At 47.4% G+C, this 144,179-nt stretch overlaps 2 protein-coding genes across 2 annotated transcripts; both read left to right on the top strand.

Moving 5' to 3' along the window:
- The first annotated feature begins 60,796 nt into the window (after positions 1-60,796).
- On the top strand, positions 60,797-124,666 carry LOC103636094 (uncharacterized). Its single transcript, XM_008658463.2, has 4 exons — positions 60,797-61,171; positions 120,672-121,335; positions 123,318-123,429; positions 124,390-124,666. The coding sequence occupies exons 1-3, from the start codon at positions 60,797-60,799 to the stop codon at positions 123,386-123,388; spliced, it is 1,110 nt and encodes a 369-aa protein (XP_008656685.2). The 3' UTR covers positions 123,389-123,429; positions 124,390-124,666.
- Positions 124,667-129,210: 4,544 nt separating this feature from the next.
- LOC103636088 (uncharacterized) lies at positions 129,211-131,666 on the top strand. The gene is made up of 2 exons (XM_008658452.4): positions 129,211-130,707; positions 131,325-131,666. Exons 1-2 carry the CDS (start codon positions 129,398-129,400, stop codon positions 131,371-131,373), a joined length of 1,359 nt encoding a protein of 452 aa, XP_008656674.1. The 5' UTR covers positions 129,211-129,397; the 3' UTR covers positions 131,374-131,666.
- Positions 131,667-144,179: the final 12,513 nt, after the last annotated feature.

Below are 144,179 nucleotides of genomic sequence, written 5' to 3'. Positions count from 1 at the left end.
AGATCATTGCCTCGCTTGATTCCACTACGGCGACATCCTTCTCTTAGGTTGCTCCGGCGAGGAGACACACTGCGCACACCGCATATGCATGCTCGCGTCTAAGGAGAGGGCACATGGGTCCCTTATATGTACCTGGGTAGGCTACGAAGGCGGTGGGCGCAGCCCGAAATCCCCGGAATTGGTTACGGATTCCAGAGAATCCGCACGAGAGCTCGACGTTAAGTTGGGGAAGGACTGCGTCGGAAGGGGATAGATCCGACCAGTGGGGCCCACCCGGAAGCGACTAACCGAGCTAGGGCGCTGGGCCGTGCGGCTGAGACACGGGGCCCATGCGGCAGGGTGCACAACGGTTTTTTTGTTGGGCCACGGAGAGGAAGGGAGAATGGGCCGGTCAGGGTAATACGGCCCAAAACGCAGGTATCCCAGTTTTTTTTTCTGCTTTCTTTCCTATTTGTTTTGTTTTCAGTTTTCAAATCCACATAAAAAATCCAAAATTCAAATTTATGTTCAAATGCAACAATCCAAAATATTGCCATAATGCAATATATATTTTTATATATTTATATTAATTATTTTATTCATTTGTATAGGCAAAAGCCCAAAATATGACATGCTCACATTTTATTTCATTTCAGAGAAAATATTACTTTTGAGTATGTGATCAAATTCCAAAAAATATCCATTACCTTACTTGTTTAGAAAAAAATAATGTATTCTTTTTTACCAAGAGTCACTTCATCTCAAATATTTTTTTATTTAAGAGCTTATCCTACTGGATTGATGATATTTCTATTTTTATCTTATGTTTACACGATTTCTTAGTACTACTTCATATAAAAGACATAGAAGGAATACCTGATCTCTTAACTCATTATTTTTAGGGTTTACAGCGCCATGACTTATGACACCGAGTGAAGGGTCCAAAAACGGGAATACTTTCTTAGTGGATTAAATATGAATTTCTTTCGAAAAAGGGACTAAATTACAAAATATTCGGTCTCCCAGACAAATTTTTTTGCAAATTTATCCCCTTTATTATCTCAAAAAAACTCAGTTATTGTCATGTATGTTGCTATAAATCAAAATTTTTTTTCTAAAAGAGGGGGATATATTAAAACTCGGCATGGTACATCTCCAAATTCGACATAGAAAAAAACTAGAATCAGTAAAGGTACATTATTTTTGTTAGTGGAACAATAGTTTAATACATAATACAACAGTACATGGTATGTAATAAAACAAAAAATGGCTACACCTTAATCAGTTTGAGCGACCTTGTTGTGGAGTATCTCATATAGTATTTGTTGTTGTCGCTCACTAAGATCCATAAACATATTATATGCAATAGAAGGAAGAAGATGACTCGAGGCAACAACAGGAAGAAGATAACGAACAACAAGCAGCCTTCCAAACACTTCGAAAAACTTGATCACACGTACACCTGAATAGATGCCACATATACAAAAGATGGTTTCAGAGGCCTTCTCTTCCGATATTAGATGCACGCAGAGGATTGGGACAAGGAGACTCAGACGCAACTCAATCGAGAAGTGAGAGTTGACTATGTGTTATTGTATTTTCTCATGTACTCGTGCCATGAGAGATAGATATAATAGCAAAAGTTGTAGAAAGTTTAAAAGGTGGAGTAATCATCGTATTGTACACCCTTTACCTTGTACGTTATATGTCCATTACATCTCTATCAATCTAGCAATTAACTCGTCCATCAACTGGCCCAAGAGAGAAAACTAGTTCATCCACACAACACGGTCACCGACAATGCCATGGTACGCCACGATAGCCTAAACGACTAAAAGCTCCATGTGTGATTTTGGTAATTGAGGTAACTAGTGGACTAATCTTTGAAAAGAATAGTGATGGCCACAAAGGATAATCAAGTGCTCAACTTAAAAAATAGGAACAAAAAAGCAAAATGTAAGGGCTCAAGGCATAGGTATACTTGGGGCATTATGTTTTTGACATTTAAGATGCAATAGTAAGCATGATTAGATTTAGGACTAGTAATTATACTATAAAGAAGAAAACTTAAAGTTCAAAATGGTTTCTTAATTGCCACTAGGTAAATTGATTCCATGCATATGCATTAGACCTAGTGAAGTCAAGAAACTCCATCTTATATATGTTTGTGAAAACACTAACTGATATTCACAAGTGTGACAGACACATTCAAGTTAGCACACATAAGAAATGATGGAAGAAAAGGGATAGAGGGCGCCTCTCATAGGAATCATATCCTAACACTAAGAACATCGGAACAGAGTGTTAGTACACTGGCTAACCCTAGGCCAGCGAGAAATAGGATCATTGGACCCTAAACATTAGTCCGATGGGCATCGAACTAGTCCGACACTTCTTGTAGCTCTATGGTTGCTTCTAGGAGATCGTTAGACTCTGTCTCCTTGGTCTAACATTATCAACTTAAATCACATCATACAGGATGGCGTCACTATTCACTAGAGAAGTCCTACTATCAGGCACATGAGAAACTCATATACGGTCGTTGGACCATGAGTGTTGGTCCAAAAAGCACCGTCGAACCAGTCTAACACCATTGCGAGCTCTTTGGCCACTTCTGTAGGGTGTTGGGTCCTGTTCGGTATTGATATAACGGTTGTTGAACCAAACATCTCCATAACTACTGGGTGGAAATGGTAACATTCAAACGACTAGTACATATGGAGAGCTCTAGAGTCATCAAATCGGCGGCCAATAGTCCGACAGTGAGCGTCAAATGACAAGATGATCTAGATTTCTGCACAGTGAATGGATCAATGGCTAGTTGCCTCTTAGGACCATATAAATAGAGCTTGTTTGGCCTTAAGATAGAGATCCTATCTTCCCACCTTTACACACACTTTAGTGAGCCTAAGATAATATCTCCCACTCATTTTTAGTGATATCGATTCATCCAAAGTGAGACCGAGAGCTATCTCTAGTGATTTAGCACATGCACCTTGGCCAAACAATCCCAAGTGTGCAAATAGGAGAGATTAAATATTTTCTTCTCCCATTTTTAGAATGGTGTAATTTTTCATTCCATTATAAGAACTCTTTTAGGAAATAACATGTTGTCAAAATAGCCTCACCTCACCATTCTTTAGATACTCCTACTGTCTCTAACATGACATTAACTAACTTAGTTAGAGCTCAATTCTTTTTTTTGACAATCCTATTGGATTATGGTGAGTATGGCGATGTCCTCTCATTAATAATCTCATGTCCCATGTAGAATTTAGAAAATCCATTTGAAAAGTATTCTCCATCTCGATTAGACCTTAAGTATTTATTTTTCTCTCAATTTGATTTTCTACTTTAACTTTATAGGTAATAAAGTAATAAAATACTTCATCTTTTGATTTTAACAAATATACATAGCAGTACATAAGATAATCATCTATAAAATCATGAAGTATCTTTTGCCACCTTTAACTAATTCTCTATTCATCTCGCACAAATCAGAATGAACCAATTTAATGGTGCTATGTTCTTTGCCTTCATAGCCTTATGAGTCTTGTGAGACTGCCTAGATTTCACACACATGTGGTACTTAGAATCTTTGACTAAATTTAATTCTAGGATTAAATTTAGATTTTCTAGCCACAATAAACAAACAAAATTAATATGGCAAAGCTATGAATGCAATTATATGACTTATTTAGAATGATAATTTTTCACAACTTTATTATACACATCATTATCCAAATATAAATGAAACAATACTCTATAATCATAGCATTTTTCAACAAATATCCCATACTTTGAAAATACGTATTTAATGGACTAAACAAACAACTATATACCCATGTATACACAATAGAGCCCCCATCTAGTTTCTTTTCGATGGAGGAGACATGTTGTACGTTATTTAACAACACCATCTTTCTTGAAGCGAACCTCAGAATGACTCATCAATACCAAAAACATGCATATGAGATCCATTCTCCATCAATAAGGCCCAGTCTGTCACACCCGGTTCTAGGGGCAGAGCCGGGTGCATCGCATATGTGTGACAAGATCCATTTCCACACATATGTTGACGTCACATGTGTAATATATCAAAAGACAGTGCAATAACGGCGTAAAGAGAGTAGAGTACTTTATTACATCATATGAATCATTGTATATTTATCAAGTATCAACATCAAAGTAAGGTGGAATTAAATATGGGTAATCTCCCACAGGAAGATGACCGGCGCATCGTTAGACTTAAAACTCATCGTCGAAATCTCCATCAAAGTCTTCTTCATCACCCTCTGATCAAAATATTAGCAAGGGTGAGCTCACTTATGGTCGGGGCTCAACAAGTGGGGGAAAAATTAATGCAAGTTTAACAAGGTAAGGCTAAGGTTGAGCAGTAAGCATTTTAGTTGGTCAATATTTTATTAACAACACATGTCTTACTAATAAGTGTGTATCCCAAGAATCCCCTTTAAACAAAGGTATAAGAGTATATCAAAAACACTTAAGTGAAACCACTTATGCAAACCATTGGCAGATCATATTAACGTCCCCATGTTAACGTGAGCTGCCACCACTGCCGATCCCCCTCTTGCCCATATTTCAGGTAAGGTTGCTAGGTACTAAGCATATAAAGCTAATTACCAAAGCCAGAGCCATGATAGAACTCGAGGTTGCACTATTATCCTGGGTGGTCACTACATGTTCCAATTAATATGAAATAATCTTGTTTAACCATCGAGTTAACACCATAATGCCAATTTCATTTTCGGAACATTAATATCAAATAATGAGTGACATCAAAATTATCAAGTTGAGCGGTAGCACAAATTTGCAAAGCATAGTATTTTCCCAGGGTAATCAAGGGATACAATTGGTAAATCTAGGAAATCCTTAATTAGGCAAATCCCATCAAGTTATGGAATATATCCAAAAAAGTAAATATTATTATATACATTAATTGGGTACAAATAGAATATGCAGAGGGAGAATCCACTTGCCTTGCTCGAACGTGTCCTGCGGGTTGTCCTCGAACGTGTTAGGCTCGTCTACCTCACAGTCCACTTCTAGCATCGATTTGCGTATCGCACATACAAAAGAATACGTACGCCAAATAAATAAACATACACCAGTACATGGGTAATCATTCACCATTACATTCTCATTCATACATCACATTTATCACACTCATAATTACGTCTTAACGAGTAAATACTTATTAATTTATTATGACTATTAATGCGAGTCATTATTGATGAAATTATGTGTAGGTGTCTATAATAAAATTTTTATCTAGTATTAATGCGTATTAACATTATTTATGAAAATAAAGGCTAATTACTTTCTTTATTACTAATAAATAGACTAATTGATTTTATTCCTTTTATTTCTAACTAGAATTTATGCGTATAGCTAAAAATGGTTTAATCATGATTCTACTAACATTAATATTCAAAAAAATCAATACAAATCACTAATTGGACTTTTAATAACATAAACATGATTATTATGACAAAAACAAGTGTTTTACTAATCTTAAGAATTTAAGTGCTATAATCATGAACACATTTATTTTGGCTAGTAAAAACCTATTTTTGTTACGATTAGTGATATTCTTTTGGTTTTCTCTTTTCTTTCTAAAAGAAAGTATTATTAATAATAATTGGAGATAAATCATCTAATAACCTATAATGTTTATATTTCATGAATTCTATACCATTTACTAATTCCATGCTAAGAAAAGTTTCTATTATCTATTAAAATGAACTTATGATTATAATCTTCCAAATAATTTCCAACATTCCTTGTGAACAAAATTAACTATAAAATTACCTATCTAGTGTTTTTATCACCAACATGTGTCTACTAATTTTCGTCATACTTATCTCTAATCCAACTTTCTAAAAGTCATCGTAAACAAATAACATGAATAATCACGGTGCACTAATTTATCGCATACATCTACCAAAAATCCATAGCGTACATAAGCATGAATTCCGAATCACAACATGCTCCGGTGAGCTCCATGGGCTCCGACGGCGGCGGCAGTGGCTCAAACGGCGAGGAGAGTGAGAGAGAGAAGGGGTGAGCTCGGGTAGGGAGGAGGGAGAGAGAGGAGCTCGACGTATTTATAGAGAGAGGGAAGGGAGAAGAGAGGTCGCCGAGGAGAGAGAGGGGCGGTCGGGGTCTTCATTGCCATTGATGTCGTCGGTTTCAATGGAGGGAGGTAATGGGGAGGAGAAACGGAAGCTTGAAGCTCCATTAACGCGATGAAGAACGAACGGTCGCGGGACTTGGGCTCGGGCGTGGTCGGGGTTGGTCGTGGAGGCGCGGGCTTGGCTTGCTGGCGCGGGGCGTCGGGGTCGGCGCCTGGGCTGCTCGGCTCCTGGAGCGGTCGAGTGCGAGGCTCGGCCGACGGGCTCCTGGCGGCTGGATCGTCGGGCGCGGACAGTGTCCCTAGCGCCGCGGTTTGGAGGAAACAGGGAAGGGAGAAGGGAGGATAGAGAGATGGGGCCGGGTGGGGCCCGCTTGCAAGAGAGGGAAGAGGGGGGGGGGGGGGGGGGAGAAAGCAGTGGCGGCGGCTGGCTTGGGAAGCCAGGGGAGAGGGCGTGGTCACTACATGGGCCTTAGTGGGCCTTAGAGTTAGGGTTTAGATTAGGGTTTTTCTTTTTTTTCTTTTTTTATTTCTTTTCTAAATTCAAAATATATTTTCAAATAACCCTAAAATTCATAATAATTATACCAAAATTATTTATACATAGAATATTTATTTTTGGACTAATAATTATTATATTATTTATTTGGATTTTCATTTAAGAAGAAATGATATTAAATATCCAAAAATCAATCATTCGCAATCAAAATTATTCCAAATGCAAATAAATAACAAACACTTGGATGAAAAATTTATTACCATAATTACCATTAATAACTAAATGCATTATTTATTTAGTTGATGGTTTTTATAGTGTTACTGTTGGAACTTGCTCTCAGTTGCAAGGGGATCCAACAAAGATGAACAATGACGTAAGCAGGGCTCTCGCGCGTGTGGGCAATAGCTCTGTTAATCTGGCCTCTCACGGGCACTGTGCGGGGGTATTTATAGGTACCTGAGCGCCCAACGCCTTGTGTTAAGGACGCATGTGCCCTCAGCTACCTAGGTTATCCCCAGAATATTCCCATAAAGCAGGGTTACAGACTGTAATTACAGGGATGCCTTTACAAATTAGGCCCGTAACACGCGGCGGCCACGCAGGGCCCGTTACAGTGGGCCGGATCACACGTGGGCCTCTGAGCTGGGTGAGGCTGCACTGTGGGATGACGCCGTCGCAGGCCTTCGTCTTGTGCCGAATGGAGCGAAGGGTGTCCCTGCCCGTTTTGTCTCTGTCAGATCAGCGACCGCAGCGAAGGCCTCGAGCGAAGGGTGGCGTCTTTGCCTTCGCCCCAACATTTGCCCTCTGAGGGACCAGTTAGACAAAGTCACTTGGTGCCGAAGACGTCGCTAGATAAAGGAGACGCTGCCCTCGCTCGAAGTGGTTCCGCGGGGGTTTTTGACATGACCATTGATTGACAGCGTACTGTTGGATTGCGGGTTTCCCGAAGCGCCGCACCCTGTTGGATTGCAGGTTTCCCGAAGAGCCGCGCCCTGTCTATAAAAGGGGGCGGGGGTCGGCGCTTTTTGAACTTCACTTTCCGTGCTCCGTGAAAACCCTAGCCGCCTTTTTCACCGTCCTGTTGCTCGTCCGCCCGCCGTGCTCTTGTTCGCCGGAGATCTGGCTCGAGTGAAGCAGACCGCCCGCCGCCGCCGACGGTACGTAGCGATGCCGACCTCCTCTTCTTCCGCTGCCGCTACGCCGCCGGCCGACGCCTCGCCGTCGGCCAACGCCTCGTCTGAGGAGACGCTGAGTAGTTTGATGGCGGAGGAGTTGCGCGCCGGCGATTCTGTGGATTTTGGCGTGTCGCGGATGTCGTCGGTCCGCGTGCAAGATATGCAGCGGTTGGGTTACTTCGGCGGCGGAGTTGCTCGTGTCCCGGGGACGGAGGAAGTCCCCGAGTCGGAGGGCGAGTTGGTTGTGTTCGAGGCGTTCTTCGCCGCCGGTCTCCGCCTGCCTGCGCACCGATTTGTTGGCGAAGTCCTGCACATGTTTAATGTTCAGATACATCAGCTGACACCGAACGCCGTGGTGGCTCTGTCGAAGTATGTCTGGGCGACGACTTCGTACGGCGGACAGCCATCGGTCGAAGTCTTTGCGAAGTATTATTGCTTGCACTGGCAGAAGAGGATGATTGGAGATGAAGTTGCTCAGTTTGGGTCCTGCACGTTTACGCCGAAGACCGGCAAGACCACGATGCCGATAGTCGAGTTGGTTCCCTGCGCCCGCAACAAGTGGGGCAACTGGAATGAGTTTTGGTTTTACGTTGCTGAGGGTACCGTCGAAGACCATGATGGACTCCCCGTGTCCGAGATGTGTTCTCATTTTTACTCAGCGTACCCGCCCTTTGAGGTGGCGGAGGAGGATGCGGACGAAGGGGCCCTTCGGTGTGCCGCCGGCCTGAGCAGTGGGCGTGATTTGGTTGAAGAATTTGTGGCGTACGGGGTATGGCCCTTGGCGCATGGCTGGACGTTGGGCGAAGTGTGCCCTCGCCAGATGCCTTTCCATGGTGGGAGGGTGGTGCGAAGTCCCGTCTTCGCGCTGAATCTGCAAAGCCGCGATCCGACCGCCTTTGTGCGTGAGGCGGAGGATGGGGCAGTGCGGCTCGTTGGTCGTTACGTGCCGAGGACAGAGGGCCAGCGCAGCTGGGAAATCCGCGGGTCGAATGACCGTCAGAACAGGGGTTTTGAATTGAATCAATTGCCGTATGACGGCTATCCCGGTCAAGACGATGTGGACCGTCGTGGGAAGAAACCGGTGGTGGAGACCAGAGACGACCCTGCGCCGGCCGCCCCATCCTCTAAGAAGAGGAAACTAGGTACTGCCATGGGAAGACTTGGGGTTTCCGATGGTTTTGCTAGAGAGTTGATGAGGACATGCGCGGCCCCGGTGGGAAGGATGTCCTCACCCGAGCTCCGGGAGTCTTCGGCTCGGATGCTGAGGGTTACCGGGGGTTGTTGGCCTAGAAATGTTCCTATCCCCCGCGCGACCGGCGAAGACTTTTTTACATCTCGCATGGTTCGTGAATGGAGAGTTTTTCCTTACGGGCGGAATATTGCTGCTGTTGTGTCGGCAGTGATGGACAAGGATCGCCAGGGAGCTGCACAAAAGCGCCAGGCGGTTGTCAGGCTTGTTGAAGCCAGGCCGAAGAGGCAGCGGGGGGCTGCGAAGGCTGCGGCCCCCGGCAGAGGCAAGCCGCCGCTGGCGGCGAAGTCGGGCGTCCCAGCATCTAGCAAGGCGCCGGAGGCAACGGCAGGCGCCGGTGGCTCCAAATCGACGAAGGCTGTGCCGCCGGCCGGAGGTCGCGAAGGCGGCCCGAGCGTTGCCGTCGTCAGGCAAGCGTGTCGCCGACTTCGCCACCGATATTAGTGTGGACGACTATCTTGGTGGTAAGCCGTTGGCTCGTGTGTTTTTTTAATTCGTTGATATGTTGCAGGGTCGGACGAAGGCCAACTTGCTATAGTTGCGCCTGCCGTAGTGCCGTAGGCGAAGGGCGGGGCTCTTAGCGCCGGAGGCGAGATGTCGGCACTCGCGGCGGTCAGGGATGAGGCGGGCGCTGTGGCCCGCCGGCTGAAGGAGGTGACGGAGGCACTAAGTCAGGTCCGTTGAGCTAGACTTCGGTTTTTTTTGCGGCTTTGCTGGGGCCGTGGTCTTACGTGTGTCCTGCAGGTGGCTGACTTCGCCAACCGCACGGCGTCGGGGGCCCTCACGGCAGTTGTGTCTGCCGAAGTCGAGAGACTTCGGACGCAACATGCTGACGCCGTCCGTGAAAAATCGGCCGCCGACAGTAAGTGCCGCAAGCTGGTGGACAAGGTGGCCGCACTGGAGAGGGAGAAGGCTGACCTCCGACGCCAACTAGTGGGGGAGAGGAGGGAGACCAACGAGGCCCTCGCCCAGGCGCAGGCTGCGCAGGCGGAGGCCAATCTGGCACGGGCGGAGGGCAATCTTGCCAGGGAGCGCACCGAGCAGCTGCAGGAGCGGCTCACCGCCCTGGAGAGCCGTGTGGAGAGGGCCGAGGCCGCGTCGCGCGCGGAGGTGGAGCGGACGCGCAAACAGCTTATGGATACATACCATGAGCTGGGCGCGCGGACCGGTGACTTTGAAGTGCCGGACCGAGAGCCCGGACTTTGCTGCCTGGAGTGGGTGCAGGAGGAGTTGCAGGCACTCCCCACTGTCGTGGAGGGGTTTATGTCATATGCCTCCCTGGTCACCTGCGAGGGGGCGATGAACGCGCTCTCCCGCGAAGGGTGCCGGCACTTCGAGGTCTTCGACCAAGCCGACGAAGATTTTGAGCGAGATATCTACAAGGTTGAGGACCCCATAGTGAAGGAATCCGCCGGAGCCATCTACGACCGGATGTGGGGTCCGCACGGTCGCGAGGTGGTCAGGGAGCGGGCCGAGACGGCGAGGGCTCAGGTAACGTTTTCGTTTGTTTGGCGTTTGCTGGATGTGGGCTATGTGTGGGTTTGCTGAATTTTGTGTGTTGTGTCTTAGGCGGCGCGTGGCGAGAGGGTGGACGACTTCGGGGCGTTGAACAGCGCGCTGCCTGACCCGGAGCCGACCCCGGCGGAGGCCGTGTCTGGGGCCGCCCTAGAGCCGCCCCCGGAGACTGTGGAAGGCGCGCCGGATGCCCCCGCATCCGCTGCGGCCGGCGGAGACGTGCCCCCAGAGACTGCCGAAGGCGCGCCTGATGCCCCCGCAGCCGCTGCGCCGAGTGCTGAAGATCCTGCGACGGTGGCGGCGGAGGCGGCAGCGGAGGCAACGGCGGAGGCGATAGCGGAGGCAACGGCAGGGTCTTCGCAGGTGGCGTAGTGGGTGTAGATAGTTGGGGAATTTTGGATATGTTGCTGAATTTTGGTTGCTGCGCAGGTTCAAGATTTTGGGCCTGCGCACGCAACCACCACTACTAAATTTTTGGCGGCTTCGACCGTGGATGGTGGTAATAAATGTGATGGTTCTGCATCTGAGTTTTCTGATTTTGCTGACTCTAGGAGCTTGGTTGAGTGGACTGAGGAGTCGTCGGAGGAGGACTTGGACTACTTTGCGGCCTTGGATGTGGCTGCGGCGGAGGCTTCACCGCGCGCTGCAGACACAGAAGATGTGCCTGGTCCTAGTACTGGGCGCCGGCGACGAAGGGCGGTTGCGAAGCGCAGAGTGAGTGAAGCGGAGGGAGGTCGGCTTCGTGTGAGTAGGGCTGGCTGGCAGGAACTATTGTCTTTGCCAGCCGCCGAGAGTACAGGTGAAGGGGAATTGCGAAGTCTTTTTGCGGGTGAGGAGCTTAGGATAATGTTGTTTAATTATAGGGAGATGTGAATTATTCCTAAGGTTGAGCCGATGTAGAGTGTGGTGCCCTCGCTTGTATATGTGTAAAGGCTTGTATGATGAGGTTGTGTGCCCCCGCGCACTTGGCTATGCCTGCGAAGGCGTTGTGTACTTGGTCTGGTGTGCTTTGTTATGCTGTGCTGGTGCGCATATAGTCGGTCTTGGCGCGGACAGTTTGTCGTTTTTGCTTTTGTTGTGCTAGTCCGGCTGCACCCTTAGGCGGCTTCTGCACGGATAATCGACGCAGTAGACTTTGGTTTCTTTGCACTTGTTGTGCTGGTCCGGCTGCACCCTTAGACGACTTCTGCGCGGATAGTCTTCGCGGTAGACTGAGGTTTTTCGCACTTGTTGTGCTAGTCCGGCTGCACCCCTAGGCGACTTCTGCGCGGATAGTCTTCGCGGTAGACTTCGGTTTTTTCGCACTTGTTGTGCTAGTCCGGCTGCACCCTTAGGCGACTTCTGCGCGGATAGTCTTCGCGGTAGACTTCGGTTTTTTCGCACTTGTTGTGCTAGTCCGGCTGCACCCTTAGGCGACTTCTGCGCGGATAGTCTTCGCGGTAGACTTCGTTTTTTTTGCACTTGTTGTGCTAGTCCGGCTGCACCCTTAGGCGACTTCTGCGCGGATAGTCTTCGCGGTAGACTTCGGTTTTTTTTGCACTTGTTGTGCTAGTCCGGCTGCACCCTTAGGCGACTTCTGCGCGGATTTGTCGCACGCGAGGGTGGCTAGCGCTGAGCCTCGCGGTGACCTCGTATTGGTCGAATGTCGAAGACCGTCGTCGCGGTCTTTTTTCGACGCATGTTTTTGCGGGGGATTTTTCACACATATATTACATGGCTCCACCTCGTTAAAAACCTCACCCCCCGGGAGGAAAAGAGTGCGGGCCGGTATAAGATTGTTTTTGCGAATTACAAGGGCGAAATCAGCCCTGATGAGTCAAACAAAAAATTTGCGGAGGTTGTCGATGTTCCAGGAGTGCTCCAGGTCTTCGCCGTTTGGCGTTGTGAGCCTGTAAGCGCTGGGGGAAGCTTTCGTCTTGACTATGAAGGGGCCCTCCCACTTGGGCTCCAGCTTGCCCCTGGACTCTGTCCGAGCTGTTCGGACGAGTACGAGGTCCCCTTCGCTGAATTCCCTCGGGATGACTGCGTGGTCGCGCCATGCTTTTGTTTGGGCTTGGTATTTGTTTAGGGCCTGTAGGGCGAAGACTCGGTCTCCGTCAATGAGATCCTTTGAAGTTGGCTCGTCCACGTCGGGGACGGCTGACAGAACTGTTCGCGGGGACCCATGTTTTATTTCTTGTGGGGTCATGGCCTCCGATCCGTATAGAAGGCGGAAAGGAGTAAATCCGGTCGCCCTGCACTCAGTCGTGTTTAGTGCCCAGACTGCCTCGGGTAACAAATCGGTCCATCTGCCTTTTTTTTCATCGAGGAGCATCTTTTTGATAGCTGTGAAGATTTTCCCATTGGCGCGTTCCACGACTCCGTTGGACTGCGGATGATAGACTGAGGCGAAGGCAAGCTTGGTGCCAATGGAGAAGCAAAAATCCTTAAAGTCTTGGCTGTCAAATTGCTTGCCGTTGTCAACTGTTAGTTCGGACGGTACTCCGAATCGGCAAACGATGTTTTGCCAAAAGAATTTCTAGGCAGTTTTTGATGTTATTGTGGAAACAGCCCTTGCCTCGATCCATTTGGTGAAGTACTCGACAGCGACGAAGGCGAACTTAAGGTTCCCCTGAGCGGTGGGCAGGGGCCCGACAATGTCCAGGCCCCAGTGCTGGAGAGGCCATGTGTGGGCGATCAGCTTTGTATTCTGCGAGGGGCTGCCTGACCGAGGAGAAAACTTCTGGCAGGCTTCGCAGGACCTTGTGACCCGATTTGCGGCGCAGATCATTGCGGGCCAGTAAAAGCCTTAGCGGATCACCTTACCAGCTAGGGCCCTTGGCCCTGCGTGCGAGCCGCACGTGCCACTGTGGACTTCGCGTAGGATCTGGATGCCTTTGGTTTCGGTGACGCACTTAAGCATTGGCTGACTGACCCCTTTCTTGTAGAGTTGGCCTTCAATCAGTGCGAAGTCTCGGCTTCAATGTCTGAGGCGCTTGGCCTCGCTGATGTCGGTTGGATGATAGTACCCCTGTAGGAACAGGGTTATTGGTGCCCGCCAGTCCTCGGTCATGATAAGGTTGACTATGTGGTGGCCCTCGCTGTCATTAGTTATTTGGAGCCCTTCGGGGCTCCGGACGGCTGGCGTGCCGATGACATGAAAGAATACGTCGGAGGGCAAGGACTCGCCCCTGGCGGCGGCCTTGGCTAATGCGTCAGCCTCTTGATTCTTGGCCCGATCCACATGCTGCAAGGTGAATCCCTTGAATATTCTCTCGAGGCTTCGGATGGCCATGAGGTACTGCATAAGCGCGGGGTCCTTTGCTGCATAGTCTTTCTCGACTTGGCCGGCCACTACCTTGGAGTCTGTTTTGATGATGCAGGTGGTGACTCCGAGGGCCCTTAGCTTGCGGAGGCCGAGGATGACTGCTTCGTATTCTGCTATATTATTTGTGCATCTGTCGAATTCCAGAGCGAAGCTGAGGCGTGCCGCATATCTGTGCTTGACCCCGACTGGTGAGGTGATGACTGCAGCGGCGCCTGCCCCCGCATGGCACCATGCGCCGTCGCAATCTATCGTCCAAACCTTTTCTGCGGACGGGTCTGGCTGCGCTGTTGGCCCAGTCCAGTCGACGATGAAGTCTACCAGGACTTGCGACTTGATGGCTGTCCTGGGCTCGAAGCTGATGTGGTAGCCGGAGAGTTCGGCCGCCCACTTGGCAATCCTCACCGATGCCTCCGGGTTTCTGAATAGCTCGCCGAGTCCCCTGTCTGAGGTGACTCGGACCTTGAATGCTTCGAAGTAATGGCGCAATTTGCGCGAAGACATAACGACTGCGTAGGCAATCTTCTCCAGCTCTGTCATGTTGCACTTGGACGGTGTCAGCACCTCGGAGACATAGTAAACGGGGCACTGCCTGATCACGCCCTCAACTGCTTGCTCCTGCACTAGTGCCGCGCTGACCGCGTGCGGCGAAGCCGCGACGTAGAGCAACAGGGGGAGCGAGGAGTCGGGACTTGTCAGGATGGCCAACTCTGTCAGGTACTATTTTAATGAGGCGAAGGCCGCCGCCTGCTCTGGTCCCCAGGCGAAGTCTTTTGCACCACGAAGTGTTTTGAGGAAGGGGAGACTTCGCTCGGCGGACCTGGAGATGAATCTGTTGAGAGCGGCCAATCTGCTTGTCAGGCGCTGGACGTCTCTGGCGGACTGCGGAGGCGTCATGTTTATGATGGCCTGAATCTTGGTTGGGTTGGCCTCGATGCCGCAGTGCGATACCAGGTAGCCCAATATTTTGCCTTGGCGAACGCCGAAGACGCACTTTTCCGGGTTTAGGCGGAGTCGTGCATCTCGCATGTTCGCGAATGTCTCGGCGAGGTCGGTGAGATGGTCCGCCTTGCTCTTGCTGGCGACGACAATGTCGTCCACATATGTGAATATATTTCTGCCAACTTGCCCGTTGAGCACTATCTTGGTAAGCCTGGAGAAGGTGGACCCGACGTTCTTGAGTCCCTCCGGCATCCTGATGAAGCAATATGTGCCGAAGGGTGTTATAAAGCTGGTGCTAGCCTTGTCTTCCTCCTTCATGTATATCTGGTGGTAACCGGAGAAGCAATCGAGGAGTGACAGGACTTCGCATCCGGCCGCGCTATCGACTATTTTGTCGATCCGTGGCAACGGGAAATTGTCCTTTGGGCATGCCTTATTGAGACTGGTGAAGTCGATGCACATTCGCCACTTCCCGCTCTTTTTCTGCACCATTACTACATTGGAGAGCCACATGGAGTAAGCCACCGGCTCGATGAATTTGGCTTCCAGGAGGCGGTGCACTTCTGCCTTGGCGGCCTCTGTCTTCTCGTCGGACATCTTGCGAAGCCGCTGTTTTTTCGGCCTTATCGAAGGGTCGATTCTCAAGCTGTGCTCAATTATGGAACGGCTGACCCCGACCAGATCGAGGGCTGACCAGGCGAAGACATCTTTGTTCTTTGAAAGGCAGCAGAGGAGCTTCTCCTCTTCATGCGAAGTGAGGTCTTCGCTGATAGTGACTGTCTGCTTGGGCATGGCCTGATCGAGGGGGACAGTCTTTGTCCCGTCGTTGCTCTGCAGCTGTGCCTTGTCGTGCTGTTTGTCGGTTGGGCTGGCGGGCGCGGGGACCTCGCGCTGGGCCGTGAGGCAGTGCACGTTTCTCTGACCGGGCACGAAGTCCCGCTCTATGTTGCGCGCCGTCTGCTGGTTGCCGTAGACCGTAATAACGCCTAACGGACCTGGGATCTTCATACATAGGTACAGTCCGTGAATGGCGGCTTCGAACTTATTGATGGAGCCCTGGCCCATGATGGCGTTGTATGGGTATACCATATCCACAATATCAAATGTCAGTTGCTCACTTCGTGCATTGGGTGCTACACCGAAGGAGAGGGGCAACTCTATTTTGCCGACAGGAAAAGTGCCCTTGCCGCCGAAGCCATACAACGGGTTGTCCGAAGGCTTGAGCAGGCTGTGGCTTATGCCCATGCGATCGAAGGCGTGGAGAAAGATGATGTCCGCCTGACTGCCATTGTCAACTAGGACTTTGTGCAGATCCCAGCCTGCCACGCTGCAATTGATAACCATGGCGTCGCAGTGGGAGGCGCTGCGCAGGTCGACGTCCCGTGCGTCGAAGGTTAGCGGTATGTGGGACCACTTTGTCTGCACGACTGGGCTGGTGACGGCGACGTGGTTAATGCTGCGGTAGTGGTCCCGCTTCTGCCTCTTTGTGTCGAAGTCAGTGCTGGACCCCCCGGTTATCATGTGAATGACTCCGCGATATGGCTGATCGGCGAAGTCTTCCTGCTTTGGAGCGTGGGGGATGTTTTGGTGTTGCTGGTGTGGTGGTGGGGGTGGTGGAGGTACGATTTGTACTTCCGGATGGTGTTGGTAAGCGTGGTGCGGTGGATGCGGGGCGGGGGCGTGGATATATGGTGGAGGGGGTTGCTGGTAAGTGTGTGCGACAACTCTGGGGTTGTCGGCAGGCTGCGCCCGTGCCATCCTGTCTCTGGTGGCCTTCGTTTCTGGGCAGTCTTTGGTTTGGTGGGCGCAGTCTTCGCCATGGAAGAGGCAGTAGAATCGGCGCGGCAGCTGCGCCCGCCCCGACCCCTACCGCGAGTTCCATTTCCGCGGCCCTGGGGGGATACTCCTGGCGACGAGGGGCGTCAGCAGCGGGGTGCTGGTTGGCGATGTTGTGCACTTGCTGTTGATTGCGGCCGTCTCGACCGGAGTCCGGCTGCGGAGTCCTCGTCCACGTGCGACTGGACTGTGGAGCATCTTTTGGCTTCCTTTGGGACTCAACCTTGCGCTGGTGGAGCTCTTCGGATTTGGCGTACTTTTCAAACAGCTGATATAATTCCTAGAGGTTCTTGGGTGGATCTCTGATGCAGTGGCTGTAAAGGACGCCGGCGCGAAGGCCACTGATAGCGTAGTGGATAGCGATCTGATCATCGACTGAGGGCAGCTGTGACTTGAGTGTTAAAAATTTGCGGTAATACTCCCGCAGAGTCTCCTTTTCCAGCTGCTTGCAGAGCGAGTTCGGCCAATGCGTCGGTGTCTGGGCGGTACCCTTGGAAGTTGAGCAGGAACTTGTCCCTGAGGCTTCTCCAGGAATCAATAGACAGCGGAGGCAACCTGGTGAACCAGGTGAGAGCTGGGCCCTCTAGGGCGATGATGAAAGACTTCGCCATTGTGGCGTCGTCCCCTCCGGAAGATGCAACGGCGACCTGATAACTCATTATGTATTGCGCCGGGTCGGTGCTGCCGTTGTACTTGGGATAGGTCCCTGCCCGGAAGTTAGCTGGCCAAGGCGTCACCTGCAGGTGTGGCGCCAGGGGACTTCGCTCGTCGAGATAGTTGACCCCTTGGAATGGCGCGGCGTGCGGGAAGGTGTGATCGCGCTGGGGGAAACGCGGGTCTTCCGGTTGTGCGCGGTGTTGCAGGGGTGGCCCATGCTGCAGGCCGAGGTGGCCTTCGCGCATGTCTTCCAGTTGTGCGCGCTGCTGGAGGGGTGGCCCTTGCTGCAGGCCAAGGTGGCCTTCGCGCTGCATCAGCGCGATCTCCCGCTCAAGGTCCTGGGCCTTCTGCTCTTCGTCGCGTATCATTTGCCGCACTTTGGCTAGTGCGGACACGCGCTGGCGCTTGGCCTCGAGTATCTCCTTCTGCCTCTGGAGATTGCGGTTCCTGAGGCGCAGGGCGCGCAGCTCTAGCTGTTCTTCCGCTGAGACGCCGAGGACTTCACCATCCTCGGTGAGGTCCGCGCCCTCCAGTGGGGCGAAGCCTGAGGGTGGCTGTGATTGTCCTTCAGGGCCGCAGGTGCGGAGAGTGTCGTCTTCGCAGGTGCGAGGAACGTTGTCTTCAGTGGCCTCTTGGTGGGTGGATTGGGTGAGAGCGAGGGCCTTGCCCTTTCTTGCAGCGAGCAGTGCTGCCTTCGCAGCCTCGTCAGCCTTCGAGTTAGCTCTCTTGGGTGCCATCGTGGGTGGTTTTCTCGTAGCACGAACGGTGGGCGCCAAATGTTGGAACTTGCTCTCAGTTGCAAGGGGATCCAACAAAGATGAACAATGACGTAAGCAGGGCTCTCGCGCGTGTGGGCAATAGCTCTGTTAATCTGGCCTCTCACGGGCACTGTGCGGGGGTATTTATAGGTACCTGAGCGCCCAACGCCTTGTGTTAAGGACGCATGTGCCCTCAGCTACCTAGGTTATCCCCAGAATATTCCCACAAAGCAGGGTTACAGACTGTAATTACATGGATGCCTTTACAAATTAGGCCCGTAACACGCGGCGGCCACGCAGGGCCCGTTACAGTGGGCCGGATCACACGTGGGCCTCTGAGCTGGGCGAGGCTGCACTGTGGGATGACGCCGTCGCAGGCCTTCGTCTTGTGCCGAATGGAGCGAAGGGTGTCCCTGTCCGTTTTGTCTCTGTCAGACCAGCGACTGCAGCGAAGGCCTCGAGCGAAGGGTGGCGTCTTTGCCTTCGCCCCAACAGTTACAAACCTACCCCTCTTAAAATAATCTTGTCCTCGAGATTAAAGAACTTCCAAGAATAAGTGGGGGAATTCTGCTCTGAGTTCATCTTCTCTTTCCCAAGTGGCCTCATCTTCAGAATGATGACTCCACTGAAGTTTGCACATGTTAATGACTTTACTCCTTGTAATTTTGCGAGATGTTTCCAGAATTCTGACAGGGTACTCTGAATAAGTCAAATCCTCATTAACATTCAGTTCTTCCATGGGTAACTGTTCCTCTGGTACTCTTAAGCACTTCTTGAGTTGTGACACGTGAAATACGTCATGCACATCTGCCAAACTATCGGGTAGCTCTAACTGATACGCTATTTCACCTTTTCTTTCCAAAATCTTGAATGGGCCAATATAGCGAGGAGATAATTTTCCTTTAACCTTGAATCTTTTCATTCCTCTCATCGGTGAAACTTTAAGGTATACAAAGTCTCCTACTTCAAATATCAACTCTTCTTCTATTGTCAGCATAGCTTTTCTGTCTTGATTGTGCTGTCTTCAAATTCTCTCTGATAATCTGCACTTGCTTTTCTGCTTCGTGGAGAATTTCTGGACCAAATACTTGACTTTCTCCGGTCTGATTCCAATAAAGCGTTGTTCTACACTTTCGTTCGTAAAGTGCTTCAAATGGTGCCATTTTTAGACTTGCTTGATAACTATTGTTATACGAGAATTATGCATAAGGCAAACTTTTATCCCAGCTTCTACCATGCTTTAGAGCGCAAGCTCTTAGCATATCTTCCAACACTTGGTTTGTTCTTTCCGTTTGCCCATCTGTTTGTGGATGATAAGCTGAACTAAAGTTTATCTTGGTATCCATGGACTCATATAGTCTATTCCAGAAGCGCGAGGTAAACTGAGTTCCTCGATCTGATACGATCTTGTTCGGTACTCCATGTAGACAAACAATCCTCAACATGTATAACTCTGCAAACTGGGCTCCTGAGTAAGTTGTCATCACAGGTATAAAGTGTGCCACTTTAGTCAACATGTCTACTATGACCCATATCGAATCATAGCCATTCCGAGTATGGGGTAGTCCAACTATGAAATCCATACCGATTTCTTCCCATTTCCATTCCGGTACCTTGAGAGGTTGTAGCAATCCTGCAAGTCTTTGGTGTTCGGCTTTAACTCGCTGACACACGTCACACAATGCAACATGAGTAGCAACATCTCTTTTCAAACCGTACCACCAATACTTTTCCTTTAGATCCTGGTACATCTTTGTACTTCCAGGGTGAATAGAGTAAGCCGAATCATGAGCTTCTCTCAAAATAAGTTGGCGTAGGTGTTTGATTTCCGGTACACATATTCTGTTTTTAAACCATACTATGCCTTGATCATCTTCCGTGAAATCTGGGGCTTTTCCCAAACTAATTTGTGTCTTAATTTATTTGATTTTCTCATCAGACTCTTGTCCTTTACGAATCTCTTCTTCCAAAGTAGATTCAACTTCCATAACCGTTGCTTCCATATTATTGAGCATTCCAAGGTTGAGTCGCTCCATTTCCCAGCACAATTCCTATGACATCAAATGAGTAGTGATGTTGTTCACTTGACCTTTACGACTCAAAGCATCAGCCACTACATTTTCTTTTCCTGAGTGATATTGTATTTCCAAATCGTAGTCTTTGATCAACTCAAGCCATCTTCTCTGTCTTAGGTTGAGTTCTTTCTGAGTGAATATGTATTTTAGGCTTTTGTGATCCGTGAAGATTTTGCACTTGTTTCCAATCATGTAGTGTCTCTAAATCTTCAAAGCATGCACTACGGCAGCTAGTTCCAAATCATGCGTAGGATAATTCTTCTCATGCTTCCTCAACTGTCTTGAGGCATAAGCTATTACTTTTCCTTCTTGCATTAGCACACATCCAAGTCCAAGGTGTGATGCATCGCAATACACATCAAATCCCTTGTGAATGTCTGGCATTACCAATATTGGTGCAGTGGTTAACCTTTTCTTAAGTTCCTCAAAACAATTCTGGCATGCATCATCCCACTTGAACTCTTTACCTTTCTCCAGTAGTGAGGTAAGAGGTTTCACTAACTTGAAAAACCTTCAATAAATCTTCTGTAGTATCCTGCCAATCCAAAAAAACTTCTGATCTTGGACGCATCCTTTGGTTGCTTCCAATTTAGTATTTCGTTTATCTTTCCTGGGTCCACTTTAATTCAACCATCAGTAACAATATGTCCTAGGAAAGCAACTTCCTTCAGCCAAAAATCACACTTCGAGAACTTTGCATACAATTGGTTGTCACGAAGCTTTTGTAGGACTAGCCTTAGATGATCTTCATGTGTTTCTTCATTTGGAGAGTATATCAATATGTCGTCAATGAATACGACCACAAACTGATCCAGATATTCCATGAATACTTTATTCATCAAGTTCATAAAGTATGCCGGTGCATTAGTCAGTCCAAACGACATGACCAAAAACTCATATAATCCATATCTCGTAGTGAAGGCTGTCTTGGGTACATCTTCTGCTCGAATCTTTAACTGATGATATCCCGACCTTAGATCTATCTTCGAGAATATCTTAGCTCCTTTCATCTGATCAACTAAATATTCATTCTGAGGTAATGGGTACTTATTCTTAATTGTTACTTCATTCAAGCTTCTATAATCAACACACATTCTTCTCGAACCATCTTTCTTGCTCACAAATAGAACTGGGGCTCCCCAAGGGGATGAACTTGGGCGAATGAAACCTTTTTCTAGTAATTCTTCTATTTGTTTCTTCAGTTCGACTAAATCTTTGACATCCATTCTATAAGATCTTTATGAGATAGGTGCAGTTTCGGGTAATAATTCAATAGAAAACTCTATATCACGGTCAGGTGGCATACCTGGTAATTCCTCCAGAAATACGTCTGGGTATTCACACACTACCTTGATATTTTCTAGGGGCTTTTCTTCTAAGTGATTTATCATTGTTTCTCCTTTTGCATATGTTGACATATCTGTGCTAACTTGGATTCTTTCACCTTGAGGACTTGTCAACATAATTGTTCCATTGGCACATTGTATCACTCCATCACAACTTTTCAACCAGTCGCATCCAAGAATCACATCAATACAGTTGGATCCTAAGACCACTAGGTTGACTGGAAAATCTATTCCTTGAATATTGAGATTAACATAGCGGCATGAATGTGTGGCCTTCATGTCACCTCCCGGTGAACTAATATGTAACATCTTCTTAAGAGGGTGCTTTGGTATGTTATGTTTTCCACGAATGACTCAGTTATAAATGAATGCGATGCTCCAGAGTCAAATAAAACTGAAGCAGGTATGGAGTTGATAAGAAACATACCATACACCACGTCGGCATCCTCAGGCACTGATTCCGCTGTGACGTGATTGACCCTTCCTCTACTCTGGTTCTGCGGAGTCCTGTTCTGTGCAGATCCACGAGTGGGGGTATTCTGGTCATTCCTCTGGTTGTTGCTCTTCTGAGGTGTCTGCTGGTTGCGCCTTGGGTAGTTGTTAGCATAATGGCCAAGCTCACCACACTTGAAACAACCATTGGGTTGGACTGGTGTGTTGTTGCTTTTGGCCTACGTGTTCACGGCGCCACCATGACGAGTCTCCGAATTACTACCAGACCTTTGGTTGGTCTGAGAGTTGTTCCTCTGTTGGTTCTGACTTTGATTGTTTCTCTGCCTTGTTGTCCAGAGCGTTGCATCTGATAATTGTTTCCACCCTGATTTCCAGAGCGGAACTGAGAACCTTGCGCGTTGTTCGGACGTGTGTTCCTGCTAGACTGACCTTGGAACTTCCTTTTGTGGTTAGACAGTTCCCTTCTTTTGCTCTCAAGGCCAATTGCCTTGTTCAGCAGAGTCTAGAAATTGGGGAAGGTATGACTCTGTAGTTGATAATTCAGTGGTCTAATCAATCCTTCCAAGAAACGCTCTTGGCGCTTCTCATCCGTATCCACCTCTTCCGGGGCGTAGCGTGAAAGCTGAGTGAAGCGATCACAGTACTCACTGACGGTCATATTCCCTTGAGTAAGGGAAAGAAACTCCTTCTTCTTCAGTTTCATAATTCCCAAGGGAATATGATGAGCGCAGAAGTTCACTTGGAACTCCTGCCAGGTTATAATATCCGCATTGGGGTGTGCCGCTATGAAGGCATCCCACCAATCGGACGCGGAACCCTCGAGTCTTCCCGAGGCGTACAAGACATTTTCCCGATCGTTGCACTGGGTGATATCCAACTTCTTTCCGATAACCTTGAGCCAGTCATCGGCATCCAAAGGATCAACTGCATGAGAAAAAGTAGGTGGGTGATGGCTCATAAAGTCCCGATGCTTATCTCTAGCCGAGGGTGCATTCTGCTGTTGCTGCTGGTGTTGCTGATTCTGCTAGTTTTGCTGAATCTGCTGCACAGATGCAGTGAGTCCCTGTAGAAGCTGCATCTGAGCGGCGATAAACTGCTCCATGTTAGGGTTTGGTGGTGGTGGTGGTATCTGTTGACCACGCTGGTTCCTGTTGTTGTTGGGTCCTGAACGAACATTCACCATCTGATTGGTTAGAAAGTGAACTTCTTAGAGGAGTGAGGAGTAATAAAGATTCAAGCGAGGAGTAGCTTAAGTTTTTTTATATGCTCTTATGACCATCATTCCATAAGACCATTGCACTCATACAAAAATCCAACTCAAACATAGCAACCAACACCATCACATGGTTGTTATTATCATAAAGATAACTTTAAAAGAGAGTATTCATCGTCTGCCATGAGAACTATCTTATTATAATTGATAACTTAAACTTAAAAGTAGCCTAGTAATGGATCCAGGCTCCCCATAGCGAATCCTCTTGTGGGGAGGGTACAACTCCATGGCGGGGACCTGGGCTTCAGGCGGATCTCGTCCTTGAAGTAGAGCTTCCAGGGCTGCAATCCTGGCATGGGCATCCTCCAGCTCCAAGTGCACCCTAGAGAGATCCAGGGTGGCACTGTCCAGGTCAGTGTTAAGACCGGCCACTACACCACTAGGGTGTTGAGACGATCCTCACCAGCTCCACCTGGAACGATGCTGGTCTGACTTCCTCCACTCAGACACAGAGGAAGATGCCTGAACCTCGTGTCATGCAGCTGCTGCCGATAGGTGTGGCTGAGAGACCACAGAGTCTGTCTGACAACATCACTGACCGAAGCAACGTAGGTGGATAGCGGTGTCAGGGACTCATGAGCTGATAGAGTCCTGAACCCCCTATCCCCTGCATCCATCACCCTGATGTGGATGCGAGTGATGTAGTAGCAAGCCCGGGGAGGCTCGCTCACTCGCCTTGTCTCGTACAAGGGTCAGACGTAGGTTCCCAACACGTGCAGCACGTCTTGCAGCAGGTTGGGGAAGTGCCCTATCTTGAACATTGATGTGTAATGTTCGGTGATAGGCCCAAACCCCATAAAGTAGTCCTGCTGGGCATAGTTGGCCTCCTCGTTGATGTGTTCCTCGTCATCTTCATCGTCTGGGTCATCACCTCTGGGTGCAGGAGCTTGAACGGCTGGTGCAGACAGTGCCGAGGTTGATGACCTAGCTGCGAAGGCCAGTGATTCTGCCAACGGGGTGGGCGTCGGCAGAAGTTCCTCTGAGCCGTCCTCCAGAATGACTCCATGCTCCACTCGAATGAGAGGGAGATCCACCGGAACTTCCTCCACTACCACTAGGTAGACAGGAGCTTGCCATGGCGGAGGGGCGTAGTTGGTGTTAACTCGGGTGGTTTGAAGAGTACGAACCATCTACAAGAGAAAATGTCAACTCAGTTGAATTTTAAAGAGGTAAGGCTGATAAAATAATTTAATAAGAATGAAATGAGCAAGTTTTTAACAAACTAGGCTTTCCATTTCTAACTAGTCTAACGACCTAGGGTCAGCATAGCTTTGATACCACTTCTGTCACACCCGGTTCTGGAGGCAGAGCCAGGTGCATCGCATATGTGTGACAAGATCCATTTCCACACATATGTTGACGTCAAAAGTGTAATATATCAAAAGACAATGCAATAAAGGCGTAAAGAGAGTAGAGTACTTTATTACATCATCTGAATCATTGTATCTTTATCAAGTATCAACATCAAAGTAAAGCGGAATTAAATATGGGTAATCTCCCACAGGAAGATGACCGGCGCATCATTAGACTTAAAACTCATCGTAGAAATCTCCATCAAAGTCTTCTTCATCACCCTCTGATCAAAATATTAGCAAGGGTGAGTTCACTTATGGTCGGGGCTCAGCAAGTGGGGGAAAATCAATGCAAGTTTAACAAGGTGAGGCTAAGGTTGAGAACTAAGCATTTTAGTTGGTCAATATTTTATTAACAACACCTGTCTTACTAATAAGTGTGTATCCCAAGTATCCCCTTTAAACAAAGGTATAAGAGTATATAAAAAACACTTAAGTGAAACCACGTAAGCAAACCATTGGCAGATCACCAGATCTTGATTTATTGTCCATCTTTAAGTTCAATTATCACGTGAGGGTCCAGGTTGCTCTTAACTGTGAGCACGACTGACATATCAGTTTTACACTCTGCAGAGGTGATACAACTTTACCCACAAGCCATGTATCCCATCTAGCCTGGGTTGATCGGACCCGTAAACACTACCAAGGTGAATGGCTAGGGATCCATTATGAGGCTTTCACAAAATACACTTAATACAAAGCAACCCGCTAAGGTTTCCAAGTCAGTGTGGAGGCCCTCTAGGCGAGGTACCTTAGCCAAGAATACGTCGCCATGTTAACGTGAGCTGCCACCACTGCCGCTCCCCCTCTTGCCCATATTTTAGGTAAGGTTGCTAGGTACTAAGCATATAAAGCTAATTACCAAAGTCAGAGCCATGATAGCACTCGTGGTTGCACTGTTATCCTAGGTGGTCACTACATGTTCCAATTAATATGAAATAATCTTGTTTAACCATCGAGTTAACACCATAATGCCAATTTCATTTCCGGAACATTAATATCAAATAATGAGTGACATCAAAATTATCAAGTTGAGCGGTAGCACAAATTTGCAAAGCATAGTATTTTCCCAGGGTAATCAAGGAATAAAGTTGGTAAATCTAGGAAATCCTTAATTAGGCAAATCCCATCAAGTTATGCAATATATCCAAAAAAGTAAACATTATTATATGCATTAATTGGGTACAAATAGAGTATGCAGAGGGAGAATCCACTTGCCTTGCTCGAACGTGTCCTACGGGTTGTCCTCGAACGTGTTAGGCTCGTCTACCTCACAGTCCACTTCTAGCATCGATTTGCGTATCACACATACAAAAGAATACGTACGCCAAATAAATAAACATACACCAGTACAGGGGTAATCATTCACCATTACATTCTCATTCATATATCACATTTATCACACTCATAATTATGTCTTAACGCGTAAATACTTATTAATTTATTATGACTATTAATGCGAGTCATTATTGATAAAATTATGAGTAGGTGGCTATAATAAAAATTTTATCTAGTATTAATGTGTATTAACATTCTTTATGAAAATAAAGGCTAATTACTTTCTTTATTACTAACAAATAGACTAATAGATTTTATTCCTTTTATTTCTAACTAGAATTTATGCGTATAGCTAAAAATGGTTTATTCATGATTCTACTAACATTAATATTCTAAAAATCAATATAAATCACTAATTAGACTTTTAATAACATAAACATGGTTATTATGATAAAAACAAGTGTTTTACTAATCTTAAGAATTTAAGTGCTATAATCATTAAAAGTCGCCTAGAGGGGGGGGGGGGTGAATAGGCAAATCTGAAATTTATAAACTTTAAGCACAACTACAAGCCAGGGTTAGCGTTAGAAATATAATCGAGTCCGAAAGAGAGGGCGAAAATAAATCACAAGCGAATAAGAGCGGATGACACGGTGATTTGTTTTACCGAGGTTCGGTTCTTGCAAACCTACTCCCCGTTGAGGTGGTCACAAAGACCGGGTCTCTTTCAACCCTTTTCCTCTCTCAAACGGTCACCTAGACCGAGTGAGCTTCTCTTCTCAATCAAACGGGACACTAAGTCCCCACAAGGATCACCACACAATTGGTGTCTCTTGCCTTGATTACAATTGAGTTGGAAACAAGAAAGAAGGAAGAAGAAAAGCAATCCAAGTGCAAGAACTCAAATGAACACAATTGTCTCTCTCACTAGTCACTATTTGATTGGAATGATCTTTGGACTTGGGAGAGGATTTGATCTCTTTGTTTGTGTCTTGGAATGAAGTCTAGAGCTCTTGTACGAGGTTTGATGTCTGAAAACTTGGATACATTGAAGTGTGGTGGTTGGGGGGTATTTATAGCCCCAACCACCAAAAGAACCGTTGGTGGAGGCTGCTGTCGTATGGCGCACCGGACAGTCCGGTGCGCCACCGTACACTGTCCGGTGCGCCAGCTGAAATTTGCCTAGAGGGGGGGGGGTGAATAGGCAAATCTGAAATTTACAAACTTAAGCACACACTACAAGCCGGGTTAGCGTTAGAATTAAATGCGAGTCCAAAAGAGAGGGCGAAAACAAATCACAAGCGAATAAGATCGGATGACACGTTGGGTTTTGACCATTGGAGCTTCTGACAGCTGGGCCACTGGACAGTCCGGTGCTGCACCGGACAGTCACTGTTCATTGTCCGGTACGCCTTCTGGCACCTGTACTGACTTCTACGCGCGCAGCCGCGCACTGTAGCGCATTTATTGCTCGTTGCAGACAACCATTGGCGCTTTGTAGCCGTTACTCCGCTGGCGCACCGGACAGTCCAGTGCTACACCGGACAATCCGATGAATTATAGCGGAGCGGCTCCCAGGATTCCCGAAGGTGAGCAGTTTGGAGTTGAGCTCCCTGGTGCACCGGACACTGTCCGGTGGTGCACCGGACAGTCCGGTGCACCAGACCAGGGCACACTTCGGTAGTCTTTTGCTCTCTTTATTTGAACCCTTTCTTGGTCTTTTTATTGGTGTGTTGTGAACCTTTGGCACCTATAAAACATATAATCTAGAGAAAACTAGTTAGTCCAATTATTTGTGTTGGGCAATTCAACCACCAAAAACAATTAGGAAAAGGTGTAAGCCTATTTCCCTTTCAATCTCCCCCCTTTTTGGTGATTGATGCCAACACAAACCAAAGCAAATATAAAAGTGCAGAATTGAACTAGTTTGCATAAGGTAAGTGCAAAGGTTGCTTGGAATGAAACCAATAATTATTTCAACTAGATATGCATGGATGGCTTTCTTCTTATTTAAAATTTTGGACCACGCTTGCACCACTTGTTTTGTTTTTGCAATGTTTTGGAAATTCTTTTTCAAAAATCTTTTGCAAATAGTCAAAGGTATATGAATAAGATTTTGAGAAGCATTTTCAAGATTTGAAATTTTCTCCCCCTGTTTCAAATGCTTTTCTTTTGGCTTAACAAAACTCCCCCTTAATGAAATCCTCCTCTTAGTGTTCAAGAGGGTTTTAGATATTAATTTTGAAGAGGGTATACCAATTTTGAAATTATATCAAAAATAAGATACCAATTGAAAAATCTTTTCTTCATCCACATTTGAAAGACTACATTTTTGAAATTGGTGGTGGTGCGGTCCTTTTGCTTTGGGCTAATACTTTCTCCCCCTTTGGCATGAATCGCCAAAAACGGATATTTGTGAGTGAAATATAAGCCCTTTTAACTACTTTCTCTCCCTTTGGCAAATAATTTATGAGTGTAGATTATACCAAATATGGAGATCTGTGCGGAGTGACGGCGAAGGATGAATAAACGATGGAGTGGAGTGGAAGCCTTTTCTTCACCGAAGACTCCATTTCCCCTTTCAATCTATGACTTAGCATAATATTCACTTGAAAACACATTAGTCATAGCACATGAAAGAGATATAATCAAAGGTATATAAATGAGCTATGTGTGCAAAATATCAATCAAAATTCCTAGAATCAAGAATATTTAGCTCATGCCTAAGTTTGGTAAATGTTTGCTCATCTAGTGGCTTGGTAAAGATATCGGCTAATTGTTCTTTGGTGTTAATATAAGCAATCTCGATATCCCCCTTTTGTTGGTGATCCCTTAAAAAGTGATACCGAATGGCTATGTGTTTAGTGCGGCTGTGCTCAACGTGATTATCCGCCTTGTGGATTGCACTCTCATTATCACATAGGAGAGGAACTTTGGTTAATTTGTAACCATAGTCCCTAAGGGTTTGCCTTATCCAAAGCAATTGCGTGCAACAATGACCTGCGGCAATATACTCGGCTTCGGCGGTAGAAAGAGCTACAAAATTTTGCTTCTTTGAAGCCCAAGACACCAGAGATCTTCCCAAGAACTGGCAAGTCCCTGATGTGCTCTTTCTATTAATTTTACACCCTGCCCAATCAGCATCAAAATAACCAATTAAATCAAATGTGGATCCCCTGGGGTACCAAAGGCCAAACTTAGGAGTATAAACTAAATATCTCAAGATTTGTTTTACGGCCCTAAGGTGAACTTCCTTAGGATCAGCTTGGAATCTTGCACACATGCATACGGAAAGCATAATGTCCTATCGAGAAGCACATAAATATAGTAAAGAACCTATCATCGACCGGTATACCTTTTGTTCTACGGATTTACCTCCCGTGTCGAGGTCGAGATGCCCATTAATTCCCATGGGTGTCTTGATGGGCTTGGCATCCTTCATCCCAAACTTTGTGAGTATGTCTTGTATGTACTTCGTTTGGCTAATGAAGGTGCCCTCTTGGAGTTGCTTCACTTGAAATCCTAAGAAATACTTCAACTCCCCCATCATAGACATCTCGAATTTTTGAGTCATGATCCTACTAAACTCTTCACATGTAGATTTGTTAGTAGACCCAAATATGATATCATCAACATAAATTTGGCATACAAACAAATCATTTGTAAGTGTTTTAGTAAAGAGAGTAGGATCGGCTTTTCCGACTTTGAAGCCATTAGTGATAAGAAAATCTCTTAGGCATTCATACCATGCTCTTGAGGCTTGCTTGAGCCCATAAAGCACCTTAGAGAGTTTATAAACATGGTCAGGGTACTCACTATCTTCAAAGCCGGGAGGTTGCTCAACATAGACCTCCTCCTTGATTGGTCCATTTAGGAAGGCACTCTTCACGTCCATTTGATAAAGCTTGAAGCCACGGTAAGTAGCATAGGCAAGTAATATACGAATTGACTCAAGCCTAGCTACGGGTGCATAGGTTTCACCGAAATCCAAACCTTCGACTTGTGAATAACCCTTGGCCACAAGTCGGGCTTTGTTCCTTGTCACCACACCTTGTTTGTTGCGAAAGACCCACTTGGTTCCTACAACATTTTGGTTAGGACGTGGAACTAAATGACATACCTCATTCCTCGTGAATTTGTTGAGCTCTTCTTACATCGCCAGCACCCAATCCAAATCTTGAAGTGCTTCCTCTACCCTATGTGGCTCAATAGAGGAAACAAAAGAGTAATGTTCACAAAAATGAGCAACACAAGATCGAGTGGTTACCCCCTTATGAATATCACCGAGGATGGTGTTCACGGGGTGATCTCGTTGGATTGCTTGGTGGACTCTTGGGTGTGGCGGTCTTGGACCCTCATCATCTTCCTTGTCTTGATCATTTGCATCTCCCCCTTGATCATTGTCCTTCTCTTGAGGTGGCTCCTCTTGATCTTCATCATCATCATCTTGAGCTTGATCCTTATCTTGAGTTGGTGGAGATGCTTGCATTGAGGAAGATGGTTGATCTTGTGCATGTGGAGGTTTTTTGGATTCTTTAGGACACACATCCCCAATGGACATGTTCCTTAGCGCGACGCACTGAGTCTCTTCATCATCTAGCTCATCAAGATCAACTTGCTCTACTTGAGAGCCGTTAGTCTCATCAAACACAATGTCACAAGAAACTTCAACTAGTCCTGTGGACTTGTTAAAGACTCTATATGCCCTTGTGTTTGAATCATATCCTAGTAAAAAGCCTTCTACAGCCTTAGGAGCAAATTTAGATTTTCTACCTCTTTTAACAAGAATAAAGCATTTGCTACCGAAGACTCTAAAATATGAAACATTGGGCTTTTTACCGGTGAGGAGTTCATAAGATGTCTTCTTGAGGATTCGGTGGAGATATAACCAGTTGATGGCGTAGCAAGCGGTGTGGACCGCCTCGGCCCAAAACTGATCCGAGGTCTTGTACTCATCAAGCATGGTTCTTGCCATGTCCAATAGCGTTCTATTCTTCCTCTCCACTACACCATTTTGTTGTGGCGTGTGGGGAGAAGAGAACTCATGCTTGATGCCCTCCTCCTCAAGGAAGCCTTCTATTTGTGAGTTCTTGAACTCCGTCCCATTGTCGCTTCTTATTTTTTTTGATTCTTAAGCCGAACTCATTTTGAGCCCATCTCAAGAATCCCTTTAATGTCTCTTGGGTTTGAGATTTTTCATGCAAAAAGAACACCCAAGTGAAGCAAGAATAATCATCCACAATTACAAGACAATACTTACTCCCGCCGATGCTTATGTAAGCGATCGGGCCGAATAGGTCCATGTGGAGTAGTTCGAGCGGCCTGTCGGTCGTCATGATGTTCTTGTGTGGATGATGAACACCAACTTGCTTTCCTGCTTGACATGCGCTACAAACCCTGTCTTTCTCAAAATGAACATTGGTTAGTCCCAAAATGTGCTCTCCCTTTAGAAGCTTATGAAGATTCTTCATCCCAACATGGGCTAGTCGGCAGTGCCAGAGCCAACTCATGTTAGTCTTAGCAATTAAGCAAGTGTCGAGTTCAGCTCTATCAAAATCTACTAAGTATAGCTAACCCTCTAACACTCCCTTAAATGCTACTGAATCATTACTTCTTCTAAAGACAGTAACACCTATATCCGTAAAAAGACAGTTGTAGCCCATTTTGCATAATTGAGAAACAGAAAGCAATTTGTAATCTAAGGAATCTACAAGAAAAACATTGGAAATAGAATGGTCAGGAGATATAGCAATTTTACCCAATCCTTTGACAAACCTTGATTTCCATCCCCGAATGTGATAGCTCTTTGGGGATCATGGTTTTTCTCGTAGGAGGAGAACATCCTTTTCTCCCCTGTCATGTGGTTTGTGCACCCGCTATCGATGATCCAACTTGAGCCCTCGGATGCATAAACCTACAAAACAAATTTAGGCCTTGTTCTTAGGTACCCAAACGGTCTTGGGTCCTTTGACACTAGAAACAAGCACCTTGTGCACCCAAACAGAAGTCTTTGACCCCTTGTGTTTGCCCCCCGACATATTTGGCAACTACTTTGCCTGGTTTGTTAGTAAACACATAGGATGCATCAAAAGTCTTAAATGAAATGTTATGTTCATTTGATGCAATAGGAGTTTTCTTCTTAGGCAATTTAGCACGGGTTGATTGCCTAGAGCTAGATGCCTCACTCTTATACATGAAAGCATGATGAGAGCCAGAGTGAGACTTCCTAGAGTGAATTCTCCTAATTTTGTGCTCTGGATAACCGACAGGGTACAAAATGTAGCCCTCGTTATCCTGAACCATGGGAGCCTTGCCCTTAACAAAGTTAGATAATCTTTTAGGAGGAGCATTAAGCTTGACATTGTTTCCCTGTTGGAAACCGATGCCATCCTTAATGCCAGGGCGTCTCCCACTATAGAGCATGCTTCTAGCAAATTTAAATTTTTTATTTTTCAAATCATGCTCATTTATTTTGGCACTAAGTTGAGCTATCTGATCATTTTGTTGTTTAATTAAAGCTAGATGATCATGAATAGCATCAACATTTATATCTCTACATCTAGTGCAAATTGTAACATGCTCAACGGTAGATGTAGAGGGTTTGCAAGAATTTAGTTCAACAATCTTAGCATGTAAAATGACATTCTCATCTCTAAGATTGGTAATCGAAACATTGCAAACATCTAAATCCTTAGCCTTAGCAATTAATTTTTCATTCTCAATTCTAAGGCTAGAGAGCGATGCATTCAAATTGTCAATCTTAGTAATCAAACTAGCATTACCATTTCTAAGACTAACAATTGAATCATCACAAATATCTAACTTTTCAACCTTAGCAATTAGTTTGGCATTTTCATTTCTAAGGTTGGAAATAACATCATGGCAAGTGCTTAGCTCACTAGACAATTTTTCACATTTTTCTACTTCCTGAGCATAAGCATTTTTAGTCTAACATGCGTTTTGTTTTCCTTAATGAGGAAGTCCTCTTGGGTATCCAAGAGTTCATCCTTCTCATGAATGGCACTAATTAATTCATTTAATTTCTCTTTTTGTTGCATGTTAAGATTGGCAAAAAGAGTGAGCAAGTTATCCTCATCATCACTAGAATTATCCACATCACTAGAGGTTGCATACTTAATGGAGGATCTTGATTTTACCATCTTCTTCTTGCCGTCCTTTGCCATGAGGCACTTGTGGCCGACGTTGGGGAAGAGAAGCCCTTTGGTGACGGCGATATTTGCGGCGTCCTCGTCGGAGGAGGAGTCAGTGGAGCTCTCGTCGGAGTCCCACTCCCGACAAACATGGACATTGCCGCCCTTCTTCTTGTAATATCTCTTCTTCTCCTTCTTCTTCCCCCTCTTGTCGTTATCCCTGTCACTATCACTAGACAAAGGACATTTAGCGATAAAATGACCGGGCTTTCCACATTTGTAGCAAACCTTCTTGGAGTGGGACTTGTAGTCTTTCCCCCTCCTTTGCTTGAGGATTTGGCGGAAGCTCTTGATGATGAGCGCCATCTCCTCATTGTCGAGCTTGGAGGCGTCGATGGGGACCCTACTTGGTGTAGAGTCTTCTTTCTTCTCCTCCGTTGCCTTGAAGGAGACAGGTTGCACCTCGGGTGTTGAGGTGGCGCCTTGCTCGATGATCTTCTTGGAGCCTTTGATCATCAATTCAAAGCTCACAAATTTTCCTATAACTTCCTCGGGAGACATTAGCTTATATCTAGGATCACCACGAATTAATTGTACTTGAGTAGGGTTAAGAAATACAAGTGATCTTAGAATAACCTTGACCATTTCATGGTCATCCCACTTGGAGCTCCCGAGGTTGCGCACTTGGTTCACCAAGGTTTTTAGCCGGTTATACATGGCTTGCGGGTCTTCTCCTTGGTTGAGCATAAAGCGACCGAGCTCCCCCTCGATTGTTTCCCGCTTGGTGATTTTGGTCACCTCATCTCCTTCGTGCGCGGTCTTGAGCACATCCCAAATCTCCTTGGCGCTCTTCAACCCTTGCACCTTGTTATACTCCTCTCGACTTAGAGAGGCGAGGAGTATAGTGGTGGCTTGGGAGTTGAAGTGTCGGATTTGGGCAACTTCGTCCGAGTCATAGTCCTCATCCCCCGGCGATGGTACCTGTACTCCAATCTCAACAACATCCCAAATACTAGTGTGGAGTGAGGTTAGATGGTGCCTCATTTTGTCACTCCACATATTATAATCTTCACCATCAAACATGGGTGGTTTGTGATAGTCGCCTAGAGGGGGGGGGGTGAATAGGGCGAAACTGAAATTTATAAATATAAACACAACTACAAGCCGAGTTAGCGTTAGAAATATAAACGAGTCCGCGAGAGAGGGTGAAAAACAAATCGCAAGCAAATGAAGAGTGTGACACGAGGATTTGTTTTACCGAGGTTCGGTTCTCGCAAACCTACTCCCCGTTGAGGAGGCCACAAAGGCCGGGTCTCTTTCAACCCTTCCCTCTCTCAAACGGTCCCTCGGACCGAGTGAGCTTCTCTTCTCAAATTAAAACCGGGAACAAAACTTCCCAGCAAGGGCCACCACACACTTGGTGCCTCTTGCCTTGATTACAATGGAGTTTTGATCACAAGAACAAGTGAGAAAGAAAAGAAGCAATCCAAGCGCAAGAGCTCAAAAGAACACGACAAATCTCTCTCGCTAATCACTAAAACCTTGTGTAGAATTGGAGAGGATTTGATCTCTTTGATGTGTCTAGAATTGAATGCCTAGCTCTTGTAAGTGGTTGAGAAGTGGAAAACTTGGATGCAATGAATGGTGGGGTGGTTGGGGTATTTATAGCCCCAACCACCAAACATGACCGTTGGTGGAGGCTGTCTGTCGTATGGTGCACCGGACAGTCCGGTGCACACCGGACATGTCCGGTGCGCCAGCCACGTCACCAATGCCGTTGGATTCCGACCGTTGGAGCTTCTGACTTCTGGGCCCGCCTGGATGTCCGGTGCACACCGGACATGTACTGTTCAATGTCCGGTGCGCCAGTATGGGCGTGCCTGACTTCTGCGCGCTTCTGGCGCGCATTGAATGCGCCTGCAGTGACCGTTGGCGCGAAGTAGCCGTTGCTCTGCTGGTTCACCGGACAGTCCGGTGTACACCGGACATGTCCGGTGAATTATAGCGGAGCAGCCGCTGCGTTTTTCCGAGGCTGGCGAGTTCCGGAGGCCGCTCTTCCTTGGAGCACCGGACACTGTCCGGTGTACACCAGACAGTCCGGTGAATTATAGCGGAGCGCCTCTGGAAATTCCCGAAGGTGGCAAGTTGGAGTTGGAGTCCTCTGGTGCACCGGACACTGTCCGGTGGTGCACCGGACACTGTCCGGTGTACACCGGACAGTCCGGTGCCCCAGACCAGAGGTGCCTTCGGTTGTCCCTTTGCTCCTTTGTTGAATCCAATATTTGATCTTTTTATTGGCTAAGTGTGAACCTTTTACACCTGTATAACTTATACACTAGAACAAACTAGTTAGTCCAATTATTTGTGTTGGGCAATTCAACCACCAAAATTATTTAGGAACTAGGTGTAAGCCTAATTCCCTTTCAATCTCCCCCTTTTTGGTGATTGATGCCAACACAAACCAAAGCAAATATAGAAGTGCATAATTGAACTAGTTTGCATAATGTAAGTGCAAAGGTTGCTTGGAATTGAGCCAATATTAATACTTACAAGATATGCATGGATCGTTTCTTTCATTCTTAACATTTTGGACCACGCTTGCACCACATGTTTTGTTTTTGCAAACTCTTTTGTAAATCCTTTTCAAAGTTCTTTTGCAAATAGTCAGAGGCAAATGAATAAGATTTTGCAAAGCATTTTCAAGATTTGAAATTTTCTCCCCTTGTTCCAAACACTTTTCCTTTGACTAAACAAAACTCCCCCTAAATGAGATCCACCTCTTAGTGTTCAAGAGGGTTTTGATATATCATTTTGAAATACTACTTTCTCCCCCTTTTGAACACAATAGGATACCAAATGAAAATACTCTTTGAAAAATTGAGTTTTTGAAATTGGTGGTGGTGCGGTCCTTTTGCTTTGGGCTCATACTTTCTCCCCCTTTGGCATGAATCGCCAAAAACGGAATCATTAGAGCCCTTATATTACTTTCTTCCCCTTTGGTCATAAATAACTGAGTTAAGATTATACCAAAGACGAAGTCCTTTTGCTTGGTGCTCAAGCTTTCTCCCCCAAAAATGGAGAGTCGCTTGGAGTGACGGCGAAGGAAGAGTTACGGAGTGGAAGCCTTTGTCTTCACCGAAGAATCCAATTCCCTTTCAATACACCTATGACTTGGTTTGAAATAGACTTGAAAAACACATTAGTCATAGCATAGGAAAGAGACAGGATCAAAGGTATACAAAAGAGCTATGTGTGCAAATCAACAAAAGAAGTTCCTAGAATCAAGAATATTTAGCTCATGCCTAAGTTTGTTAAAAGTTTGTTCATCAAGAGGCTTGGTAAAGATATCGGCTAATTGATCTTTAGTATTAATGTAAGAAATCTCGATATCTCCCTTTTGTTGGTGATCCCTTAAAAAGTGATACCGAATGGCTATGTGTTTAGTGCGGCTATGCTCGACGGGATTATCCGCCATCTTGATTGCACTCTCATTATCACATAGCAAAGGGACTTTGGTTAATTTGTAACCGTAGTCCCGCAGGGTTTGCCTCATCCAAAGCAATTGCGCGCAACAATGGCCTGCGGCAATGTACTCGGCTTCGGCGGTAGAAAGAGCAACCGAATTTTGCTTCTTTGAAGCCCAAGACACCAAGGATCTTCCCAAGAACTGGCAAGTCCCCGATGTGCTCTTTCTATTGATTTTACACCCTGCCCAATCGGCATCCGAATAACCAATCAAATCAAATGTGGATCCCCTAGGATACCAAAGCCCAAACTTAGGAGTGTAAGCCAAATATCTCAAGATTCGTTTTACGGTCGTAAGGTGAGCTTCCTTAGGGTCGGCCTGGAATCTTGCACACATGCATACGGAAAGCATAATATCCGGTCGAGATGCACATAAATAAAGTAAACAGCCTATCATCGACCGGTATACCTTTTGATCCACGGACTTACCTCCCGTGTCGAGGTCGAGATGCCCATTAGTTCCCATGGGTGTCTTGATGGGTTTGGCATCCTTCATTCCAAACTTGCTTAGAATATCTTGAGTGTACTTCGATTGGCTTAGAAAGGTGCCTTCTTGGAGTTGCTTCACTTGAAATCCTAAGAAATACTTCAACTCCCCCATCATAGACATCTCGAACTTTTGTGTCATGATCCTACTAAACTCTTCACATGTAGATTCGTTAGTAGACCCAAATATAATATCATCAACATAAATTTGGCATACAAACAAATCATTCTTAAGTGTTTTGGTAAAGAGTGTAGTATCGGCCTTTCCGACTTTGAAGCCATTAGCAATAAGGAAATCTCTAAGGCATTCATACCATGCTCTTGGGGCTTGCTTGAGCCCATAAAGCGGCTTAGAGAGTTTATAAACGTGGTTAGGGTACTTACTATCTTCAAAGCCGGGAGGTTGCTCAACATAGACCTCTTCCTTGATTGGTCCATTGAGGAAGGCACTTTTCACGTCCATTTGATAAAGCTTAAAGCCATGGTAAGTAGCATAGGCTAATAATATACGAATTGACTCAAGCCTAGCTACGGGTGCATAGGTTTCACCAAAATCCAAACCTTCGACTTGTGAATACCCCTTGGCCACGAGTCGAGCTTTGTTCCTTGTCACCACACCATGCTCGTCTTGTTTGTTGCGGAAGACCCACTTGGTTCCTACAACATTTTGATTAGGACGTGGAACTAAATGCCATACCTCATTTCTAGTGAAGTTGTTGAGCTCCTCTTGCATCGCCACCACCCAATCCGGATCTTGGAGTGCTTCCTCTACCCTGTGTGGCTCAATAGAGGAAACAAAAGAGTAATGCTCACAAAAATGTGCAACACGAGATCTAGTGGTTACCCCCTTATGAATGTCGCCGAGTATGGTGTCGACGGGGTGATCTCGTTGGATTGCTTGGTGGACTCTTGGGTGTGGCAGCCTTTGCTCTTCATCCTCCTTGTCTTGATCATTTGCATCTCCCCCTTGATCTATGCCGTCATCTTGAGGTGGCTCATTTGATTGATCTTCTTCTTCATCAACTTGAGCTTCATCCTCATTTTGAGTTGGTGGAGATGCTTGCGTGGAGGAGGATGGTTGATCTTGTGCATTTGGAGGCTCTTCGGATTCCTTAGGACACACATCTCCAATGGACATGTTCCTTAGCGCGATGCACAGAGCCTCTTCAATACCTATCTCATCAAGATCAACTTGCTCTACTTGAGAGCCGTTAGTCTCATCAAACACAACGTCACAAGAAACTTCAACTTGTCCAGTGGACTTGTTAAAGACTCTATATGCCCTTGTGTTTGAATCATATCCTAGTAAAAAGCCTTCCACAGTCTTAGGAGCAAATTTAGATTTTCTACCTCTTTTAACAAGAATAAAACATTTGCTACCAAAGACTCTAAAATATGAAATATTGGGCTTTTTACCGATTAGGAGTTCATACGATGTCTTCTTGAGGATTCAGTGTAGATATAACCGGTTGATGGCGTAGCAGGCGGTGTTGACCGCCTCGGCCCAAAATCGATCCGAAGTCTTGTACTCATCAAGCATGGTTCTTGCCATGTCCAATAGAGTTCTATTCTTCCTCTCCACTACACCATTTTGTTGTGGCGTGTAGGGAGAAGAGAACTCATGCTTGATGCCCTCCTCCTCAAGGAAGCCTTCGATTTGTGAGTTCTTGAACTCCGTCCCGTTGTCGCTTCTTATTTTCTTGATCCTTAAGGCGAACTCGTTTTGAGCCCGTCTCAAGATTCCCTTTAGAGTCTCTTGGGTTTGAGATTTTTCCTGCAAAAAGAATACCCAAGTGAAGCGAGAAAAATCATCCACTATTACAAGACAATACTTACTCCCGCCGATGCTTATGTAAGCAATTGGGCCGAATAGATCCATGTGGAGTAGCTCAAGCGGCCTGTCGGTCGTCATGATGTTCTTGTGTGGATGATGAGTACCAACTTGCTTTCCTGCTTGGCATGCGCTACAAATCCTGTCTTTCTCAAAATGAACATTTGTTAGTCCTAAAATGTGCTCTCCCTTTAGAAGCTTATGAAGATTCTTCATCCCAACATGGGCTAGTCGGCGGTGCCAGAGCCAACCCATGTTAGTCTTAGCAATTAAGCATGTGTCGAGTTCAGCTCTATCAAAATCTACTAAGTATAGCTGACCCTCTAACACACCCTAAATGCTATTGAATCATCACTTATTCTAAAGACAGTGACACCTACATCAGTAAAGAGACAGTTGTAGCCCATTTTGCATAATTGAGATACAAAAAGCAAATTGTAATCTAGAGAATCTACAAGAAAAACATTGGAAATGGAATGGTCAGGGGATATAGCAATTTTACCCAAACCTTTGACCAAACCTTGATTTCCATCCCCGAATGTGATAGCTCGTTGGGGATCTTGGTTTTTCTCATAGGAGGAGAACATCCTTTTCTCCCCTGTCATGTGGTTTGTGCACCCGCTATCGATGATCCAACTTGAGCCCCCGGATGCATAAACCTACAAAACAAGTTTAGTTCTTGACTTTAGGTACCCAAACGGTTTTGGGTCCTTTGGCATTAGAAACAAGAACTTTGGGTACCCAAACACAAGTTTTGGAGCTCTTGTGTTTGCCCCCAACATACTTGGCAACGACCTTGCCGAATTTGTTAGTCAAAACATATGATGCATCAAAAGTTTTGAATGAAATGTCATGATCATTTGATGCATTAGGAGTTCTTCTTTTAGGCAACTTAGCACGGGTTGGTTGCCTAGAGCTAGATGTCTCACCCTTATACATAAATGCATGATTAGGGCCAGAGTGAGACTTCCTAGAATGAATTCTCCTAATTTTGTCCTCGGGATAACCGGCAGGGTATAAAATGTAACCCTCGTTATCCTGAGGCATGGGAGCCTTGCCCTTAACAAAGTTGGACAATTTCTTAGGAGGGGCACTAAGTTTGACATTGCCTCCCTGTTGGAAGCCAATGCCATCCCTAATGCCAGGGCGTCTCCCACTATAGAGCATACTTCTAGCAAATTTAAATTTTTCATTTTCTAAGTTATGCTCGGCAATTTTAGCATCTAATTTTGCTATATGATCATTTTGTTGTTTAATTAAAGACATGTGATTATGAATAGCATTGATATCAATATCTCTACATCTAGTACAAATAGATACATGCTCAACGATAGATGTAGAGGGTTTGCAAGATTTTAATTCTACGACCTTAGCATGTAACATGTCATTCTTAGTTCTAAGGTCGGAAATAGTAGCATTGCAAACATCAAAATCTTTAGCCTTAGCAAGCAATTTTTCATTTTCATTTCTAAGGCTAGCAAGAGAAATGTTTAATTCTTCAATCCTAGCAAGTAAATCATCATTATTATTTCTAGAATTGGTAATTGAAACATTACAAACATGAGAATCAACCTTAGCTAACAAATTAGCATTTTCATTTCTAAGGTTGTCAATAGTTTCATGGCAAGAGCTTAGCTCACTAGAAAGTTTTTCACATTTTTCTACTTCTATAGCATAAGCATTTTTGACCTTAACATGCTTCTTATTTTCTTTAATAAGGAAGTCCTCTTGGGTGTCCAAGAGATCATCCTTTTCATGAATAGCGCTAACTATTCATTTAGTTTCTCTTTTTGTTGCATGTTGAGGTTGGCGAAAAGAGTGTGTAAGTTATCTTCCTCATCACTAGCATTTTCATCACTAGAAGACTCATATCTAGTGGAGGATTTAGATTTAACCTTCTTCTTTTTGCCGTCCTTTGCCATGAGGCACTTGTGGCCGACGTTGGGGAAGAGGAGTCCCTTGGTGACGGCGATGTTGGCGGCGTCCTCGTCGTCGGAGGAGTAGGTGGAGCTCTCGTCGGAGTCCCACTCACGGCACACGTGGGCATCGCCGCCCCTCTTCTTGTGGTACCTCTTCTTTTCTCTCCTCTTGCCCTTCTTGTCGTTGTCCCTGTCACTGTCACTTGATATTGGACATTTGGCAATAAAGTGACCGGGCTTACCACACTTGTAGCAAACCTTCTTGGAACGGGATTTGTAATCCTTCCCCTTCCGTTGTTTGAGGATTTGGCGAAAGCTTTTGATGATTAAAGCCATCTCCTCATTGTCGAGCTTGGAGGCGTCAATTGGTTGTCTACTCGGTGTAGACTCCTCCTTCTTCTCCTCCGTCGCCTTAAATGCCACCGGTTGTGCTTCGGACGTGGAGGGTTCATCAAGCTCGTTGATCTTCTTTGAGCCCTTGATCATACATTCAAAGCTCACAAAATTCCCGATAACTTCCTCGGGGGTCATTGATGTATATCTAGGATTACCACGAATTAATTGAACTTGAGTAGGGTTAAGGAAGATGAGTGATCTAAGAATAACCTTAACCACCTCGTGGTCATCCCATTTCTTGCTCCCGAGGTTGCGCACTTGGTTCACCAAGGTTTTGAGCCGGTTGTACATATCTTGTGGCTCCTCCCCTTGGCGAAGACGGAAGCGACCGAGCTCCCCCTCGATCGTCTCCCGCTTGGTAATCTTGGTAAGTTCATCACCCTCGTGCGCGGTCTTGAGTAAGTCCCAAATCTCCTTTGCATTCTTCAACCCTTGCACTTTGTTATATTCCTCCTTGCTTAGAGAGGCGAGGAGTATGGTTGTAGCTTGAGAGTTGAAGTGCTCGATTTGGGCCACTTCGTCCTCATCATAGTCTTCATCCCCTACGGATGGTACCTGTGCACCAAACTCAACAACATCCCATATGCTTTTGTGGAGTGAGGTTAGATGAAATCGCATTAAATCACTCCACCTAGCGTAATCTTCACCATCAAATGTTGGTGGTTTGCCTAATGGGACGGAAAGCAAAGGTGTATGTTTGGAAATGCGAGGGTAGCGTAGAGGGATCTTACTATACTTCTTGCGCTCTTGGGGCTTAGAAGTGACGGATGCCGCGTCGGAGCCGGAGGTGGATGGCGATGAAGAATCGGTCTCGTAGTAGACCACTTTCCTCATCCTCTTTTTCTTGTCCCCACTCCGACGCGTTTTGTGAGAAGAGGATTTCTCCTTCTTCTCCTTTTGGTGTGAAGAAGACTTCTTCTCCTTCCTTTTGGAGGAGTTCTTCTTCTCCTTCCTCTTGGTGCGGGACTCTTCCGATGAAGTGCTACCATGGCTTGTAGTGGGCTTTTCGCCGGTCTCCATCTCCTTCTTGGCGTGATCTCCCGACATCACTTCGAGCGATTAGGCTCTAATGAAGCACCGGGCTCTGATACCAATTGATAGTCGCCTAGAGGGGGGGGGGGTGAATAGGGCGAAACTGAAATTTATAAATATAAACACAACTACAAGCCGGGTTAGCGTTAGAAATATAAACGAGTCCGCGAGAGAGGGTGAAAAACAAATCGCAAGGAAATGAAGAGTGTGACACGCGGATTTGTTTTACCGAGGTTCGGTTCTCGCAAACCTACTCCCCGTTGAGGAGGCCACAAAGGCCGGGTCTCTTTCAACCCTTCCCTCTCTCAAACGGTCCCTCGGACCGAGTGAGCTTCTCTTCTCAAATTAAAACCGGGAACAAAACTTCCCCGCAAGGGCCACCACACACTTGGTGCCTCTTGCCTTGATTACAATGGAGTTTTGATCACAAGAACAAGAGAGAAAGAAAAGAAGCAATCGAAGCGCAAGAGCTCAAAAGAACACGACAAATCTCTCTCGCTAATCACTAAAACCTTGTGTAGAATTGGAGAGGATTTGATCTCTTTGATGTGTCTAGAATTGAATGCCTAGCTCTTGTAAGTGGTTGATAAGTGGAAAACTTGGATGCAATGAATGGTGGGGTGGTTGGGGTATTTATAGCCCCAACCACCAAACATGACCGTTGGTGGAGGCTGTCTGTCGTATGGTGCACCGGACAGTCCGGTGCACACCGGAAATGTCCGGTGCGCCAGCCACGTCACCAATGCCGTTGGATTCCGACCGTTGGAGCTTCTGACTTCTAGGCCTGCCTGGATGTCCGGTGCACACCGGACATGTACTGTTCAATGTCCGGTGCGCCAGTATGGGCGTGCCTGACTTCTGCGCGCTTCTGGCGCGCATTGAATGCGCCTGCAGTGACCGTTGGCGCGAAGTAGCCGTTGCTCTGCTGGTTCACCGGACAGTCCGGTGTACACCGGACATGTCCGGTGAATTATAGCGGAGCAGCCGCTGCGTTTTTCCGAGGCTGGCGAGTTCCGGAGGCCGCTCTTCCTTGGAGCACCGGACACTGTCCGGTGTACACCGGACACTCCGGTGAATTATAGCGGAGCGCCTCTGGAAATTCCCGAAGGTGGCAAGTTGGAGTTGGAGTCCTCTGGTGCACCGGACACTGTCCGGTGTACACCGGACAGTCCGGTGCCCCAGACCAGAGCTGCCTTCGGTTGTCCCTTTGCTCCTTTGTTGAATCCAATATTTGATCTTTTTATTGGCTAAGTGTGAACCTTTTACACCTGTATAACTTATACACTAGAACAAACTAGTTAGTCCAATTATTTGTGTTGGGCAATTCAACCACCAAAATTATTTAGGAACTAGGTGTAAGCCTAATTCCCTTTCAGTTTGCCTAATGGGACAAAAAGTAAAGGAGTACGTTTGGAAATGTGAGGATAGCGTAGGGGAATCTTACTAAACTTCTTGCGCTCATGGCGCTTAGAAGTGATGGACGGCGTGTCGGAGCCGGAGGTGGATGGCGATGAAGAGTCGGTCTCGTAGTAGACCACTTTCTTCATCTTCTTTTTCTTCTCGCCACTTCGACGCGACTTGTCGTGTGAAGGGGATCCCTTCACCTTGTTGCCGGACTCCCGGATGGAGCCATCCCATGGCTTGTGGCGGGCTTCTTGCCGGTCACCATCTCCTTCTTGGTGTGATCTCCCGACATCACTTCGAGCGGTTTGGCTCTAATGAAGTACCGGTTCTGATACCAATTGAAAGTCGCCTAGAGGGGGGGGGGGTGAATAGGCAAATCTGAAATGTACAAACTTAAGCACACACTACAAGCCGGGTTAGCGTTAGAATTAAATGCGAGTCCGAAAGAGAGGGCGAAAACAAATCAGAAGCGAATAAGATCGGATGACACGATGATTTGTTTTACCGAGGTTTGGTTCTTGCAAACCTACTCCCCGTTGAGGTGGTCACAAAGACCGGGTCTCTTTCAACCCTTTCCCTCTCTCAAACGGTCACCTAGACCGAGTGAGCCTTTCTCTTCAATCAAATGGGACACTAAGTCCACTACAAGGACCACCATAACTTGGTGTCTCTTGTTTTGATTACAAGTGAATTGAACACAAGAATAGAGGAAGAAGAAAAGCAATCCAAGCGCAAGAGCTCAAATGAACACAAATGTTACTCTCTCTAGTCACTAATTTGGTTGGAGTGATTCCGGACTTGGGAGAGGATTTGATCTCTTTGTTTGTGTCTTGTATTGAATGCTATAGCTCTTGTATGAGGTTTAAAGGCTGAAAACTTGGATGCAATGAATGGTGGGTGGTTGGGGGTATTTATAACCCCAACCACCAAAATAGCCGTTGGTGAAGGCTGCTGTCGTATGGCGCACCGGACAGTCCGGTGCGCCAGCCACGTCACCCGACTGTTGGGTTCTGACCGTTGGAGCTTCTAACAGCTGGGCCACCGGACAGTTCGGTGGTGCACCGGACAGTCACTGTTCACTATCTGGTGCGCCTTCTGGCGCCTGTCTTGACTTCTGCACGCGCAGGCGCGCACTGTAGCGCATTTATTGCTCGTTGCAGACGACCGTTGGCGCTGTGTAGCCGTTACTCTGCTGGCGCACCGGACAGTCCGGTGAATTATAGCGGAGCGGCTCCCAAAATTCTCGAAGGTGAGTAGTTTGGAGTTGAGCTCCCTGGTGCACCGGACATTGTCCGGTGGTGCACCGGACACAGTCCGGTGCGCCAGACTAGGGCACACTTCGGTAGTCTTTTGCTCTCTTTGTTTGAACCCTTTCTTGGTCTTTTTATTGGTTTGTTGTGAACCTTTGGCACCTGTAAAACTTATAATCTAGAGCAAACTAGTTAGTACAATTATTTGTGTTGGGTAATTCAACCACCAAAAACAATTAGGAAAAGGTGCAAGCCTATTTCCCTTTCACCAGCCATGTTACCAGGCCGTTGGGTTCCGACCGTTGGAGCTCTGACAAGTGGGGCCACCGGACAGTCCGATGGTGCACCGGACAGTCACTGTTCACTGTCCGGTACGCCTTCTAATGCCTGCTCTGACTTCTGCGCGCGCAGTGAACACTGTTCACTGTTCCTGTACCGTTGCAGACGACCGTTGGCGCTTGGAGCCGTTGCTCCGCTTGGTGCACCGGACAGTCCGGTGCTACACCGGACAGTCCGGTGCTACACCGGACAGTCCGGTGAATTATAGTGGAGCGGCCTCCCGAATTCCCGAAGGTGGCAAGTTTGGAGTTGGGTTCCCTGGTGCACCGGACACTGTCCGGTGGTGCACCGGACAGTCCGGTGTGCCAGACCAGGGCTGCCTCTGGATTGTCTTTTGCTCTCTTTGTTTGAACCCTTTCTTGGTCTTTTTATTGGTTTGTTGTGAAACTTTGGCACCTGTAAAACTTATAATCTAGAGCAAACTAGTTAGTCCAATTATTTGCGTTGGGCAATTCAACCACCAAAATCAATTAGGAAAAGGTGTAAGCCTATTTCCCTTTCAATCTCCCCCTTTTTGGTGATTGATGCCAACACAAACCAAAGCAAATATAAAAGTGCAGAATTGAACTAGTTTGCATAAGGTAAGTGCAAAGGTTGCTTGGAATGAAACCAATAATTATTACTACTAGATATGCATGGATGACTTTCTTCTCCTTTAAAATTTTGGACCACGCTTGCACCACTTGTTTTGTTTTGCAATGTTTTGGAAATTCGTTTTCAAAATCTTTTGCAAATAGTCAAAGGTATATGAATAAGATTTTGAGAAGCATTTTCAAGATTTGAAATTTTCTCCCCCTGTTTCAAATGCTTTTCCTTTGACTAAACAAAACTTCCTCTTAATGAAATCCTCCTCTTAGTGTTCAAGAGGGTTTTAGATATTAATTTTGAAGAGGGTATACCAATTTGAAATTATATCAAAAATAAGATACCAATTTGAAAATCTTTAAAAACACTTCTTTAATACAAATTGAAAGACTACAAATTTGAAATTGGTGGTGGTGCGGTCCTTTTGCTTTGGGCTAATACTTTCTCCCCCTTTGGCATGAATCGCCAAAAATGGATACTTGTGAGTGAAATATAAGCCCTTTTTCACACTTTCTCCCCCATAGGTAAATAATGTAGGAGTGAAGATTATACCAAATTGGAGAGCGATGTGGAGTGTCGGCGAAGGATGAATAATTTGATGGAGTGGAGTGGAAGCCTTGTCTTCGCCATAGACTCCATTTCCCTTTCAATCTATGACTTGGTATGAAATTTACTTGACAAACACATTAGTCATAGCACATGAAAGAGATATGATCAAAGGTATATAAATGAGCTATGTGTGCAAAATATCAATCAAAATTCATAGAATCAAGAATGTGTAGCTCATGCCTAAGTTTGGTAAATGTTTTCTCATCTAGTGGCTTGGTAAAGATATCGGCTAATTGTTCTTTGGTGTTAATATAAGCAATCTCGATATCCCCCCGTTGTTGGTGATCCCTCAAAAAGTGATACCGAATGGCTATGTGCTTAGTGCGGCTATGTTCAATGGGATTATCCACCATGCAGATTGCACTATCATTATCACATAGGAGAGGAACTTTGGTTAATTTGTAACCATAGACCCTAAGGGTTTGCCTCATCCAAAGCAATTGCGCGCAACAATGGTCTGCGACAATGTACTCGGCTTTGGCTGTAGAAAGAGCTACAGAATTTTGCTTCTTTGAAGCCCATGACACCAGGGATCTTCCTAAGAACTGGCAAGTCCCTGATGTGCTTTTTCTATCAATTTTACACCCTGCCCAATCAGCATCTGAATATCCAATTAAATCAAAAGTGGATCCCCTGGGGTACCAAAGGCCAAACTTAGGAGTATAAAGTAAATATCTCAAGATTCATTTCACGGCCCTAAGATGAACTTCCTTAGGATCGGCTTGGAATCTTGCACACATGCACACGGAAAGCATAATATCCGGTCGTGAAGCACATAAATAGAGTAAAGAACCTATCATCGACCGGTATACCTTTTAATCTACAGATTTACCTCCTGTGTCGAGGTCGAGATGCCCATTAGTTCCCATGGGTGTCTTGATGGGCTTGGCATCCTTCATCCCAAACTTTGCAAGAATGTCTTGAATGTACTTAGTTTGGCTAATGAAGGTGCCCTCTTGGAGTTGCTTGACTTGAAAGCCTAGAAAATACTTCAACTCCCCCATCATTGACATCTCGAATTTTTGTACCATGATCCTACTAAACTCTTCACAAGTAGATTTGTTAGTAGACCCAAATATGATATCATCAACATAAATTTGGCATACAAACAAATCATTTGCAATTGTTTTAGTAAAGAGAGTAGGATCGGCTTTTCCGACTTTGAAGCCATTAGCGATAAGAAAATCTCTTAAGCATTCATACCATGCTCTTGGGGCTTGCTTGAGCCCATAAAGCGCCTTAGAGAGTTTATAGACATGGTTAGGATACTCACTATCTTCAAAGCCGGGGGGTTGCTCAACATAGACCTCTTCCTTGATTGGTCCATTAAGGAAGGCACTCTTCACGTCCATTTGATAAAGCTTGAAGCCATGGTAAGTAGCATAGGCAAGTAATATGCGAATTGACTCAAGCCTAGCTACGGGTGCATAGGTTTCACCGAAATCCAAACCTTCGACTTGTGAATATCCCTTGGCCACAAGTCGGGCTTTGTTCCTTGTCACCACACCATGCTCATCTTGCTTGTTGCAGAAGACCCACTTGGTTCCTACAACATTTTGATTAGGACGTGGAACTAAATGCCATACCTCCTTCCTTGTGAAGTTGTTGAGTTCCTCTTGCATCGCCAGCACCCAATTCGAATCTTGAAGTGCTTCCTCTACCCTATGTGGCTCAATAGAGGAAACAAAAGAGTAATGTTCACAAAAATGAGCAACACAAGATCGAGTGGTTACCCCCTTATGAATATCGCCGAGGATGGTGTTCACGGGGTGATCTCGTTGGATTGCTTGGTGGACTCTTGGGTGTGGCGGTCTTGGACCCTCATCATCTTCCTTGTCTTGATCATTAGCATCTCCCCCTTGATCATTGTCCTCCTCTTGAGGTGGCTCCTCTTGATCTTCATCATCATCATCTTGAGCTTGATCCTCATCTTGAGTTGGTGGAGATGCTTGCATTGAGGAAGATGGTTGATATTGTGCATGTGGAGGCTCTTCGGATTCTTTAGGACACACATCCCCAATGGACATGTTCCTTAGCGCGACGCATGGAGCCTCTTCATCATCTAGCTCATCAAGATCAACTTGCTCTACTTGAGAGCCGTTAGTGTCATCAAACACAATGTCACAAGAGACTTCAACTAGTCCAGTGGACTTGTTAAAGACTCTATATGCCCTTGTTTTTGAATCATAACCAAGTAAAAAGCCTTCTACAGCCTTAGGAGCAAATTTAGATTTTCTACCTCTTTTAACAAGAATAAAGCATTTGCTACCAAAGACTCTAAAATATGAAACATTGGGCTTTTTACCGGTGAGGAGTTCATAAGATGTCTTCTTGAGGATTCGATGTAGATACAACCAGTTGATGGCGTAGCAAGCGGTGTTGACCACCTCGACCCAAAACCGATCCGAAGTCTTGTACTCATCAAGCATGGTCCTCGCCATGTCCAATAGAGTTCTATTCTTCCTCTCCACTACACCATTTTGTTGTGGTGTGTCGGGAGAAGAGAACTCATGCTTGATGCCCTCCTACTCAAGATAACCTTCTATTTGAGAGTTCTTGAACTCCGTCCCGTTATCGCTTCTAATCTTTTTAATCCTTAAGCCAAACTCGTTTTGAGCCCGTCTCAAGAATCCCTTTAAAGTCTCTTGGGTTTGAGATTTTTCCAGCAAAAAGAACACCCAAGTGAAGCGAGAATAATCATCCACAATTACAAGACAATACTTACTCCCGCCGATTCTTATGTAAGCTATCGGGCCGAATAGGTCCATGTGGAGTAGCTCAAGCGGCCTGTCGGTCGTCATGATGTTCTTGTGTGGATGATGAACACCAACTTGCTTCCCTGCTTGACATGCGCTACAAACGCTGTCTTTCTCAAAATGAACATTTGTTAGTCCCAAAATGTGCTCTCCCTTTAGAAGCTTATGAAGATTCTTCATCCCAACGTGGGCTAGTCGGCGATGCCAGAGCCAACCCATGTTAGTCTTAGCAATCAAGCAAGTATCGAGTTCAGCTCTATTAAAATCCACTAAGTCTAGCTGACCCTCGAGTACTCCCTTAAATGCTACTGAATCATCACTTCTTCTAAAGACAGTAACACCTATATCCGTAAAAAGGCAGTTGTAACCCATTTTACATAATTGAGAAACAGAAAGCAAGTTGTAATCTAAAGAATCTACAAGAAAAACCTTTGACCAAACCTTGATTTCCATCCCTGAATGTGATAGCTCTTTGGGGATCATAGTTTTTCTCGTAGGAGGAGAACATCCTTTTCTCCCCTGTCATGTGGTTTGTGCACCCGCTATCAATGATCCAACTTGAGCCCCCGGATGCATAAACCTACAAAACAATTTTAGGCCTTGTTCTTAGGTACCCAAACGGTCTTGGGTCCTTTGACATTAGAAACAAGCATCTTGGGTACCCAAACACAAGTCTTTGACCCCTTGTGTTTGCCCCAAACATATTTGACAACTACTTTGCCTGATTTGATAGTTAAAACATAAGATGCATCAAAAGTCTTAAATGAAATATTAGTTTTCATTTGATGCAATAGGAGTTTTCTTCTTAGACAATTTAGCATGAGTGGATTGCCTAGAACTATAATCGAGTTAGCGTTAGAAATATAATCGGTCCGAAAGAGAGGACGAAAATAAATCACAAGCGAATAAGAGTGGATGACACAGTGATTTGTTTCACCGAGGTTCGGTTCTTGCAAACCTACTCCCCGTTGAGGTGGTCACAAAGACCGGGTCTCTTTCAACCCTTTCCCTCTCTCGAACGGTCACCTAGACCGAGTGAGCTTCTCTTCTCAATCAAACGAGACACTAAGTCCCCATAAGGATCACCACACAATTGGTGTCTCTTGCCTTGATTACAATTGAGTTGGAAACAAGAAAGAAGGAAGAAGAAAAGCAATCCAAGCGCAAGAACTCAAATGAACACAATTGTCTCTCTCACTAGTCACTATTTGATTGGAATGATCTTTGGACTTGGGAGAGGATTTGATCTCTTTGTTTGTGTCTTGGAATGAAGTCTAGAGCTCTTGTATGAGGTTTGATGTCTGAAAACTTGGATACATTGAAGTGTGGTGGTTGGGGGGTATTTATAGCCCCAACCACCAAAAGAACCGTTGGTGGAGGCTGCTGTCGTATGGCGCACCGGACAGTCCGGTGCGACAGCCACATCACCAGGCTGTTGGGTTTCGACCGTTGGAGCTCTGACAAGTGGGGCCACCGGACAGTCCGGTGGTGCACCAGACAGTCATTGTTCACTGTCTGGTGCGCCTTCTGACGCCTGCTCTGACTTCTGCGTGCGCAGTGAACACTGTTCACTGTTCCTGTACCGTTGCAGATGACCGTTGGTGCTTGGAGCTGTTGCTCCGCTTGGTGCACCGGACAGTCCGGTGCTACACCGGAAAGTCCGGTGAATTATAGCGGAGCGGCCTCCTGAATTCCCAAAGGTGGCAAGTTTGGAGTTGGGTTCCCTGGTGCACCGGACACAGTCCGGTGCGCCAGACCAGGGCTAACTTTGGGTTGTCTTTTGCTCTCTTTGTTTGAACCCTTTCTTGGTCTTTTTATTGGTTTGTTGTGAACCTTTAGCACCTGTAAAACTTATAATCTAGAGCAAATTAGTTAGTCCAATTATTTGTGTTGGGCAATTCAACCACCAAAATCAATTAGGAAAAGGTGTAAGCCTATTTCCCTTTCAATCATGAACACATTTATTTTGGCTAGTAAAACCTATTTTTGTTACGATTAGTGATATTCTTTTGGTTTTCTCTTTTCTTTCTAAAAGAAAGTATTATTAATAATAATCGGAGATAAATCATCTAATAACCTATAATGTTTATATTTCATGAATTCTATACCATTTACTAATTACATGCTAAGAAAAGTTTCTATTATCCATTAAAATGAACTTATGATTATAATCTTCCAAATAATTTCCAACATTCCTTGTGAACAAAATTAACTATAAAATTACCTATCTAGTGTTTTTATCACCAACATGTGTCTACTAATTTTCATCATACTTATCTCTAATCCAACTTTCTAAAAGTCATCGTAAACAAATAACATGAATAATCGCGGTGCACTAATTTATCGCATACATCTACCAAAAATTCATAGCGCACATACGCATGAATTCCGAATCACAACATGCTCATATTACAACACAATAATTATAAAATTCACAAACTGAATCAAAAAGTGATTTCGAAAATACACAAAAAATTATTTTGGGTCGTCTTCAACCTCGCGACGAACGACGGATGGGCTTGGGCGTGCGTCTAGGCGAAGGCTCGGTACGACGGGTGGCGTAGCTCCAGCAAGCTCCACGGGCTCCGGCGACGGCGTGGCGAACTCCGGCGACGACGGCAGTGGCTCAAACAGCGAGGAGGGTGAGAGAGAGAAGGGGGGCGAGCTCGGGTAGGGAAGAGGGAGAGAGAGGAGCTCGACGTATTTATAGAGAGAGGGAGGGGAGAAGAGAGGTCGCCAGGGAGAGAGAGGGGCGACCGGTGTCTTCAATGCCATTGATGTTGTCGGTTTTAATAGAGGGAGGTAATGGGGAGGAGAAACGGAAGCTTGAAGCTCTATTAACGCGATGAAGAACGAACGGTCGCGAGACTTGGGCTGGGGCGCGGTCGGGGTTGGTCCTGGCGGCACGGGCGTCGGGGTCGGTGCCTGGGCTACTCGGCTCCTGGCACGGTCGGGTGCGGGGCTCGGTCGACGGGCTCCTTGCGGCTAAAGCGTCAGGCGTGGGCGGCGTCCCTGGCGCCGCGGTTGGGAGGAAACAGGGAAAGGAGAAGGGAGGAGAGATAGATGGGGCCGGGTGGGGCCCGCTTGCAAGAGAGGGAAGAGGGGGGGAGAAAGGAGTGGCGGCGGCTGGCTGGCTAAGGAAGCCAGGGGAGAGGGCGCGGCCACTACATGGACCTTAGTGGGCCTTAGGGTTAGGGTTTAGATTAGGGTTTAGATTAGGTTTTTCTTTTTCTTTTTTTCTATTTCTTTTCTAAATTCAAAATATATTTTCAAATAACCCTAAAATTCATAATAATTATGCCAAAATTATTTATAAATAAAATATTTATTTTTGAACTAATAATTATTATATTATTTATTTGGATTTTCATTTAAGAAGAAATGATATTAAATATCCAAAAATCAATCATTCGCAATCAAAATTATTCCAAATGCAATTAAATAACAAACACTTGAATGAAAAATTTATTACCATAATTACCATTAATAACTAAATGCATTATTTTTTTAGTTGATGGTTTTTATAGTGTTACACAGTCCCACCAGCCTCATAAGAAGAAAACAAAGAAGCTTATATACACATGAATGTTAGTCCTAATTTTCATCCATCACTCAAATGAATGACATATTGAAAAAAGGTAAGTAAAGATTAACCATGCACATATGTTTCTTCTTAGATCTCGCTAACGACCATGTTTGTAGTATTTAGTCTTGCTTAAATTTATGATCAAAGCATACACTTTTCTGGTGCTCATCGCTCTCACAAATAAAGCGAGTATCTTTTTGTTCCTTTTCTTATTAAACTTGTTTGATTGCTTTGACATTAAGTTGTTCTCTTGCTTATTATGTTTTATTATTATGGGATGCATTAGAGTTTTTCTTCTACACCATATTAGCACTAGAAGACACAACTTGTTTACTATGAGTGTCTTTTGCTCTTGCCCTTTATTCCCTTGTGATCTAAAGAGTTAGAAAAAATCCTTTTAAAAAGGTGTTAACTTTATGATAATATTGTCAGTCAAAAACTTGTCGGGCAACATACATGGAAATTGTAATACTCAAAATTCTAAATAAAGAATATAGAGAGATCTTCACATTTTATGTGCCTCATTTGCATCATAAAAAGAGCATACACAAAATTTAGAGTTTAATTCAAACAAATGATAAAAAAATGCATCATGTTGGAGTTTATATGTTTGTGCATTAAATAAAATAATAATGTTAATGGTAATAAGATAATAATTGCTAGAAGTTGAATTAAGCCCTAAATTAAACCTAGGGTTTTTGAAAAGGAGAAGAAGAGAAATGATATATATAAAAAAATATATAAATAATATAATTATATCTCTAAAAACTTGTATTTTAACTTCACCATATGATTTGGGAATAAATTTGGCCTAAGGTTGATTCGAAATTTGAATTCAAATTGGAGTTGAAAATAGAGAGGAAAAGGAATAGAAAATAAAAAGAATAAAACAAAATCAGCCTCATGGGCCGCCATACCTCCATTTCGGCCCGCTCCAACTTCCCATCCGCGCAGCCCACCTTCGACACGAGTGCGCGCCGACACCTGGGCCCTTCTTGTCAGTCGCACGCGCACACCATCGCTCTGACTTGTGGGGCCTACTGCCCAGTCGCTTCATCGGCACTCATACGTTGGATCCTACCGCTGGCACCACGGACCCACCGGGCGGTCTCCCCTTTACGCGCGTCCCCAACCTACCGAAACGGCCTCCCGCAGCTGGCGCGCGCGATGACCGGAATCCGGCGACCGGTCACCCCCTTCAAAAAGCCGAAGCCTCACCTCGCGCCAATAAAAGCCGCCGCAGTGCCCCCTTCCCCGGTTTTCAACCTAGCCCTCCATCGAATTAGGGAATCACCGTCTCTTCCGGGGCACCATAAGCGCACCAGGCGGATTGAAGGTTCCGCCGCGGGGGAGGTCTTCACTGATTCGTCGTCATTCGAGCTTCGATTGGTTCTTGGGGCTTCTCTACGTTGCCAGGGAGCTGTTCATGGATTACCTGCATGGAATGGTGCTCTGTCGCTCCTTGGATTGATCACCGGCGCTGGAGCACCGCCGCGTCGCCGCTTCATGCCGTGGGCCGACCTCACCGCAGCGCCTCAGCCGGTAAAACTTGGCTCATTAATTTACCTTCGCTTCCGCATTGTTTTGCGTGTATCCAATCGGGGGTTAGCTCACTGAGCGACGAACGGGGCGTCGGCGGGGGAGAGGATCTCCGCCGTGGGGCGCGGCTCTGTGCCCCTTGTGTCTGGGCGAGGAAGAAGATAAGTGAGCCGTTAGATCGACAAAGCAGGGTTGAGATTATGTCATCGCATACCCCTTCGCCCGATCGGATCTGGGCCGTAGATCGGTAGATGTGCGGTGTAGAGCAGAGCGCACGACTTAAAAATCTAAATCATTGGATGAAGATCCAACGGGTACGATTGCATACCGGTTCGAAGTTATAAAAGACCTAATCCTGACCGTGTGCAACCGATCGGACGGCTGGCATCCCACGATACCCCTTCGCGGGTCTAAATTGCATTTGGGCCCCTCGGTTTATGTCAAAACAACCCGCCGTCCACACCAGGACTTTCTGAGTTGCACCGTAGCCCCTGCACTTTCCATAATTTGAGGCCTAGTCCAGACAGTGGGAAAACTTATAAAATAAATTAAGAAATAGATTTTTATGTGTAAAAATAATCCTAGAACTTGTGTAATCCATAGAAAATCCATTTTTAGTCCAAATTGAGCCATTCTAGTTTCTAAAATTTTATAATTTTATTCTCTATCACTTAGAACCTCTGTTTTGTCATGAAAACAGTAATAAATTTAATTCCTCACTTAATCCAATTTAAACACATGAAACCTTTGAAAATTCATATCTTAAAATCTATAACTCCAAAAATTACGATTCCTGTTCCTAGGATTTTATTTTAATGTGTAGATTTTTACTGTATATTTTATTTACATGTTTGATGTGATGTTAATTTATGCTATAATATGTATGTATTGTGTTTATGCGAGTAGACGAGCAAGCCACTGTGGAATCTGAGGTTCAGCAAGTAGAAGTAGCTGAGCAGGAGCTCATTGAAGGCAAGTTGTGCCCTTGATCACTTACTTTTTCCCAGCCATGTTCTTATTAATTATAATGATCTGCATAGGATAATTTTGATGGGACCCAATAGGTTACCCTAGTTTTGGCTATCTTTATACCTTGTTCACCACTGAAATATTTGTTTGGGTAGTACCTGCTATTGCTTTATGTGGATTTGGGTATGAAGATACTTTATTCATAATTACTCTATTATTCTCTTTTATTATTACTGTTCATGTTAAGATCATTATGTTAATGGGAACATGGAGCGACCACCCGGGAAAACAGTGCTACAACAAGGGTATAATGGGACGCCCTTGGCTGATTAACTAGGAAAGCTAGTGGAGGTCTTCCTTACCCGAAAGGGGCAAGGGCAGTAGGGGAGTGGTCAGTGTAGGGAGGTCCTTGGGTTGATTTTGCTGCGATGGCGGTCAGGCAAGAACCCTGCACTGGAGCTTCCTATAAACTGTAGCGGGATTTCTGAAGCTAGTGGAACTTTATAAAGGCCTCGTAGTGTTACCCTGCCTCGCCTCCTCGGTAGAGGTGTATGGGATTGGCCATCTCTTGGCAGATGGGTAACATGACTTGTGGGTAAAGATGCGCAACCTCTGCAGAGTGTAAAACTGGTATACTAGCCGTGCTCACGGTCATGAGCAGCTCGGACCCTCACATGATTAATTTATGAAACTTAAATCTAATTGGACATTTGCATCGCATTTGGGATTATTTTACTATTACTTTTCTTTATTATTATTAAGGTTTGGTATTTACTTACATTTAGTAATTGCTAATAAAATTTTGACCAACTTATAAAAGCAATGCTCAGCTTCAGCCTTTATTCCATTGATCAGCCTTACACTTCATGAACTCCCACCTTTGGTGAGTTCATGCCACATTATTCCCCACAACTTGTTGAGCGATGAACGTATGTGAGCTCACTCTTGCTGTCTCACACCCCCCCACAGGAGAAGAACAGGTGGTCGAAGAGGAGCCGCCTAACACTGAGGCATTCGATCTGATCTAGGTGGCGTTTCTCAGTCGACATTGGCGCCGACGATCCTTAGTTCGTTTTATATCTATCTTGTAATAAGTCTTCCGCTATGTAATAATTACTCTGATGTTTTATGACATTTATCTCTATACACTCTGTTATTATATATGTTGTCTTCTTGGCGCATGTATGAGATGCACCCGGCTTTGTTCCTTAAAAACCGGGTGTTACAGAAGTGGTATCAGAGGAAATGTTGACTGTAGGACGAAACCTAGATAGAAATGGACAACCCTTACCTACTTATCTCATTCTGATTCATTATATACTTACCTTACTCTGATTCTTTCTACACTTATCTTGATCCTGTCTCACCTTCTACTGTTCTACTCTGATGATTCTTACCTTTTCTACTCTGAGACAAGATGGATTTCACACCTTGGAATCCTATATTTATGACCTTTTTAAGAGATAGGAGGCCTAAGACAAAATTATAACTATTTTCTATATTTAAAAATGTTGGTTGATTGTTCTGATGATCAATGCCTGATTTGCTTCTTTGATTGAGTGAAATAGTATAGACGGGCATCTTAGCATGTACCACCATAAAGGTAATGAATTAGCTTTAGTAGGCAACACACTTAGCTAATGAATCCCCCAAAGTAACATAATTCGTAATCACCTGCCTTGTCTACAATCCTTTCTTTCTCACCCTGTGTTTCTAACCCAGATGGGCTACCTCTATAGTGTTAGAAGAGAGCACTATAGACGTGATCCTTGGTATGTCATGGTTAAGAAAGGCAAAGGCAATATATACATCATGCTAAGGGAACCGTAGAACTCACCAGTTCCAGAGGACAAAGATTTGAAGTTGGAATTGCAATAACTACCACCTTCAGACTAGCGGCATTCTTAGTAGATGGGAAGTTTGTTGGTGTCAACATCCGTGTGGTTAGAGATTTTCCGGATGTCTTTCCAGAGGAGTTACCAGGGATGCCACCTGATAGAGAAGTTGAGTTTGTTATTGATCTCTTACCGGGAACCGCTCCTATTTCTAAACGGCCATATAGGATGTTCGTAGAGGAGTTGAAGGAACTGAAGAAGCAGTTAACGGAATTACAAGAGGCTGGTTACTTACGTTTGAGTTCCTCACCTTGGGGAGCACCGGTACTGTTTGTACAAAAGAAGGATGGATCGCAAAGGATGTGTGTGGAGTATAGGTCCCTTAATGATGTTATATCATGAAGAACAAGTATCCGTTGCACCGCGTTGAGGATTTATTTGATCAGAGGAGAGGTGCTAGGATATTCTCGAAGATTGATCTCCGATCGGGTTATTATCAAATGAAGATTAGGCCATCGGATATTCCCAAGACGGATTCCTCGACCCGATGTGGTTTATAGGAGTTCACCGTTATGTCATTTGGATTAACTAATGCACCAGCCTATTTTATGGATCTGAAGAATAAGGTGTTCATGGAGTATTTGGACAAATTCGTCATAGTATTTATCGAAGATATTCTTATCTATTCTAAGAGTGAAAGTGATCATGAAGAACACTTGAGATTGGTGCTACAGAAGCTAAGAGATAATCAACTCTACGCCAAGTATAGCAAATGCGAGTTCTGGATTGACGAGGTGTCATTCCTTGTACATATCATTTCTAATGGAGGGATATAAGTGGATCCTGCTAAAGTCAAGGAGATAGTGGCGTGGAGCATACCCACTACAATTACAGATATTCAGAGTTTCTTGGGACTCGCAGGATATTATCGGAGATTTATTGAAGGAATTTCTAAGTTTGCTAAGCCCATGACCTCACTTATGGAGAAGAGAAGAGAATTCAAGTGGGATGAGAAATGCCAAGAGAGTTTTGATCAATTGAAGGAGATATTGATGTCACCGCCAGTATTGATTATGCCAGATCTGCAGAAGGGATTTGACATTTACTGTGATGCATGTGGCCAGGGACTTGGATGTGTGCTTATGCAAGAAGGTCATGTGATCGCCTATGCATCTCGTCAGTTGCGGAAACATGAATTGAACTACCCCACTCACGACTTGGAACTGGCTGCCGTTGTGCATGCACTTAAGATTTGGAGACACTACATTATGGGAACTAAGTGCCAAGTATATACGGATCATAAGAGTTTGAAGTACATATTCACTCAGAAGGATCTCAACCTTAGGCAACGCCGTTGGTTGGAGCTCATTAAGGATTATGATTTGGAGATTCACTATCACCCAGGCAAGGCAAATTTGGTTGCAGATGCCTTGAGTCGGAAGGAGCATGTTCACTCCGCTTTCGTTGTCTAGCTACCTGATGAATTAGCAAAAGATTTTGAGAGACTCAACCTGGGAATTGTTACACATACGGAAGGAGTGACTATTGAATTGGAACCTACCTTGGAGCAAGAAATTCGTAAAGGTCAGGTTGGTGATGCCAAAATCCAGGAGATCAAGGATCTGATAACAGAAGGTAGAGGCCCGGAATTCACAGAGGATGAGCAAGGCACGATATGGTTCAAGAATCGGATCTGTGTTCCTGATATTGATAGTCTTCGGGAAACTATATTGAAGGAAGCACATGACTCAATTTATTCTATCCATCCTGGAAGTACTAAGATGTATCAGGATTTGAAGCAAAAGTATTGGTGGTATGGACTAAAGAGAGATGTGGCTGCACATGTGGCTATGTGCGATGTATGCCAAAGAGTTAAGGCTGAATACCAGAGGCCAGCCGGACTACTGCACCCACTGAAGATACCTGAGTGGAAATGGGAAGAGATTGGCATGGACTTCATTGTTGGATTACCCCGCACGTCTGCTGGATATGATTCTATATGGGTGATTGTGGACAGGCTAACTAAAGTAGCCCACTTTATTCCAGTAAAGACCACATATTCAGGAGCCAAGTTGGCAGAGTTGTACATGGCACGGATTGTCTGCCTACATGGTGTGCCAAAGAAGATCGTGTCTGATCGAGGGTCACAGTTTACCTCTCAATATTGGAAGAAGTTGCACGAGTCTTTGGATACAAGATTGAATTTTAGTTCGGCTTACCATCCACAGACTGATGGGCAGACTGAGAGGACTAACCAAGTGCTTGAGGATATGTTAAGAGCTTGTGCTCTTAAGCATGGTGGAAGTTGGGATAAGAGTTTGTCGTATGCGGAGTTCTCTTACAATAATAGCTACCAGGCCAGTTTGAAGATGTCACCGTTTGAGGCTTTGTATGGCAGAAAGTGCAGGACTCCACTATATTGGGATCAAACTGGTGAAAGGCAGTTGTTTGGACCTGAGATTATACAGGAAGCAGAGGAACAAGTCCAGCAAATAAGGGAGAATTTGAGAACTGCACAATCCAGGCAGAAAAGCTATGCTGACACCTGGAGAAGACTGCTAGAGTTTAAAGAGGGAGATTATGTCTATTCGAAGGTGTCACCACTTCGGGGTATGAGAAGATTTAAAGTCAAAGGAAAGTTGTCCCCTCGCTTTATTGGACCCTTCTTAATCTTAAAGCGAGTGGGATAGGTTGCATATCAATTGGAGTTACCGGATCATCTCGCGGATGTTCACGATGTCTTTCATGTATCTCAGCTGAAGAAATGTCTCAGGGTGCCCGAAGAACAGTTACCAATGGAAGACCTTAGTGTTCAGGAAGATTTGACTTATGCTGAGTACCCCATCAAGATTTTGGATACTTTGACTCGAGTTACAAGGAATAAGGTTATAAAGATGTGTAAAGTTCAATGGAGTCACCACGGAGAAGATGAAGCAACTTGGGAAAGAGAAGAAGAGCTTCGCATAGATTTTCCCCACCTTTTCCCTAGATCTTCCTAAATCTCGAGGACGAGATTATTTTTAAGGGGGGTAGGATTTGTAATACTCAAAATTCTAAATAAAGAATATAGAAAGATCTTCTCATTTTATGTGCCTCATTTGCATCATAAAAAGAGCATACACAAAATTTAGAGTTTAATTCAAACAAATGACAAAAAAATGCATCATGTTGGAGTTTATATGTTTGTGCATTAAATAAAATAATAATGTTAATGGTAATAAGATAATAATTGCTAGAAGTTGAATTAAGCCCTAAATTAAACCTAGGGTTTTTGAAAAGGAGAAGAAGAGAAATGATATATATAAAAAATATATAAATAATATAATTATATCTCTAAAAACTTGTATTTTAACTTCACCATATGATTTGGGAATAAATTTGGCCTAAGGTTGATTCGAAATTTGAATTCAAATTGGAGTTGAAAATAGAGAGGAAAAGGAATACAAAATAAAAAGAATAAAACAAAACCAGCCTCATGGGCCGCCATACCTCCATTTCGGCCCGCTCCAACTTCCCATCCGCGCAGCCCACCTTCGACACGAGCGCGCGCCGACACCTGGGCCCTTCTTGTCAGTCGCACGCGCACACCATCGCTCTGACTTGTGGGGCCTACTGCCCAGTCGCTTCATCGGCACTCATACGTTGGATCCTACCGCTGGCACCACGGACCCACCGGGCGGTCTCCCCTTTACGCGCGTCCCCAACCTACCGAAACGGCCTCCCGCAGCTGGCGCGTGCGATGACCGGAATCCGGCGACCGGTCACCCCCTTCAAAAAGCCGAAGCCTCACCTCGCGCCAATAAAAGCCGCCGCAGTGCCCCCTTCCCCGGTTTTCAACCTAGCCCTCCATCGAATTAGGGCATCGCCGTCTCTTCCGGGGCACCATAAGCGCACCAGGCGGATTGAAGGTTCCGCCGCGGGGGAGGTCTTCACTGATTCGTCGTCATTCGAGCTTCGATTGGTTCTTGGGGCTTCTCTACGTTGCCAGGGAGCTGTTCATGGATTACCTGCATGGAATGGTGCTCTGTCGCTCTTTGGATTGATCACCGGCGCTGGAGCACCGCCGCGTCGCCGCTTCATGCCGTGGGCCAACCTCACCGCAGCGCCTCAGCCGGTAAAACTTGGCTCATTAATTTACCTTCGCTTCCGCATTGTTTTGCGTGTATCCAATCGGGGGTTAGCTCACTGAGCGACGAACGGGGCGTCGGCGGGGGAGAGGATCTCCGCCGTGGGGCGCGGCTCTGTGCCCCTTGTGTCTGGGCGAGGAAGAAGATAAGTGAGCCGTTAGATCGACAAAGCAGGGTTGAGATTATGTCATCGCATACCCCTTCGCCCGATCGGATCTGGGCCGTAGATCGGTAGATGTGCGGTGTAGAGCAGAGCGCACGACTTAAAAATCTAAATCATTGGATGAAGATCCAACGGGTACGATTGCATACCGGTTCGAAGTTATAAAAGACCTAATCCTGACCGTGTGCAACCGATCGGACGGCTGGCATCCCACGATACCCCTTCGCGGGTCTAAATTGCATTTGGGCCCCTCGGTTTATGTCAAAACAACCCGCCGTCCACACCAGGACTTTCTGAGTCTTGGGAATGTTGCACCGTAGCCCCTGCACTTTCCATAATTTGAGGCCTAGTCCAGACAGTGGGAAAACTTATAAAATAAATTAAGAAATAGATTTTTATGTGTAAAAATAATCCTAGAACTTGTGTAATCCATAGAAAATCCATTTTTAGTCCAAATTGAGCCATTCCAGTTTCTAAAATTTTATAATTTTATTCTCTATCACTTAGAACCTCTGTTTTGTCATGAAAATAGTAATAAATTTAATTCCTCACTTAATCCAATTTAAACACATGAAACCTTTGAAAATTCATATCTTAAAATCTATAACTCCAAAAATTACGATTCCTGTTCCTAGGATTTTATTTTAATGTGTAGATTTTTACTGTATATTTTATTTACATGTTTGATGTGATGTTAATTTATGCTATAATATGTATGTATTGTGTTTATGCGAGTAGACGAGCAAGCCACTGTGGAATCTGAGGTTCAGCAAGTAGAAGTAGCTGAGCAGGAGCTCATTGAAGGCAAGTTGTGCCCTTGATCACTTACTTTTTCCCAGCCATGTTCTTATTAATTATAATGATCTGCATAGGATAATTTTGATGGGACCCAATAGGTTACCCTAGTTTTGGCTATCTTTATACCTTGTTCACCACTGAAATATTTGTTTGGGTAGTACCTGCTATTGCTTTATGTGGATTTGGGTATGAAGATACTTTATTCATAATTACTCTATTATTCTCTTTTATTATTACTGTTCATGTTAAGATCATTATGTTAATGGGAACATGGAGCGACCACCCGGGAAAACAGTGCTACAACAAGGGTATAATGGGACGCCCTTGGCTGATTAACTAGGAAAGCTAGTGGAGGTCTTCCTTACCCGAAAGGGACAAGGGCAGTAGGGGAGTGGTCAGTGTAGGGAGGTCCTTGGGTTGATTTTGCTGCGATGGCGGTCAGGCAAGAACCCTGCACTGGAGCTTTCTATAAACTGTAGCGGGATTTCTGAAGCTAGTGGAACTTTGTAAAGGCCTCGTAGTGTTACCCTGCCTCGCCTCCTCGGTAGAGGTGTATGGGATTGGCCATCTCTTGGCAGATGGGTAACATGACTTGTGGGTAAAGATGCGCAACCTCTGCAGAGTGTAAAACTGGTATACTAGCCGTGCTCACGGTCATGAGCAGCTCGGACCCTCACATGATTAATTTATGGAACTTAAATTTAATTGGACATTTGCATCGCATTTGAGATTATTTTACTATTACTTTTCTTTATTATTATTAAGGTTTGGTATTTACTTACATTTAGTAATTGCTAATAAAATTTTGACCAACTTATAAAAGCAATGCTCAGCTTCAGCCTTTATTCCATTGATCAGCCTTACACTTCATGAACTCCCACCTTTGGTGAGTTCATGCCACATTATTCCCCACAACTTGTTGAGCGATGAACGTATGTGAGCTCACTCTTTCTGTCTCACACCCCCCCACAGGAGAAGAACAGGTGGTCGAAGAGGAGCCGCCTAACACTGAGGCATTCGATCTGATCTAGGTGGCGTTTCTCAGTCGACATTGGCGCCGACGATCCTTAGTTCGTTTTATATTTATCTTGTAATAAGTCTTCTGCTATGTAATAATTACTCTGATGTTTTATGACATTTATCTCTATACACTCTGTTATTATATATGTTGTCTTCTTGGCACATGTATGAGATGCACCCGACTTTGTTCCTTAAAAACCGGGTGTTACAGAAATTACTTGTGTTCCTTAGCTAGTGCATGTATCTCGTGAGGATGTTCCACTACTAAACGTTTATCAACCATTTTGTAGTCTTAAAACTGCTCCATAATGTACAACTCACTGCCAACATTATAAGCATCGAACTTCTCATCAAGTGCATCACATGATTCTTTGACAGTTGTACATGTTATATAAGAATTCGTGTATTTGTTAGCACGAGTGCTGATTACAATGTATTGAAATAGGTTATCGATAACCTCGAACACTTTCTCCTTCTCAGGAGTAAACTATTTATGTTTCCCCTACGCGAGGTGATAGCAGTTCATAGATTTTAACCACATGATGGTCTTACCATACCAACTCTTACATAATATTCCATCAAACTCAATTGGCATTAACACAATAGTAAAACCACTGATAGAAAAAATATCTAACATCATATTTTTGGAATGTTAGAAATTTTAACATTTTCATGTTTAACTTAATTTAGAAATAACACAACAAATTTACGATAAAATGTATGTGTATGTGTACAATACTACTACTCGTACTAGTAGCTGATACATACATGGAAATTATTTTGATGATTATCGAAATTATACTGAATTTAACAAATTTAGAGAGTAAAATATACCCAGTGGAGGGATCCATGCTCAAGGCATTGATGACCCTATTCACATAAGTCGATATCATATGTTGTTCGAAGTAGCAGACCATAGTTGACGCAAGCAGATATTCAGTGCCATTTCTTAGGTGTCCACTAAGAAGAAGAAGACAAGACGATAACGATCAATGAGCAGTCACATAGATGCTTCTCAAAACTTTGATCACCCACACACTCGAGCTGACGTTATAGATGCCGAAGATGGTTTTGAGGTCCTACTCTCCTAACACTTTCTGTGCATAGAAGATTGGTACCGAGAGACTCAGATGCAACTCAATTGAGAAGTAAAAGTTAATTATGTCCTGTTGTGTTTTTCTTCTACTTGTACTATGAGAGCTAGATACTAGAAGTTGTAAGAAGATTAAAAGATGAAGTAATCACATAACACAGTCACATTTTCTCGTAGATCTCGTTATCTCATAGATCACATGAAATCCAAAATGGTTAATTTTTTAGCCATTTTAAAAACGGCACACAAAATATTAGTTCCACTTCTTTCTCCTAGTACAAAATTGTAGCCTACGAAGGCGAAAATGGAGTTCCCAAGGTCAAGTCAAAAATTCCAAACCTAAGAAAAATGTTTTGCTCTCGTTTTTCTTGGAGGAGGGACTTTGGAAGGCAAGTTCATGTTGCCATTCCAAACATGTTGAAGTACAGTGCTAGATTAAATTAAGTTTTGTTTGCGTGCCTTCATGCATAGTGTTGTAGTAGAAGTTATCTCAAACATTTGGATGCTATAAGGTTAACTGAGTAGCAAAACAATATTCTCCTATTATTTAGCCCTCATGCCCTTCCTATGTGAAAGTCGCCTAGAGGGGGGGTGAATAGGGCGAAACTGAAATTCTCAAAATAATCACAACTACAAGCCGGGTTAGCGTTAGAAATATAAGCGAGTCCACGAGAGAGGGCGCAAAACAAATCGCAAGCGAATAAGAAGTGTGACACGCGGATTTGTTTTACCGAGGTTCGGTTCTCGCAAACCTACTCCCCGTTGAGGAGGCCACAAAGGTCGGGTCTCTTTCAACCCTTCCCTCTCTCAAACGGTCCCTCGGACCGAGTGAGCTTCTCTTTCTCAAATCACTTGGGAATCAAACTTCCCGCAAGGGTCACCACACAATTGGTTCCTCTTGCCTCAATTACAAATGAGTGTTTGATCACAAGAAAGAATGCGAAAGAAAAGAAGCGATCCAAGCGCAAGAGCTCAAATGATCACTACAAATCACTCTCTCTAGTCACTAAAGCTTTGTGTGGAGTTTGGGAGAGGATTTGATCTCTTTGATGTGCTTTGCAATGAATGCTAGCTCTTGTATATTGGTTGGAAGCTGGAAAACTTGGATGCCATGAATGTGGGGGTGGTTGGGGTATTTATAGCCCCAACCACCAAACATGACCGTTGGTGGAGGCTGTCTGTCGTATGGCGCACCGGACAGTCCGGTGCACACCGGACATGTCCGGTGCGCCAGCCACGTCACCAATGCCGTTGGATTCCGACCGTTGGAGCTTCTGTCTTCTGGGCCCGCCTGGGTGTCCGGTGCACACCGGACATGTACTGTTCAATGTCAGCGCGCGCGTGCCTGACTTCTGCGCGCTTCTGGCGCGCATTGAATGCGCCTGCAGGTGACCGTTGGCGCGAAGTAGCCGTTGCTCCGCGGTTGCACCGGACAGTCCGGTGTACACCGGACATGTCCGGTGAATTATAGTGGAGTAGTCGTTCCGATTTCCCGAGGCTGGCGAGTTCCTGAGGCAGCTCTTCTTTGGAGCACCGGACATGTCCGGTGTACACCGGACAGTCCGGTGAATTATAGCGGAGTTGCCTCTGGAAATTCCCGAAGGTGGCAAGTTTGAGTTGGAGTCCTCTGGTGCACCGGACACTGTCCGGTGTACACCGGACAGTCCGGTGCCCCAGACCAGAGGTGCCTTCGGTTGTTCCTTTGCTCCTTTGTTGAATCCAATATTTGATCTTTTTATTTGCTAAGTGTGAACCTTTTACACCTGTATAACTTATACACTAGAGCAAACTAGTTAGTCCAATTATTTGTGTTGGGCAATTCAACCACCAAAATTATTTAGGAACTAGGTGTAAGCCTAATTCCCTTTCAATCTCCCCCTTTTTGGTGATTGATGCCAACACAAACCAAAGCAAATATAGAAGTGCATAATTGAACTAGTTTGCATAATGTAAGTGCAAAGGTTGCTTGGAATTGAGCCAATATTAATACTTACAAGATATGCATGGATCGTTTCTTCGTTTTTAACATTTTGGACCACGCTTGCACCACATGTTTTGTTTTTGCAAACTTTTTGTAAATTCTTTTCAAAGTTCTTTTGCAAATAGACAAAGGCAAATGAATAAGATTTTGAGAAGCATTTTCAAGATTTGAAATTTTCTCCCCCTGTTTCAAATGCTTTTCCTTTGACTAAACAAAACTCCCCCTAAATGAGATCCTCCTCTTAGTGTTCAAGAAGGTTTTGATATATCATTTTTGAAATACTACTTTCTCCCCCTTTTGAACACAATAAGATACCAATTGAAAATACTCTTTTGAAAAACTAAGTTTTTGAAATTGGTGGTGGTGCGGTCCTTTTGCTTTGGGCTCATACTTTCTCCCCCTTTGGCATGAATCGCCAAAAACGGAATCATTAGAGCCCTCGAAGTACTTTCTTCCCCTTTGGTCATAAATAAATGAGTTAAGATTATACCAAAGACGAAGTCCTTTTGCTTTCTCCCCCAAGGATGGAGAGTGACTCGGAGCGACGGCGAAGGATGAGTTACGGAGTGGAAGCCTTTGTCTTTGCCGAAGACTCCAATTCCCTTTCAATATACCTATGACTTGGTTTGAAATAGACTTGAAAGACACATTAGTCATAGCATATGAAAGAGATATGATTAAAGGTATACAAATGAGCTATGTGTGCAATTTTAGCAAAAGAAATTGCGCGAATCAAGAATATTGAGCTCATGCCTAAGTTTGTTAAAAGTTTGTTCATCAAGAGGCTTGGTAAAGATATCGGCTAATTGATCTTTAGTGTTAATGTAAGAAATCTCGATATCTCCCTTTTGTTGGTGATCCCTTAAAAAGTGATACCGAATGGCTATGTGTTTAGTGCGGCTATGCTCGACGGGATTATCCGCCATCTTGATTGCACTCTCATTATCACATAGCAAAGGGACTTTGGTTAATTTGTAACCGTAGTCCCGCAGGGTTTGCCTCATCCAAAGCAATTGCGCGCAACAATGGCCTGCGGCAATGTACTTGGCTTCGGCGGTGGAAAGAGCGACCGAATTTTGCTTCTTTGAAGCCCAAGACACCAAGGATCTTCCCAAGAACTGGCAAGTCCCCGATGTGCTCTTCCTATTGATTTTACACCCTGCCCAATCGGCATCCGAATAACCAATCAAATCAAAAGTGGATCCCCTAGGATACCAAAGCCCAAACTTAGGTGTGTAAGCCAAATATCTCAAGATTCGTTTTACGGCCGTAAGGTGAGCTTCCTTAGGGTCGGCTTGGAATCTTGCACACATGCATACGGAAAGCATAATATCCGGTCGAGATGCACATAAATATAGCAAAGAACCTATCATTGACCGGTATACCTTTTGATCCACGAACTTACCTCCTGTGTCGAGGTCGAGATGCCCATTAGTTCCCATGGGTGTCTTGATGGGCTTGGCATCCTTCATCCCAAACTTGTTTAGAATGTCTTGAGTGTACTTTGTTTGGCAAATGAAGGTGCCCTCTTGGAGTTGCTTGACTTGGAATCCTAGAAAATACTTCAACTCCCCCATCATAGACATCTCGAATTTCTGTGTCATGATCCTACTAAATTCTTCACAAGTAGATTCGTTAGTAGACCCAAATATAATATCATCAACATAAATTTGGCATACAAACAAATCATTGTCAAGAGTTTTAGTGAATAAAGTAGGATCGGCTTTTCCGACTTTAAAGCCATTAGCAATAAGGAAATCTCTAAGGCATTCATACCATGCTCTTGGGGCTTGCTTGAGCCCATAAAGCGCCTTAGAGAGCCTATAGACATGGTTAGGGTACTCACTAGCTTCAAAGCCGGGAGGTTGCTCAACATAGACCTCTTCCTTGATTGGTCCATTGAGGAAGGCACTTTTTCACGTCCATTTGATAAAGCTTAAAGCCATGGTAAGTAGCATAGGCCAATAATATACGAATTGACTCAAGCCTAGCTACGGGTGCATAAGTTTCACCAAAATCCAAACCTTCGACTTGTGAATACCCCTTGGCCACGAGTCGAGCTTTGTTCCTTGTCACCACACCATGCTCATCTTGCTTGTTGCGGAAGACCCACTTGGTTCCTACAACATTTTGATTAGGACGTGGAACTAAATGCCATACCTCGTTCCTCGTGAAGTTGTTGAGCTCCTCTTGCATTGCCACCACCCAATTCGAATCTTGGAGTGCTTCCTCTACCCTGTGTGGCTCAATAGAGGAAACAAAAGAGTAATGCTCACAAAAATGTGCAACACAAGATCGAGTGGTTACCCCCTTATGAATGTCGCCGAGGATGGTGTCGACGGGGTGATCTCGTTGAATTGCTTGGTGGACTCTTGGGTGTGGCGCCCTTGGTTGTTCATCCTCCTTGTCTTGATCATTTACATCTCCCCCTTGATCGTTGCCGTCATCTTGAGGTGGCTTATCTTTTTGATCTTCTACTTCATCAACTTGAGCCTCATCCTCATTTTGGGTTGGTGGAGATGCTTGCGTGGAGGAGGATGGTTGATCTTGTGCATTTGGAGGCTCTTCGGATTCCTTAGGGCACACATCCCCAATGGACATGTTCCTTAGCACGATGCACGGAGCCTGTTCTTCACCTACCTCATCAAGATCAACTTGCTCTAATTGAGAGCCGTTAGTCTCATCAAACACAATGTCACAAGAAACTTCAACTAGTCCTGAGGACTTGTTAAAGACTCTATATGCCCTTGTGTTTGAATCATATCCTAGTAAAAAACCTTCTACAGTTTTAGGAGCAAATTTAGATTTTCTACCTCTCTTAACAAGAATAAAGCATTTGCTACCAAAAACTCTAAAATATGAAATATTTGGCTTTTTACCGGTTAGGAGTTCATAGGATGTCTTCTTGAGGATTCGGTGTAGATATAACCGGTTGATGGCGTAGCAGGCGGTGTTGACCGCCTCAGCCCAAAACCGATCCGATGTCTTGTACTCATCAAGCATGGTTCTTGCCATGTCCAATAGAGTTCGATTCTTCCTCTCCACTACACCATTTTGTTGTGGCGTGTAGGGAGAAGAGAACTCATGCTTGATGCCCTCCTCCTCAAGGAAGCCTTCAATTTGAGAGTTCTTGAACTCCGTCCCATTGTCGCTTCTAATTTTCTTGATCCTTAAGCCGAACTCATTTTGAGCCCGTCTCAAGAATCCCTTTAGGATCTCTTGGGTATGAGATTTTTCCTGTAAAAAGAACACCCAAGTGAAGCGAGAATAATCATCCACAATAACTAGACAGTACTTACTCCCGCCGATGCTTATGTAAGCGATTGGGCCGAATAGGTCCATGTGTAGGAGCTCCAGTGGTCTGTCACTAGTCATGATGTTCTTGTGTGGATGATGAGTGCCAACTTGCTTCCCAGCTTGGCATGCGCTACAAATCCTGTCTTTCTCAAAATGAACATTTGTTAGTCCTAAAATGTGTTCTCCCTTTAGAAGCTTATGAAGATTCTTCATTCCAACATGGGCTAGTCGGCGGTGCCAGAGCCAACCCATGTTAGTCTTAGCAATTAAGCAAGTGTCGAGTTCAGCTCTATCAAAATCTACCAAGTATAGCTGACCCTCTAATACTCCCTTAAATGCTATTGAATCACCACTTCTTCTAAAGACAGTGACACCTACATCAGTAAATAGACAGTTGTAGCCCATTTGACATAGTTGTGAAACGGAAAGCAAATTGTAATCTAAAGAATCTACAAGAAAAACATTGGAAATAGTATGGTCAGGTGATATAGCAATTTACCCAATCCTTTGACCAAACCTTGATTTCCATCCTCGAATGTGATAGCTCGTTGGGGATCTTGGTTTTTCTCATATGAGGAGAACATCTTCTTCTCCCCTGTCATGTGGTTTGTGCACCCGCTGTCGAGTATCCAACTTGAGCCCCCGGATGCATAAACCTACAAAACAATTTTAGTTCTTGACTTTAGGTACCCAAACAGTTTTGGGTCCTTTGGCATTAGAAACAAGAACTTTGGGTACCCAAACACAAGTCTTGGAGCCCTTGTGTTTGCCCCCAACAAATTTGGCAACTACCTTGCCGGATTTGTTAGTCAACACATAAGATGCATCAAAAGTTTTAAATGAAATAGTATGATCATTTGATGCATTAGGAGTTCTCTTTCTAGGCAACTTGGCACGGGTTGGTTGCCTAGAGCTAGATGTCTCACCCTTATACATAAAAGCATGGTTAGGGCCAGAGTGAGACTTCCTAGAATGAGTTCTCCTAATTTTGCTCTCGGGATAACCGGCAGGGTACAAAATGTAACCCTCGTTATCCTGAGGCATGAGAGCCTTGCCCTTAACAAAGTTAGACAAATTTCTAGGAGGGGCATTAAGTTTGACATTGTCTCCCCTTTATAAGCCAATGCCATCCTTGATGCCAGGGCGTCTCCCATTATATAGCATACTTCTAGCAAATTTAAACTTTTCATTTTCTAAGTTATGTTCGGCAATTTTAGCATCTAATATTGCTATATGATCATTTTGTTGTTTAATTAATATCATGTCATCATGAATAGCATTGAAATCAACATCTCTACATCTATCATAAATAGACACATGCTCAACGGTAGCTGTAGAGGGTTTGCAAGAATTAAGTTCAACAATCTTAGTACGTAATATATCATTTTTATCTCTAAGATCGGAAATAGTAACATTGCAAACATCAAAATCTTTAGCCTTAGCAATCAAATTTTCATTTTCTACTCTAAGGCTAGCAAGAGAATCATTCAATTCCTTAATCTTAGCAAGCAAATCATCATTATCATTTCTAAGATTGGGAATTAAAGCATCACAAACATGAGAATCAACCTTAGCAATTAATTTAGCATTTTAATTTCTAAGGTTGTTAATAGTGTCATGGCATGTGCTTAGCTCACTAGATAATTTCTCACATTTTTCTACCTCTAGAGCATAAGCATTCTTAATCTTAACATGTTTCTTGTTTTCCTTAATTAGAAAATCCTCTTGGGAATCCAAAAGGTCATCTTTTTCATGAATAGCACTAATCAATTCATTTATTTTTTCCTTTTGTTCCATGTTAAGGTTGGCAAAAAGGGTACGCAAGTTATCCTCCTCATCACTAGCATTATCATCACTAGAGGATTCATATTTAGTGGAGGATTTAGATTTAACCTTCTTCCTTTTGCCGTCCTTTGCCATGAGGCACTTGTGGCCGACGTTTGGGAAGAGGAGTCCCTTGGTGACTGCGATGTTGGCGGCATCCTCGTCGGAGGAGGACTTGGTGGAGCTCTCGTCGGAGTCCCACTCCCGGCAAACATGGGCATCGCCGCCCTTCTTCTTGTAGTACTTCTTCTTTTCTCTCCTCTTTCCCTTCTTGTCGTCGCCTCTATCACTGTCACTAGACATAGGACATTTTGCAATAAAATGACTGGGCTTACCACACTTGTAGCAAACCTTCTTGGAACGGGATTTGTAATCCTTCCCCTTCCGTTGCTTGAGGATTTGCCGAAAGCTTTTGATGATTAAGGCCATCTCCTCATTGTCGAGCTTGGAGGCGTCAATTGGTTGTCTACTCGGTGTAGACTCCTCCTCCTTCTCCTCCGTCGCCTTAAAGGCCACCGGTTGTGCCTCGGACGTGGAGGGTTCATCAAGCTCGTTGATCTTCTTTGAGCCTTTAATCATACATTCAAAGCTCACAAAATTCCCGATTACTTCCTCGGGAGTCATTAGTGTATGTCTAGGATTACCACGAATTAATTGAACTTGAGTAGGGTTAAGGAAAATAAGTGATCTCAAAATAACCTTAACCACCTCGTGGTCGTCCCACTTCTTACTCCCGAGGTTGCGCACTTGGTTTACCAAGGTTTTGAGCCGGTTGTACATATCTTGTGGCTCCTCCCCTTGGCGAAGATGAAAACGACCGAGCTCCCCCTCGATCGTTTCCCGCTTGGTGATCTTAGGTGAGTTCATCACCCTCGTGCGCGGTCTTGAGTAGGTCCCAAATCTCCTTTGCATTCTTCAACCCTTGCACCTTGTTGTATTCATCCTTGCTTAGAGAGGCAAGGAGTATGGTTGTGGCTTGGGAGTTGAAGTGCTCGATTTGGGCTACTTCGTCCGTATCATAGTCTTCATCCCCTACGGATGGTACCTGTGCTCCAAACTCAACAACATTCCATATACTTTTGTGGAGTGAGGTTAGATGAAATTTCATTAAATCACTCCACCTAGCGTAATCTTCGCCATCAAAAGTTGGTGGTTTGCCTAATGGAACGGAAAGTAATGGAGTATGTCTAGGTGTACGAGGATAGTGTAAGGTAATCTTACTAAACTTCTTGCGCTCTTGGCGCTTAGAAGTTACGGACGGCGCATCGGAGTCGGAGGTCGATGTTGATGAAGTGTCGGTCTTGTAGTAGACCACCTTCCTCATCCTCTTGTGCTTGTCGCCTTTCCGATGCGACTTGTGAGAAGAGGATTTCTCCTTCTTCTCCTTGTGGTGTGAAGAAGAAGATCTTTTCTCCTTCCGTTTGGAGGAGTCCTTCTTCTTCTCCTTCCTCTTGGTGCGGGACTCTTCCGATGAAGTGCTCCCTTGGCTCGTAGTGGGCTTGTCGCCGGTCTCCATCTCCCTCTTGGTGTGATCTCCTGACATCACTTCGAGCGGTTAGGCTCTAATGAAGCACCGAGCTCTGATACCAATTGAAAGTCGCCTAGAGGGGGGGTGAATAGGGCGAAACTGGAATTCTCAAAATAATCACAACTACAAGTCGGGTTAGCGTTAGAAATATAAGCGAGTCCGCGAGAGAGGGCGCAAAACAAATCGCAAGCGAATAAGAAGTGTGACACGCGGATTTGTTTTACCGAGGTTCGGTTCTTGCAAACCTACTCCCCGTTGAGGAGGCCACAAAGGCCGGGTCTCTTTCAACCCTTCCCTCTCTCAAACGGTCCCTCGGACCGAGTGAGCTTCTCTTTCTCAAATCACTTGGGAATCAAACTTCCCGCAAGGGTCACCACACAATTGGTGCCACTTGCCTCAATTACAAATGAGTGTTTGATCACAAGAAAGAATGCGAAAGAAAAGAAGCGATCCAAGCGCAAGAGCTCAAATGATCACTACAAATCACTCTCTCTAGTCACTAAAGCTTTGTGTGGAGTTTGGGAGAGGATTTGATCTCTTTGATGTGCTTTGCAATGAATGCTAGCTCTTGTATATTGGTTGGAAGCTGGAAAACTTGGATGCCATGAATGTGGGGGTGGTTGGGGTATTTATAGCCCCAACCACCAAACATGACCGTTGGTGGAGGCTGTCTGTCGTATGGCGCACCGGACAGTCCGGTGCGCCAGCCACGTCACCAATGCCGTTGGATTCCGACCGTTGGAGCTTCTGTCTTCTGGGCCCGCCTGGGTGTCCGGTGCACACCGGACATGTACTGTTCAATGTCCGGTGTGCCAGCGCGCGCGTGCCTGACTTCTGCGCGCTTCTGGCGCGCATTGAATGCGCCTGCAGGTGGCCGTTGGCGCGAAGTAGCCGTTGCTCCGCGGTTGCACCGGACAGTCCGGTGTACACCGAACATGTCCGGTGAATTATAGCGGAGCAGTCGTTCCGATTTCCCGAGGCTGGCGAGTTCCTGAGGCAGCTCTTCTTTGGAGCACCGGATATGTCCGGTGTACACCGGACAGTCCGGTGAATTATAGCGGAGTTGCCTCTGGAAATTCCCGAAGGTGGCAAGTTTGAGTTGGAGTCCTCTGGTGCACCGGACACTGTCCGGTGGTGCACCGGACACTGTCCGGTGGTGCACCGGACACTGTCCGGTGTACACCGGACAGTCCGGTGCCCCAGACCAGAGGTGCCTTCGGTTGTTCCTTTGCTCCTTTGTTGAATCCAATATGTGATCTTTTTATTGGCTAAGTGTGAACCTTTTACACCTCTATAACTTATACACTAGAGCAAACTAGTTAGTCCAATTATTTGTGTTGGGCAATTCAACCACCAAAATTATTTAGGAACTAGGTGTAAGCCTAATTCCCTTTCACTATGGTTTATTAGTTAAGTTTATAAAAGGGATTAATTTGGGATATGATCTAGATATATATGTAGGGCAACTAGAAAGGGTTTAAATTATTATTTTTTGGTTTGGTTGAATGTTAATCATTGCCAATTATTTTCTTTTGAGTTGGGCTGAATATTTTGTTAAGTCAAGACGTTCTTCAAAATGCCTGATTTAATTTGAGACTATCCATTCAGTGGGTAGGTTTAGGGATGACAGCGGGTAAGATACCCGCTGACCACACAAAGCTATATCCATACCTACTATACAAATAATACCTTATTATCTGTATCCACTAACCATTATATATAGGTACAAAATTACCCTATACCTATATCCACCAATATTCTAGTAGACATGACCATTTTAATCACAAAAGTAAGTACCAAGAAGCAAATGCGGAAGCAAAGGGAAGAAAAAGAGACAACAGAGGTAGAGCCGCTCAACGCCTCAGCTGCAGACCGCCAGAACCTAGACCGCATTTACAATTTCACATATGGTTATTGGTTTGATATATTTTTATAGAGAACACTTCTAATAATTGGACACACATGTCATATGTTAGTGGGTATGGGGCAAGAGTGACAACGCCTTAGCTGCAGACTGCCAGAACCTAGAGCGCATTCACAATTTCACACATGGACACATGGTTATGGTTTTGATATATTTTATAGAGAACACTTTTAATGATTGGACACACATGTCATATGTTAGTGGGTATGGGACAAGAGAGACCATACTTATACCCAATGGTTATAGTAAATGGCCCAATAAAATATCCGTGGGCATCAAAATCCGCCATACACCTACCCTCATGGGTTTTCCCATCGGATATCGTGTTTTGCCATCTATGTAGGTTGAGATTGTGCTCGAACGTTGGTGGACCGCTAGCATGTTTCTACTTCAAAGATTATTGGAATTAATGTTTAGGTCAAATTCGACCTAGGTTGAGTTTTTCCCTAGATAACGACCTTTGTCTAGGACATTTGTAAGGGCATGTACAACTCTGATACTCTGGTTCGATTTTCTAAGTACAAGAGATAGTTAAGAGGCTGAATGATACAATCCTGAGACACTAGATCATAAATGTTGCAAAGAGACAACATGTATGAAGAGCCGTGAACGTCTCCTGTATTTTTTCAAATAACCACTTAGAGACCTCTCAAGAGATCATATATTAAATAGAGTTATACATGCTCTAATAAAGTTTAAGGATATTAAATGGAGTTGTACATGCTCTAATTAAATTTAAGGTTAATGCCAAGCTCGTTGAGGTCGCACCAGGCCCACAGCCCAGGCGAGGCCAAATTTGCTCAGGTCTAGTTAAATTAATGGTGACTAGGGCCTAAGAGCATCTTTAACAAATACTAAAAATTTAGCTCGCAAAACACAGACATTGGGATCTCCTTAAAAGTATTTAGTCCAATGAAAAAGGGCAGTATTTCAAGAGCTCCATATATTTTTCGGGTTTTTGACCGGTTCACAAATCTGCCACCGGTTTGTCGTTACCCGCCATCCGCTCCCACAACTCCATATATTCAGGCAATACGCGTCGTCAGCTCTTTATCTCGCAAGAATCGCCGCTAGAAAATACCTGCACACGCAAGAATCATTCGCCGCCAGGAAATTTCTTCACAAAGCCACCCTGCCAGATGCCAAACGCACGAGCGTCATCAGGTATTGGTAGATCATCAATCTTTTTTTAATTTGGCATACGCTCTGATGGACAAGACGGGAGCAACTTCTTAAATAAATCCACTCTAAATAAACACGCTGTCCGGTGTGTATTCTTGAACTTTAATCAATTCGCTTCGGATTAAACCCGATTGTTTGGACTGCTGGAAATACAATCTATAAAGACAAAAACAGTGTTGTCAGTAAAAACCGGCACGTATTAAAGTCAAGCGAACAGGGTGTATCAATCCATTTCATTTTGTCATATGTTTACACATTAATAGCTGCAAGGATATTTCATCATGGAGTACAAGTTTGCTGCTAGGCATCACAAATAAGGGAGTTCAAAAAACATGAAGAAACTGGAGTACCGAAGGGAGTGATGGACCTGAGAGTTTTTTATCCTATCCATGCAGTGCATAAATCAGAAATATTCTCATATACAAGCAACGAAAATATCGGCACATATACAATTAATAAAATTTGAGGGTCAGACTTGCATAGATGTTCACCTAAAGCTATTTACAGCCTGAATTTATTTGCAAAAAAACATACTAGTTGCAGAGTTATCCTACCAGTTCGCTTCTATAAAGGGACCCGATGTTTCCCCTACAACTATTTCCATACGGGAAATTACCGAAGCACCTACAGGCCACATCTAGTTCTTCAACAAATCTGATTTGCCATATCTCTACATCGATCCTGAGCCGGTGCTGATCGATTTCCCATCGCTGTTGATTTGGTTCCCTTCGTCGGAGAAGCGCCGCTTCCGGGATTTATCGAGGTCGCATGCAGTGAAGCACGGCCAGCACGCGATGGGAAGCAACACAGATAGCCGCCACGGCTCGCACGCACCACATATAGCCGCCACAGCTCGCGCGTGCGACCAGATGAAGGCGCGAAGGAAGGAGAATGGCGCTGGAAAACGAAATCGTGGGGATTGGGTGCGTCGAGCCGAGCATCAGCGGAGATATGCGCAGGCAGGCGGGCGCTTGATTTGCGCATGCAGCATGATTGGGAGACGATGCGGGGAGCTATTTTGGAGACCTGATAATATGGTTTGGAACTTGGATATTGGGTGTCATTGGAGTTGCTCTAATGCTACAAGTAGGTAGGGTTGAACGATTTTATTTATACTTAGAAATTTCATAGGGACCATACTGAAGATAGAATAACCATCGCGCATTATTTATCCACATTTTCATGATGACGTTGATTGATGGTATACTAGTTCCTCGTTGTATATCCAATTAAGTTTGAGATGTTTACCTACAACAAGATATAACAACGATGATGACAACAACATCAACAATAAATTGTGTTATAATGAATATGAATTGTTACGACATTTCAAGAACACACAAATGTGTTGTCTTAATTGTTAATTTGTGCATTGCCATATTATTTCAATGGATCTCCATTGCTATCTTAAAAGGTATATATGCATGGCACATGATGGATGTACCGCGCATATGTTGAAGAGGATAAATATATATTGAACCCGCCAATTAAGAAGCATGCAATTACCCAAAATTCAACCAAAATTTGTTGTCTATGCAGTGACTGCAAGAACATGCTCGCATGGAAAGTTATGAATACTGTATATATAGTCATAGGAGGTCTCGTGAAGAACTACATAATTTGGATTCATCACCACAAGCATGAAGAAGAATCCTAAGCAGGTGTTGATGCCGAGCTGGAGCGTTTGGTGCTTACATTTTTCTTTGTTGTTTCCTTTGTATTTACCATGATTTCATCTATATATCTCTTGACGACTTTGCACAACTTGTTCCTTTCTATCTTTAGTGCATAAATAAGCATATGATTCATACATCAAAGCACACATGTTTTTTGTCATAGCGACCATGCATGCTATCACTTCAACTCCCAAATCTACAAAGTACACGGCACGTATGAGCCGTGCATGCTCGCTAAACGGTCAGCTTAAGCTTAAAAAAACTTGCTCCGTCCTCCACGTGTTATATTAAAAAGAGACCAAAACATGATCCCGATCGAGAAAATTTCTGAATTCTAACCTTCGTCACTAGCGGGTCGTCTTCCTCCTCGCCTGCGTGCCTGTTCCAGCAGTGAAGAGGGCAACAACGCAGGGGCTCGACGGCTCTTGCCACCCGGCCGGGCGACGTACGTCGTCGTCGCCGGCCACGAAGAACGACATTGCATTCGCTCGCTAAGCTGCTTTCAGCCATCGTACGTACGTCTTGGCGAGTAAATACATTTTCCACAGGATATGCATCATCATGCATGCTGACTGCTGAGTCAGTGTGCGGCTAAGCTGCTTGCTAGCCGGCCTAGGTACTAGCTAGCTAGCTGGATCGTCATGCATTCTTCCGTCTCGTCTCGTCTCTCTCTTTTTCCATCCATGTACGCGCGTACAGTACATCAGGAGTAGAGCGTCGTAGAGGAAGCCCCAATCTAGCTCACGTATGTATGTAGGGCGTAGACTTTTTGCAGCAGCTTGCTGGGTGATGGATGGATGCTTCTAGCTAGTTTAGCCACCGTCCAAGCAGCCAATCACATACATGGCTTTGCTTTCTCTCTCTATAAGCTCAGAGAGAGAGAGAATGAGGCATCTCTGCGTACTGTACTGTACGTACGTATGTCGTAGCTGTGTACTGCGCACAGCAGCTGAGGTAGCGGAAGTGTGCCGCCGGCCATTTGCTCGTGTCGTCCTCCTCCATGGACGGAGGAGCGAGGATCTCTTGTCACGCACTGCGCTCCTCTGCCACACCTCTGTCTCTTAAGTGTCAATGCCCTTGGTTATACATGTCATGGATAGGTCGGCTCTACGGGTAGCTAGCTAGGCCGGTTTCAGCCTACGTACTGGCCTTCTTGATGCAATGCATGCATGCATGGTTCTTTGGGTGTGGTGGTGATTTATATGCATGCAACTAAATGGGTGTCAGATATGCTGCTGCTTGCTTTGAGATCGACGGACTGCTGGCCGTGCTAGCTGAAGAGAATGCTAGCTAGACTAGAGTATTTGTTTCACATGTTTGACATCAAACGCGCGTTTATTTGGCCTTCTCCGGCCGGTGGCAGGCAGCTGGCACAGAAACGTCGCTACGTGTGTGTATCGTCGTGGTATGCTACGGTTTTTATATATCATATAAATAGATATTAAGATATTTATTCAACTATAATTATTGTTTATTTTTAAACACAAAAGATATATGTGGTCTAGTGGTTATCTCCAAATTTCTAGAGTGGGGGTGTGAGTTCGAGTGCTCGTATTATTGTTTAATATGTATTGAGATATTTATTTAAATATAATTATTGTTTATTTCTAAATATTAAGGAGGGTGAAATCGTAGTAGCAACAGGTGCTCACATTATATTATTAATACATTATATAATAAACGCCGCGTTTCGTTTGACATCAACGCCGGTTTTCAGATTTATGTTATCCGTGTTGGATATAATGAGAGAAATTCTTGATTAAGTTTAACATCAACCATGAGAAAATTAATTTAATGTCTATTATTCAGCTAGCAACGATGAAACTAAAGTTCCTCCTTTTTTCTCATACGCACATATATATATGACTGGTTATTTCAATTTTGTTTATTTAGAAACAACAACGAAAATCCTCAATACAAAGGGTTTGACAAAACTGGCTTGCTTGTCATGCATGGGAAAGGTTAGTCTTATATCATGATTTAGACCACTTAAACATTGTATATACTATGATTGTTCATACTCAGCAACATTGTTTTTCTCCATTCATAATAAATGAACTACCAATTAAGATAATAAAACCCACAAGTGAAAGATACAGTGTTTCACATATGCTATTAGGAAGAATATGGAAAAGGTCCTTTGTCCTGTTTCAAAAAAATGCTAGGTAGGATGGTTAGTATTTGGACTATCGCCAGGTGCATGATTACGCCAACAAACAACCATTTCGGAAAGTTGGCCATCCTTCCTTTCACCAACATATAAGAGGTAGCTTTAGCTATTTTTTATAAAGGAAGTACTATTAATTCATAATTCTTACATCGAGTTCATATCATCCACCTTAATGTATGCAACGTCAAACCACTAGTACACACAGCCTCTATAGTGGCGGTTCTAGAGACGTTTTCACTGGCGCTTTTCAGTGCCGCCAGTGCTAGGGGCCAGTGGAAATCGCCATTTCTACTGGCGGTTATTAAGAACAGCCAGTGGAAATAGCATTTTCACTGGCGGTTTTATTAATAAAACCGCCAGTGGAAAGTTTTCCCGCCTTTTTTAAATTTTCAATCAGTACTGAAATTTACACACACAAACATATATATATATATATATATATATATATATATATATATATATATATATATATATATATATATATTGATATTGATAAACATGTAGTATTGATATTAAAAGCAACATGGAATTAAATTCTATCATACATTTATATACATCAAAGTCTTGTTTACAACCATGTATGCATCACACATTATATACATCAAAGTTTTCACTTAAGCTCTAATAACTATCTCGGCTAAGAGATAGTCTACTAATTTCTGTTAGTATTCTAAACTCTGGCAAAGCTAATGTTCCGGAAGCATCGTGATATTTCCCTTCTGCGGGAATGACCTCTTTCAATATGAATGTGCACAGGTCCTCAACTATGCCATACAATGCACCTTCAGTCAAGTTCTTCGGGCTTCCTTTTTGAAATTGCTGTAAAGGAAGTTTATAAACATCATCTATTTATACTCAATAATAACACATTTGTATCTTTAATGACATAAATACATACGTGACTATAACTAATAATACCTTGCCAGGGTTCGTGATGTATCGTCCGTTCATTCTCATGAACTCGCACACGTAGAACCCACATAAGACCGATCCGGGTGGTTGCTTGTGGCACTACATAACGGGAGATTGGTTATTTAGTTGCAACATTGTCCTATGTACGTACATGTATGATATGTATTAATAAATTCACATACTTACCGGCCAGTTATAATGGATGTCTAGTGGCACGCCTTTTTTGGACGTGTCGTACTTTCCACCATGTAGCTTATAAAACCTAAATGCCCTGTGATCTCAAATAGAATCACCATGTTATTCTACAATTCTCATCGATATAAGTATGCATGCATAGAAAAGGCTTACAGCTCTAAGATGCTGAGGAATTTTGAATAGGCCGAAGGCTCGGTGTGCAAGGAGTCGAGCACCAGCACCTTTCCAACCTTAGGATAAATGAAGAAGCATATCCAGTGGTCCCTGTACGAATCAAACTTGTGATACATGTGTATTGAAATTATTAATTTTATTTATGCAAAATCACACTTACTTAAAGTTGTACGGGGCCACTATGGATTCCCTGTCTTGAAATTGAAGCATTGCGTGTCCTATGTAGGTGGCGTATCTTGCTTCAAAATCCTTCTTCAGATCCTGGATACGCACCTCAATTTCTTCGTCTGTTAGCCCCTGTAATGCTTCGTTGCCTTTTCCGATTCTAAAAGTGTGGTTATCCTCGCATATCTTTATTGGGTTGAGATACCCAACCCTTTTACTGGCACTAGCATTGGGATTGGTACCATAAAGGATCTCCTGCTGATCATGTTGCATTCTGCAACGCACACGTGCATGTCAGATATTGAAAATTTATACAACTCACTAATAATAACACATATATGTGGAGTATGAGTGACACTTACAATGCAAATATGGTTACAAGTTGCACGTCGAGTCTCTGAAGGTTCATCATTAACCACATGTCCTCGAATGTAACAACGGCCTTTTGATTTGAACCAATAAAAGCATGGGCTGGTATATTAACACTGATGGTGTCGATGCCAACTGAAGATGCCCGCATTTACCAATCATGCAACCTTTTAATATTAGCCGGGACCTTCCTTAGTTTCTCAAAAGTGAGTAGTGGTCTGCCCGGCACATATTTTTAGGCACGTTTTTATAATCTGCCTTAGTTGGCTTCTTTATCTTTGCGGCCATTGCCTCAGCCTTTTTTGCGGACTCCTCGAGATCGGCCAAATCAACAGTGTCTGACGTGAGGCTCCGTCCAATCCCTTTCAAAAAACGAACAATGCCAGCAATGGATTTACTCTTCTTTTTCTTATCATACGGGGACACTACTTTTGGTATAGAAACTTTAGATTTCTTTGATGGTCATGGAGATGGCTGTGGAGAAGGTGGATCCCTGAAGGGCGATGTATGTGGCGGAGACGATGGGCCACCATGAGGATGAGGAGAAGGAGGGTCAGAAAGAGGATGAGGAGCAGCATGTGAAGTTTGAGGAGGTGATGATGGATGTACAATAGGAACAACAATTTGAGAAGGCGGAGACAGTTGGGCCTGCGACGAATTCGACCAATCAACCAATTCGACATCCCTTCGAGGCCAAAGGATAAAATTTTTGATAGCTTGTCCAAGTGTCTCGATACCTTCGGGCCCAGGGATGTCTAGCATGTCGTCCTCGTATCCTTGGACGACTGTCGTCACTTCTACCCTGCAATATTCTTCTGGAATGTCGTTTCCATGGAACTTGCGTCCTGGGATCGCAAGGCCTGTGGCTACTTTCTTTGTACGCTGATTGTTAATACCATATCTTATAACTAGTGTGCATGCCACAGGCCTTGTGATGTCATCAACTGGATAGCAGACCTTATTTCCCATTGACGCGACAGAGCTTGGGATGGTCGTACCCTCGGTGGCAGCCGACGTTTGTTCTGCTGGAATTATTTGCATCTGTGGAGTGGTCATCTGTTGAACAGACATCGCACTCGCCATCGCCAATTGCTGCATCAATTCTGGAGGAGGATTCGATAGCATTTCAGACATCAGGCCTTTGAACTCTTTCTTGGCCTCCTCCTTAAAATAATTTGCCATCTCTTCCTTGTATCGATCACGTTTCTTGTACAGACCTTCCCATTGTGGTCCGAATCCTTCCTTAGATGAGATTCCTCGTACACGACCAGGATGCTCAGGGTTACCGAGACCAGCCATTAGAATGTCTTTCCCCTTTGCAGCTTAAATGTTCCTTCGCTCTGCTTAGCTACAATTGCATATATGTTTTTTGCCGCTTCTTCGACAGTGGGATCATCAAAAGATACACCAGACTCAGTTTCCCTTGGTTTTCTAGCACGGATCCAATTAGCTGTCCTTTCACCAAGTTGCTCGGACAGCGTCGACAACCCTGCAGCCTTCTTCTCGGCATCTTCTTGTCTCCATTTAGGAACCTGACGCTTGTAACCACATGTGCCAAGGTGGTGTCGGTATTTGTTCTTCTTAGACAGTTCTGAATTTGCCTCACTTAGCGATATGAAATCAGGGCTGCTCCTCTGCTCTAGAAATACTGCCCACTGACCTGCTGAGATTTTATATTTTTTCGTCGGGTCTAGGCCTTTCTTTGCAAACTTTGTATTCATCTGAGACCTCCAGTTTCGGAAATTGATTGCAAACTGCTTCATCGTGTATTTTTTCACGAGTTCTTCTGAACCCCCAGGCAAAACGAACCTCGTTACTAGCTTATTCCACATTTGATTCTTGACATCATCTGATACATCTCTCCACTGTCGAATTGTGATGCCAAGATTATCTCTAACTAAGAACCCAAGTGCATTCCGGAACTTAGGCAGTGCCTCTTCTGGAGCTAGGGGCTGACCATTCGGGCTCACGTCTGTGATTTTATATGTCTTGTCAGGAAACTTGTTTAGCCCCCTGTCACCTCTGTTCCGATCGCTCTGCTTCCTTTTCCTTGACCTCTCGATGGTTGTCTCGGTCGATTCCGGTGCGCCTTGGGTCGGTTCCGGTGCGCCTTGGATCGGTTCTGGTGCGTCTTGGGTCGGTTCCGGTGCGTCTTGGTATCGTGTCGCAGCTTTTTCGAGCATCGCACGAAATTGAGACAAGACCTCCTATTCATGTAATAAAATGCACAAGAAATCATGCATGTGTAATAGACATTGTGAAATCAGCTAATTAATTAGGTACACACACAAAATTAAGGATGTGTAATTTACCTCATGTTCTTGTGGATCATAAGTAGGGTCACGTTGCAACTCACGCTCAGCAGCCCTATCTATCCTAGTGGTAGAAAAAGGGTCGCTATGCGTTTCATATCCTTCACTGCTGGATTCTTCTTGAGCAACACTCTTGTCCATGTGGTCGGGCCCTAATCCTTGGTCCTTGGTTGGAGAACTCATTGAGCTACATATTAACATAAGCAATAATTAAATTCGTATTAACAAATACCCTAACCCTTAACCACTAGCACTAACCCTAAGCCCTAACCCCTAATATTGTGATACGAATATTATCGAGTTACGTATAGAGAGGGAGAGTCGTATAGGACGTAGAGAGAGATGGAGAGTCGTATAGAACGTATAGAGAGAGAGAGGGAGAGAGGAGGAGTCGTATAGGACGTATAGAGAGGGAGAGATGGAGAGAGGGAGATGGAGAGTCGTATAGAATGTATAGAGAGAGAGAGAGGGAGAGAGGAGGGGTCGTATAGGACGTATAGAGAGGGAGAGAGGGAGATGGAGAGTCATATAGAATGTATAGAGAGAGAGAGAGAGGAGGAGTCGTATAGGACGTATAGAGAGGGAGAGAGGGAGATGGAGAGTCGTATAGAATGTATAGAGAGAGAGAGGGAGAGAGGAGGAGTCGTATAGGACATATAGAGAGGGAGAGAGGGAGATGGAGAGTCGTATAGAACGTATAGAGAGAGAGAGGAAGAGAGGAGGAGTCGTATAGGACGTATAGAGAGGGAGAGAGGGAGATGGAGAGTCGTATAGAACGTATAGAGAGAGGGAGAGAGGAGGAGTCGTATAGGACGTATAGAGAGGGAGAGAGGTGATGAGAACTTGCTCTGGTCAAGTGGGGTTCTGATGAGTTGCTCTTAATCGAAACAACGGAAGTGTGTCGTACGTCGTCTTCTAATTTCACTAGCTAATAGTACTACAATGGAATACGTTGTTTACTAGTGATCTAGTCTACATTTTACGATGGAATACGTTGTTTACAATGGAATACAATGGAATACGTTGTTTACAATAGAATACAATAGAATACGTTGTTTACAATGGAATACGATGGAAAAAAACATGCTTTCCGTTGCTCTCTCCTCTCTCTCTCTCTCCATCTCCCTCCCTTTCCTCTCTCTTCCCTCCCTCCCTCTCCCTCTCTTTCCTCTCTCTTCCCTTTCCCCCTCTCTTCTCTCTCTCTCTCCCTCCCTCCACTCTCTTTCCTCTCTCTTCCCTTTCCCTCTCTCTCCTCTCTCTCTCCCTCCACTCTCTTTCCTATATATACACTCCCTCTCCCTCCTCTCTCTTCTCTCTCTCCCTCCCTCCACTCTCTTTCCTCTCTCTACCCTTTCCCTCTCTCTCCTCTCCTCTCTCTTCCCTCTCCCTCCTCTATCTTCTCTCCCTCTCTCTCACTCTCTGCAGAGACGCGCGAAGGGGTCTCCCTCTCTTCCCTCTTCCTCCTCTCTCTTCCCTCTCACTCTCTCACTCTTCCTAGGCTTAGGGTTTAGCCGCGCGGCGGCGGCGGCGGCGCGCGCGCGCGTGCGAGGCGGCGGCGGCGCGCATGGCGCTCGAGCCCGAGCGATCATAGACGAAGAAATGGAGAGAGAGAGAGAAGAACTTGCCTACGTGTCGGTGTTTCAAACCCGGGGGGTCCCTGGACCGACGAGTAAATTGTCGCCGCGTGCCCCAGCCCAGATGGGTCGGCGCGAGACGGAACGCGAAGCGGGGAAGAAGCCGGAGGGAGACAGGCGTGAGAGGTGAAACCCGTGGCCTTCGTGTTTGTCCCGCGCCCAGGTCGGGTGCGCTTGCAGTAGGGGGTTACAAGCGTCCACGCGGGAGGGAGCGAGCGGCCTCACGCGAGCGCCGTCCCGTCCTTCCCCGCGCGGCCAACCCTCTGTAAGAGGGCCCTGGACCTTCCTTTTGTAGGCGTAAGGAAAGGATCCAGGTGTACAATGGGGGGTGTAGCAGTGTGCTAACGTGTCTAGCGGGGGAGAGCTAGTGCCCTAAGTACATGCCATCGTGGCAGCCGGAGAGGTTTTGGCACCCGGTTCGTGTGGTGTCCTGGCCGTCGGAGGTGCGCTGGAGCCTGGCGGAAGGATAGCTGTCGGGGCTGTCGAGTCCTTGCTGACGTCCTCTTGCTTCCGTAAGGGGGCTGAGAGCCACCGTCGTCATAGGGCATGCGGGACGCCATCATTACTTGTTTATCGGAGCGAGCCAGATGGGACACCGGTCTTGTTCCCCGTAGCTTGAGTCAGCTTGGGGTAGGGTAATGATGGCACCTCCTGTGACGTGGTCGGTCCGAGCCCTGGGTTGGGCGAGGTGGATGCTCCTCCGAGGTCGAGGTCGAGTTTGTCTTCCAAGGCCGAGGTCGAGTCCGAGCCCCTGGGTCGGGCGAGGCGGAGACCGTCGGCTGAGGCCAGGGCTGAGTCCGAGCCCTGGGGTCGGGCGAAGCTGAGTTCGTCGTCTTCCGGGGCTAAACCCGAGTCCGAGCCCTGGGGTCGGGCGAAGCGGAGTTCGTCGTCTTCCGGGGCTGAGCCCGAGTCCGAGCCCTGGGGTCGGGCGGAGCGGAGTTCGTCGTCTTCCGGGGCTGAGCCCGAGTCCGAGCCCTGGGGTCGGGCGGAGCAGAGTTCGTCGTCTTCCGGGGCTGAGCCCGAGTCCGAGCCCTGGGGTCGGGCGAAGCGGAGTTCGTCATCTTCCGAGGCTGAGCCCGAGTCCGAGCCCTGGGGTCGGGCGGAGCGGAGTTCATCGTCTTCCGGGGCGGTGCCCGAGTCCGAGCCCTGGGGTCGGGCGAAGCGGAGTTTCCTATGGCGCCTGAGGCCGGACTTGGCTGCTGTCAGCATCACTCTGTCAAGTGGCACAGCAGTCGGAGCGGCGCAGGCGGCGCTGTCCTCTTGTCAGGCCGGTCAGTGGAGCGGCGAAGTGACTACGGTCACTTCGGCTCTGTCGACTGGAGGGCGCACGTCAGGATAAAGGTGTCAGGCCACCTTTGCGTTAAATGCCCCTGCAATTCGGTCGGTTGGCGTGACGACTTGGCCAAGGTTGCTTCTTGGCGAAGACTGAGCCTCGGGCGAGCCGAAGGTGTGTCCATTGCTGGAGGGGGTCCTCGGGCGAGACGTAGATCCTCCAGGGTCGGCTGCCCTTGCCCGAGGCTGGGATCGGGCGAGGCGTGATCGCGTCCCTCGAATGGACCGATCCTTGACTTAATCGCACCCATCAGGCCTTTGCAGCTTTGTGCTAATGGGGGTTACCAGCTGAGATTTAGGAGTCTTGAGGGTACCCCTAATTATGGTCCCCGATAGTAGCCCCCGAGCCTCGAAGGGAGTGTTAATACTCGCTTGGAGGCTTTTGTCGCACTTTTTTACAAGGGGACCAGCCTTTCTCGGTTGCGTTTTGTTCCGGTGGGTGCGCGCGAGCGCACCCGCCGGGTGTAGCCCCCGAGGCCTCGGAAGAGTGGTTTGACTCCTTCGAGGTCTTAATGCATTTCACAATGCTTCGGCCGGTCTGGTTGTTCCCTCATGCGAGCTGGCCGTAGCCCGGGTGCACGGTCGGGTCCCAAGTTCTCGGGCTGGTATGTTGACGCTGTCAACGGTTTGGCCGGAGCCGGGTTTGCGAGAGTAGCCCCTGAGCCTCCGCACAGGGCGAGAGGACGTTCAAGGACAGACTCGACTTTTTTACATACGCCCCCGCGTCGCCTTTCCGCAAGGAGGAGGGGGGAAAAGCGCCATGTTGCCCTTGGAGGGCGCCGAACATGATGTCTCCTGTGAGCTGCTGACGGGTAATCCGAGTGGACGCCCGTGCCCCATTTGTTAGGGGTCAGCTAGAGGCCCGGAGGCGCGCTCCAAAAGTACCTACGGGTGATCTGCCGGACTCGGTCCCCTTTTGACGGGGTCCGAGGGATCGATGCCTCCCTCTGATGGGATTCCGTTACAAGATCGTTCCCGCTGGTCTCAGAAATGTCCTAGGGTACCTCGGGAGCGTAGCCCGAGCTTTGGTTATGTATCGAACGTACCCAGCGTCATCCCTCGCTCTGTGTCTGAGGCGGTTGTGAACCCTTCGTGGGCCAGCCTACGAACTCCTGATCAGTAGTGGGCGCGGAGCCCGAGTGGCCTGAGGCGGCCGTTGAACCCTTCCGAGGGGCCGGCCCTCAAACCTCTGACTAGTAGTGGGCGTGGAGCCTGAGCGCTCTGAGGCGGCTGTTGAACCCCTCCGAGGGGCCAGCCTTCGAACCTCTAATCAGTAGGGGGGCTCGGGGCCCGTTTCCTTCGCGGAGAAGGATCCCTTTCGGGGTATCCCCCTTTCCCGGTCCCTGTTGTAAGAGAGAGAAAGAGGAAAAGGGAAAGAATACGAAATCGAGATGATGTGGCGCACCTTTTTTGACGTGGTCATTATGGCGAAGGCGAAGCGTCGCTCGCTTCTCCTGCCAAAGGTGCCGCCTGTCCCGCCGCGGAGTTAATGCGACGGGGCGAGTGGTTCGCGGGGCAGCTGTTGCGCGTGCGCGGGCCGTTCGAGGAACGGAACACGGGCGCGTCGTCTTCATGCCGTGGGAGAGGGTTCTCTCGCTGTCCCACGAGGGGACGTGAGCTTGGCTGACGACGTGACCGCTGCTTCTGCCCGCCTGCCACCGCCATTGCTGCCGGCCCATTTTTGGCCGCATCGACCGTCGCGCCTTCTCCCGCGGCTGACTGGCCCGTGACCGATGCGCCTGGCTGGCACTGTTGGGTCATACGCAGGGTTGCCTCGAGTCGCGGTACTGGTTCCGCAGTCGAGGAGGCGCAGTTGTGGCGCGAGGGGCGGTGCAGTTGTTCGCACGTAGCAACTAGCGCGCCGGTTGCGCGACGTGTGGGCCCGGGCCTCCATGCTGAGCGCGTTGGAGTCGAAGGGGTGCGCCCACTTGGCGCGGTTGCCTGCCGACTGCATGGCTGTCCGCCCTTTCACCCGCTGGTCTGGGCGAAAGTGGAGGAATGCTTGTAACCGCTGGGCAGTTGCATGCACCGCGCGCGGCGGTTTGGCTTCTTCTGCCCTGGGCCAGCTTGCATGACGCGTGGGACCCAGCCCCCGTGCCGTAGGGGGAGGACCTTGGAGCGTGTTGGAGAAGACTCATCCCGCGATGGCTGGGGACGCAGGTGCGGAGAGTCTCCTTTAAAAGGAGGATGATCCCCTTGAAAGGCGACCATGTCTTTGCGCTCCCTTATGCATCGCCTCTTTCCACCTTCCGAGCCCCCGGATGGGGAACACCCGCAATCCTTCCGCCTTGTCATTGGAGGAACGCAACTTCGTGGAAGTTGGTACCTTTCAGCCATCGTTCGGCTTCAAGGATTTTCATCGGGCAGCCCGACTGCATCCCCTCGCCGGTGGTCACCCAAGACGGTGACCACCAGCCCCTTGGTGGGGAGAAGCAAGCCGGGCTGCGGCCTCTGCCCCTCCTTCAGCTTCAAGGATGTTCATCATCAGTGCTGGGGAGGGGAGTGCGCCGAGTTGGGGTCGGTCCCTGCGTGGGCAGCGGCCCGCTCCTTCCCTCAGTGATGGGGGAAGGGCGTTCGCTGTTCGCGGCACTGGCAGCTGCCGCGTGCCCGACTCTCTAACCCGAGCGGCTTCGGAGCCGCTTCCGGCGCCGCCTTTCGCCACGGCAGCCGGAAGAGGTTTCTCCGCCGACGAGATAGCCGGTGCCGCCCACTGACTGACCTCCAACTCTACGACCTTCTGCTCGTCCTTGCCTCTCGAGTGAGGGCATGGGCGAGGGCCTTATGGCAGCAGCATCCGCCCTGAGGTCATCGCTGCTGCTGTTCGACCCCTCGGAGCAGAAGTCGTCGTCGTCGCTGTTGGAGCGGGCGGCGGTGAGCCACCTGTCGGTCTTCTGTTGCTCTGCAGGCCCCCTATCGTGTGGGGTTGTTCGTACCTGCAGAGGTGGAACCGGAGTTCCGTTTGTAATGGCACCTTGAATGCCGGTGTCTTGTTCATTGTGGCTGTCGGGGCCTGAACCTGTATGTATTTTCGGCACAGAGCCGTGTTTTTTCTTCATTTCGAGCACTAAGACTCGCCTGTCGACTATCTGAACCGCTTCACCAAGCGTGAGTCGCCTCGTGCAAAGGTGACGAGTGAGGTATCCATATCCCGGAGGCGTAGGAGTCCCTCGGCTCGGTCGGCCTTGCTGTCCGAGGCTTCTCTTGCTTAGTTAAAGGAAACCCTCGGCCGCTCTTCGATGAGCCGAAGCCGGATGTAGCGGTGTCAGCACGGACAGAGGCAGAGTTGGCTCAAAAAGAAGATTTGGTCGGCCGGAGCCTGGCCGGGTCGTCCACTGGCGGGACCGACGCCGGAGTTGAGTTGCCGAGGCCACAAGCCGGGCCGATGTCCTCGGGGGACGCCGTCTGCTAGAGCTGGATTCCTGGAGAAGGCCCTGGCAGCGATGGCCCGGGCGTGGTGCTGATGTCGTCCTTCGGAGTGGAGATCCTCCGACCGTGTCGCCGTCTGAGGCTAGGCCGGACCTCGCCGAAGGTGTAGTTGACGCCGAGGGTGCTGCTGCTACCTTCAACTGTCAAGATCCGAGCCTGCAGGATCGGATTATCTTGTAGTGTGTGTATGTTTTCTGCGGCCGCCGAGGCCCAAACACACCATCGTCGTGTTGTAAAGCTGCGTTCCTTTTCCTCTTGTTTCGAGTATCTGGACTTATTTGTCGGTAACAGAATTGTTTGTCCGAGCGAGAGTTACTTTTCACGGAAGGTGATGAGTGAGGTATCCGTATCCCGGAGGCGTGGGAATCCCTCGGCTCGGTCGGCCTTGCCGCTTACGCGCACTCTTACTCGTCCATAGGGTTCTATCACCGACGCAGTCGAGAAGGCCCGAAAAATCGTTTCGGCAGAGGAGCTTTTGAGCGTGAAGACTTGTTCGGTCCGCGGAATCACCTATCCGAGCACGAGTTACTTATCCCAGAAGGTGATGAGTGAGCTATCCGTATCCCGGAGGCGTAGGAGTTCCTCGGCTCGGTCAGCCTTGGCTGCTTACGTGTACTCCGTCGTTTTCAGGATCCACTTTCCAAGTAGTCGAAAAGCACGAAAGACATTCTGGCAGAAAAGATCTTTTTTCGAGGAAAATTTCGACGCAGAGGGGGTTCCCCCCTTTTAGCCCCCGAGGGAGGGTCGGGCTTTACCGAGGCAAGGCTGACCCTTCCTTGATGACTAGACTTTGTGTGTGAACGAGGTGTACGAATAACTTGAAAGCATCTTAAGGGTAGAAGCGACGTAGCTGTCGGATGTTCCAAGCGTTGGTGTAGACCTCGCCTTGACTGTTGGCCAACTTGTACGTTCTGGGCTTCAGAACCTTCGCGATGACGAACGGCCCTTCCCAAGGAGGCGTGAGCTTGTGCCGCCCTCGGGCGTCTTGTCGCAGCCGAAGCACCAGGTCGCCCACCTGGAGGTCTCGGGACCGAACCCCACGGGCGTGGTAGCGTCGCAGGGACTGCTGGTACCGCGCCGAGTGTAGTAAGGCCATGTCCTGAGCCTCTTCCAGCTGGTCCAGTGAGTCTTCTCGATTAGCTCGATTGCTTTGGTCGGCGTAGGCCCTCGTCCTCGGGGAACCGTATTCTAAGTCTGTGGGCAAGATGGCCTCGACCCCATAGACTAGAAAGAACGGTGTGAAGCCCGTGGCTCGACTCGGCATTGTCCTCAGACTCTAGACCACAGAGGGGAGCTCCTTCATCCATCGCTTGCCAAACTTGTTGAGGTCGTTGTAGATCCGCGACTTGAGCCCTTGCAGGATCATGCCGGTGGCACGCTCTACTTGCCCATTCGTCGTGGGGTGAGCCACGGCGGCCCAGTCCACCCGGATGTGGTGATCCTCGCAGAAGTCCAGGAACTTTCTGTCGGTGAACTGGGTGCCATTGTCGGTGATGATGGAGTTCGGGACCCCAAAGCGATGGATGATGTTGGTGAAGAACGCCACCGCCTGTTCGGACCTGATGCTGTTTAGGGGTCGGACCTCGATCCACTTGGAGAATTTGTCGATGGCGATCAGCAGGTGCGTGTAGCCCCCGGGTGCCTTCTGCAAGGGGTCGACTAGGTCCAGACCCCACACAGCAAACAACCAGGTGATGGGTATGGTCTGCAGAGCCTGAGCGGGCAGGTGGGTCTGCCTTGCGTAGAACTGACACCCTTCGCAGGTGCGGACAATTCTAGTGGCGTCGGCCACCGCCGTCGGCCAGTAGAAACCTTGTCGGAAGGCGTTTCCAACAAGGGCTCGAGGTGTTGCGTGATGGCCGCAAGCCCCCGAGTGTATCTCTTGTAGGAGCTCCTGGCCTTCGGCGATGGAAATGCATCGCTGGAGGATGCCCGAGGGGCTGCGGTGGTAGAGCTCCTTCCCGTCTCCCAGCAAGACGAACGACTTGGCGCGCCGCGCCAACCGCCGAGCTTCGGCTCGGTCGAGGGGTAGCTCTCCTCGGTGAAGATATTGCAGGTACGGGGTCTGCCAGTTTCGATTAGGCGTGACCCCGCTCCGCTCCTCCTCGATGCGCAGTGCCTCACCCTCGGGGGCCGAGGGTACCTTGGGCCGAGCCGAGGGTGCCTCGGGCCGAGCCGAGGGTGCCTCAGACTGAGCCGAGGGTGCCTCGGGCTGGGCCGAGGCCTTCTCGGGCTCGGGCGTGTCGTCGGTCTTGACGAAGGGTTGATGCAGGTCTCGGGAGAAGACGTCCGGGGGAACCGTTGTTCGCCCCGAGGCTATTTTAGCTAGCTCGTCTGCAGTCTCGTTGTAGCGTCGGGCGATGTGGTTGAGCTCGAGCCCGTAGAACTTGTCTTCCAGGCGCCGAACCTCATCGCAGTAGGCTTCCATCTTTGGGTCGCGACAGTGGGAGTTCTTCATGACTTGGTCGATGACGAGCTGCGAGTCACCGCGAGCGTCGAGGCGTCGGACCCCTAGCTCGATGGTGATGCGCAACCCGTTGACCAGAGCCTCGTACTCGGCCACATTGTTGGATGCCGGGAAATGGAGGCGTAGCACGTAGCGTAGGTGCTTCCCGAGGGGCGAGATGAAGAGCAGGCCTGCCCCTGCCCCTGTCTTCATCAGCGACCCGTCGAAAAACATGGTCCAGAGTTCCGGTTGGATCAGAGCTGTTGGGAGCTGGGTGTCGACCCATTCAGCCACAAAGTCCGCCAAGACCTAGGACTTGATGGCCTTCCGAGGGGCGAACGAGATCGTCTCGCCCATGATTTCCACCGCCCACTTTGCAACTCTACCCAGGCCTCTCGGCACTGGATGATCTCCCCCAGGGGGAAGGATGACACCACAGTTACCGGATGAGACTCGAAGTAGTGTCGCAACTTCCGCCGCGTTAGGATCACCGCGTACAGTAGCTTCTGAATTTGTGGGTAGCGGATCTTGGTCTTGGACAGTACCTCACTAATGAAGTAGACCAGCCTCTGGACGGGCAATGCATGCCCCTCTTCTCGTCTCTCAACCACAATCACGGCGCTAACCACCTAAGTGGTCGCGGCGACGTAGATCAAGAGGGCTTCTCCGGCAGCGGGGGGCACCAAGATGGGCGCGTTCGTGAGGAGCGCCTTCAGGTTCCCGAGGGCTTCCTCGGCCTCAAGGGTCCAAGTGAAGCACTCGACCTTCCTTAAGAGGCGGTACAGAGGCAGGCCTCTTTCGCCGAGGCGCGAGATGAAATGGCTCAGAGCCGCAAGGCATCCCGTGACCCTCTGTATGCCTTTCAAGTCTTTGATGGGCCCCATGCTGGTGATGGCCGCGATCTTCTCCGGGTTGGCCTCGATGCCCCACTCGGAGACGATGAACCCCAAGAGCATGCCTCGGGGGACCCCGAAGACACATTTCTTGGGATTGAGTTTCACGCCTTTCGCCTTGAGACATCGGAATGTCGCTCCAAGGTCGGAAAGGAGGTCGGAGGCTTTCCTTGTCTTGACTACGATGTCATCGACGTAGGCCTCGACCGTTCGGCCAATGTGTTCGCCGAACACGTGGTTCATGCACCTTTGGTATGTTGCACCCGCATTCCTCAAACCAAACGGCATGGTAACATAGCAGTACAAGCCGAAGGGTGTGATGAAAGAAGTCGCGAGCTGGTCGGACTCTTTCATCCTGATCTGGTGATACCCCGAGTAGGCATCGAGGAAAGACAGGGTTTCGCACCCAGCAGTGGAATCCACGATTTGATCGATGCGAGGCAGAGGGTAGGGAACTTTCGGACATGCTTTGTTTAGACTAGTGTAGTCTACACACATCCGCCATTTCCCTCCTTTCTTTCTCACAAGCATAGGGTTGGCAAGCCATTCGGGATGGAATACCTCTTTGATGAACCCTGCCGCCATTAGCTTGTGGATCTCCTCGCCTATGGCTCTACGCTTTTCTTCGTCGAATCGGCGCAGAGGCTGGTTCACGGGTCGGGCTCCAGCTCGGATATCCAGCGAGTGCTCGGCGACATCCCTCGGTATGCCGGGCATGTCCGAGGGACTCCACACGAAAACGTCGGCGTTTGCGCAGAGAAAGTCGACGAGCACTGCTTCCTATTTGGGATCGAGCTCGGAGCCGATCCGGATCTGCTTGGAGGCGTCGTTGTTGGGGTCGAGAGGGACGGATTTAATTGTCTCCGCTGGCTCGAAGTTGCCGGTGTGGCGCTTCACGTCTGGCGCCTCCTTAGAGAGGCTCTCCAGGTCGGCGATGAGGGCCTCGGATTCGGCGAGGGCCTCGGCGTACTCCACGCACTCCACGTCGCATTCGTACGCGTGTCGGTACGTGGGGCCGACGGTGATGACCCTGTTGGGGCCCAGCATCTTGAGCTTGAGGTAGATGTAGTTGGGGACGGCCATGAACTTGGAGTAGCATGGCCTTCCCAGCACTGTGTGGTAGGTTCCTCGAAACCCGACCACTTCGAACGTGAGGGTCTCCCTTCGGAAGTTGGAGGGTGTTCCGAAGCAGACGGGTAGATCGAGTTGTCCGAGGGGTTGGATGCGCTTCCCGGGGATGATCCCGTGGAAAGGCACAGCGCCTGCCCGGACCGAGGATAGATTGATCCGCAGGAGCCCGAGGGTCTCGGCGTAGATGATGTTGAGGCTGCTGCCTCCGTCCATGAGGACCTTGGTGAGCCTGACGTTGCCGATGACGAGGTCGACAACGAGCAGGTATTTCTCTGGGCTCGGCACGCGGTCGGGATGGTCGTCTTGGTCGAAGGTGATGGGCTTGTCGGACCAGTCTAGGTAGACTGGCGCCGCCACCTTTACCGAGCAGACCTCCCGACGCTCTTGCTTGCGGTGCCGAGCCAAGGCGTTCGCCACTTGCCCACCGTAGATCATGTAACAGTCGTGGACCTCAGGGAACTCTCCTGCCTTGTGATCTTCCTTCTTATCGTCGTCGCGAGCCCTGCCACCCTGCGCGGGTGGTCCGGCCTTGTGAAAGTGGCACCGAAGCATGGCGCACTCCTCAAGGGTGTGCTTGACGGGCCCCTGATGATAGGGGCATGGCTCCTTAAGCATCTTGTCGAAGAGGTTGGCACCTCCGGGAGGTTTCCGAGGGTTCTTGTACTCGGCGGCGGCGTCACGTTTCGCTTGCAACTTCTTCTTGCCTTTCTTCTTGGCGCCGCGCTGAGTTGACGCCTCGGGGACATCTTCTGGTGGGCGGCCCTGGGGCTGCTTGTCCTTCTGGAAGACGGCCTCAACCACCTCCTGGCCAGAGGCGAACTTGGTGGCGATGTCCATCAGCTCGCTCGCCCTGGTGGGGGTCTTGCGACCCAGCTTGCTCACCAGGTCGCGGCAGGTGGTGCCGGCGAGGAACGCGTCGATGACATCCGAATCGGTGATGTTGGGCAGCTCGGTGCGCTGCTTCGAGAATCGCCGGATGTAATCCCGGAGAGACTCTCCCGGCTGCTGGAGGCAGCTTCGGAGATCCCAGGAGTTTCCAGGGTGCACGTACGTGCCTTGGAAATTGCCGGCGAAGGCTTGGACCAGGTCGTCCCAGTTGGAGATCTGCCCCGGAGGCAGGTGCTCCAGCCAGGCTCGAGCGGTATCGGAGAGGAACAGGGGGAGGCTGCGGATGATGAGGTTATCATCGTTCGTCCCACCCAGGTGGCAGGCAAGCCGATAGTCCGCAAGCCATAGTTCCGGTCTTGTCTCCCCCGAGTACTTTGTGATAGTAGTCGGGGTTCGGAACCGGGTCGGGAACGGCGCCCGTCGTATGGCGCGGCTCAAAGCCTGCGGACCGGGTGGTTCGGGCGAGGGACTCCGATCCTCTCCGCTGTCGTAGCGTCCCCCACGCCTGGGGTGGTAGCCTCGACGCACCCTCTCGTCGAGGTGGGCCCGACGGTTGCGGTGATGGTGCTCGTTGCCGAGGCGACCCGGGGCCGCAGGCGCTGTGTTGCGCGTGCGCCCGGTGTGGACCGAGGCTTCCCGCATGAATCGGGAAATCGCGGCGCGATGTTCCGAGGGGTACCCCTGCCTTCGGGAGGCGGAGCTTTCGGCCCGTCGGACCGCGGTGTCCTCCAGGAGATTCTTGAGCTCTCCCTGGATACGCCGCCCCTCGGTGGTTGATGGCTCCGGCATCGCGTGGAGAAGTATTGCTGCTGCAGCCAGGTTCTGGCCGACTCCACTGGAAGTCGGTGGCGGCCTTACCCTGACATCGTCAGCGATGTGGTGCTGGAAGCCCTGGGGGAGATGACGCACTTCTCTGGCCGGAGGTTGGCCCGCCCATTCCTGCCCGATGTCCCGGCGGATCGGCTCAAGTGTTCCTGCTCCCTCGTCGAGCCTGGCCTGCATCTCGCGGATTTGCTCGAGCTGTGGGTCATGACCCCCCGCCGGGACGGGGACCACAGCTAGCTCCCGAAGGATGTCAACGCGAGGCACAGGCCTAGGGGGATCACCGTTCTCCGGCATACCAAGATGGTTGCCTTCGCCGGGACCCCCTAGATCGACGTGGAAACATTCACGACTTGGGCCACAGTCCTTGTCGTCGAGGCTGTGGCTGCCGTCAGAACAGTCAGAAAGGCAATAGTCGCATGCGGTCATGAAGTCCCACATGGCACTGGGGTTACCAAGTCCGGAGAAATCCCAACAGAAGTCGGGCTCGTCATCTTCCTCGGACCCCGAGGGCCCGTAGGTCGAGACGGCCGTCAGCCGGTCCCAGGGTGACCGCATACGATACCCCAGAGGGTTTGGACTCGCCTCTATGAGAGTGTCCACCGAGGCGAAGTCTCTTGGTGGGTCGAGGCTGAATCCAAAAGACACGAGATGGGAATCAGTTGGTACCTCTTGGTCGACGGGCGGTGACGAAGTCACGTCAGGGGCTGACTGCACCGTCGTCTCAGGTACGAGGGTGACGCCCAGCAAGTCCTTTGTGAGCGTGCTGGCGTCGTCCGTTTGCTTGGGGTTGGCGTGTTGCGGGGAGAAGGCGCTCGTCTTCGTCTCAGACGTGAGGTCGATGCCCGACGTGCCCCCCGTTGGGGTGCCGGCGTCGTCGACTCGCTCGACAGCCGACGAGGTGCCGCCTCCTGCTTGGCCTTGGTTGCCCCGCCTCCTCCTCAGTCGGCGAAGGAGGGGACAGGACAAGCCCGAATGTTGTTCTTCCACCACGTGGGGAAGACGTCGTCGATTCCGCCGCCGGCGGGCGGGTTGTCGGCCGCCATTGTCGTCGTCGCACGGCGGGGGAAGTATTATCATGTCGTAGCTGCCGTCGAGGGACATGAACTCAAGACTCCCGAAACGGAGCACCGTCCCGGGCTGGAAAGGTTGCTGGAGACTGCCCATCTGGAGCTTGACGGGAAGCTGTTCGTCAACACGCAGCAGGCCCGTACCTGGCGCGCCAACTGTCGGCGTTTCGAACCCGGGGGGTCCCTGGACCGACGAGTAAATTGTCGCAGCGTGCCCCAGCCCAGATGGGTTGGCGTGAGACGGATCGCGAAGGGGTGAAGAAGCCGGAGGGAGACAGGAGTGAGAGGTGAAACCCGCGGCCTTCGTGTTTGTCCCGCGCCCAGGTCGGGTGCGCTTGCAATAGGGGGTTACAAGCGTCCACGCGGGAGGGAGCGAGCGGCCTCACGCGAGCGCCGTCCCGTCCTTCCCCGCGCGGCCAACCCTCTGTAAGAGGGCCCTGGACCTTCCTTTTATAGGCGTAAGGAAAGGATCCAGGTGTACAATGGGGGGTGTAGCAGTGTGCTAACGTGTCTAGCGGGGGAGAGCTAGTGCCCTAAGTACATTCCATCGTGGCAGCCAGAGAGGTTTTGGCACCCGGTTCGTGTGGTATCGTGGCCGTCGAAGGGTGCGCTGGAGCCTGGCGGAAGGACAGCTGTCAGGGCTGTCGAGTCCTTGCTGACGTCCTCTTGCTTTTGTAAGGGGGCTGAGAGCCGCCGTCGTCATAGGGCATGCGGGACGCCATCATTACTTGTTTACCGGAGCGAGCCAGATGGGACGCCGGTCTTGTTCCCCATAGCCTGAGTCAGCTTGGGGTAGGGTAATGATGGCGCCTCCTGTGACGTGGTCGGTCCGAGCCCTGGGTTGGGCGAGGTGGAGGCTCCTCCGAGGTCGAGGTCGAGTTTGTCTTCCAATGCCGAGGTCGAGTCCGAGCCCCTAGGTCGGGTGAGGCAGAGACCGTCGGCTGAGGCCAGGGCTGAGTCCGAGCCCTGGGGTCGGGCGAAGCGGAGTTCATCGTCTTCTGGGGCTGAACCCGAGTCCGAGCCCTGGGGTCGGGTGAAGCAGAGTTCGTCGTCTTCCGGGGCTGAGCCCGAGTCCGAGCCCTGGGGTCGGGCGGAGCGGAGTTCGTCGTCTTTCGGGGCTGAGCCCGAGTCCGAGCCCTGGGGTCGGGCGGAGCGGAGTTCGTCGTCTTCCGGGGCTGAGCCCGAGTCCGAGCCCTGGGGTCGGGCGGAGCGGAGTTCGTCGTCTTCCGGGGCTGAGCCCGAGTCCGAGCCCTGGGGTCCGGCGGAGCGGAGTTCGTCGTCTTCCGGGGCTGTGCCCGAGTCCGAGCCCTGGGGTCGGGCGAAGCGGAGTTTCCTATGGTGCCTGAGGCCGGACTTGGCTGCTGTCAGCATCACTCTGTCGAGTGGCACAGCAGCCGGAGCGGCACAGGCGGTGCTGTCCTCTTGTCAGGCCGGTCAGTGGAGCGGCGAAGTGACTACGGTCAATTCGGCTCTGTCGACTGGAGGGCGTGCGTCAGGATAAAGGTGTCAGGCCACCTTTGCATTAAATGCCCCTGCGATTCCGTCAGTTGGCGTGGCGACTTGGCCAAGGTTGCTTCTTGGCGAAGACTGGGCCTCGGGCGAGCCGAAGGTGTGTCTGTAGCTGGAGGGGGTCCTCGGGCGAGACGTAGATCCTCCGGGGTCGGCTGCCCTTGCCCGAGGCTGGGCTCGGGCGAGGCGTGATCGCGTCCCTCGAATGGACCGATCCTTGACTTAATCGCACCCATCAGGCCTTTGCAGCTTTGTGCTGATGGGGGTTACCAACTGAGATTTAGGAGTCTTGAGGGTACCCCTAATTATGGTCCCCGACATTACGGCGCAGGGACGACGGCGTGAACGACGGCGGCGCACGACGGAGAAAATCGCCGGGCGAAAATTTTGGCAGCCTGACGGCGGGAAGTGTGAAAGACAGGGCGCCAGAGACTTAGCGAAATTTTCGCCCCCGCGCGCGCTCCTTTATATAGGAGATATTTCTATTGGCGGTTGACAATGACAACCGCCAGTAGAAATCATTTCTACTGGCGGTTGTCATAGAGAACCGCTAGTAGAAATGCCATCCACAGACTGTGGAGGCCATTTCTACTGGCGGTTTTCATCGACAACCGCCAGTAGAAATCATTTATACTGGCGGTTTTCGTTGTGAACCGCCAGTAGTAATGTTTTTAGTACATTATTTTTATTGTATATTCATACATTAAGTATATAAATTTTTATACATATTAAATATATAAATATATTGTCGACGTTTCGAACCCGGGGGGTCCCTGGACCGACGAGTAAATTGTCGCCGCGTGCCCCAGCCCAGATGGGTCGGCGCGAGACGGAGCGCGAAGGGGGGAAGAAGCCGGAGGGAGACAGGCGTGAGAGGTGAAACCCGCGGCCTTCGTGTTTGTCCCGCGCCCAGGTCGGGTGCGCTTGCAGTAGGGGGTTACAAGCGTCCACACGGGAGGGAGCGAGCGCCGTCCCGTCCTTCCCCGCGCGGCCAACCCTCTGTAAGAGGGCCCTGAACCTTCCTTTTATAGGCGTAAGGAAAGGATCCAGGTGTACAATGGGGGGTGTAGCAGTGTGCTAACATGTCTAGCGGGGGAGAGCTAGTGCCCTAAGTACATGCCATCGTGGCAGCCGGAGAGGTTTTGGCACCCGGTTCGTGTGGTGTCGTGGCCGTCGGAGGAGCGCTGGAGCCCGGCGGAAGGACAGCTGTTGGGGCTGTCGAGTCCTTGCTGACGTCCTCTTGCTTCCGTAAGGGGGCTGAGAGCCGCCGTCGTCATAGAGCATGCGGGGCGCCATCATTACTTGTTTAGCGGGGCGAGCCAGATGGGACGCTGGTCTTGTTCCCCGTAGCCTGAGTCAGCTTGGGGTAGGGTAATGATGGCGCCTCCTGTGACGCGGTCGGTCCGAGCCCTGGGTTGGGCGAGGTGGAGGCTCCTCCGAGGTTGAGGTCGAGTCTGTCTTCCAGGGCCGAGGTCGAGTTCGAGCTCCTGGGTCGGGCGAGGCGGAGACCGTCGGCTGAGGCCAGGGCTGAGTCCGAGCCCTGGGGTCAGGCGAAGCGGATTTCGTCATCTTCCGGGGCTGAACCCGAGTCCGAGCCCTGGGGTCGGGCGAAGCGGAGTTCGTCGTCTTCCGGGGCTGAGCCCGAGTCCGAGCCCTGGGGTCGGGCGGAGTGGAGTTCGTCGTCTTCCGGGGCTGAGCCCGAGTCCGAGCCCTGGGGTCGGGCGGAGCGGAGTTCGTCGTCTTCCAGGGCTGAGCCTGAGTTCGAGCCCTGGGGTCGGGCGGAGCAGAGTTCGTCGTCTTCCAGGGCTGAGCCCGAGTCCGAGCCCTGGGGTTGGGCGGAGCAGAGTTCGTCGTCTTCCGGGGCTGTGCCCGAGTCTGAGCCCTGGGGTCGGGCGAAGCGGAGTTTCCTATGGCGCCTGAGGCCGGACTTGGCTGCTGTCAGCATCACTCTATCGAGTGGCACAGCAGAGCGGCGCAGGCGACGCTGTCCTCTTGTCAGGCCGGTCAGTAGAGCGGCGAAGTGACTACGGTCACTTCGGCTCTGTCGACTGGAGGGCGCGCGTCAGGATAAAGGTGTCAGGCCACCTTTGCATTAAATACCCCTTCGATTCGGTCGGTTGGCGTGGCGACTTGGCCAAGGTTGCTTCTTGGCGAAGACTGGGCCTCGGGCGAGCCGAAGGTGTGTCCGTTGCTGGAGGGGGTCCTCGGGCGAGACGTAGATCCTCCGGGGTCGGCTGCCCTTGCCCGAGGCTGGGCTCGGGCGAGGCGTGATCGCGTCCCTCGAATGGACCGATCCTTGACTTAATCGCACCCATCAGGCCTTTGCAGCTTTGTGCTGATGGGGGTTACCAGCTGAGATTTAGGAGTCTTGAGGGTACCCCTAATTATGGTCCCCGACAGTAGCCCCCGAGCCTCGAAGGGAGTGTTAATACTCGCTTGGAGGCTTTTGTCGCACTTTTTTGCAAGGGGACCAGCCTTTCTCGGTTGCGTTTTGTTCCGGTGGGTGCGCGCAAGCGCACCCGCCGGGTGTAGCCCCCGAGGCCTCGGAGGAGTGGTTTGACTCCTTCGAGGTCTTAATGCATTTCACAATGCTTCCGTCGATCTGGTTGTTCCCTCATGCGAGCTGGCCGTAGCCCGGGTGCACGGTCGGGTCCCAAGTTCTCGGGTTGGTATGTTGACGCTGTCAATGGTTTGGCCGGAGCCGGGTTTGCGAGAGTAGCCCCCGAGCGTCCGCACAGGGCGAGAGGACGGTCAAGGACAGACTCGACTTTTTTACATACGCCCCTCCGTCGCCTTTCCGCAAGGAGGAGGGGGGAAAAGCGTCATGTTGCCCTTGGAGGGCGCCGAACATGGTGTCTCCAGTGAGCTGCTGACGGGTAATCCGAGTGGACGCCCGGCCCCATTTGTTAGGGGTCGGCTAGAGGCCCGGAGGCGCGCTCCAAAAGTACCTGCGGGTGATCTGCCGGACCCGGTCCCCTTTTGACGGGGTCCGAGGGCTCGAAGCCTCCCTCTGATGGGATTCCGTTACAAGATCGTTCCCGCTGGTCTCGGAAATGTCCTAGGGTACCTCGGGAGCGTAGCCCGAGCCTTGGTTATATATCGAATGTACCCAGGGTCATCCCTCGCTCTGTGTCTGAGGCGGCTGTGAACCCTTCGTGGGCCAGCCTACGAACCCCTGATCAGTAGTGGGTGCGGAGCCCGAGTGGCCTGAGGTGGCCGTTGAACCCTTCCGAGGGGCTGGCCCTCGAACCTCTGACCAGTAGTGGGCGCGGAGCCCGAGCGCTCTGAGGCGGCAGTTGAACCCCTCCGAGAGGCCAGCCTTCGAACCTCTGATCAGTAGGGGGGCTCGGGGCCCGTTTCCTTCGCGGAGAAGGATCCCTTTCGGGGTATCCCCCTTTCCCGGTCCCTGTTGTAAGAGAGAGAAAGAGGAAAAGGGAAATAATACGAAATCGAGATGACGTGGCGCACCTTTTTTGACGCGGTCATTATGGCGAAGGCGAAGCGTCGCTCGCTTCTCCTGCCAAAGGTGCCGCCTGTCCCGCCGCGGAGTTAATGCGACGGGGCGAGTGGTTCGCGGGGCAGCCGTTGCGCGTGCGCGGGCCGTTCGAGGAACGGAACACGGGCGCGTCGTCTTCACGCCGTGGGAGAGGGTTCTCTCGCTGTCCCACGAGGGGACGTGAGCTTGGCTGACGACGTGACCGCTGCTTCTGCCCGTCTGCCACCGCCATTACTGCCGGCCCATTTTTGGCCGCATCGACCATCGCGCCTTCCCCCGCGGCTGACTGGCCCGTGACTGATGCGCCTGGCTGCACTGTTGGGTCATACGCAGGGTTGCCTCGAGTCGCGGTACTGGTTCCGCAGTCGAGGAGGCGCAGTTGTGGCGCGAGGGGTGGTGCAGTTGTTCGCACATAGCAACTGGCGCGCCGGTTGCGTGACGTGTGGGCCCGGGCCTCCATGCTGGGCGCGTTGGAGTCAAAGGGGTGCGCCCACTTGGCGCGGTTGCATGTCGACTGCATGGCTGTCCGCCCTTTCACCCGCCGGTCTGGGCGAAAGTGGAGGAATGCTTGTAACCGCTGGGCAGTTGCATGCACCGCGCGTGGCGGTTTGGCTTCTTCTGCCCTGGGCCAGCTTGCATGACGCGTGGGACCCAGCCCCCCTGCCGTAGGGGGAGGACCTTGGAGCGTGTTGGAGAAGACTCAGCCCGCGATGGCTGGGGACGCAGGTGGGGAGAGCCGCCTTTAAAAGGAGGACGATCCCCTTGAAAGGCGACCATGTCTTTGCGCTCCCTTATGCATCGCGTCTTTCCACCTTCCGAGCCCCCGGATGGGGAACACCCGCAATCCTTCTGCCTTGTCGTTGGAGGAACGCAACTTCGTGGAAGTTGGTACCTTTCAGCCATCGTTCGGCTTCAAGGATTTTCATCAGGCAGCCCGGTTGCATCCCCTCGCCGGTGGTCACCCAAGACGGTGACCTCCAGTTCGATGGCGGGGAGAAGCGAGCCGGGCTGCGATCTTGGTCCCGCCCTTAGCTTCAAGGATGTTCATCATCCTGGCTGGGGCGAGGGTCGGGCTGAGCCGGAGCTCTACCTCCCGCGCGGGTTCATGGGTCAGCCTCTCCCTCAACATTCAAGGGAGAGGGCGCTTAGCGTCCCAGCGGGAGGGTCGGACTTCGACAATGCGTGGCTGGTCGACGGCGGGCGTCGTCACCTTCAGCGCGTTGGGCTCGCTGGCTCGGCCCGCGGTGCCCCCTCTCGCCGCAAGGGCGGTTGTCGCGCCACGCGCACCGGAGGACCGCCCCAGACGTTGTGCGCTGCTAGGGCGGCGTTCGTGTTCTGGGGTTGTCTTGCCTTTGCCCCGGTACGGCACCTCTGCGCGGAGATCGGTGCTCCGCTCATCCGGGAGGATCCGAGTGGGGATCTGCCGGTGGGCAGACGGCTCCTGTCGTCGGTGCGGAGGTGGCGGCAGCTGGAGAAGTCCTCGTCGCCGGCGAGATCACCGCCACCATCCGCGCTCGGGGCCTCCGGCTCTTTGTACTTGTCCTCGCCCCTCGAGCGTAGACGTGGGCGAGGGCAAGGTTTCAGTGGCGTCCGCCCTGAGGCCATCGCTGCTGCAGTTCGGCCACCCGGAGCGGAGGTCGTTGTCGCTGCTGCTGGAGCGTGCGACGGCGGGCGACCAGGGGCCTTGTCGCCCCGCGGGCCCTCTAATGTGGGGGGTTGTTCGTACCCGCGGAGGCGGAACCAGAGTTCCGTTTGTAATGGCACCTTGAATGCCGGTGTCTTGTTCATTGCGGTTGTCGGGGCCTGAACATGTACGTATTTTCGGCACGGAGCCGTGTTTTTTCTTCATTTCGAGCACTAAGACTCGCCTGTCGACTATCTGAACTGCTTCACCAAGCGTGAGTCGCCTCGTGCAAAGGTGACGAGTGAGGTATCCGTATCCCGGAGGCGTAGGAGTCCCTCGGCTCGGTCGGCCTTGCTGTCCGAGGCTTCTCTTGCTTAGTTAAAAGAAAACCCTCGGCCGCTCTTCGATGAGCCGAAGCCGGAGGTAGCGGTGTCAGCACGGACAGAGGCAAAGTTGGCTCGAAAAAAGATTTGGTCAGCCGGAGCCTGGCCGGGTCATCCACTGGCGGGACCGACGCCGGAGTTGAGTTGCCGAGGCCACAAGCCGGGCCGATGTCCTCGGGGGACAGCTGGCTGAGGCTTCGGGGTGACTGGCCCGAGCCGTCTGCTCGAGCCGGATTCCTGGAGAAGGCCCTGGCAGCGATGGCCCGGGCGTGGTGCTGATGTCGTCCTTCGGAGTGGAGATCCTCTGACCGCGTCGCCGTCCGAGGCTAGGCCGGACCTCGCCAAAGGTGTAGTTGACGCCGAGGGTGCTGCTGCTCACTTCAACTGTCAAGATCTGAGCCTGCAGGATCAGATTATCTTTCGCCGAGGAGCGAGATGAAACGGCTCAGAGCCGCAAGGCATCACGTGACCCTCTGTACGCCTTTCAAGTCCTTGATGGGCCCCATGCTGGTGATGGCCGCGATCTTCTCCGGGTTGGCCTCGATGCCTCGCTTGGAGACGATGAACCCCAAGAGCATGCCTCGGGGGACCTCGAAGACACATTTCTCGGGATTGAGTTTCACGCCTTTCACCTTGAGACATCGGAATGTCGCTCCAAGGTCGGAAAGGAGGTCGGAGGCTTTCCTTGTCTTGACTACGATGTGCTTGACGGGCCCCTAATGATAGGGGCACGGCTCCTTGAGCATCTTGTCGAAGAGGTTGGCACCTCCGGGAGGTTTCCGAGGGTTCTTGTACTCGGCGGCGGCGACAAGGTCCGCGTCGGTGGCGTCGCGTTTCGCTTGCGACTGCTTCTTGCCTTTCTTCTTGGCGTCGCGCTGAGTTGACGCCTCGGGGACATCTTCCGGTGGGCGGCCCAAGGGTTGCTTGTCCTTCCGGAAGATGGCCTCAACCGCCTCCTGGCCAGAGGCGAACTTGGTGGCAATGTCCATCAGCTCGCTCGCCCTGGTGGGGGTCTTGCAACCCAGCTTGCTCACCAGGTCGCGGCAGGTGGTGCCGGCGAGGAACGCGCCGATGACATCCGAATCGGTGATGTTGGGCAGCTCGGTGCGCTGCTTCGAAAATCACCGGATGTAATCCCGGAGAGACTCTCCCGGCTGCTGGCGGCAGCTTCGGAGATCACAGGAGTTTCCAGGGCGCACGTATGTGCCTTGGAAATTGCCGGTGAAGGCTTGGACCAGGTCGTCCCAGTTGGAGATCTGCCCCGGAGGCAGGTGCTCCAGCCAGGCTCGAGCGGTATCGGAGAGGAACAGGGGGAGGTTGTGGATGATGAGGTTATCATTGTCCGTCCCACCCAGGTGGCAGGCCAGCCGATAGTCTGCGAGCCACAGTTCCGGTCTCGTCTCCCCCGAGTACTTTGTGATAGTAGTCGGGGTTCGGAACTGGGTCGGGAACGGCGCCCGTCGTATGGCGCGGCTGAAAGCCTGCGGACCGGGAGGTTCGGGCAAGGGACTCCGATCCTCCCCGCTGTCGTAGCGTCCCCCACGCCTGGGGTGGTAGCCTCGGCGCACCCTTTCGTCGAGGTGGGCCCGACGGTTGCGGTGATGGTGCTCGTTGCCGAGGCGACCCGGGGCCGCAGGCGCTATGTTGCGCGTGCGCCCGGTGTGGACCGAGGCTTCTCGCATGAATCGGGAAGTCGCGACGCGATGTTCCCAGGGGTACCCCTGCCTTCGGGAGGCGGAGCTTTCGGCCCGTCGGACCGCGGCGTCCTCTAGGAGATTCTTGAGCTCTCCCTGGATACGCCGCCCCTCGGTGGTTGATAGCTCCGGCATCACGCGGAGAAGTATTGCTGCTGCAGCCAGGTTCTGGCCGACTCCACTGGAAGTCGGTGGCGGCCTTACCCTGACATCGTCAGCGATGCGGTGCTGGAAGCCCTGGGGGAGATGACGCACTTCTCCAGCCAGAGGTTGGCCCGCCCATTCCTGTCCGATGTCCCGGCGGATCAGCTCAAGTGTTCCTGCTCCCTCGTCGAGCCTGGCCTGCATCTCGCGGATTTGCTCGAGCTGTGGGTCATGACCCCCCGCTGGGACGGGGACCACAGCTAGCTCCCGAAGGATGTCAACGCGAGGCACAGGCCTAGGGGGATCGCCGTTCTCCGGCATACCAAGATGGTTGCCTTCGCCGGGACACCCTAGATCGACGTGGAAACATTCACGACTTGGGCCGCAGTCCTCGTTGCCGAGGCTACGGCTACCGTCGGTACAGTCGGAAAGGCAATAGTCGCATGCGGTCATGAAGTCCCGCATGGCACTGGGGTTACCAAGTCCGGAGAAATCCCAACAAAAGTCGGGCTCGTCATCTTCCTCGGACCCCGAGGGCCCGTAGGTCGAGACGGCCGTCAGCCGGTCCCAGGGTGACCGCATACGATACCCCAGAGGGTTTGGACTCGCCTCTATGGGAGCGTCCACCGAAGCGAAGTCGCTTGGTGGGTCGAGGTTGAATCCAAAAGGCACGAGATGGGAATCGGTCGGTACCTCTTGGTCGACGGGCGGTGACGAAGTCACGTCAGGGGCTGACTGCACCGTCGTCTCAGGTACGAGGGTGACGCCCAGCAAGTCCTTTGCGAGCGTGCTGGCGTCGTCCGTTTGCTTGGGGTTGGCGTGTTGTGGGGAGACGGCGCTCGTCTTCGTCTCAGACGCGAGGTCGATGCCCGACGTGCCCCCCGTTGGGGCGCCGGCGCCGTCGACTCGCTCGACAGCCGACGAGGTGCCGCCTCCTGCTTGGCCTTGGTTGCCCCGCCTCCTCCTCTGTCGGCGGGGGAGGGGACGGGACAAGCCCGAATGTTGTTCTTCCACCACGTGGGGAAGACATCGTCGATTCCGCCGCCGGCGGGCGGGTTGTCGGCCGCCATTGTCGCTGTCGCGCGGCGGGGGAAGGAGTATCATGTAGTAGCTGCCGTCGAGGGACAAGAACTCAAGACTCCCAAAACGGAGCACCGTCCCGGGCTGGAAAGGTTGCTGGAGACTACCCATCTGGAGCTTGACGGGAAGTTGTTCATCAACACGCAGTAGGCCCCTACCTGGCGCGCCAACTGTCGGCGTTTCGAACCCGGGGGGTCCCTGGACCGACGAGTAAATTGTCGCCGCGTGCCCCAGCCCAGATGGGTCGGCGCGAGACGGAGCGCGAAGGGGGGAAGAAGCCGGAGGGAGACAGACGTGAGAGGTGAAACCCGCGGCCTTCGTGTTTGTCCCACGCCCAGGTCGAGTGCGCTTGCAGTAGGGGGTTACAAGCGTCCACGCGGGAGGGAGCGAGCGGCCTCACGCGAGCGCCGTCCCGTCCTTCCCCGCGCGGCCAACCTTCTCTAAGAGGGCCCTGGACCTTCCTTTTATAGGCGTAAGGAAAGGATCCAGGTGTACAATGGGGGGTGTAGCAGTGTGCTAACGTGTCTAGCGGGGGAGAGCTAGTGCCCTAAGTACATGCCATCGTGGCAGCCGGAGAGGTTTTGGCACCCGGTTCGTGTGGTGTCGTGGCCGTCGGAGGAGCGCTGGAGCCTGGCGCAAGGACAGCTGTCGGGGCTGTCGAGTCTTTGCTGACATCCTCTTGCTTCCGTAAGGGGGCTGAGAGCCACCATCGTCATAGGGCATGCGGGGCGCCATCATTACTTGTTTACCGGAGCGAGCCAGATGGGACGCCGGTCTTGTTCCCCGTAGCCTGAGTCGGCTTGGGGTAGGGTAATGATGGCACCTCCTGTGACGTGGTCGGTCCGAGCCCTGGGTTGGGTGAGGTGGAGGCTCCTCCGAGGTCGAGGTCGAGTTTGTCTTCCAAGGCCGAGGTCGAGTCCGAGCCCTGGGTCGGGTGAGGTGGAGACCGTCGGCTGAGGCCAGGGCTGAGTCCGAGCCCTGGGGTCGGGCGAAGCAGAGTTCGTCGTCTTCCGGGGCTGAGCTCGAGTCCGAGCCCTGGGGTCGGGCGAAGCGGAGTTCGTCGTCTTCCGGGGCTGAGCCCGAGTTCGAGCCCTGGGGTCGGGCGAAGCGGAGTTCGTCGTCTCCCGGGGCTGAGCCCGAGTCCGAGCCCTGGGTCGGGCGGAGCGGAGTTCGTCGTCTTCCGGGGCTGAGCCCGAGTCCGAGCCCTAGGGTCGGGCGAAGCGGAGTTCGTCGTCTTCCGGGGCTGAGCCCGAGTCCGAGCCCTGGGGTCGGGCGAAGCGGAGTTCGTCGTCTTCCGGGGCTGAGCCCGAGTCCGAGCCCTGGGGTCGGGCGAAGCGGAGTTCGTCGTCTTCCGGGGCTGAGCCCGAGTCCGAGCCCTGGGGTCGGGCGGAGCGGAGTTCGTCCTCTTCCGGGGCTGAGCCCGAGTCCGAGGCCTGGGGTCGGGCGAAGCGGAGTTTCCTATGGCGCCTGAGGCCGGACTTGGCTGCTGTCAGCATCACTCTGTCGAGTGGCACAGCAGTCGGAGCGGCGCAGGCGGCGCTGTCCTCTTGTCAGGCCGGTCAGTGGAGCGGCAAAGTGACTACGGTCACTTCGGCTCTGTCGACTGGAGGGCGCGCGTCAGGATAAAGGTGTCACACCACCTTTGCATTAAATGCCCCTGCGATTCGGTCGGTTGGCGTGGCGACTTGGCCAAGGTTGCCTCTTGGTGTAGACTGGGCCTCGGGCGAGCCGAAGGTGTGTCCGTTGCTGGAGGGGGTCCTCGGGCGAGACGTAGATCCTCTGGGGTCGGCTGCCCTTGCCCGAGGCTGGGCTCGGGCGAGGCGTGATCGCGTCCCTCGAATGGACCGATCCTTGACTTAATCGCACCCATCAGGCCTTTGCAGCTTTGTGCTGATGGGGGTTACCAGCTGAGATTTAGGAGCCTTGAGGGTACCCCTAATTATGGTCCCCGACAAGTACATATTGATCGGTAGGCTCCAGCATGATGCTCTGCTCTGTGTAAAATCAGTGCAAGAACGGGCATTCTGGATGTGCAAAGTGCTGCATCCACACGGACGGTAAGTGCTGGACCTGCTCCGAGCGCATTGGCAACAATAGCTCTCTCTCCCTCTCCCTCTCCTCTCTAGAAAGTCGTGTAAAATTACATGCTTCGGTTTGTCGCTAACAATAATCAATTACATGACATGTCCTAACAATAATCAATTACATGACTACTATATAATCTAGGGAGCTATTGTTCTGCCTTGTCCATCGTGGCGTACCCAGGGCATCGAATTGCGTGGGATGCTTCGCTCAACGTTCCTTATCTTGGTTGGATGGTCTATGAAAAGAGACATGTCGTTGAACTGGTTAAAATCCTCTAAATCAGATACACCATCAACTCCTATAGCTTGTTGTTTTCCAGGAAAAACTACATGCTTCGGTTTGTCGGTGCTTTTCTTCTCATTGTTAGAAATGATCTGTTCAGCATAGAAGACCTGTGCAGCACGATTAGCAAGGATCCATGGGTCATCTTTGTAACCTACCTTACTTAGATCAAGAACTCTGACCCCATAGTTGTCTACCGTGACATGTTTGTCTTCAACCCATTGACATCGGAAAACCGAGATCTGAAATGTACCATAGTCTAGTTCCCATATGTCCTCAATAAAGCCAAAATATGTAATAATCTCACCAGTTTCATCATCTATGGCCTTGCATCGAACACCACTGTTTTGTGACATGCTCTTTTTGTCCTTGGACTTTGTACAAAATGTGAATCCACTAATGTCATAGGTTTGCCATGTTGTGACCTGGCGTGATGGTCCAGATGCCAACCCCTTGATGGTTTTTTCTTCTATTGTTTCTCCACGTGGAATGTCCTTCACCATTAGCCATGTGTTGAACCGCTGCTTATGTTGCTTCATTACCCAATCAGCCGTATGCCCAGGATTTTGCTCGTGCAGCTCATTGATGTGTTGTTGGATAAATGGCTCTATTATCGCTAGCTGATGTAGGATGCTATGATGTGCCTCAAGTACTGTATTGTAATCTGGTGGAATGAAAGATTTCCGTCCCATCCTCCCGCTTCCATACAATCTACCCTCGTGTCGTGACGGAGGCAGACCTATTGCAACCTGATCTTTTAGGATATTATTGCAGAATGGACCTCCGGACTCAATGGCCTCTTCGGTACAGTACCCCTCTATCATGGATGCCTCGGGACGAGCACGGGTTGATACATAGTCATTCAGTATTGACATGAAACGCTCGTACGTCCACATTTCATGCAAGTACATAGAACCCAATGCCTCTATTTGTGGCACCAAGTGCACCACAAGGTGCACCATAATATCAAAGAACGACGGAGGGAAACACATCTCAAACTGTGATATTGTCTCCACTGCGAATTCCTGAAGAGATGCCAACTCATCATGGTCAATTACCTTTTGTGAAATTCTGTTGAAAAAGTAGCACAACCGTGTGATTGCCATCTTTAAAAACAAAGGATTTATAGCCCTGATGGCAATAGGTAGGAATGTAGTCAACATGACATGACAATCATGTGAGTTGTAGTTGGTGACTATCAGGTCTTTCATTGACACAATACTTCGTATGCTAGAGCAGAATCCGGATGGGACTTTCAAATTCTTAAGCCAAACACACATCGCATGTTTCTCATCTACATTGAGATTGTAGCTTGCTGCTGGGAGATGATACTTCCCATTTTCTTGAAGAACAAGATGTAGTTCCTTTTTTATGCCTAAATTTACCAAGTCCATGGGTGAATTGAGCCCTTCTTTTGTTTTGCCCTTTATGTCTAGCAAGGTGCCAATTATGCTTTCGAACACGTTCTTCTGAACGTGCATACCATCGATCGCATGCCGCACATCTAACTCTTTCCAGTAAGGCAAGTACTCGAAGAAAATAAACTTTTTCATGAATATAGCCCCCGGAGCTGGTTTGACATCCTTCCTTGTTTTTCCATCTTTTGTCTTCTTCCCGAAAACAAACTTGATATTCCTGACTATTTCAAAAACTCTATGACCTTTATTGTTACCCGATGGAGCAGTAGAATGTAGTTCACCATTATTGTCAAAGTACTTATCCATCTTTCGCATGCGGTACCTGTGTCCTTCCAATAAAAAGCGTCTGTGCCTCATGTACACTATCTTCTTAGATGCAGTAAGGGACACGTAAGCAGTTTCATCAATGCATACTGTGCAGCCAACCTTTCCCTTAAACTGGCCTGATAATGTGAAGAGTGCAGGGTAATCGTTGATCGTAACAAAAATAATTGCTCTCAGCGTGAATGAATCTTTACGATACTCATCCAACATTTGAACACCCGTTACCCATAATATTTTTATATCCTCCATTAAGGGCTCTAAAAATACATCCATATCAACTCCAGGTTGTGTAGGTCCAGAAATAAGCATGGTTAGCAAAATGTACTTCCGTTTCTGCATCAACCATGAAGGAAGGTTGTATATGGTGAGGATCACTGGCCATGTGCTATGCTTGCTGCTCCTTTCAGCAAATGGATTCATTCCATCAGTACTCAGTGCGAACCTAACATTTCTTGGTTCATCGGCAAAGTCTCGGTGGTTCTCATTGAAATCTTGCCACTGCTTCCCATCGGCTGGATGTCGAAGCTTCCCATCGTTTTTGTGCTCATCAGAAGCATGCCAGCTCATAAGTTTGGCATCCTCAGGGTTAGCGAACAAACACCTCAATCGATCGATGACGGGGAGGTACCACATCACCAAAGCAGGAATCTTTTTGAGCGCATAATAGTCTACTTCTTCTTTTTCTTTGCTCGTGGATTTTGAAGTCTTCTTTTTGGCTTTCTTTCGCTTCTTCCCTTTAGACACAGATGCAACACACTCTTCCTCTCAATAGTCTTTATTCGTCTTGTACCTACTTGCACCACACTTTGGGCAGCTCTCCAAGTCTTTATAATCATCACCTCGATAAAGGATACAATGATTTCTACACGCGTGGATCTTCTCCACGCCCAGAGTGAGTGGACTGATTAGTTTCTTTGCATAGTACGTGTTAGCAGGCACTTTGTTCTCCTTTGGAAGCATGTCTGTGATAATACTCAAGAACGCATCGAAGCCAGCATCAGACAGACCATATCTAGCTTTTAACATCAACAACTTTAACACAGACCGGAGCGTCGTGAACTCTTTGGTACAACCCTTAGACTCGTTGTACAAAGGCTCTTCTGCTGCCTTCTTCAGGGACTCCATACCTTTCATGAAGAACATCGATGGATCTGTATGACGACGCAGCATTGCCTCTAACAACTCTGCATCTTCCTCGTCCATAACATTTGGCAGAACATGGGTTCTTTCACGTTCATTTCCTCCGGCGTAACCATGATCAGTAACATTTGGCACTACATGTTCGCTCTGTGGAAGAGGTTGTTGTGTCTCGTGAACGAACTGAAAGCTGTCGTCGATGTTCGCAGGGTTTCCAGCTGTATAAGGCGAAGAGCTACCCTCTCCATGCTTTGTCCAAATTATGTAATCCTTCACAAATCCTCGGCATACCAGATGAGATATGATTTGTTCTGTGTCATCAAATACAACAACATTTTTGCAGTCCATGCATGGACAATATATGTGCTTTGTCTTTGTTCTCCAAGCATGGTTCTTAGCGACAACAATAAACTTATGGACCTCAGATATGTATGATGGATCTAGCCTTGATAAGTTATACATCCAGGATATCCTCTCCATCATCACCTGTAAAAAAAGTAACATAAAACACATGGTGAAACCCTATATCCAAAAATGTGGCTAAAATGTGAAACCCTATATCCAAAAATGTAGTTAGCCTACTTTATCTCTTCCAATAAAAGTAGTTAGACTACTTTATCTCTAACACATGGTGAAACCCTATATCCAAAATGTGGCTAAAATGGAGGAAAAATGAACAAAATTTGGCAAAAGAAACATAAGCCAAACTTTCCTAGCAACTAATAAAGAAAAAATTTTAATACCCAAACCTATCTCTAACACATGGTGAAAGCCTAGTTTCAAAATGTAGTTAAAATTGAGCAAAAAAAAACAATAACTGACAATTGAAACATAATTAAACCAACCTTCCATACAACACATTCACCATTCATTAAGCAACTAAATATGTGTTATGGATAAACTTATTTGAGAACTAAACATGAAAAAGGAGAGGGAATAGACAAAAACTAACCATCTTAAGCAACCTCATTTGAGGAAATAGAGAAAATAACCTAGCTATACTCTTCTCTCTCACATGTAAAACCCTAGATCCAAAATGTGGCTAAAATTGAGCAAAAATGAAAAAAAAATTGACAAAGAAACATAAACCAACCTTTCTTATCCACCTTCTTCCAAGAAATGAAGACCAAAACCTCCTCCTTATATTTTTGTGAAATCTAGACCTCCAAAATCGCCTCCAATGGAAGTTGGCTGCGAGCATACAGTTCACTATCGGGGGGAAGAAGAGGGGTATTTATAACAGACAGTTCACTGGCGGTTGGCTTGAAAAACCGCCAGTGGAAACCAATTTCCACTGGCGGTTATCTTAACACAACCACCAGTGGAAATAGGGTATTTCCACTGGCGGTTGTGTTACAACAACCGCCAGTGGAAACCTATTTCCACTGGCGGTTCTGTTACACCAACCGCCAGCGGAAACATCCTATTTCCACTGGCGGTTGTGTTAAGATAACCGTCAGTGGAAATAGGTTTCCACTGGCGGTTTCCAAGCCGGGCCCACCTTGTTTTTTTTACTGGCGCGCGATAACTGAAACCGCCAGTGATAATTTATGGGTGCCGCAGGCTATGAGCTCTTTTCTACTAGTGAACCATACAGTCAAACCGGCGTTCATAGGTGGGCCAGTGAGGTGCTTAGTTGTATCATTTTTTTTTTGCCAAAAAACGCTTTGCTCTACCGTTATGTTTGACTAACTTATCTTTTTGTTCACTCCTCTATAAATATATGTATATATACCCCAGGAAAAAAAGAGACAGCTTTATAGCTAGCTGAAGATTGATCTTGCCTGCAAGCTACTATGTCAACAGTAATATCGTCGTCATATGCATGGCTTCAAAGTGCATTAATAAAATATATATTCTGAATAATATATTATAGAGACGCAGCATATACATCACGCCGGTGCATAAGTAAACACTGCAACACGTACGATAAGTTGACCCGGTGAAGACAATATGCATGACGACGATTGAAGTTAGGATTGCAAAGTGGGCGTGCCAAACAGCTAGCGTACGTGTTCTATATTTTATTGGAGTATGTCATCTGTCCATTCCCATGCATCGGGATATGCCATTCTAATTTTATTTTTAATAAGTTTCATCTCGATGCAATTAATGTTCCAAAACATGTGGACATCCTCGCATCTCTGCCTCGGCTCGTTCGATCAATTTTTTAAAAAGAAAAGCACAACAGGCTACAAATTAATACAGGTCAAACACACACAACCATGCATATATATATATATATATATATATATATATATATATATATATATATATATATATATATATATATGAAAAAAAGTCAAGATAGCTGTATTTGTAACTGAAAACAGCTGGCAACAAATACTGGTCATGTGAATATATATATATATATATATATATATATATATATATATATATATATATATATATATATATATATATATATATTGTTGGGACTTGTTCTCAAATGTTATGAGTCAAGAACAAGGCAACACAGAGAATGTTAAACGTTAAAGTCCTTCGTCCTTCGAAGCATTATATCCCTTTGAGAGATAATGATTTTCGGACGAAGGTTATGAAGGACGTACCTTCGTCAAAGCAAAATATAAACGAGGAAAGAAACATACGAGATATAAAAGACAATACCAACAGTTATTTATTATTAACAACTCATTTCTATTTTTATTATTAAAGAAAAATAGGAATACTAACAAGTTACAAAAGTACCTTCGGCTTGAAAGAAGGTAAAAGTACAAGCGTGACGCAAAAGCACATGTCCAGTCCGCGTGAACAGCACGGGAGCACTGTTCATCTATTTATAGGTACGGGACGCAACCTATGTAAAATTACACTCATGCCCTTTACATTTGCTAATAACTCTATAATAGTCCATCGGGGTCTAAATAGACTTTTCTCTTTTAAGTCGGTTCCCTTTTCTGTTATCACGCCGAAGCTACCCTGCGCATAGCTTCGGCTCTGCGCCATCCTTCGTATTCTTTGTGCTTCTCCACATTGTAGTTTTTTTCTAAGTCCGAAGGTACATGTTCATGTATCATACTCCAGAAACATTGTTCAATCATATTTTTGAGGACCTTCGGAAGCCGAAGGCCCCCAATATATATATATATATATATATATATATATATATATATATATATATATATATATATATATATATATATATATATATATATATAACATGCATGACCTGTATTTTGCAACAAAAGCATGCACATCAACAATAATCTGACCTGCTGTATTTGTAACTCAAAACAGGCAACAAATGTCATTTTTAGTTAAATCATGTGCATGCTTTTGTTGCAAAATACGCGAGGCCAACTTGGGTAAAATCACAGCTAGCTAGCTAGCTAGCTCCTGTATTATTGTTTACATATATATAGCAAAATATGACGTGATGAGTGATCCTGCGCGTGCATGCATGCAGCGGCTTGTTCAGCTAGAGATAGGGTGTTAGTGTTACGTCCATCCCTGCTAAAGAGCCATATGCAACGCTGCCAGAAAAATAAATGCGTGTTTGCCTCCTTCATGTTTTATGCACTCGCACACATTGTCCAGGGACCATCCTCTGGAGCACTAGGTAGGTAGGATTTGGAAGACCTGTCGTCTCCGAAACATACCACTAGTAGAAATAAAAGTACTCAGAGCCTATAATAGAGTTTAATTTTTACACACGGTTTAAGTTATTAAACTGTAGTGCTATTTCTAGTAGCGGAAATCATATTTCTCTACAGGCGGGTTTCTTAAAAGTCGCCACTAAAAATCGATTTATAATGGCGATTTTCTTAAAAACCGCCATTAAAATCATTTTTATACTGATTTTTTTAGTTTTTTAAATGACTTTGTATGAAAAAACCACCAACATAAAAGTTGTAGATCTCTAAAAGTTATAAAACTTTGTAGTTACAACTTTTTTATTTGAAATCATTTTGGCTCTCAAAAATTGCATCTAAATTTGTCAAATTTTAAATGCGAATTTTGCAAACAAACTTAGATAGAAAAAGTACCAAAATAAAAGTTGTAGAATTTCAAAAGTTATGAAACTTTGTAGTTGACAACCTTTTTATTTGAATTCATTTACAATCTTAAATAGTCAATTTATACTTGGATTGTTCTAATATATGGGCAACAAAACAGCAATATGGATATGACTTAAATGTATTCTAGACACTTGAATGACTTAATATTTTCTAGAATAACTAAACAAATAACATAAAAATGTCTAAGAAAACATAGGAAAAATGACTGAAAATAATAACAACTTAATGTTTTATGGAAAAATAACTTAATATTTACTAGAATAACTTAATGTTGATTGAAATGACTTAATATGGCTTGTGCGCGAGCCATGTGGGGCGCGAAGCTGTGTGGGCTGAGACACGCGGGCCGAGCTGCATTGGGGCGGACACTACACCAAAATAGTGAACTTCCTAGAGCCTAAACCCTAGGAAGTTAGCCCTAAACTCTAGGAAGTTAGCTAAACTCTCGGAAGTTAAGCCATCCCGTCGGAAGTTTGGCTCTCGAAAATTTTTTGTCGGAAGTTAGCTTAACTTCCTAGAGCCCTCTAGGAAGTTACCTAACTTCCTACAGCCAAAGAAGCCTCTCGGAAGTTAGTAGGTTCTCGGAAGTTAGTAGCTTCACGCCGTCAGCGCCGTCAGCTAACTAACTTCCTACGGCTGACTGTAGCCCCTAGGAAGTTAGTTGGCGAACTTCCTACGACTGATTGTAGCCCGTAGGAAGTTAGCTGGCTAACTTCCTACAGCTGACTGTAGCCCCTAGGAAGTTTGCTGGCTAACTTCCTACGGCCCAATTGGCCTCTAGGAAGTTAACTTGACCAGCATTACAAATGCTGTTTATTTTTATTTTACACCACATTCCACAATATAACAAATATATCAACAGCTATATAGCACAACATATTTTCACATAAAACATCTCATACACAATCACATAACAATATTTAAATCCATAGTCTCATCAATTACATCACAAAAGTCTCATCCATAGTCATAATAAGACACATCTCATCTAGTCATAATAAAAGACAATATCTCATACATAGTCATAATAAAAGTCTCAAGTATCACAACACATAACATTGAAGCTCACGATCGCCGATCACCATCGGGGTACAGTGACGAGTGATGGTCGATACCTCCACTAGCGAAGAGGGTTTCAACAAAGTCTAACTCGTCTTCTCGTTGATGCGTCGGCAAGGTAGCTGGAGGGGCCTAATATACATGTACAAATGGTATTTGCTGAGTTACATCATAATATAACTAACAACAAGTAAATGATGATGAATTTGCATACCTGATGTTCGGTAGGTGGAGATGTAGGTGAAGGTGAAGACCAAGGATAATGTATGGGAGGTATAAACAATAAAAAAATCCATGCTAACACACTAAAAGAAGTATATAATGTCGTAGGTTAGGTCTGCAAGCAAAAGAATAAATATCCAACATTTAGATCTAAACCATGTGCAGAAGTAGAATTCACTTCATTTAGTGCATTATGTACAAAGGCAACAGGACATAGGACTAAAAACGTATTCACCTAGACTAGGATGAACGGCAAAGCCACTCCACCAGAAGGTGCGTTTTCTGAACCATACAATTGCTCATTTTGTTGAATCAGGTTTTGCAAACCTACATACTTGATATGCCAAAAAAAAGCCCACAGATACGAAAGTCACAAATTGGTAGTTGATAATAAATAGTGGTTGTAAGAAAAGGCAAGCATAAAATACAAAGAAATAATTATTGCACATGTTTTCTGTGAATCAATACTTTGACAATTGACAAATAAAGTTAGGAATGATGATGGCACACCAAGTTTTCAGTAAAACTAGAAAAAGAGGCACCCTATCGGGCGCTTGACTAGAGACAAATAAACATGATTACAAAATAGTTACAAGTTACAAGATTTACAAATTATAACAAGATTACAATATATATATATATATATCATCAGAGTTTATTACAAAAGAAATTGATTCAAAAATATTACAAACTGACTGTATAAAACATTTATAAGTTTTAAAATACATGCTAGCTTAAGTGACAATCCTCAATAAAGAAGCTATTGATAGAAATACATAAAGATTGACAATCCTTAATAAAGAAGCTATACATAATCCTCAATAAAGAGTGACAATCCTCAATAATGAATAGAAATACTTCAACTAACTTTTAGAACTACTAATCTAGACTATTATGTATAGCACACCAACTAAATTAAGCATCACACTAATTATTCTAACAAGTAGAGCCTTATCACACAACATAGAGTTTCACAAGATCATAATTTAAATCCTATACTTAAAGTTCAAAGCATTGATATACACCTTTATATCAATAAATTCTCATATTTTAACCGAAACAGACTTCTAAGTACTTGGGGGTAGCAATCAACGTTCCTCTTTGACACATAATCGATTTCTAAACGTCGAATATAATGATTATCGGAATAACTATCGACTTCACTATACAAACAAGATTTATCAAAATCAATACTGACAGTACTTACTAGCAACACGTTAAACCTACTTTATGCATTACTAACTCGACCAGACAACTTATATATTAACCAATTCAACGATATTTGAGACACACTCAGCAAAGCACTCCACACAATATTCATATATCGAACTTGAGTATTTACTACACGAAGTGATTACTTCATATTTATGCACATAACACTACATGAGATGGGGTGTTTTTAACAAACACTATACGCACAATCACAACACCATAATACCTCAAACCTAGACTTCACCACACATCGCACCTGTTAATGACACAAAATCAATGTGACTAATACACACTAGTAACGTGCGTGCGCATTGCGCACGTAGTAAACATTTTTTAATATAAGTGGTAAAAATATTATATCTTTGTAGGCAAGGAATTTGTATATAGTGCAAGTAATATACCTATGGAATATGCAAAAGTTAAAACAGCTAGATACATCCATTAGTTGGTTCTGGAACAACGAACGTCTAAAACAAAGAGTTGCCAAAGTCTTGTTTGTTAAACTGATTTCTTTTTCAGCCTCATTTTCTATGTGAAGTTTTAATTGCTATGTATGCGGATGAGCAAAAAAATAGAACAAATTATGAATCTATAATGGTTTTTAGAAGGCTAACGTTTAAACCGGTGACACCATGGATGCTGACACGTCCGCCCCCACTGTAGCCATATTTACACTTTGTCAGTGAAGTAATTAATTTTCGTTCGAAGCTGCAAGCAACAGGAAAGGGATTCAAATAAGCTAGCACATACACTGATATACATACCTGACCAAGCATCTGCTAAAAGAACCATGCCGGCTTTTTCAGAGACTCTCCAGATTGTTGCAATTATTTACACACCTTAGCATATTTTCAGGAGTCTTGACTCCTCGAACCTGCAGTGATGTGCTTAGCTTTAATACATGTCAAGAATATTCATGAAATAGATGATGAGTGTAACACCCTGAATTTGGGGGTATAAAATTTCTTTTCTAATATTCACCAAATTCAGGTGTTACCCTCTCTTTTCCATGATTTTCTTTTCTTTTTCTAAATAATAGAGTGTTATTTTGTTATATATTAGCATAAGCCTACCGAATTGAGCCCTAGAGAAGCGTTGCATGCTGCCTTTCATGCTGAAGCATAGTTTTGTTTGCTATCACATTTAAATTTTATTTAAATTATTTTAGGCTTGATCTAAAATGGACAAATATATATATATATATATATATATATATATATATATATATATATATATATATATATATATATATAAATCTCCACTATGCCTATAGATACGAAAATAAGAGAAATAGAAAAAAAAGAAAAGAAATAAAAAAAAGGAACGATCGTTCAACTCACCTCCCTGAACCAGCGCTCCCATCTCCCCACGCACATCATCTCCTCCAACCGTTTCTTCCACCCACGATGCCAGTATCTCGACAACTGTAGCCTGCACGTCCCATATTCAAGCTTGGCGTCCACTTGTCTAGCCCTGCTCCTTCCCTATGCCGACGCTGCTCACTGCCTCTCCCTCATCTCCCCACGCCAGCAACAAGGAGGCAAGGACGTCGTACCTTTCCTGGTGGCCGCCATCCCTCTCCTCTCCTGTTTCTGGTGGTCGATGCCCCTTGTTCCAGCAGCAAGCAGCTCCCTTCCCTTGCCGTGGATGTCAACTACCTCCCCCTGCTTCCTACTCCTCCTCCCATGGATAAGCTCGCCCTTTTGCTGCCCGCCCTCAATCCCTAGCCGCTTCCGCTTCCTCCTGCACGTGGTCAGCGCAGCGTGCGTGGCTTGCCTGCAGCAGCGTGGTCAGCGCAAGCTCGGCGTGGCTGACGCAGCGTGGTTGGTCCGGCCATGGCGCGGCCAGGCCAATGCCTCGGCATGGTCGTGCGTGTGTCCCCGGCACGGCATCGCGCTCGCGTCCGGCACAGCCTGCGCAGCCCCGACTCGACCTTTGTGCGATCCCAGCGCAGCAGCAGCATCGCCGTCCACGTGCCTCGCCGCGAGCTCGTCTACCCATCCGTCGTCGCTGCGAGGTGAGCATCGTCTACGCGTTAGATACCTTGTTTCACCATGTCGCATGTCTAAATAATTAATTATATTTATGTCTAACTAACGTTAATTAATTAGGCTTTTCAATTAAACTAATTTATAAGTAGTTAACTTGCGCTTTATAAATACTTGTCGACATAATTAATAGTAACTCAAATATTTTGCTCTAATATTCGTTTGATATAAATGTGACGATTATTTAGTTTTATCGCGTTCCACACGTTGTCGTGCGTACCGCTCGTGCTATCCGCACGTGTCGTTGTTGCGGTTCGTGTGCGTCGTCTCCGTCCATTCGCGATGTTTCGTGCGTGTCGCGCGCGCGATCTGCGCACATTAGTTAATCGTTTCTCTATAATCGTTGATGCTTAGTAATTAGTCCTTGTTTAATCGCTGACTAATTGATAGTTCAATTTATCTGAAATATCTTACGCAAATAATTTATATTAACTAAAAATCAACTTAAAAATATAGTTTTGCACATCTAATTATAGTCTGGTGATATTCGCATGTCGCGTGTTGCCCGCACGCTACCCACCTGTATTGTTCGCATACGCTGTCACCATCCTTTCCTTGCGTGTTACGCGTGTCCCCATGACGTTTGTGCGTGCTATCCACGTGTCGTCGTTCACGCGAATCGTGATTCGCGCGCTTTAATAAAATTGTTTGCAAGCCATGAATTGTTAGCTATTCCATATATAATGTGCCATAAACCCGTTTCTATTTTGTTTCGGTCGCTTTAACTTCGTAACCTCGTCACCAACATGCTAGTAACATTATTTCGTCGCGAGGCATGTTTTAATTAATTAGTTGAGTATTGACTTATTTATCCGAGTCATTAAGGTAGTAGTTTACTCAAACTAATTTATAATTTTAGCCACACTTTATTCATACATGTTAATAGGATTATATCTACTTAAATGTTTTAATTAATATTTGTCTAGTATAGGCACGACGTAACTTAATAATTCTCTTATGTTGTGACATTCGTTGTCAAGTCGTCGCGTGTCGTTCGCGCATCGGTCCGCGCATGTCGTGCGCGTAGTCGTGCTGACTCGCACGCTGTCGTGCGCGTTGTTTGCCTGCACGATATCGCGTGCATGTTCGCGTGCCATTCACACGTTGTTTGCATGTCGTCGACATTTCCTTCGCGCGTTCGTGCCACGCGTCTGGTTCAAGTGTCGCGCGACGTCGTTGTGCGATAATAAATTGGTTTTGTCTATAACTCATGTTAGTAATGTTAATTTGTTGGGTCACGTGTTTAAGATAATTAACTTAAGGTTTGCTTGACTAATATTTATTAGATTAATATTCTAATTAGATTAAATGTGTAGTGTTCAACTTGGGCTTTTATAATAAATATTAACATGGTAAATATCAACTCAACTACCTTTTATTTATTTAATATTTGTTTAGTATAAACGTGTCACCTATTTAATTTTCTCGCCTATCGCGCGTGCTGTTCCGCACGTGGTGGCGTGCTGTTGGCGCGTCATTTGCGTTCGTCGCGCGCGCTGTTTCGTGTATCGTCAGCGTGCTATGTCACGCATGTCCGCGCGTCGTTTGCACGTTGTCGTGCTGTTTCACGTGTTACGTGTTTCGTCTCGCTCCGCTAATTCGTCCTGCTTAGAGTCACTGATGTTATTTAAATTACTTATTTAACTAAGAATCGTTAGTGTGGTCAGCTAATTAAAATTGTGCGAAAGCTCTAGTTTCTTTTTAAATAAATATTGATTAATATAATTAGATCAAACTAAATGTTATGATTAATACTCGGTTAGTATAGACGCGATAACTTCTCGACCGTAGCTCCGACTATCGCATTTCTTTTTCCTCGCGTGACCGTAGTAACGCACTCTATTTCGTTTTGCATGCTTTATTATGTTCTCCTTGGCATGGTGTAATGTTCTTATGCATATATATGTTTGTTTGCTTGTGCCTGTTTGTCTTCGCTTTGCGTCGCGAATAGATTGCGATCTGTTTCCGAGCTTCAAGGGATCAAAGATCGAGCGTTGGCGACCAAGAGATCAAGCTTTTTGAGGTCTACAACATTGAACACCCTGAGCATCTGTTTGGTGAAGGCAAGTGTCCTCTGACCCATTATGTCCCATTTATTTTATAATACACTGTCTCGCATACTATGAACAACCTAAGGATTTACTAGCTTTCTATTTACCTTATCCTTGTTTACCTTTCGGGTTATCATGGTTAGCTCTAAGCTAGTGCTTTACTCTAATCAATGAACATGATGAGAATTACTTTATGATACGATGAGGATGAGCTTGTGGCACTAAAGGGGGCTCAGGCTGTTTTCCTGAGTGCCTCTCCATAAGGACCTGTTCGGGGAGTGACAACCCGGGATAACAGTGCAACCATGAGGGTGGAATGGGACGCCCTTAGCTGATTAATTAGAGGAACCAGAGGAGTAGTTGGCTTCGCCGTAGGGCCGTCAATGGGGTCCAGGCACAGTACTTGCTCTGCCGAGGCTGGCTGCAGAGGTTCTTTGATTTGGTTTTGTTAGTCACCCTTCCTCTGGGGAGATGTACTGTGTTTATCAAACTGGAGAAACCTAACGAGCGGCTATGACCTCTGGGAAATCTTTGTAAAGGCTACGTAGTGAGACCCTGCTAGGTCACCTTGGTAGTGATCAATGGAGAGTCATGATCTCCGGGCAGAATGGGAATCACGACTTGTGGGTAAAGTGTGCGACCTCTGCAGAGGGTTAGAAACTGATATATCAGCCGTGCTCACGGTTATGAGCGACCTTGGGATCCTCTTTGATTAGAGATACATATGATATGAGATACAATGGTTCTATTGATAGTTTTGACTTGATGATGATAATGATGTTTTCTCGATGAGGAAATGGTTCACGGGTTGGTTATATGATAAAACTTGGCTTCCACTAATAATAAATACCTGACCAACTAAAAGCAATCTGCTTTGACCTTAACCTCACATAAAGCTAGTCCACTACAGCCAAACGGGACATTTGCTGAGTACGTTGATGTGTACTCACCCTTGCTTTCACAAAACACTAGGTTGCCTTTGGTGCAATCTATGCTCAGGTAAAGAAGAAGGCGTCGAGGCGGATCTCCAGGAGTTCTAGGGCTTCGATGAGTTCGAGGATTAGGCTAGCGACCTCCCCCAGTCAGCTGCCTGTGGTGGGTTTATTTACGTTGGCTACATTTCTATTCTGTGTACTTTGATTTTACTATGTAAATGACTCTAGTCTTTCATATTATTACTTATCCTTTATTGTTATTCGAAGCATTGTGCCATGATGAGTCATTTATGTAATCGCTATGTACGTGAGTTCTGATCCTGGCACGTACATGGTTCGCATTCGGTTTACCTTCCAAAACCGGGTGTGGGCTAGGGGGTTCGGGTATATGGCGCATGGCGCATGTGGGCCCAGAGTGGTCACATGGCATGGCATATGACGACACTAGACATACAGACGTGGCCAAGAGGGGAGGTTCCTGGATTGGGGTTGACCGACGAGGACGTCGGTCTTCTAAGGGGGTGGATTGTGATATCCTGGCCCCTGGGATGGGATGTCCTGGCCCAAGGCTTAATAGAATTAATAGTGTAATCATACCAACAAGGTGCATCTTCTTTTTCGGAAGCCTATCTCGAAAGAACCTCCAAGTTAAGAGTGCTTGGCTTAGAGCAATTTGGGATGGGTGACCGACCGGGAAGTTTTCTCGGGTGCGCATGAGTGAGGACAAAGTGCGCACAAAAGACTCGTGTTGGTCTGTGGGGACAATATATGATCCTAGAGAGCTGCCAGGAGTAAGTACCGCCGGTCCAGGGATTGGACGGGGTGTTACAATGAGATTACAACAAAGTTGTGTTCCCATAATTATAGAATTTAGATAAATAATTGTTCAAGGAATGATAAAACATTCAATATAAATTCATAGTGTTACTTAATGCAAAATTTAATATAGAATTACCAGTAGCCAAAACTGGAAGTAGCGCCAAATAAGAGATAATTTAAACCACATAAACTTTAACAAGTGTAATGGAAAGGTTGAGAAGTTAATGGGATTGACAAATCAATAAGGCAGCTAAGTATATCAGATAAGAAGAGATACATAACACTTATTTAAGTAGAGAACCATAGCAACTGAGACAATTATTACACAAAAGAAATGTAAAGCTGTGATGTTCCCATAGATACTGCAAGAATGGCATTGACAAATCAATAAGACAGCTCAGTATGTCAGATAAGAACAGATACATAAAACTTATTTCAGTAGGGAACCATAGCAACCGAGACAATTATTAAACAAAAAATATAAAGCTGCGATGCTCCATAAATGTTGCAAGGAAAGTTATATGTAGGCTTTCTTTTAAAGGCGAGAGGCGTCGCCTTGTGAGAGGTGTCACCTTGTTCCTTGAAATATCTCTGGGAAGATGAAGTTTCAAGATTCCTAGCTTCATGTGTAAAGTAGAAGCGAGCACTGCCAGTTCATTGTCAGCTTTTTGAAAGATATATGGAATAAAACTTTCGAAATAAGTTTAGAGTGTTACTGAATGCAAAATCTAATATAGAATTACCAGTGACCGCCTCGCGAGAACTTGGCCAAGGGGTAACACAGCACTAAGACCACAACACAAATTTGGCACTATAAAGCATGAACCAGATCTATCAGAATATCATGTTAAAATGATAAGAATTAAACTGATGTATTTTTGAAGATAATTAAATCAATGTAACACAACTTGGACAAGACATGGACAAACAGATGGGTGAATCCGTTGACCCCCATGCATACAATTTTACATAGAAGAAAAGGTAAGGAGATAGCGCCGCGGTACCACCACCACTATATATATACCGAGCTGGGAGGAACCGCACGGCCGAATCCATGGGCGCAGCATGAAGGCGGAGATCCGGTGAGGTCGTAGACCAGGAGTAGAGGTCATAGGCCATGGACGCCGGCGAGCCTGGGCGAGCACTGTGGTAGGGAGTTGAGGGCGAGCTCGCCATGGGGGAAGAGTGCGCGCAGGGGCGAGTGGATGCTAGGGGGCGCGGCCATCAGCAGAGAGGGGGAGGGAATGGGAGTGGCGGCGGGTGTGGGGAGCTTGCCCTGGTTCGGCGGTGGCTGAAGACGAAGCTGAGGGAGGGGGCAGCCATGGAGAGGGGCAGCGGCTTGCTCCCAGGCGTGCACGAAGAAGAAAGGTGTGGGGAGGATAGAGAAGAGCCTAGAACAAGTACGGTGGATAAGGATGAGAATGAGGATAAGATAAAAAAATATAACTTCCTAGAGTTAAGCCGTCGGAAGTTCAATAACTTCCTAGAGTTTGTACATGTACTCTAGGAAGTTAAATAACTTCCTAGAGCAGGCTGTAGGAAGTTAGCTTTTCGTTTGACTAGTCAAAAGCTGAAATCTAACTTCCTAGAGGCAGCCGTAGGAAGTTAGCTTTTCGTTTGACTGGTCAAAAGCTAAATATAACTTCCTAGAGGAGGCCGTAGAAAGTTAGTTGTCCATGCTAACTTCCTAGAGGCAGCCGTAGAAAGTTAGCTTTTCGTTTGACTGGTCAACAGCTGAAATCTAACTTCCTAGAGTCTGCCGTAGGAAGTTAGCGGCTCGTTTGACCACACCCGCGGATCAGCAATTAAAAGCTAACTTCCTAGAGAAGGCTGTAGAAAGTTAGCTGTCCATGCTAACTTCCTACGGTTGCCTCTAGGAAGTTAGCGGCTCGCTTGACCGAACACACGGGTGAGCATGTGAAAGGTAACTTCCTACAACTTTTATAAAATACCGTAGGAAGTTATGTTTATTTCCTAGAGCTACCAGTTGCCTCTCGAAAGTTATTTATTTCCTACAGTTTGTTATAAAAGCTGTAGGAAGTTAAAAAACCGTAGGAAGTGTATGATTTTGGTGTAGTGGGAGCCACGTGGGAGGAACGAGCGTGGTCGGGTGCGGGCGTGTGGGTCATGATGGTCCAGGTGATAGATCGTTTGCTCTATTGCCCTAGATAAAGAATAGAATATATAATGATATAATATATATATATATATTTGTGTATGTAAATATATATAAAATTCAGTTTTGTTTTTAAAATTTGAAAAAAAACGAGAAAACTACCACTAACGGCCAAATAAAGAAAACCGTAAGTGAAAAGTGTATTTCCCCTTTTGGTTGGCTAGTAGAAATGTTATTTACATTGGTGGTTCCAAAATAAACGTAAATGAAAATGTTATTTTTCAATGACCTCTAGCACTGGCAGCACATAAAAACGTCAGTATAAATATCTCTAGAACCGCCACTATAAAGCTTGTGTGTACTAGTGGTAAATAGATAATTTAACAAATTAAGTTAGACGCCTTATTCATGATGTCCTTTCTCAATAATTAATAAAGATGGGTGTTTTACTAGAGTGAGGTTGACGATTTACGGAGAGCAGATGTCTCTATTATTATTAGTCAGAGAGATTATTATCTCCAAAAATCGTTTTTGTGATAGTGGGATTCTCTCAGGATCTTGTTGATCGCCGCCGCCGTTGCTTCATGCATGTCTGGGTGAGCGAGTAGGACCACGTAGTCCGTGTACGACTGCACTTGCGAGTAGCTATAGGACGACCTCCGTTTCCCTGACGATAACGCAGCTTTCGTCCGTGTTTCTTCTCGCTGCGACCAGCCTCCGATCCGGCAGCTCCGATCCTTTCCGGCGGCCCTCAGAATTGATGCTTGCAAAGCTTTGCTTGATCGTTCGACCAAAATCTGTACGACTTTCATGCATGCCAGAGAGAGAAGACGACGACCATGCTCTCTCTATACGCGTAGCCAATCATTCTCTATAGCTTACTAGGGTACAAGGAGAGATGGGACGGACAGCACTTGCGGCTAAAGATAGATATATAGATATATACCGATCGTATATTCAATGCTCTCGCTCGGGTCGTGTTGATCCCAATCGATCCATGGGTCATGGAAGAACATCTATATATCTATCTATCGGTTTGGTTATCTCTACAATCTAGTAGGCCTTGGTTATCTCTACAATCTTATAGGCCGTCTACTTATCTTTAATGTCACTGATTGCGATCTTATCGTCTTCTCGATCAAGTAAGGGGAGTGTTTAAATGCACTAGAGATAATAGTTAGTGTCTAAAATTAGTTGAGACATCAAAACACTCTAGCTAATAGTTCAGCTATTAGCTATTTTTTGATAAATTAGTTAATAGTTGGGTAGTTATTTGTTAGCTAGCTAAATTTACTAACAAATTTTAACTAACTAACTAACTGTTAGTTTTAGTGCATTTAAACACCCCTATGTCATCTGCTACATAAAGTGCATGCATGCAGCAACATAACAATAACAACAACAACAACAAATCGAGTTGTCCATATTTGGCCGTCGCCCGTCGGTCGATCGCATGCATGCAATAATGATGCAACCATCACTCCTAGCTAGCTTCTAGTCTAATAGTAGTGATAATTTTATACTTGCTGTTTGTTTTGCTTTCTTGGCGTCGATCGATCGATTTCTAAATAATTTACGACGACGTCCATCGGCGGCAAAAGGAATATGAATCCCTGATCAACTCCTTCCAATGGAATCTATCCAAAATATTGACCATCAAATCCAAGACTATTTTGTATATAAATCCATGCATCCTCCCTGAGAGAACGAGGCCTTTCAGACTTGGGCGAGCCTTTTACTTTCTTTTTTTTTCCTGCGACGACGAGTACTTGCTGATCGATCAAGAGTCAATGCTACATACGAGCCCAAGTACCAAAAAGATGACTCAACGTTGTGTGCTGTCTTTTTTAGCTACACAACCTGCCAACCTATACCTCCATAAGACCATGCATATAAGTGACATGCGTTGCCAAAAGGATAACATTGCATCCTAACAAACTCTACACACACATATGCTTCCTAGTACCACCCTATTTATACCACCCCATCACCCTACCTTGTCACAGCCACATCCCTCGTTTCCTTAGCGAGAAAGAGAACCTGATCGATCCGTCGCTATAGCATAGAGAGAGAGAGAGAGAGAGAGAGAGAGATAGATAGATAGAGAGAGATGAGGAACCACCACAAGCTAGCTCCTACCACCCCTTCCTCCTCAAAGAACAACCACAGCAGCAACAAGGCGGAGCAGCCACACCTCTCGGGAGCTTACATTAGGAGCCTCGTGAAGCAGCTCAGCTCCTCAGCTGCAGCAAGATCCAAAGACCACAGCACCATGGTGGGCACCAAGCCACATAGCCACCAGCCGCCGCCACAAGAAGACGCCCTCTTGCAGCAGCAGCAGCAGGCCCAAACAGCACCACCACAGCAGCAGCAGCAGCAGCCACACAAGAAGCAGGTGAGGAGGAGGCTGCACACAAGCAGGCCGTACCAGGAGAGACTGCTCAACATGGCAGAGGCAAGGAGAGAGATTGTCACCGCTCTCAAGATCCATAGGGCCTCCATGAGACAAGCCAAAGAGCTGCAGCAGCAGCAGCAACAACAACAGCTGATGCATCTGCAGCTGCAGCGACAACAGGAGGTTCATCATCATCCAGCGCAAGAGCCAAGCCAAGCAGCAACCGGAGCTTCGTCGTCTGCGCCGAGCTACGCTTCCTACTCAGATTACCTGTACAACTCTCCATTTTCGCATTTCACTGCCCCTACTCCCAGTAGCTACTCTTCGTCGTCCCCACTGATGATCACTTACGACGACGCACCAGTCGCGCCGCCGCCCATGGTCGTCAGTTCTGAGCATAACCTAGATGACCAGCTGCTCCCTGCTCTCCCCTTGCAGCCTCTAGGTCTAAACCTTAGCTTCCAGGGATTCAATAGTTGTAGCTCCGCCGTCGCCGGTGACGACACCAAGCAGAACAGCACCTGCTCTTTCGATCCTCCGTTGCTCCAACCGTCACCAGGTTCCTCCTATTCGGTCTACTCCTCTCCCCCGGTGACGATGGCGAGCCACGACCTGTCCGCTGTCGCCATGGAGAACACCTCACTGGCAGCAGCAGACGCGTCGCTGCACCGGGTGCTTGACGACGAGGAGATGGCGGCTATCTACTCGATCGGGCAGCAGCACGACATTGAGTGGAGCGATACCATGAGCCTGGTCACGTCAGCGTGGTGGAGCAAGCTCCTTGAGAGCATCGAAGACAAGGGCAACGGGACAGCAGCCGATCAGGAGGCCGGTGGAGGTGCTGCCAGTGCCAACATGGTGATGATGATGGAGGATCCGTCGTCGTCGTTGGTGGACATGCCCGATTGGGCCAGCGATAACCTTGGCCATGAGGCTACCCATGAAAGCAACTCTAGTTTTCCCGGGATACATTTGAATGACTACTACTACCATCAGGACGAAGATGTCTCCTTGCCCTTGCCCCGGTAAGTAAAGTAATGAATAGTTGTATTATATATGTATGTCAAGCTGTGAGTAGTCTCTACAATTATTTCAGTCAAGTAAAGCAACTATATATGCTTGCGTAAATAGTGTTTTTTTGTAAATTTCGTAGTAAAAAAGAGTTATCTTTAGAACAAACAAAATCAGCAATATATATAATATTCAATTATCCACGTCTACTTTATTTATTTGCAGCCCAACTATATGAACCACGGTTTGTGTACAAGAACAAATGATGTAAAAATTCGCCAATATAGAAGAAAAAACGATATAATATCATATCTATATATATTACAGTAGTTGTTCAAAGTATGCCACTATAGTATGCATAGTGTCTGTAGTGCATCATCTATCTTTGTGTCGCATAATAACTTTATCCACTGAAAATAGTATAGCATGCATGCAGAATATTCCGATGGAAATACAACCAAACATTAATTTATTCTAATATTTTCCAAGATGCATGTATATACATTTTATGGAAGGAGGCAAGCATGCAAAGTTGTATCCGTTGGGATAATGCACGAATATAGTGGGAAGAGATGCATGCATGTGATACTTCACCTAATTATGAATCTCTCTCTCTCTCTCTCTTTTTCAGCATGGACATTGGAGATATCGAAGGATGGGATACAGAATGGTTCTCTTGACTGTAATCGATGATCTGTCATATATGGGAAGCAATTTATCGAAGTTTTGAGCAAAATTGCTGCCTCTTGACATGCTTTTGTTGTATCTCCAAAAAATAAAGGTGTCCACTAGTAGTGATATATTGAAATGGCAAAGATTTGATCTCAAGGATTGTTTATTAACTAATCAAGGCGTTGAACATCGTTAGTCTAAGCATGTCTCTTGATGGAATATCAACCTTTTATTTCTTTGCGACATCCATGTTGATGTATGTACTTATTAGTGTTATCTATGCTAATCAACAGTTGTGACATTTTTGTCATCTTGTTTTTATTATGTGTATCTCATTTAAGTTTCCAATAAAAAAGTTGTGGATAAAAGTTGTTCGATCCTACATCTACAAATTGATGTAAAAACACTACTAAGAACAAGCCTGCACACTTGGTTCTAAAACAGAACTTAATCGGTTTTTGCTTAATTGACATGTCAATAAATTCAGAACACAATCAGTTGTAGCTTAAGGACTTTCAGTAATTACTGATGTCACTATAAAAATCGACTATGCAAATTCATATGTACATATAAATTTTGTCATTGATGTTGAATGTGAGCTTATACATTTTATCTCTAAGAATGGTACAGTTGCATTATTTGAGATTATTTATATATTTATTTGTGGTTATATGAACTTGTTTCCATTGGATTGTTGATTAGTAAAAGTCAATGTGCCATCGGATAGTTAGACATTAAAAACTAGTAATTGATTTTCTAAACATCACTCGACATTTCTCAGCTTCATGTTAGACTCAGTTGTATAGAGTTATACCAATGTCATTTACACAAAATTCATGTCATTTATACCAATGCCATTGCTCTACAGACTTAGATAAATGCTATTGTCAACAGAGTATGCTAAGTACAAGAACATGTCCACAAGATCAAATAACGAGTTAGGTATTGTACAGCCTTATAATTCACCAATATCATCTAAATTCATGCAAGATGTCCTTGGTCATCCCATATTTGTTTTCATCTCCTACCTAGAGCCTTTTTCTTGACACATTTACTCCTAGATATATACTACATGTTCACTATTTATGAAAAAAGAGGTCAATATACTAGGTGACTTTGAATTTGCTAGGGTAGCATTTCCTTTAAATGTTTATAAGGAGTTCCTAGTAAGATAAATCAAAAATAAATAGCACTAGGGAGCCTTGACCATTCTAAGGTAGATCTATATTATCAACTCAATGCGTTGCACTTAAAAACTTTAATAAATCTTTCTTTACATAAAAATATGGCTGCAAGCAAGAGTTAATAAATGGTGTTAGCTAAAGGGTTCTTCATCATGCTTCAAGTAGCAATTCTTCTGATCACGACAATAAGGCCCTGTTCCAATCTCGCGAGATAAACTTTAGCAGCTTTTTTTTAGCTACTTTTAGTCATTTGTAATCTAAACAGGAGAGCTAATGGTGGTAATTAAAGCTAAATTTTAGCACTTCAATTCATATAGCTAAAGTTTAGTAGGAAGCTAAAGTTTATCCCGCGAGATTGAAACGGGGCCTAAGCCAAACGATGTAATTCATATGCTTTAAGTCAGCTCTACCCACATTCTCTAGATCTATTGTTTGCAATTCTGAAAATTAACCTTGCTAATTGGAATGCAAGCTTGCTATGGGGGTGATGGCTTCTTTACATGAGATATACCGAGCTGGCTTGTAGATTAGCCATCACACATATATATTTTCCATGCTGGTCCTTGATGAGGCCTTATAACATGTTCTTCCTTCGTTCCAAAATTGTAAGACGCTTTGACTTTTCTAGTTTTTGCTATATATGCATTTAAATATACAGTATACCTAGACATAGTAAAAGCAATATATTTCAGAATTACTTAAGCGACTTATAATTTGGAGCAAAGAGAGTATATTAGTTAATTAAGTATGTGATGTCTTGTATCAGATCGAACATGCATAATGGGGATCTGCGTGCACAATGGCGCATGGTATTCCATCCATGTACGTTTGGCATTGTGGCAAACGTGCAGTGAGGCTATAATATATGCTAGCTGGGCAACTCTTCTTTAGATGCGCTACGTGTTTATTATTGCTTATGATTTATGATATCATATTCGCATGATAAATATGCCAAGTGAAAAACTTCAGCGACTCCTGGAAATCAACATGTACGTTATTAACTTTACAAAAGAAAAAATAGTTTGATTTTTGTTGTTCCTGAAAAATGGGAATCTTAATTAAGAGAGAGATTTAATTTTTGATTTGTTACAGGACACGACGTAGTTGCCATCTAGAATAATAATGACCTTTGTAGAATTTGAGAGGTGCACGAAACACTTTCTTGAATTCGCGGCCGAAAGCAAAATTAAGAAAATAAGATGCCCGGCCTGTTGATATTTTCCGTTGTCGTCAAACAACTCGACCAGTTTTGGCCGCAACATGCATGCGCATATATATAGGACCTCGTCATCAAGCAACTAGGGTTTGGCAGACTGCGGCATGCCTGTCTAGCTGACTAGCTCTAGTGTAGTGACTTGTCAATGCAAACACTGTTGTTGCTGCCGTCCCATACGCCCTAGCTGACGCTGTGCTGAGAATGCATGCGTTTGGCAGAGCAGCATGCATGCGTTTGTGTGTTTCCACTCCTGCTTAACAGCATGCTGTTTCAGGCGGGTAATAAAGGTTTTAAAGCACATAGAGCCTAGAGGAGCAGATGCTGGCAGACAAATTCATGCATGCATAGAGATACTAGCTAGGTAAAAACAGGGAAGGGGGCAGGGCTCGAGGCATACAGAAATGCAGTGTGCAGGCAGAAGACGAATCTGCTGTAGTAGCTAGTAGCATGCGGTGATCAGAAATGCATGCATGCATGCACACCTATATGCAACGCAAGGCCTCAATCAATACGAGGTTCTGCTGGATCATCAGTACCCTTCTCTTATCTTATGATTTTGAATTGATTAATTGTGATTGCTTTGCATCAATACCTGGGTTGCTTCACAAGTCACGAGAATGATGCAGGTTGTGCTTCGCAATGTGGAGGCAACGTATGTCAGCCTTGCAGCGTGGGGATGGGGGCTCCCTGCTTTTCATTTCTGCCGAGAATTGGTCAACGAGTATTTTTTATAAGAACTAAAAGATCAACTCTTCGCCTCACCTAAGGCCAGCAAGGGGAAGCTAAACCCTAGAAGGAAAAACCTGCCACAATTACTAAATATATCTTATTTAAATGTGGGGTTCCTTACCCCGGGAAATTAAGGGGATCTTAGGGCTAGTTTGGAAGCCACAAAACCAGAGCGGATTGGAGGGGCTAAAATCTCCTCTGTATTCAATTTTGGCCCTAAAATCCCCTCCTTATTCAATTTTGGCCCCTCTGTTTTTTGGACTCCCAAACTAGCCCTTAGAGAGATTTATGTTTCCAAACTCACCCAAAATGCTAGTTTGGGAGCCATAAAACATGAGAGAATTGGAGGAGCTAGAATCTCCATTCAAACTTGAATAAGATGAGGATTCTAGCCCCTCCGGTTTTATGTCTTTCAAACTAGCCCTAAGCCACGAAACCGGAGGGAATTTGAGGGGCTAAAATCTCCTCCTTATTTAAAATTGAATAAGAAGAGGATTTTAGCCCCTCCAATCTCCTCCAGTTTTTGGACTCCCAAACTAGCCCTAAGGGTTGGTTTGGTGACAAAGAAATTGGAGGAGATCCATGGGCACCCTCCAATTCCCTTGACACCAAACCAGCTCTAAAGTTTTGATAAATTTCTATACCATACCGTCTATATTGTTCCTTTAGGTTACTATTCAGTGATGGCAAAGGAAATGTTACATTTGATAGACAAGATCTTAGTTGGTTAAGGTATACTTCCTCCATCACAAAAAGAATGACATTTGCCTTAAATTTGTGTACGGTTTTATATGTGCGAAGTAAGTCGTGTTTGTAAGTGATGACCCTTAGCTACATTATGTTCCTCTTAGGATTCATCAGTAACATAGATTCACAATAATTTCCTTGTTCTAGATAGAATTTTTTAGAAACTTTGCTCCTAAAAAAATAGCATATAAACAAACTAACACTAAAGGGTTGGACAGTCTGCACGTGACTTGACATCCTGAGAACAATGAATCACTAAGTCTCATACTAAACCCTAGCCAACATTGGACCAATTCGATGCCGCCATTATCAGACATTCAAAACCTTTTTCAAATGCACTAACGATCCCAAATGTTGTCCAACATGCACTACCGAAATTTGGCTTTTTGTCGAGTGTTTTTTGGGCACTCGGCAAAGACGCTCTTTATCGAGTGCCAAGCAAAAAAACCTCGGTAAAAAAACACTCGGCAAATAAATTCTTTGCCGAGTGTTTTATTTTTTACACAACGGCAAAGAGTTTTTTTGCCGAGTGTTTTTTTCAACACTAGGCAAAGACAATTTAAAAATCATATTTTAAAGCAGTAAATTAATTCAAATGAAAATGTTTGGCGGTGGTGAGGCCCTCCTCTCATTTGGTGGCATGGTGGCGGTAACCAGTGACTCAGGGCAGGCACATGATGGTAGCGATGGAGACAGAGCGCTCAGTAGCAGCTAGTTTCGGTGCTCGCGGGTGCCAAGGCTAATGTCGACAACCGACATCCTCTCTGGCGTGTGGTAGTGTGTCGCACGCGACATGGTGTTGTCCGGTTCCATGTGCCCAGATGGAGGGGTGGCGGCCGATGTAGCTTTGTGGCTGCTGTGACAGCCGACCCATCGATGCCCCTCTAGAGGGGTTTGTGTAGAATGCCAGGGCGACAACGACGGAGAGGTTGCATGCTTTGACCGAGGGTGTTCTGGCCTGGCAATGTGCTGGCAGACATTCTAGGCCAAAGCCTCAATGACGGTGTGTCCATGGGTGTCACTTTCCCTGTTGAGGGTGTCACATTTCCCCACCACTGTCTTCCATGGGAAAAGTACAGTCTATCTCAAACGAGCGACGATGAGGTCCTAGGCGTCTTTCCCTTCCTGAAGGCGTCACTATTGAAGCTCGTCTCAGCCATAATGTCGCCTATGGTTGATGCTTTCGCTTCTCAGCGTCTGGTATGCGGTTGGAGGTGGGTTTTTGCAATGTGAAGTCAAAGCTACTACATTAGTGGATGTGGCTCGGCAATGATGGCATGAGGCGAAACACCCTTTCTTCGTGGACTGGATTATTTCATAGGCTGGGCAAATGCCGGGGGAGGGGCGGAGGTTCATGCTCGTTGGTGAAGAATCAGAGTTGCCTCATGTGGGGTGTGTTGAGGCTTGTCAATGAAAGCATTGTCATGCCTGGATTTAAGGGCAAACCCAAGCATGTCTCAAATGTGTGCTAGGATCAAGTCTCACACATATGATGACTCATGGTATAGAAATCAATGTCACATCTTATAGGGTTCTGTACAAAATAATTGAATAATTATATCATATGATGACAACGATACTCCGCAACCATAGTTGACTGGGAGACGATGACCTAGACCTCTCACGAACTCATCATGACATCCTTCATGCAGCTCATCTTGCGGTACCTGTTCTTGACCTAGGGGGTGAGTACAGCAAGGGTGAGCTCACATACATTCATCGGTCAACAAGTTGTAGGGAATAATGTGCATGAGCTCACTTATGGTGGGGGCTCATGTGAAGTGTAAGGCTTACCATGAAGAATGATTAAGGCTAAGCATTGCTTTTAATGTTGGTCAAAACTTTATTAGCAATTACTAAATGTAAGTAGACATCAACCCAATTAAATAATTAATCACAATTAATAATAAATACCCACAATGCCATGCAAATGATGTTTAATTTCATAAGTTAATCATGCGAGAGCCCTGAGTCGCTCTTGACCATGAGCATGGCTGATGTACTAGTTTTACACTCAGTAGAGGTTGCACATCTTTACCCATTAGTCGTGTTCTCTTTTCGCTTAGGGTTGTACAGACCCTTAAACACTTCCAAGGTGAGTTGGCGAGGGTACACTACGAGGCCTTTACAAAGTTCCACTAGTTTCAAAAAACACGCTTCGGTTTCTTGAGGGGCCGATATAGGAATCCCTCGTCTGAAAAACCATCACAACATGATCGACCCGAGAACCTCCCTATACCGGCAGCTCCTCTACCGCCTTTTCCTCTTTCGGATAAAGTAGTCCTCCACTAGCTTTCCTAATTAGTCAGCCAAGGACGTCCCATTCCACCCTTATGGTAGCACTATTAACTCAAGTAAAGCTCCATGTTCCAGTTAACACCATAAGCTTATCATGAACAATAAATAATCCAGTGACAATGATAAAGCATGATCGTATGTCATATAGCAATACTTCCCAAAAACTAGGCAGACCAAAGCCAATCTACCCAATAATTCATTTGTTGCAAGGTGTAGGGTGAAAAAAACTAGAGTAACCTATTTGGTCCCATCAAATTAACCTGAGCATGTCATAGTGATTAACAGAAATATTATTAGGTAAAGAAGAGTGAAAATGGCATAACTTGTCTTATACTTGCAATATCCATGTGCTTCACCAAGTTGGTCTTCCGATTTCTTGCCACATCGCTTCTATGCATAGCAATACATACAATCAAGAAAATAATGGGTATGGTAACATTACACAAAAGCATATGAACAAACTGCTTAAGAATATTCTACACGCTGCTACGAGATCGTAGGATCGAGAATCACTAAAATCAGAGTTAAAACGAATAATTTATGGATAAAACGATATTTTAGGCACAATGAATGTAATATATGTTGAATTTAAACAAAACAGGTATTAAATTGAAATATTTGAGTTAATATTAATCACTTTAATAATTCTCTACTATATTAAAGCATCAGTTTTAATGGTCGTCCCGCGTCATCTTTTTACAAAGAACCCCTTGTATTTCTTTAAAATCAACCTGCGGTACCAGATCATATCCCATCCCTATCCTATTTGTTCGCATAGCAGCGTTCTCGCAACTATCGCTCTAACAACAAACCCCGTCTATTTCGCAACAACCTCCGCCCGCTTCTTCCGCCGTTGTACCGCCACCGGCGAGGAGGATTAGGGCGCTCGCCTCTGGATAAGGATGCTCACTAGGTGATAAAAGTTGCATCGAGTCCAACCAACTGTAAACCTCCTCGTCGCCAAAAGGGACCGGGAGCCCGTCTCCTAGCTCACTCGTCTTCTGCTCCGCTCCTCCCATCCCATGGGCGACATGGCATCAACGGTAGATCTACCTAGCATGCGCTTTATCTGGTCACAACTGTTCTCGTCGAATCTATTATTGGTAGAGACCACTCTAATTGTCGTGTTGTTCACAGGGACATCCACTGACCAAGACACAAGCTTCTCAAATAAGCAAGCCAAGCTGCTCAAGGCACAAAAATTCGCGTCCGAGCTTGACCATCTGGCCAGTTTGTTCTTTCACTCATACCCTTTGTTTCTCAATTTGGCTGTAATGAGCGCACAATACTTTAGGAATATATAGTTGTTGTCTATAAGGGCTTCCTCTGATCCAGCGGTTTTGTGCTTGGTAGGTGGATACGTCAAAAGGTCAAGTTGGACGTGATGAAGCCTTACATTGCCAAGCGGGTCACTGAGCTACTTGAGTCTGACGTATGTTTATGATCCATGTAAAGGTAGTTACATTTTTATTGTTTGATATAATACTCTAAAGGCAAGAGCAAGTATGTATTTCAGTAAGCATGATAAGCATTAGAGAATAAACTTGTTGTATTTGGTATTTTAGGAATGATCTTGTTGGCGTACTTGTGCTTTTCTATGTCTTGCTAAACTTGGAGAAAATTGTTAAGCCATCACCATAAATGAATTTGCATGTGTTACCTATGGAATCTCAATGACGAATTTTGTCGGCGTTTCGACCCAGGGGGTCCCTGGACCGACGAGTAAATTGTCGCTGCGTGTCCCAGCCCAGATGGGTCGGCGCGAGACGGAACACAAGGGGGAACAATAAAGGGGAACCGCGGCTCGTGTTGTCCTGCGCCCAGGGGGGATGCGCTTGCAGTAGGGGGTTACAAGCGTTCGCGAGGGAGAGAGCGAGAGCCTATATGTCAGCCCGTTCTCCCGCGCGGCCACCTTCTCGTACGAGGGCCCTGGACCTTCCTTTTATAGACGTAAGGAGAAGGCCCAGGTGTACAACGGGGAGTGTAGCAGTGTGCTAACGTGTCTAGCAGAGAAGAGCCAGAGCCCTATGTACATGCCTACGTGGCTGTCGGAGAGGTGTTGGAGCCCTGTTCATGTGATGTCGTGGCCGTCTGAGGAGCGCTTGAGCCCTGTAGAAGCACAACTGTTGGGGTTGACGGGACCTTGCTGACGTCCCCTTGCTTCCGTAGGGGGCTGAGAACCGCCGTCGTCATAGGAGCATGCGGGGTGCCATCATTACTTGTTTTACCGGGGCGAGCTAGATGGGACGCCGGTCTTGTTCCCCGTAGCCTGAGCTAGCTGGGGGTAGGGTAATGATGTACCCCCCTACGACGTGGTCGGTCCGAGCCCAAGGTCGGGCGGGGCAGAGACTCCTCTGAGGTCGGGGCTGAGTCCGAGCCCTGGGGTCGGGCGAGGCGGAGACCGTCTCCCGAGGTCGAGGTCGAGTCCGAGCCCTGGGGTCGGGCGAGGCAGAGCTTCCTATGGCGCCTAAGGTTGGACTTGGCGGCTGTCAGCCTCACCCTGGCGGGTGGCGCAGCAGTCCGAGCAGCGCAGGCGGCGCTATTTTCCTGTCAGGTCAGTCAGTGGAGGGGCGAAGTGACTGCGGTCACTTCGGCCTTGTCGACTGAGGAGCGCGCGTCAGGATAAGGTGTCAGGCGATCCTTGCATTGAATGCTCCTGCGATCCGGTCGGCTGGCGAGGCGATCTGGCCAAGGTTGCTTCTCCGCGAAACCTGCCTGAGCTGGGCCTCGGGCGAGTCGAAGGTGCGCCCGTTGCTTGAGGAGGCCCTCGGGCGAGGCATGAATCCACCTTGGTCTACTGTTCCTGCCCTAGGCTGGGCTCGGGCGAGGCGAGATCGTGTCCCTTGAGTGGATGGAGCTTTGACCTGAAACCTGAATTGCGCCCATCAGGCCTTTGCAGCTTTGTGCTGATGGTGGTTACCAGCCGAGTTTAGGAGTCTTGGGGGTACCCCTAATTATGGTCCCCGACAGTAGCCCCCGAGCCTCAAAGGGAGTGTTGGTACTCGCTTGGAGGCTTTGTCGTACTTTTTTGCAAGGGGACCGGCCTTTCTCGGTTGCATTTCGTTCCGGTGGGTGCGCATGAGCGCACCCGCCGGGTGTAGCCCCCGAGGCCTCGGAGGAGTGGTTTGACTCCTTCGAGGTCTTAATGCCTTTCATGACGCCTAGGCCGGTCTGGTTGTTCCCTCATGCGAACTGGTCGTAGCCCGGGTGCATAGTCAGGTTCCGAGTTCTCGGGCTGGTATGTTGACGCTGTCAACGGTTTGGCCGGAGCCGGGTTTGTGAGAGCAGCCCCCTAGCCTCTGCACAGAGCGAGAGGACGGTCAAGGACTGACTCAGCTTTTATCATACGCCCCTTCGTTGCCTTTCCGCAAGGAGGAGGGGGGGAAGTGCCATGTTGCCCTCGGAGGGCGCCGAACATGGTGTCTCCGGTGAGTTGCTAACGGGTGATCCGAGTGGACGCCCGTGCCCCGTTCGATAAGGGTCGGCTAGTGGCCTAGAGGCGCGCTCCAAAAGTACCTGCAGGTTATTTGCCGGAACCGGTCCCGTTTGATAGGGTCCGAGGGCTCGATGCCTCCCTCTGATGGGATTCCGTTACGGAATCGCTCCTGCTGGTCTCGGAAATGTCCTAGGGTACCTCGGGAGCGTAGCCCGAGCCTCGGCCATGTATCGGACGTACCCAGAGTCATCCCTCGCTCTGCGTGTTCTGAGGCGGCTGTCGAACCCTTCGGGGGGCTAGCCTTCGAACCCCTGATCAGTAGTGCGCGCGGAGCCCGAGTGGCCTAAGGCGGCTGTTGAACCCTTCTGAGGGGCCAGCCTTCGAACCTCTGACCAGTAGGAGGGCTCGGGGCCCGCTTCCTTCGTAGAGAAGGATCCCTTTCGGAGTATCCCCTTTCCCGGTCCCTGTAGCAAGAGAGAGAAAGGGGAAGAGGAAAAGGATACAAAATTGAACGATGTGGTGCACCTTTTTTGACGCGGTCATTATGGCGGAGGTGAAGCGTCGCCCGCTTTGCCTGCCAAAGGTGTCGCTTGCCCTGCCGCGAAGTTAATGCGGCGGGACGAGTGGTTTGCGGGGCAGCCGTTGTGCGAGCCGTTCGAGGAATGGAACACGGGCGCGTCGTCTTCACGCCGTGGGAGAGGGATCTCCTGCTGCCCCAGGATGGGACGTGAGCCTGCAGATGATTTGACCGCCGCTTCCGCTCGCCTGCTGCCGCCATTGCTGTCGGCCCACTTTTGGCCATATCGATCATCGCGCCTTCTCCCGCGGCTGACTGATCCGTGACCGATGCGCCTGGTTGGCACTATTGGGCTATGCGCAGGGTCACCTTGAGTCGCGGCACCGGTTCCGCAGTCGAGAAGGCGCAGTCATTGGCATAAGTGGCGGTGCAGTTTTTCGCACGTAGTAACCGGCGCGCCGGTTACATGACGTGTGGGCCTGGGCGTCCATGCTGGGTGCGTTGAAGTCAAAAGGGTGCATCCCCGTGGTGCAGTTGCATGCCCCTGCATGGTGGTCCGCCCTTTCACCCGCTGGGTTAGGCGAAGGTGGAGGAGTGCTTGTAACCGCTGGGCGGTTACATGCTCCGTGCGCGCGGCGGTTTGGCTTCTTCTGTCTTGGCCAGCTTGCACGACGCGTGGGACCCAGCCCCCGTGTCGTAGGGGGAGGACCTTTGAGCGCGTTGGTGAAGACTTAGCCCGCGACGCCTGAGGACGCGAGTGGGGTGAGTCGCCTTTAAAAAGGGATCGACCTCCTGGGTGGTAGCCATGCCTTCGCACTTTTCTCATGCATCACGCCCTTCCGCCTTCCGAGCCCCCAGATGGGGAGCGCCCGCGTTGTCTTCGTCTCGTTGTGGGAGGAGCGCAACCTCGTGGAGGTTGGTACCTTTCAGCCATCGCTCGGCTTCAAGGATTTTCATCAGGCAGCCCGGCTGCATCCCCTCACCGATGGTCACCTAAGACGGTGACCACCAGTTCAATGGTGGGGAGAAGCAAGCCGGGCTGTGGCCTCTGCCCCGCCCTCAGCTTCAAGGATCTTCATCATCCTTGCTGGGGAGGAGGGCAAGGCGAGCCAGGGCCTGCCTTCGCGTGGGCTGGCGTCCCGCTTCTTCCTCCGGCTTCTGGGGGTGGAAACCATCCTCCAGCTCTGCAGAGGAGGCGCCCTCCAGCCATGCCGGGGAAGGCGAACTGCTGCTGCCCAGTCCAGGGTGCAGCATTCCGTCTTCTGTCCGGGCGATGGTGGCCAGTCGCACCGGGGGGGGGGGTCTCACAACACGTCGTACGCCGCGAGGGCGGTACTCGTGTTCTAGGACGGTCCCATTCTCGTTTTCGTGGCGAGGACGGGAGTGAGGACCTGCCGGTGCGCTTTGGGGCGGCCGACGCCCGCTGGTGCGGTGTTGGTGGGCAGGTGGACGCCACCGCCGGTGCTGAGGTGGTGGCAACTGGAGAAAGCTTCTCCGCCGATGAGACCGTCAGCGCCACCCGCGGACCTACCTCCGGCTCTTTGGCTTTAATGTCTGGTTCTCGTCCCTCGAGTGGGTACGTGAACGAGAGCCTTCCAGCGGTAGCGTCCGCCCTGGGACCATCGCTGCTGCTGCAGAGGTCGCTGGCGAGCCACCCGGAGTTTGTCGTCCCGCAGGCTCTCCGATCACTACACGACGGTTCACTTACAGCGACCTACGGTTGGTTGCTAAAACGACCTTCAGCGACCTACGGTTGGTTGCTAAAAACTTTTAGCGACCCATAAGGATAGTCGCTGTAAGTGCCGTCGCTAAAGGCTTTAGCGACCGACATCTTTTTAGCGACTGACCCTCCGTTGCTAATATTGTATATTTAGCGACCAAACGTGGGTTGTTGTACTATAGATTTAGCAACCAATCGTGAGTCGTTATACTATACATTTAGCAACCAACAGAAAGTTGCCCCTAATTATAGTCGTTAATAACAATAATATACCATTAATTAGCTTTCAACAACTGTTATATATACAAAAGCATCACAAATCACCAATTTTTATACACATAATCACATAGATATACAAATTTAATTAGTATTGCACAATGATAGATCCACATCACATAAACCATCAACAAGCACCACAAGGTCTCGCCTGTCGGCTAGCTGAACCGGAGTTGTTCATACCCGCAGGAGTGGAACCGGAGTTCCGTTTGTAACGGCACCTTGAGTGTCGGTGTATGTTCATTGTGGCTGTCGGGCCCTGAACATCTAGGTATTTTGGGTGTAATACCGTGTTTCTTCCTCATTTCGAGCACCAGGTCTCGCCTGTCGGCTAGCTGAACCGCTTAACCAAGTGTGAGTTGCCCTGCACGGAAGGTGACGATTGAGGTATCCGTATCCCGGAGGCGTAGGAGTCCCTCGGCTCGGTCGGCCTTGCCACTCAAGGCTTCTCTTGCTCAGTTAAAGAGAACCCTCGGCCGCTCTGCAATGAGCCAGAGCCGGAGGCAGCGGTGTGAGCGTGGACAGAGGCGGAGTTGGCTCGAAAAGAAGCTTCGTCGGCCGGAGCCTGGCCGGGTCGTCCACTGGCGGAACCAACCCTGGAGTCGGGCTGCCGAGGCCATGAGCCGGGCTGGCGTCCTCGGGGGACAGCTGGCTGAGGCTACGGAGCGGCCGGTCCAGCCGTCTACTCGGG

Source organism: Zea mays, chromosome 1 (genome assembly GCF_902167145.1).
Source record: "Zea mays cultivar B73 chromosome 1, Zm-B73-REFERENCE-NAM-5.0, whole genome shotgun sequence".
Lineage (NCBI taxonomy): Eukaryota > Viridiplantae > Streptophyta > Magnoliopsida > Poales > Poaceae > Zea > Zea mays.
The sequence above is the reverse complement of the archived record's forward strand: the minus strand, read 5'-3'. Positions and strand labels throughout refer to the sequence as shown.

Bases quoted from the DNA above. Each gene is read 5' to 3' on its own strand.
- LOC103636094 (XM_008658463.2), top strand. From the start codon at position 60,797: ATGACCGGAATCCGGCGACCGGTCACCCCCTTCAAAAAGCCGAAGCCT. The intron at 61,172-120,671 runs GTAAAACTTGGC...TCCCTGAACCAG, and splicing joins TCACCGCAGCGCCTCAGCCG to CGCTCCCATCTCCCCACGCA. The intron at 121,336-123,317 runs GTGAGCATCGTC...CGTCGCGAATAG, and splicing joins CCATCCGTCGTCGCTGCGAG to ATTGCGATCTGTTTCCGAGC.
- LOC103636088 (XM_008658452.4), top strand. From the start codon at position 129,398: ATGAGGAACCACCACAAGCTAGCTCCTACCACCCCTTCCTCCTCAAAG. The intron at 130,708-131,324 runs GTAAGTAAAGTA...TCTCTTTTTCAG, and splicing joins GTCTCCTTGCCCTTGCCCCG to CATGGACATTGGAGATATCG.